Source organism: Seriola aureovittata, chromosome 14, assembly GCF_021018895.1.
Source record: "Seriola aureovittata isolate HTS-2021-v1 ecotype China chromosome 14, ASM2101889v1, whole genome shotgun sequence".
Taxonomy (NCBI): Eukaryota; Metazoa; Chordata; class Actinopteri; order Carangiformes; family Carangidae; genus Seriola; species Seriola aureovittata.
Genome location: NC_079377.1, coordinates 12890126 through 13011859, shown reverse-complemented (window position 1 = coordinate 13011859; position 121734 = coordinate 12890126). Strand labels below are relative to the sequence as shown.

The following is a 121734-nucleotide window of genomic DNA, read 5'->3' as shown; positions in this document are numbered from 1 at the left end:
CATAAAAAGATTAAATAAGAATTCAGTGAAACGAGGTCTAAAAAATTCCGATTAATTATATATTATTCCTATTTCCATTAGGAAAACGGGAATAGGCTATTAGCATATTATTATTATTAGTTATTATGATTAGCCTCATCATTTGTATTATTATTATTACTATTATTTCCAGTTCACTGATCAGCTGCTCTTAAATATACAGTGAAGCCCTAATACAGCTGAGGTCGATGACCACAGTTTGTCAGATTTACGAGGTGGGGAACTGAAGGTGAGTCCTGACACGTCTTAAACGCTTAACTCTCTCTCTCTGCTTTCCATCAGCAACACATCCACCATAGCATTTGGAGAAAAAGGCTTTGCTCGCAAATTTAAAACAATCTGGGATCAGTATATCACTAGTGAAGTAAGGATTTATTTAATTTCACAAGAACAGAACTCCATCATATCGGATTTCCCCCGATGTTAACATCTCAGATACCTTCCCTTCGCACGAAGTCCCATTATGTTCTAATAAATTTGTTCAATCAAAAATGTTTGAAAATGTAACTTTACAAAAAAATGATCGGAGAATAGATTCTTTAAAAAAAAAAATATCTGCGCGTTTCCTCGTATTTTAACATTTCAGTCGATTTATGAAAAAAGATATCAGGCTATATGTGGATGGTTATAATAATATAATAATATAACCGAAACACACAGGAAATGGCCCAAAAGAAGTTACAGAAAAACAATAGTTCATTTCATTGTGTTTGGCTAAACTTATTTCCCTTCAAGAAGTTTTAAAACTCTCATGGGATGAATGGTGTATTATAAATCAGGGGTGTACTTGGTCGGGTCGGTGAGCACAGTCCCCGAACAGCTCTCATATTCACCCGAATGACAGGGAGGGCCGGTAAAAAAAAAAAGTTAATGGATTTTTCGACGGTGGCCGATGCAGAGGCTCACTGGGCTTTGCACACACTCTCTGTGGTCGGTACACCACTGTTATAATCTCACCCTCTCTCACTGCTACTTGATCAATATTTGTGAGTTTACGGATGTCCTCATAACATTTCCACAATGATTGTCTGTTATTATTTCAGTGTCCAGATTATATAATACAATAGGTTATATTTACAAAAATGTGTGTGGGTATCCCTGAAGTAAAAGTAAAAAAAAAAAAAAAAAAATCCAGATTTAATCAGCGATTATAACGATAATATTTTGCTAAACAAAAAGTTTTGAACTTCACTTACAGCCGAAGCAGCTGAGCCAACGAGTTCCCCACAGACTGAGTCATTTTCCCGTGTATGAGTGCTGGACGTTCACCTTCACATGATTAACTTGTAAATGTGAGGAGCAAAATTATTCGTATTCGAACAACTCATTTATTTTAAGAGCCTCGTTAGTAACCGATGATGTTTTCCCACTGAAAATGTTCCACATGAATAAGAGGATTTTCGTTAGATCAAAGCATTTCATTAGAAATAGACTGTTGGAATAAATGACTGTCTGAACCTACTGCACAAAGTTCTAAGTTTAAAATTATAGGAATGCTCTAACACACCACAATCATCAATGATTCATTTTGAAGTGTTATATAATTATATTGCTGTTTCGTTAGGGAGAAGTTTCTATTTAATGTTCCAGCAAAACATCCCCAAAATTCTAACTATGACATGCTACACAGTTTAACATTTAAGAGCTAATTCGAAAGCTCTGAGCCTTTGTAAATATATAACAGTTAAATACGTTTCTACTGCAAACAACAACTTTGATTATATTGAAACCACATGGTAACTATGCTATATGACGTCTTGCTGCGCCAAAATGTCAACATGAGTCAGTGGACCTTTGGGTTTTCTGCTGATCTGCTGTATGAACCTCTGCTGACAGTGGGACGGATAAAAAAGAGGGAAAGATAATGTTGGATTACATAATACATACATACATTACATAAGTCTCGGATACTGTACATGTCGGTTTCATTATTCTATCACAACAGTGCTACGGAAGTGTATCTGACACTCAGGTGTGACCCCAAGCTGCACATCTCATACACTTCTCATGTTGAGCTGGAGAATTACAGAATCATTTTCCCAGAGGCGTCATTAGAAAGCACAGCCTGCTAGACACTTTTAACGCCTTTAATGGGAACCCTTCATGTGTAGAAGCTGAAATGTTAACACCTTGGATAATGTGGCGGTTTTATGTAGTCGTGATTAGGTGTCGTAGGCCGGGATGAAGAGATTAAACCAGATTAAACCAGATTAAACCATCGTTACATTTTCCTCACATGTAGTTTGCTGCTCGTCTGTGAGGCAGCAGTGACCTTAAACGACCACTCCTCGCTTCCCTGAGCGCCCGAGGAGACTTTTGGACTCTGGAGGAATCACAATGGGCCGGTGCCCTATAACATCTGGACTTAAAAGTCGTGTAATGAGTTTATAGGTGAGTTCCATGTGTAAGACCTTAAATCTCACATTGGTTTTGAATGTTTTTTAAAGGGGGCCAAAACGTTCATGTTGACATCTCCAAATGTCATTTGGTCTTAAAAAATGTGCAATAAATCAGGTGTTGGTCAAAACAACTTAAGCGTCTACAGTACCCAGAGACATGAAATATCCTGTTGACAAGATTGCATCTTTTCTTGTTTTGGAGCAGGCCTCCTTTTGTTCTCTTGAATTGTGTAGCCTGGAGATTCTCGTAGACCTAACAGCACAATGTTCTGTTGGAACATTTAATTTACGATGTGCAGTCAACGATGTAGTGTGCATGGGCCACGGTGAGCTTTTGTCAGTCGTCACTTCTTAGTATGATGTGCGTTTGGGTTCATGTCATTAATATGAACATGTAGTGGCCAAACTTGAGCTCCATCCCTGGTTAGGTCTTTGCGCAGACTTTAATTGAGCCATAAACACGTTCTAGAGGTTTTTTTTTTCATATGAGAGTATTAAACATTTTGCTCTCAATCATGTCTTTCATCAAAAGAATAATAATCTGTCCAGTAATTACAGATTCTTATCTTTATAAGAGGAGCAGTCGGTGCGTCAGCCAACATGGCGCTCTCATTTTTCAATCCGGAAAGCCTTTTCCTCATCATCGTAATAACTTAATAACATGTAAATATGCGCAACCACCTGCTGATACTGAGCATTCTTCGCTTTCACTTTATTGCTGGATTCAACTTAACTTTTATACAAAATTATTAAATTATATTTCGATTGTTGTGCTATTTCATGCATGATTTAAAGAAACAGTTGATAATTATTTCATCAGAAAACACTAGTACATCTTCAATATTTAGAACACAATCGCTCCTCACCTCTTCGGATTAAATTGTTAACCATATGAGCTGAGGAAGCTACTTTTGAGCAGTTTGTACTCATACCTCAGAGAACCTTAGAGGGGCGGTGCTGCCTCCTCTCCTCCTCCCAGCTTCTGGCTCTCACAACCGGGAAGGCTGGATCGGGGCGTGCGCTCTTGTGAGCAGCTCCCAAAAAAATACTCAGAGGGGCGGGGGGCAGAGGGGGTGAGACAACTAGACAGGAAGACAGATCCAGATCGATGAGACCGAGGTACAGAACCACCATCGAACTTTGCAGCAGCAAAGTTTGTTCAGTTGTTTTTATTTTGCTTGTCACCTTTAGACCTCATTACGCGCACTGATCCTCCTGCTCTCCAAACCAAGAAGATGCCCAAGTCCACACCGTGCGTGTTCCCATGGTCCTCGGTGTGGCTGGCATCTTTGGCTACTTTGGTGGTGCAGTCGGTGCTCTCTTCCTCCTACTCTTCTTCCTCCTCCTCTACATATCAGGGATCTGCAGCCGGTGGGAAGCGACCGGGCTTCATGGAGAGGACGCTGGTTCTCCTGGATGTCAACACCCGCAGTCCGATCAGAGTCCTCAACGACAACTTCCTTTCTCTGCAGCTGGACCCCTCGATCATCAAAGACGGTTGGCTGGACTTTCTGAGGTACCAAAGAGCTTTGCCGTTCACCAGTAACACCGATCTGTATCGCTGTCCACCTCTTAAATGTTTGGCAGTTGCTTAATTCATTACGCACGCAGCCACGTTGTCTAAATTGTCATGGAGTGAGCCAGCACGTTTCCTCCTCACTCAGGGCACTGAGTGGTCCACTGATCCACTTACTCAATGATTTTCATGGAGAGTCCAGGCCTTTAGGATAGGAATGTAATAAGACAGCGTTGCCAGTGAACAGTTGGTAAAAGACTATCCGTTTTGTGCTCATTGCTCTTGCAACTCTATACAGATAGTAGGCCTGTACAGTGTGCCTATTAACACTGGGCATGTGTGTCCCATACCCGTCTATACTCTACAATGAAGAATGTCAGTTTCACAAGTAAATCTAATTTTGAGGTTTTAATTTTTCTTCTTCTTGGAACCACAAAAAAAATCCAATTACTATTGAGTCCAATGCCAACCATATTGTTTCAATATTTTTTTTAATGCAGGGTGAATTTCTGACTGACTTCCATGCGTTTTTGTGACTTTTCAATTCGGAGCATTTCTCAGATCAGTAAAAAAAAAAAAGTTGACTGCACAGTAGATACTATAACTTGCACATGTTTTCATGTTTTTGATGGATTATGAAACATGGCATTTTAAAATTCAAAACTTGGCAAAACAACTTATCAAGAATTCCATGTTTATACAAAACCACTACACTGTCAAGAATAATATAGCTCGTCAGGTGCTAGAATGGATTTAATATAGTATCAGGAACATTTATTAGTTCAGCTTCTAAATCGCACTATCGCTGTCAGAGATTGGCAAATATGATCTACTGCAGATGATCTACATATTATTACATCCTTATCTATAGTACATTTCAGAAGCTGGAAACTATTGCAAAACTGTTTTATCATTGTACTATAAATATGGGAAACATTTTTAATTTTCACTTTCATCACACCCCATCCCATTCACGATTACTGTCTTGGACATAAGTTCTTTGTTAGCCTATTTATTGTTCAGTCCTTTCATAAATACTTACATACATACATTCATATAACTTCACCAAGTACAATCTGTTGCTCGAGCCGAAAAACAATTATGCTGCCGCTCTGTTTGTAACACACAAAGGCCAATATGCAATACACATAAAGTAAAAACCAACAACAACACATGACGATTATATACCATACACATAATGCAAATAGTCTATTGCAACGCTAGTGTGCTCAAAATGTCAACAGCATTAAAGTAGCCTATACATGGTTCAAGATGGAGGCATGCATAAATAAGGCACCAAACAGACATAACAAACATAATAATTCAAATAGCCTGGGTCCATGTTCACAGCAGGATCATCACAACAGAGCTATTTTCCATATAGTCCAATTTCAGCTTCTTAAAATAAATAATACCAGTGCACATCTCTCTAATACACCATACACCTCTTCCTCATGTGCATAAAACACACACACGTGAAATGTGCACAAGTACATTATATCATCAGCAGATTCAACAACTTAAACAACGACTAGAGGGCAGATAAAGTTTAGTTTACCTTTCAGAAATTAATTTAAACTTGACGTTAATTTTAACATTTTTTATCCCTCTGTTTTAGGAGTGCTTGCTCCTTCAACAGTCTCCTGTTTTATATTTATGTTTTGACAAGCTGTAGCGTTTCCTTATCTACAGTCATGGCTCATGAGAGCTGGGGAAGCTGCAGGTGCAGGCGTGACTGACACATTCATCAGCAATTCATTTATTTTTTGAATATTTGGCCCCTGGTTGGCCCACATTTGGCTGGCCTTGCCACAGTGCCGCCTTAGCTTGCATTGGCCTATATGGACGCGCCGGTACGGTGGTTACACTGAAGGCTGTAATAAACTAAACAACAGACGGTCTGTCTGCGGTCGACAGGCCTGCCGGCTGAAACTTTTTCCATCTTCCGATATTTTATTGATTGGTGTTTATACCACGTAGGCTATCATGGACATGTCGATGATTTATTACAAAATAAAAGTCTTTCAAGTACTCCTATTCCTTTTCGAAACAGTAAAGCTTCATATGAACTACACTAGATATGAACTTTTTTTTAATGTCACCTACAGCTAAATTACTATTTTTCATGTTGCATTCATGGTGTTTCAGTTTATAGCCTAAAGTAGCCTATTCATTTTTTAATATCATTATTATTATTATCAGTGACACTATAAAGTTTTAGTTTTTTACAGTCTTTCAGTACAGGTCACTTAAAACTGAAAAATCATGTATACTGTATAGAAAACAGCTCTTTTCGGGGATTAAGAAATTGTGTAATTTACAGCAACGAATTACAGGTGCCCAAACCTTTCTCGATGACTTACTCTCTTTGTGCAAAACGCCGTATTGGAACGAACTGTGTTACCACACTCTCTTATTAGGACAATGGTGCACTGCAGGAAGTAATAATGTATCTATCAGAATGGTGAGAAAAAGATAAGTAACAAAGGAAGACAAACTGGTTGGTCAGGTACAGCAAGATAATGACCTTAAACATTAGAAGAAAAGGGTGGCTTCACATGACGAAAGAGCAGCACAGTCTCAAAACCTTAACCCCACGGAGGGTCAGGGTACTAAACTGGACAGAAGGTGAAAGCAAAGCAAACATTTGTGGGGGAATTCTGCAACAGTGTTGGGACGAACTTTCCAAACAAAGTTTCATTTCCATTGTAGAAAGAACGACACGAGTGTATTCGGCTCAAAGAGTTTTCAGTCAAAGATTTTGAATTGAATTTAGGATCTAAGATTCCATGATTCCTTTTATTAATCTTTATTATTTACTTGTTCTGTGATTTAATTCCAGAAACACTTTACACGTATGTGCGTATATTTCAGTAACAACTGGGAAATCGAGGTGTTCTCAAACTTGTGTTCTGTAGTGTATAGTATATGTTGCATTAAAGCAACAAATTAGGACCGTTTTCAGTCGTCTATGGCAGATGAAAATAAAAGCATCAGCTACAGATTTCTGAGAAAATCCCATCATTTTATATCTTTATATATAGGAGCCTAAACTCTAAATTTAAATTAGTGGAGAGTAAAACCGTCCGTCCTGTAAACATCACATATAGCCTATGCGTTGTTGTAATGCTCCGTTCCCAGCTGTGGCTGCTTCTTAAAGCCTTTTTCACCTGGTGACACATGTTGGAGTCGCAGTCTGTTTCTTGGGCCTGCAGATGTCAAGGAGAAAAACTGCGTAGATGTTTTATGATTAGGCCTGTGGTGCTTCAACAGCCACAACAAAGTTAAATTACATTTTTGTATCTAGTTATCTGTTTTAAGCAATCGCTTTTTAAATGTTTCAGATAACAGGTCCTAAATAAAGGAAACAGAACGGAGCAACGGTTAAATAATTAGTTTTCACAGTTTCTGCTCCTCCCAAATTTGTCCGTGATTATAAAATGAAGCTACAAAGGCATGTAACACTCTAATAAGGCACAGTTATGAGTTTGTTGTTAGTGAATGTTTTCTTTCTCCTCTGTGTCTTCAGCTCCAAGCGGCTCGTGACCATGGCGCGCGGCCTGTCTCCTGCCTTTCTGCGTTTTGGCGGAAAGCGGACCGACTTCCTGCAGTTTAACAACCAGAAAAACCTCGCTAAGTTCAGAGGGCCGGGGCCAGACTACTACCTAAAGAACTACGAGGACGGTGAATAGACAATGCGTTTCTCTTCCTTTTTCCTGGCGCAGTGTGTGTTTGTGACGGACTTTTACATGGCCGTAGTCTGGTCCTCGTCTGTCCGTGTGTGTCCTCTTTGTGTCTGTGTCAGACGCATAAAGTACATTTTGGAGCAGGATTTATCTTTCCTGTAAAGCTTACGTTGTTAACTTCTTTTGGCCATCGTCAATTTCCTTGTAAGACACAATAAGTTGCCAGTGCTATATTAGTGACACCTTGCTGAAACGAATGCTAGTGTATCACCCTCGCAGTAAATCACACCTTCATTGAGTTTATAGTGTTTGGCTTTTGATCAAAACTGTTTTAGAGAGAGGTGCTTCTAGCATTTAGTCTGCCCTCACTAAATGGAGTGAAAATAAAATGAGCAACAACTCTCAGTATAACACGATAGACTGTAATTTAGCTGCACCACAAAGCCTCCAAAATGACCACGAAACACCTCTTTAAAACAGTTTAAACAAAAACTCAACAATATAACCTTCATGAAGTTAGGACTTATTGTAGCCTTCTTGTATTAGATTGCATTAATTTTAGCTAGGTGTACCTAATAAAATGCCAATTGAGTGTTGACACTAAGGATGTTGTTTTTGTAACATGGAGTATAGAATGGTATAACACAAATTTGTGTTACTTTTCAACTGCTATACTAAAAAACGATCTGTCACAATTACCATTGACATAGTCTGTATTTGAAAAGTAACATTGTGTTAAAAATGACTTTTGTAGGTTTAACAAGTTGTCAAATTTAAAACGAACTGAGCATACCGGTGTTATTATTGTAATATTATCGTAAGTGTTTAATTAATTTCTGCTTTCTATGCTGGCTTGCAGATATAGTGCGCAGTGACATTGCATTGGACAAACAGAAGGGTTGCAAACTGGCCAACCATCCTGACATAATGCTGGAGCTGCAGAGGGAGAAGGCTGCCACCACACAGCTCGTCCTGCTGAAAGAGCAACTGTCCAACATCTACAGCAACATTACAATAACAGGTAGGAGATCACACACACAAAAATAATCCTTTTTGGCACATGCTCACACCCTAAGAAACATGTTGTCCATGTTCACATAGCATAGTTTGGACTTTGTGTGTCATGCACATGCATATGTGTGCATGCACGCGTGCACTCACACAAGGTTCAAAGCATGCCAATGTAAACCATCAGCTTTCAGAATGACAAATGTAATTTGTAAAGGAGGAATGTGGGGATGGATAGAGGGGTGCAGCAGCAGAGGCTAGTAAACAGAGCACTGACATTTTCACTGGTAACAGTTAACTCAACCTGACCGCAGAAGGAACTCTGGAGTCCTGAGTTTGGGTGGGCTACATTTCTTATCTGTTGCTGTGATTGACTGGGATGGAAATGAGGAAGTGCAGGGGAAGAGTGTAAATGAGAATTGTGTCTGTTATTGACAGAAATAGTCAGTTAACAGTTTTTATATGGATTCTATTTAAAAGCTATAAGTTAGTTGGTTGGATAAAGTAGTAGATAAAATGACATTAAGCTCAATGACAAAACTAACAAAGCTACAAAAAGTGTATTTAGCATTAAATGAGCTTTAACTTTTGCTGACCAATGCAAAATAGAGCAACAGCAGTGTAAAAATATACTTAATGCTGTTCTAAGACTTTACTATTCAGTTGTCTTCTCATACTGAAACACATAGACCATGTCCTCTTTAGCATCTTGAAAAGACAGTGTGTGGGAAGTGCTTTTTGGGTGGTTTTTGTTCCAAATCAGAGAACCACCCGGAAAGTGAGTCTTGAAAGCCAAACTCCTGGAAAAATAATTGTGAACTTGGGATTTGACCAGCAATCTAATCAAACCTTTTTTGCAACGTGGTACTAAAAGTTAAACTTACAAAGTCTTTAGATTGTTAAAAGTGTGGAGATGGTATTGTCCAGAACCCCATGTTCACTGTATAGCCAGAGGAACAGGAAGTATTTGGCCATGTGCTTTGAAAAGGCATTGATAAATTACATAAAACAAAGAAGCCAAATCTACCTTGAGTGAACCCAGTTCAATGTGTCACTAAATCATTTGGTCATTGTACACAGAAGCAGTGGCCTCGCATGAAAGGGTCTGCAATGTGCATTGCATATTTTCAGATGGTCTCCCTTCGATGGAACAAAGTGACCCTCTGTGTGTTGCCGTATGAATGAAGGAGGTGAACATGAACAACATGTATCAGCTGTGTCTCTCAAATAGTCTCAAGTGCAACAGTCAAAACATGGACTTGTTGCATTTATCAAAGTAGGAAAATACATACATACAAGAAGAATTTTGACTTGCTGGTGTGAGGCGTCAGTTCACAAGTTCAGGTCAGGAGTCATGTAGTGTAGCACCCTGTCATTAATTCTGTAGTGTTGCAAATATGCTACAAGGCACTAAGGCACTTGCAGTCTAAAATTTTGTCCCCACGGGAACTTCAGGATGTTCCATGTAGGCCCAGTGTATTGAAATGTCTTATATATATATATATATATATATATATATTTTTTTTTTTTTTTTTTTTGATTAAACATACTGATAGTGATTTTTTTGGGTTGTGTTCAGATGGTGTTTACAGAAACAGATTTTTGAGAAACAGTACAAGCATTAGTAATGTGGCTATGATGGCTATTCAGGTTCAGTGTTTAATTCATTCAGCAGAAACAGTCAGATACCGAAGTACCGTACAGAAAATTATAGCATGTCACTATTACACTGCTTTTAAGACCTACAGAAGACAGTATTGAAATGATATGTACAGTAATACATTAACTGAAGTCGAGGGCTTACATCGAATAGTTTGCAAAACATTAGTTGATGAGAAGAGTCTTAGTCGACCAGGTTTTGATTGGTCAGTTGGTTGTAAGGAAAAAAAATCAAACTCCTCAAGAAGTGGTGACACTCAGCCACACAGTTAGTCAGACATCTTTTACATGACTGGTCCCTGTGGTTACAAGATAATGGGCAGGAGATCAAAAGTGTAGGATGATTTTGTGAGGGTAAAGGACGACCACAGGAAAGTGACATGCAAACTCTGCAGGAAAACATTTGCCTATCATTCGTCAACCTCAAACATGGCTTATCATTTCAAACATGGAAGTAGCATGAAGTTAGCCACTTAGCATGGCCACTTGTTGATGTTAGATAGCGGAGATAAATATTTCTCTATTCTTCTTGTCTTGGTGTTAAAAGTTCAGTGTGACAAATACAGCAACAAAATGTTGTCTCCTCGCTGGTTGTTCGGACACATTCAGAATCGTTACTGCTTTTGCCAGTGTCTTTATCAGATGGCTTGCTTCGCGCACATGCTTGTAAAATTGCTATTTTAAAGGCTCATTGTTACAGTTTTGTATTTCTCTGTAATGTAGCACAGTGTTAACAATGTCTTTTATGGCTTTCTTTCTCTGCCTTTGACTTTTCTGAAGCCCCCCAAAAATACACAGTGGGAACCACAATTATGAAACCCATTAATTAAATTAATATCAGAAACGTGCTATGAATAGTCGATTAATGGCTTGAACTGACGACTACTAATCTAATTGGAAAATCTTCACATTCAGAAAAGTTTCAGATTCTGCTTATTCCAATTCCCTGTTTCGATTCCAAAACGTAAAAAAAAAAAAAGAGGTCAAATGTTTGATAGCAAAATTATCTTTTTATCTTGTTCTTTTAACTAACCCTAAAATCTAAATGTAAGTATTAAAACTGATTTTATAAATAAAATGTATTTAATAGTGTTTACTATTTACTAGTGTTTACTAAATGCATATAATAAAAACATATGCAGACGTGCAATAAAAAAAGAATAATAGATAAAGATTAATCTAGAGCAGATGCACACAGAGAGGGTGTGAGTTGCCAGGCATCTACATGTTTGTGTGTATGTGTGTGAGCTAGTGATTAATGGAGAAAGGCAGAGACCTGGAGAGCGTGTGCGATATATAATGAACTCTCTTTTGAGTGAGGGAATATTGAACACAGGCTGCTTGTCCAGACTGAAATGTGTAGTGATAAAATTTTTAAATGGAAAGAAGATGGAAGGGTGGACCTCCCTCCCTTCTCTCTCTCGTGGTACATCTTTCACACTGTTGTGATGTTGGCCGTGCATGCTAGCTCGTATCTACACAAATGGACGCGCTATTGCATTGATGCAGGTCCTGACAGATAGCTACGTACGTCCTTGCAGATATGCCTTTGTTTGCCATAATAGAGGGTTGTTGCATGTAGGGACCAATAAGCAGAACCGAAATTCAGTTTTTTTTACAGGGACCTGATAATGGGATTTTGGATTCAGTTCTAATTTGGAACAGAGTTCAGATTTCCAATCTGTGTCTTACACATGTGGTACAGTGCTAATGTCTCTTAAAATTAAGACCACATTTCCCATAAACCCGCTGCTTCCTGTCACAAAGAGGATGTTACCACTTGCTCACTTTGCTCTGCTGCAGCATTGGCCACAGAGGCTGCCAGTCTTCGGTGATGGTGAAGTATAGATAAACATTATAATGATTTACTGATAATAAAATATGAATAGCTCCTTTAAGCTTATTCTACTGTTGTATTAACTATAATTAATGGTTAAATGCGAAAAACGCATGGTGATAATGAGTCACCACTGAATGTTATTTTCCCACATAGTAGACATATTGCATCATTTATCTGATTGATTAGGACCCTATGGAGGATTTTCTCTTTAAATGTGAACTTCTGCTGTAATGGTTCCTATTATGCTGTAGAAGTGTAGTTGAGAGACAGAGAGTGGCGCCGTACTGCTTTTGAGCAGGTGCCATAGTTGTTATCAGACTGGTTGGTGGGGAGGAGGGTAGGGGAGTTGGGGGGGGGGGGGGGGGGGGGGGGGCAAGCAGAAGGACTTTATTTACCCAAAGCTGATTTACTGTGAAGTGTTCTCACAGAAACTCTCATTCTTCCAGGCACAGACACAAGCTGCAGGTCTGCCCCTGGGGAATGTTGTTCAAAAGTCTGAAGGATATTTTTCAAAGACTGTGAAGGTGGAGCTGCTGTTTTCTTTTCATGGCACAAAAAGTAGTCTGTAGTGAAGTTTAACTTACATCAAGTGTTTTAGTGGGGAAATAACTCACCAGAATAAGCACTGATGATGCTGAAAAAGTTCTGTGTGAGTGACTATGTTTGCATTATGGTCTCATTATTACACTCAGTTGAACTCCAAGTATGTTGTGTAAACTAGAATCTGTGTAAAGGCCTCTCATCTCTGTGGTGGAGAGGCACTGGGATACAGAGGCACTAGGCATTTGTTTAAATATGGTCTGGTAACAATCAGCCAAGATTCACTCTGCATGTGTGTGTTTGTGTGTGTGTGTGTGTGTGTGTGTGTGTGTGTGTGTGTGTGTGTGTGTGTGTGTGTGTGTGTGTGTGTGTGTGTGTGTGTGTATGTGTGTCTGAAGGCAGGTGGTGTTTGAAGGACCTTTAACAGTCTTGCTCCATCCTTTTCCACTCACCACTGTCTGACCTTTGACCCAGGCTTGTTAGAGCTATCAGTAATGGGGCCAGTCCGAGCTAACACACACACACGTGCACATATGCACACACACATTCAGCAAGGAAATTAGGCTGTGAAAATACCCTGAGCTCAGACAAGGTCATGGTCAGCATTGTCTCATGTCTCCCTGCAGGAATATATCCCTCCATCAAGGATCACTTCTTCAATTCTCTCTACCCCTGCTTCCATCAGTTCCCTCTTCTCCACAACTTAACACCTCTCCCTCATTTTCTCTTTCATGTTTACTGTTAGTTTAGCTGTGTATATTGTGACTGCATGAGAAAGTCCTATGTTTATTTGATACTTCAGAGAATGAGGGAGTCGATCCATTCAACTTGTGACCTCAAAGGCCTCGTCCGTGTGTTTGAGGCTCAAAGAATAAACACAACTCACTTTAGGAATTCCTATACTGTGTTATTCTTGTCATCTAAGGCCAGCCGATCAATATTTGTGAACACTGACAATAAGAAAATCTTTCCAAAACAGAGAAACTGGAGAAGCAAGAGTCAAACATAGGATGTTATCAGTTATAAGGTCTGCAGCTGCTCATGAGACAGTGAATTGGAAACTTGTTTTGCTATTTCTTTTGGACATATCAAGGATTTCTCTTTAAATGTTTTCTTTGATTTTCCAAAGATGACTCTTGTTATGCCTACATAAGTACACCATTTCTAATAGTTGGAATTCCTTTACAGAACTATAGTAAAGAAAAAAAGAACTCCTAATCATGTACATATTAGTGCAACGTCATAATTTAGGAAAAAATAAGTAATACTACTAAAATAAGTAGTACTAAATACTAGTCTAGTCTACATACTAAAAATATATTAAAAAGAAGTGATAAGTTCACTCTACCTGCATTGCTTTATTGGGCCAGTTATTCTATTTTTTGGACACAGGCAGCTACTGGACATCGATGAAGAGAAGGGCAGGCACGGTTGGGAAGAGGAGCTATCTGGATGAGATGGAGGGGCTAAGTAGGGCATCTCCTCAACCTAACCTAGATGGGAGATAAGCAGGATTTTAAAGTGGGACAGGTTCAGGTGGTTCATGGAGAGAAAATGTACATTTTGTAATTTCAGAAATGTAAATAAATTAGTGTAAAAGTTTTGATCAGAGGCATCGGATTAAAGAACGTAATTTTAATGTTAGATGAGTCAAAGTTGGCTTCATGAGCAGGTAGATGGTATGCAGCCTAACATCATGATTTAGACTTTCCTCTTTCTCTCTTTCTTAGTCTGATCTCACAGGTGTGGTATCAAGTGACACGAATGTTTACAGTGTCTAATCAGTTGTTAAGTTTATGTAAACATTGCTGAGAGTACATCAGACACTAATACTTGAGCCCCTCTCTTTGAACTGACATAGGGGTGAAGCCATCACAGCCAGGAGCCTCTCACTGAGAGCTGCAGGCCTCCATTGAAAGGAAACATGAGAAGAGTGACAATATAGAAAAGACATAGGAATTGGGAAGCAATACTAATGTAACCCTGCTCTCACAACATTTGCAAGTGCAACAGAGAAAGGCCATTACTTTCAGCTGAGGTAGTAGCTATTAGGGCTAACTACTTTGAAGCTTCAGTGAGAATTACCACTGAATATTAGAAGCTTTGACCGGGGTACTTTGTTAGCATGCAGGTCGCACTACCATCAGCTAATCAGTTACTAGGTTTAAGAAAAGATGGCTAAGCTTACAGGTGATTTTCTAAACTCATACATTTGTGATATGCCTGTTTCCTTTGGCATATCTGGCACTTGTCTTTTCAGGGGTCAAGTTATTCCAGATGTGTGACTTCTTCTTCAACATCTTGTTAGTGTAGTTGTAACTTATAGGCCTGTCACATGGTCACATGTCACTGTCCCAGAGTCAGTGCTGGTAGTCTTAGATGAAAGCTGTGATGCACAAAACTATCAGTAAGATTAAATGTCCTTGGCTCAGAATAACTAATAAAGGGGTTTGTGGTTAATGCAAATATAATTTTTTAAAAATGCATTATTCAAATACTGATTTGGACTTTAATCAACATGGTAACGGTAGAAGATTCAACGCATTCGGGTCAGACATAGTGGCTACAAACTCCTGAGCACAAGCCAGATTGCTATTTTTCCACCAGATTTTGTGTCCAAAGTTTAAAGGACCAGTGCGTAGGATTTAGTGGAAGCTAGCGGTCGGGTTGCAGATTGCAACCAACTGAATACCTGTACCTTCACCCCTCCCTTTCCAAGTATGTAGGAGAACATGGCTTGTCCGTTCTGTACTACTGTAGAAACACGGCGGTGCAATGTGTCAGGCTCTAAAAGAGAACTCACTCAAGAGCACCTTCTAACAAAACCACTACTAACTATTATGAAAACATGTTTAGGAATATGATACTCTGCACAAACCTTGGTCCTTTAACTTAAATTTAACATTTACCCCAAATGTGCTGACGTCCATAATGCGCATTCCTGGCATTGACGGGAGGTGGTAAATCCTTATTTGCTGAATCTGCAGCTCACGGTGTTCAGTGAATGGGCGTGTAACACATCTGACCGTCATGCAAGACACTGGGGTTTGCATCTCATCGCAGACCTGCAATTAACTTTCACCTTTTTATTAAGCACTAACAAAATATTTTCTAATCATAACCAACTGTTTTAGTTATCTAAATCTAAATCTTAAGCTATCCTGACCATAACTTTAACATAGATGTTTTTTGGCCTGTCCACAATATTTCCCTAAATTCGCCATACATTTCAAAATTTTACAATTGCTTTGTCTCAATTATCACATCAGAATTTCAATGTGCACAACTTAATCAATAATGGAGAATAATAATGGAGAATACTGGAGTGTAATTTATCTCCCTGACAAAAAGCATTGTGAGTCACTAAACAGGACATACAGAAAGGCAGAAGGTTAAAAATGTGGAAAGACAAACATAAGGAGCAGGCACAGAAAGGGGAATTTACTAAACATCTGTGAATGGCTTTAAAATGTTTTCATCAAAACAAACTGGCACAGCTGTCTACAGTCAGAGGGCCTCTAGTTATAACTCTGTTTTTACTCATTTGAAAATCAAAACATATTTTCTTGCAACAGTGGGAAACATGCTCCATCCTTCCTATTAGTTCTGCTATATGACTCCTCCCAGCCTTTTATCCACTCTTTCCTTAATCTCATGTTTAAATCTCTTTTGTAAGGAAGAAGTAGAATTGTTTCTGCACCGTCTGTCTGCCTTATCTTTTTGTTTAAAATTCCCTCAGTGAATGTGCACGTTCACACTCACACACAAGGCGTAAATTGTGATGGATTCAGTTTTTGGTGTTGCAGCTGCTTCAGTACCCGGTCCATCTTCAGCTCACTGCTGAATGCAGATTTATGAGTTTCTCTTGCCAAGTTCCACACTGTAACACTGCAGTACAGCCAGTTGCCGTGACGGCAGGAGAATGAATATAATCTGCTTTGATTTGTTGATATCCATAATGATATTATTGGATATCATTGTGGATCTTGGAAAGACCACCGGTAAAACAAAGAACATTAAAGGTTGTGTGTATGTTTTTAAATATTACAGCTTGCCCGACTGTTTGCTTTACTGTACTATTAAAGGAACAGGACCTGGAACTTTGCTGTGCTGTACTGCCAAGAATGAGAGAGTTGAAAATCATATTTCTGCTGTAAGCAGTGCTTTTATACAAATACATTATGTTGTGACGATGTTTTGGAACATTATACATGGATCATAAACACTGCTTCCAAACATATATTCAAACCTATCCAACAGAGAGATTTCTGTCTCCAAATTGTCCACACAGTTGGTTGAAGTGACATTAATGTTCTCTTAAGAAGCGATATTCAACATATATTGATGAATTTTAAATGTTTGTTTTGAGGAAAGAGGTTTTATATTAATTTCTAACCTCACAAATTAGCAGTCAAATCTTTTTTTTTTGCTCAAGGTCTTTTTTAGTTGTATTTACTCATACAAAATTTAAATCACAGATACAGTTGGATAAGCACATACATTCATTTCACTTGAATGGGAAAGTGGTCTCAGACCTTTGGACACACAAGGTATTTAATCCATAGTTTAAAGGTTGGAGGGAATTTGTCGTTCCATTTAAGCTGTGTAAATTGTCTAGATAAAATGGATGCCAAAGCTATCATATTTTTTGCCTTGCGACTAAACCATATATCTTGTGGCGCTACATCAAATACTGCAGTAGTAGCAGAAGGTTCTATAGATACCTCCAAAACATCTGAAAAGGTTTTGAATGTTCATTGCCAGAAACTATTTAGTTTTGGACAAAACCAAAACATATGTGAAAAGGTGGCTGGTTTTTGCCCGCATCGGTCACACATAGGGGTCGACAATCGGCATGAAATTAGTTAGTTTTACTTTAGACCTGTGAGGACAATGTGAAACCTTGAACTGGATAATTGTATATCGTCCCCACATCTTCCTCCCACTGATTCCTTAACAAAAGAAAGGGTTTGTGTCAGTTTAATAAGGAAAATGGAATCTGTAAGGCAGCAATTTTACATGAGATGATGAAGATGAAGTTTCTCAGATGAGGAAGAGTTAGTCAGAGATGGGAGACAACAGTTCTCAGTTGAGGCACTTTACTACAGGGCTGGGTCAGGATCATGCATTGGCAGAGATTGACAAACAACAAAGAAATCTCAAATCTTTTCTACCTTTGCTTTGATTTATATTGGGCACATGCACTTAGAGGGTTAAACAAAACAGAAAACACAGTTCAATAGTTCAAGACAAAATTCTGATTATTAGAATCTAAAAACAGCTGGGTGTTTGTGATGGGAAATAAGTGGAGGGTGCTGATATACAACTACAGAGTTGCAAAAATATATGAAAAAAAAATTAGAGTGGAAGATATTAAAATTGTGCATCAACTAATCAAAGGATATGAAAGCAATCAATAAAAAGATCTCTTATTGTGGTGACCCCTCTTCCAACCCACACATCAGAAGCTCCATCTATAATTGATTCTGTAAATAGGTGATTCTTCACTATAGGAGCTTAGATTGAGAGGTCGTTGAGTGAAAAGAATTGTCTGAACTGTGTCCAGATGTTAAAAGAATGCTTCACAATCTGATTTGAAGTGTACCTGGATATAGGTTCAGATGGGGGAAATTTTGAGCAGAGTGTGGCGTATAAGGAAGAGCATAGGTTCTCCAGTTGTAACCATTTGGGGGCAGTGCCATGGGATGGAAACTCCAACCAATATAACATAATCCTTATGTTAACAGCCCAGTAATAAAATTGAAAATTAGGGAGAGATAGTCGGCTGTGTTGATGGTGCCGACTGTAACATGCCTCTATGTATTTGAAGGGTTTTCTTGTTCCAAATAAATCCAGATATCAATTTGTCTCTAGAAGTTAAATCCTTTTTTTCATTTTAGCACTTTTTAATTCTCTTTACGCCTATATTTTAGTTATAGATGAAGCAAAACTATTTCAACTGAACTCTTTTGTATGGATTAAGTCAATGCTTTTTTAATTTGTTAAATAAAACAAAGCTACTGCTTTTTGTGATTGCAAGATTCTTGTAGAGTATAGAGTATAAAATATTTATCAAATTCTCCTGTTTCAACTTCTAAATAATTGACAAAAGAGAGAAAGGGAGCATGAGGGGCACAGTAAGAGGAGGAGATATAGAAATGGCTGATGAAAAAAAAGCTGATCTAAGACTATAAAGGAATCCATGAAACTAGGCTAGGCTTCCTATACCTAATTAGCTTTGGATTCTGCCCAGTTGGTTTTAGGGTTTCATGGCTAATTATTTGTGGCATAAGATTACACAATACCAATAATCAACACACTGATGATTATGTATTAGATCCAGACGAGGAGTGCTTTGAAAGATGCTTCTGGCATGAACCAGGGACAGCAAATTGAAATCTTGGCAATGTGGTGGTATCGTGGAACACCGAAGCCAATGTCTGTCTGCGTCTGGCCACCAGAGCCAAACCTGCCTGGCAGCTACCGAACAAACCCGTGCTTTAGTAAAAAAAAAAGAAAAAGAGAGATCCTTATATCAATAACGGAGTTAATAAATTTGAACATTAAATCATGAAGAACTTCATCATTTCCACAGCTGAGGAAATTTTGTGAGCTAAATAAACCTACTGACTTAAATTGCAAGTAGCTGTCTGTGTAAAACGAGACATGCTCATTTGTTTTGTGGTTTATTCAAAGCTATCTCTGCAACTAAATTTTAAGCTACATATGTGGTTTTCAAGGATTTAGTTCACTGCATTTACCCTCTTGGCCACCATGTGTATGTGTTTTGCACTGTTGTGTTTAAAGTCATGTTCATTTTAAGTGTATCTCTATTAAAATAACAATAGATTATAATAGATTATTCATGCTCATGTACACAGTGACAAAGAAAAGGGAATCCCTGCGGCACACCACTGAAGATTTTTACAATGTAACACATAATAGTATCTTCAGACAAAGGAGCTCTGTTAGAACGTGAATACATTATAAAATTACACGACTTTATATTTTATGTATTTGGCTGGATTTATTACATGTTCTTTTTCAGTCTTACTTGTCAGTTTACAATTATACACAGTGATGTCAGCTCAGTGTGACAAACGCTTGATTGCCATATTGCCTGCTTTTTTCCTTTTACTCTTTCCACATGGCCTTCACAGACCCAGAAGTGTCTGGTTTTTTTTTTTTTTCTTGATCGAAAGAATACCTAGACTGTTTAAATCATGGATGGACATAACATGCAATTCCATGTGCTTGCAATATGCCCTGAGACAAGTGCCAGCAACCTGCAAATGAATGTCATTTTAATAGCCTGATGCATGGGAAATGTTTGAAAGCAGTCCTTCCTTTCCTATGATTGTTTGGCATGACATCCAACCTCCACATTTTTCCTCAGAACTGTAGAAAACATACGTTTAGTATCAAATTTCAAATCATGGCACTGTGTTCTTTACTTTTCTGAGCCATTTTGTGCCAATGGGATGGACGTGTAGCAGGAATTCTAGTACCTCTTGAGTGTGAGTGTGTTCGTGTGTGTGTGTTCGTGTGTGTGTGTGTGTGTGTGTGTGTGTGTGTGTGTGTGTGTGTGTGTGTGTGTGTCTCAACTCCGTATGGATCCAGATGAAGTTGTTATCCTGAGGGGAAACATGCCTCCTTCATTACCAGTGAGACACATTTTATTTCCTTAATTTGACTCTCAGGCTGTCATTCGTTGTTTATGAGATTGCCCTGTGTGTGTGTGTGTGTGTGTGTGTGTGTCTGTGTGTGTGTGTGTGTTCATGTGTGCATATGTTCATGTGTGTATGTGTCTGTGTGTGCCTCTCCATATGTATTTGTTGGTATTAAAGTTTGTACTGGAAGTAGGGGGTAGTAAGCGGTTAGGAAGCTGTAACCACTGTTTAGAGATGTGATTTGACCTGGTGTTTAAAAATGTTGCACTTCTTTCAACCACTTACACCCGAATTTAACACACTCATTAGTGTCACACAAATGTTTGCGGCATTTCTGTATGCATGTGTGGGTGTGTGTGTTCAAGGGAAGCATATCCCTTTCCTCATAGTGAGAGAATACACTCTAATCGAGAGTTGATCAGTCATCATCAGTATGGATATCTTCATATATAACTTGTCACCTCTTTTTTTTTCTCTGACTAAATGTAACTTATGTAAATACACTCTTTTTCTTGCAACCTTGTGTCCAAGAGATGATCTTTCTGTAATATTAACTTGCAACAGTAAATTTGTTTTCCAAGAAATGATGCACAGGTTGGATATTTAATGCAAGTATTTTCCATATCACAAGATGTATTTTAATTCAACTAGCTATTAACATGGTACATCCTTCCTCTTTTCTTCTCCATAATCTGGTCTTCATCTAGTTTGTATCCACCATGGTAACTGCGCTTAAGTTTTCTATCGTAGTTTGAATTATTCCTTTTGATAAAATTGATTGTTTCTCCTCTTTTAAATCATTTCCCTGAATGTGTGAGTTTGCCTACTGAGGAAATGCCCGCCAGTGTTTGTACTCCAGCACCAGGGACATTAATCTCGCAGTGTCAAAGCCCCCCACATATATTATTGTAAACTCCAGAAACTGTTGCTTGCATAAGAGTTTGGCATGTTTCTCTTCTGGCCACTTGTGAATCCTCTTTAATTCTGCTGTTTTTTTCACTCGGAGCATATGGCTGGTTGGATTGTGTTGGACCTTGTCAGAGGCCATCTATCACACCATGGTGTCCTGCTGTGTTGGAGATTCACAGCGCAGCTCTCAGCCCTCAGAATGAGAAAACAAGAGCAAGAGGGAACAAAGTTAGATTAAGAGCGAGGAGAGAGAGGGAAGGGAAAGGGGGATGGAAGGAGTGAAAAGTGAAATAACAGCAACAGACAGATGGAAAAAAAGAGAAGGAAGAAAAAGAGCAAAGAAAGAAGAAAATTTAAAGATGAATAAAACATTTTTCCATGTATGAGACCAACAAAGAGTGTTTTCAGTTCTTCTCTAAACCAATGTTTTTACCATCCCAGCAAGTTTAGAGATGCTCCCAGCTAAAGGCTCTGAGCGACACCTGTGGTGTAAAACTGTGCCTTCAAGGTTGAGCAAACATGTGCTTAGGGTTCAGTAGCTTCACACTTGTTAGACTCCCCAACAGCCTCAGAGCACAAATAACATCGTCAGAGCTCTCTAAAGAAAACATCTTTAATAAAAAAGGGTGTTTCCAAAAACCTTTCATAAGCCACTAAGAAACTGGCGTCAATTTCTGGTTACCTCTGACACTTACAGATGGAAAACAGAGCCATGCATGTTTCACATTATTTCCTGAGCTTCAAAAAGTACATATTTCTAAATATAACTGACTATACTATATAATATACCGTATAGAATAATTCTTAATTTCATTTAGATTAAATCTACAATTAGATTTTGTGTCTAAAACTATTAAATAACTTTCACATTGTTCTATAAAAAAAATCAACAAGGAAAAAAACACAGTAATTGAGAAAACATGTCGGTCCTTGTTGAAGTGTTGAGAAAGAGACTAAAGCTCTACCTGCTCCAGAGGCATCGCTGCTGGCTGTGCATGTCCTCTGACCCTCACATGAAAAGAAAACATGTATGTGCCTCAGAGGGATATGTGAAGAAGCTACCTCCTAATTATTCTGTGTGTTAGATGGTGTCTGCGGTGCTCTGAAAACATCCGTCTGTTGCTTGTTAAAAAAAATGAAAGTAAAAAATGGTAAAATGATATTGATGAGCATGAGACTCAAGACATGTTTTTCTTCTCCTCTGTGCCACTCCAGAGTCTTGAAAACTCCGGAAATAATCACTGATATTTATAGAGATTAATTTCAGACAGAATAGTAGTGAGGTGAGGATGGATGACAGATGGAGAAATGTGGTCTCAATGCGCCGGTAACTTGGATGTTGTTCCCCAAAGCCGCATTCAAGTTCAAATGAAGGACAAGAACATTTTTCCTCCACTCTAACCAAAATTTGTGCCTCACTGATAATGCAATCTTGAATTGTTGTGTTGTCGCAACATCTCCTGACATGCCTGCGGGGCTTCTTTGTTGGCACTGGTTTATCTATTAAATAAGATGGTTCAGTGTCAAACTGACACATTTATTCTCTCAAATTCCTATCATGCAACATGAATATGTAACATCATGCTCAGCTGTAGAGGAAGCACATTGTTGACTGTTGAACAGCTGCATAGGGGAAGATTTGATAAGTTTAATTACCTGTCAGCTTTATCAGCAGGTATTTGGCACGTATTGTCTTTCTTACTCACCACCAACATCAAACCACTTATGCATCTGTGTAAAAATCTCAGCAAGGGCCTTATTTCCTGTTTTCTTCTTGAAACTTCAACCCTACAGGTGCCCAGCTATCTTCCAAAACAATGATTCAGTGCAGACGTTGTCAAACAAACAGCTAAATAACAAACAACCCGGTAACCAAACAACATAATCCAGAGTTCCAGGAAACAGCTGAAAGCTGAAGTCTCAAAAGGAAACTGACTTCACAGCAGAAATGCCTGACATTGAAATATTTGCATATCTGTTTGTTGTGAAAGATGCTGATTACTCAACAGCTTTGAGTAGTAATGGATTATTGTGTGGCTTTTTGTTTAAACTTTTAAAATGTTATAAACTGAAATGAGAAGCACGATAGGCTCTGTGTTTTAGGTCAGATAGAGTTTTGAATAAGTCATTAAATCTGAACCCACATCTCTGTCAGAGCCTGAATATTTTTTTGTTTGTGAATCTAAAAAAATATGCAAGAAACTTGGGCAGACACATATGGAAGCCAGTTTAGGCTCGGCTGTTGGGATGGTAACCTACTTTTACTGAGACCAACAACAGATAGCGGTTTGGCTACGTCTTAAGATCAGACACCTCCGACAAGTTTATAGTCTCATTAGAGCAGTAATGGAAGCTTAATGTTATATGTGTGACCAAATTGTTTTCATTCTCATTTGCCAAAGTCTCTCTTTGTTTCTGTTTTTGTTAATTGGCATAAGTATCCCATAATTGGTGCCTTGGGTTTTTATTTGGAGATTTTATTAGATGCCAGCTGATGTATGGTTACAAGATGACAGAGAAAATATGTAAACTATTTTATGGCCTTTCATCACTTTAAGCAGTGCTGCTCATTTAAAACATATTTGATTTATGTCTCAACTCTAATATAGAGCTGTTTATGTGTTGTAAAGAAATTAAAAAATAAAACAAAAAAAGGAATAAAGAAAGCAAAATGATGGAAGAGGGAAAGAAAGAACTGGACGAGAGTTATGATTGGATCATGGCTGGTTGCCCTCCAAGCCCTTTTACTCTGAAGCTGTTTGACTCTGAAGGAACTCTGGTCTGCAGGACACTGCGCTATGTTATTGAAGGAATTTTATGAGTCCATAAGTGTGTAATGAAATTTGCCTTGGTCAGAGGAGTGAAGCACGGAAAGGTAAAATGGAATTGAATTTTCTGTGGTATTTTCCTCAGACCAGCATTCCCTTAGGGAGCACACAGGACTGCTTGCAGTGGCCCAGGCAAGAAGAGGCCAAGTGAAACCCTTCCCTGAGGTTTTGAACCTCTGCTGTGAATGGCAGGAGCCGACACCTCTAACCAGGAGCAGATGTTTGGCTGGCTTGGCTTGGCCTGGTCCTTCGCCTGGCAGAGTAGGAAACCTGGGGGCTGATGTAGCCAGCATGCCCCACTCGCAACCCTAATAGCCTGGCTCTACATCGCTTGTTCTCTCCTTACTGAACTCCACTGGCTTCAGAATCCTTCACTGTAGGTCCAGAAAAGTCTCTGGAACAGAGCCAAGCCAAGGAGAGTGCATACACATTCACACCAACATTAGCATCTGAGCACTAACTAAAGTGATGCTGCAGGTGATTCTGTTTTGATGTGATAACTGTTATCCACATTTGTTTTTGTTTGTTTTTTACCAGTTTACCAAAGTTTGCTTCTTCTTTTTCTTAAGCCTGCGTAGCTTTCAGGTGTAAGTCAACCAGGAGTTTCAAAATAAGAGCGATGTTTTCCACCATGCGCACATTAGCAAAAGTTATGAATCGCTGTTCATTATTAGTAAGTTACACTTTTGAAAGTAAGAGTGAATCAAAATGCAAAACAAGGAAAATCATTGGTACAATACTATAAACATCGGATTGATTTTTGACTCAGATTTGTCAAGGGTGATCTTAGTTGCAGGTTAATGCTTTCTAATCCAAGGTCTTCATATACATTTATTTAAAACATTATAACAAAAGGCACGGAGAGTATCATTAGAGAGTTTGAATAATCCATTGGAGTTAGGTGATTCAGATGTTTGGTTTCCTGTGATCTCTGTTTAACAGTAACAGTAAGAGTATACATTAAAGATATTACAGGACACCTTTCATCTTATAAAACCTCCTCTGAGGTTCTTCTCCTCCCAACATGAAACAATTTTGAAATGCTCCAGATGTAACCTAAACATCTTATTCTCACCAGATGTGAACCGGTTGCTCTGTGCTGACTTAAATCCCTTTAAAATGCACCTTATTGCATATAAGCTGACTCTTACTTATTCCTGGTGTCATCTGCAATGTTTCTGTTGACTCATTTTACAGACTTGCTAAATATCAATCTTATACTTCTAGTCTGTGGAATTTGCTTTTGTTTAGTTGATTGTGCTCCATTTTCAGCATCAGCTCATTTTTTTTTACAAATTAAAACACATTTTAACAGAGGCTGTGCAAATATTCAGATATATCCAAGTGACATTTGTATCATGTTGCCACAAACATCCTGAGGAGATAATTCAGTATGAAAATGTAAACACCATCAGAGTAGATTGGTTCAAACTATTGTAGAATATAAACAAGTCCAGAACCAACATAAACATTAATCATGATTTTTGCCCTATATAAATTTATAGTGACATTTCTTTATTCCTTCTAATGGCTCTGTCACTGTTCAATTGTAATTATTGTTGTTGGTCATTATGACAGAGACTTGGAAAAAAAAAAACCCAACGTGAACTGACATAAAATCACTACATCTGTATTATGGGTTAGAAATTTTAAGGACACTTTTTTTTTTTTGCTTCCCTTGATTTATTTGGACTGATTTTTCGTGGTTATATTATTTTCTAAATTGTGCAAATGAATGGAACAAATAAATACTAAAAGTGTTTATTCAGACGCATTCTTCTGCAGTAACACTTTGACAGAAAAGTATATTTTTTGATGTTTCCTGCAGTGGGTGTAAATGAATTGGTATTTATTTGTAAAACAGAAAATTTGATTGTGATTGATTTAGCATTCAACTTATTCATGATTTCGTGTACAATATGGTTTGAAAGTTGAAAGCACCAGTGCAAGTAAGTGTGAAAGCACCAAAGCAGGCTGTCATTTTCCAAACCTCAAAAATGTAAATGAACTAGTTGAACAAAACATAATAATAAAACAAATGAAAGTTTCACCTCTGTGCAAACCTCTGCCAACACTTCCTAGTGTAGCTGGAAAACACGAGTATGGAAATGTGCTCAGATCTTTATGATGGAGCATTAGCTGCTCAACAGTCAGACTCAGGAAAACTCAGCAGGACAACAAGACTGATGAAAATATGGTTTGAGACTTTGGGAGATATTTGTTAAGGTGAATGGTTGGAAAAAGTCTCCTCTTTCTCCACAAACATCTGGCAGGAATATACATCAGAGTGCTGGGACGAGTCCCAGCCTTGTTATAACAGGTTGCTGCAGAAACTCAAATGGGACTTAAAAGTTTAGAGTTATGGGAAGAGAGACTGTCTGATTGGCAGATGCAGGTGCCCCCTGTAGTGTTTGTCCTATACTCGCCAGTATTTTGAGGAGGAACTGTGATGATTTGTGTCTTTATTTTTACATGAGCTGCATTGCTGTTGTGCCACGTCATTATTTTTACCACAGTGATAAGTAGAATGGCACTCAGCAGTGTGTATACCTCTGCCAAGGCCAAACATAACCACACGTCTTTCTGCTCCAAATTGTACAAAGTCATAGATCTCAACACCATAAATTTGTCTGATTTTTTTAATATGTGAAAATCCATACGTTATTTCCTGATAAATAGAAGAAATGTCAAAAAAGGTCTATCTGGCAATGTTCAGGAAAGTGATAATCCTGGGTGTGCGCCTTTAACCGTACCCGCACCAAAACTGAATGGGTTCTTCCCTGGCCCATGCCCCATCGCTCCACCAAGTTTGGTGCAAACCGGTTCAGAACTCTTTGCGTAATCCTGCTGACGGATGTAAAGTTTAAATCTTTGAAAATTGTTCTTTGATTACCCTAAACTGCGAAATTAGTGGCTATACATTAAGAAATGTAAGTTATACATGGACTGTATAATGTGCATTTCATACATATTTATAAAAAATCTAAATGTGCAAATCTGGCTATTTTACATGTTAGAGGACTGAAATTATTTCCTTGGCTTAAACTCATTGGCAAACATTTTGTCACATTTGTATAGGTATTATCTGAGACTAATAATGAAATTATTACATATATTTTAAAAATGTTATCCCATCAGTCATTCAATTATATTTAATTAGGTTAATTATATGTCATTATATTTAAATTACAAAATAACTCATGGCTTACATAGTCATTGTGGTCAATTCACTACATAGTAGCATTCTTAAAAACATTTCGTAACTTTTCCCGGCATCTGATATTATGAATGTATAATTACCTATAAAGCTGTTGTAATGCAAGGTGGTAATTCTGTAACTGTTTAATCTGGCTCTACTTGTTCAGCTGAAGACAGACCCTCCTGTTTAACTGAAGGATAAGTAATGTGTTTGGATATAGTTTGAGAGTGGAAGATGATTGCTGTGATTATGGTGATTATTCTAGCAGTGAAACGGAGTCTGGGATACCCTATGTTTGCTTTGCTGCCCTGCTTGGGATCTGGTCTCCATAACCCTCATCCATCACATGGTCTGGGATCAAAGATACTCCTCTTGAGCTGGGAATGTTGCAAATGTCTTAAATACCCCAAAACAAATGTTTTGTTTGCCCTTGTTTTTCCAGTCTTTCGTTTTTTGAACATAATGAATTTCCAGGTGGTAAAAGAGGCATTTGCTGAGAACTTAAAAATGTTCTTCCTGTGGATGAGTAATCAGTGAACTGCACTGTGTTTGCAGCCTAAGCAGGTGTTTTGTGGGAAGGGCTGCAGACATTGTTTTATGTCCAAACTCTTTGATGGTTCAGGGGCAGTAAAGCCCTGGGCTTGTCTCCCTCTTGTTTCACTCTGTCTGCCCAGAGGAGTCTTGTTTCTCTGCAATTACAGAGCAATCTGCGCTCAATTATTGCATCAGCAGAGGTGTGTGACAAGATGGCTAACCAGATAAGAGGTGGAAGCTTTACAACCACCCTCTTTAGAGGTGACAGTGTTACTAATCTCTGGTAGTAAAAATGTCAGGTATGGCTCTGACGCCTCTATCTTTATCTTATCCTTAATGTTGTTCAAAGAGATACTGCATAGAAGTGAAATCTGCTGGACTTTTTGTAGCCTACAGTATATTTAATTTTCAAGCCTTCTCTTTAAATCAAGTTTAGCCTTTAATGTCCTACAGAGATTAAATGGCATGTTTTATGTGCTGCAGCATATAGGTCTGCTTTATAGACAACTACATATCATGTGCTCTTGTTTAAACACAGTTATTTTTTTTTGGTTTCTTGACCTGTCAGTGCATAGACTTGTCATAGTGTCATCAAGCTGTCATCATTCAGTAATTGGCAGACAGTGACTCTAACAGTCAGACAGCAGTGGGTGACATGACACAATGTGTTGTGACAAGACTTCAAAGCACATTAGCGCTGTGGCTAACATCTCCTTCCTTTCTACAAGCATGGACATATGTCAGACATGTTGGACACATGTTGGACCTTGGCTTGCTGAAAAATCTACCAAACAAATATCCACCAGGGAAAAGTGCACTGCTAATGTAATATTGCACATAAGATAGCTAATTAGCTAGTCACATGTAGCACTCTAGCTCGTCTTAAAAATATAAAACCTGCATCAGTTTATGTTCTTTTAGTTGTTTTGTGTTTTTTGTCGATTTGATATAATGGAACAAGTTGAAAACAGCATTGAGATCACCTTGTGATACTTCAGTTGTCATGGCTAAGGTATTAGCTAAGAGTTGCATATTTACACATCCAGCAGATATGGAGTATCATTAGAATTTGTTTTTAATTGTTATTTCTGGCCATATGATGTGTGTAAGTCCAAGATTTGATTTGGCTTGTCTCTGCTGTTTGGTGCTGAGCAGGTAGTACAGTGGGCAGTTTGACTGATAACAGCTGCCTGCCAAAGCTGGAAATGACACTGATGAGAGCAGTGAGAGTGAACCAAAGGAGTTAGGTTGCAGACTGATAAACCAAAACAATTGGCTGAAAGATGCCATAAAGCTCTGTAGAGCTGAGAGGAACTGCATCCCTATGAGAAGGTCATTTGATCCATTGTTAACGTAAAACATTGATTAGTGCAGCTTTAAGATTGGTCAGTTTGAATGGTAAATGTTGTAGTCCTTATTCTTCAGCGTGACTGCTAACAGAATACTGTCTGTCCTTGGCTTGTAAACCACAGTTACACAAGTTTGTTTACATTTTGTCTCTGCACTCCTGCCAGCTCAGCTGTCAAAAAGACACTCTGGGCCGCCCACTCACAGGCTTGAATACTAAAGGAGCATTTCTGATGAATCTCAAAAGAATTTATTTTTTTGCTTCCCGTCATTAATAACATGATATTAACAGTAATTTTCAAAATCACTTTCACATCAGTTTTGACAGCAAAATGAGTTGACTGTTGTGATTTCTCTTTGGCTTTAAGAGATTAAAAAGCTACCCATGGCCACCTTAAATATCTCGTAATTAAGAGATTTGTTTGTAGACAGAGATGGACCGTCATTTAGATTGAAGAGTTACTAAACAGCCTGTCAGTTAATGATAACAGGATGATTCATAAACTCCTTTAGCTCATGGTAACGGATGTTAAATCCCTTCTCCATTGGTTGTGTTTGGTTGTGTTTGGTTGTGGTTTGTAGGTAGCTCCACAATGTAAACAAAGAAAAGAGACCTGGAAATGTTTCTCTCCTGGGAAACAAATAGTTTCACACACCTTGTTACTTTACAGGCCAAACACAATGAGGTCATTAGTATCTAAAAAGCGTACTTTTCCCATTATGGAGTGATAGACAGTGGCCATTGCCAAACACATGTGAAAACCACTCACACCCCATACACATTTCCCTCACACCCTGTTCCCCCAACAAGTGGTTTGAGTTACATGACCCAAAGCCAATGAAAGGCGGCTGATGTTATTTTGTCCACTTCTCTGTCTTTGATTTGTTGTCTACTGCAGCCTGTTGCCTAGGCTGGAGCACACACACACACAGAGCGGCAGAGAGTGGATGTACATTACATCGAGAACAGTGTATGTTAACATACCACTCATCTTACTCACCAGCTCTGCTGACTTGCTCTGCATCTCCTTACACTGGGTACACAGAGGAGGGCCACACACAGGTCTAGTCACAGCAAATTCACAGATTGAGGTAATCTCTCTCTCACACTCTTGTTTCCACACACACACACACACACACACAGACACACACACACAGACGCACACACACGTGCACACAAACACATCGGTCCCCCTCTACCAACAGAATTGAAAACAGGTGCCCTCCACATATCTTGCATTCTTCCAAAATACAAAAGTGGTTTGACCTGAATGGTTTTTGCTGGAGTGGAGCCACCCTGTATGAAAGAAGAGTCCATGTGGAGATGTGTGTGTGTGTGTGTGTCTGTGTGTGTGTGTGTGTGTGTGTGTGTGTGTGTGTGTCTGTGTGAGTGTGTGTGTGTGTGTGTGTGTGTGTGTGTGTGTGTGTGTGTGTGTGTGTGTGTGTGTGTGTGTAAACATGGAGGCGTTGGGTTCTGTGCAACACACTGGTGGAGCAGCACAGACTCACACTATATTGGAACCACATTTCTCCCTCTGCGCAACCCTAACATGCAGTGTCAAGTTAACATCAGGATAAGTCGCAGATACACCATACGAACATAGCAAACTACCGCATTTAATAGCTTACGATACATCGACCGTAACAGTATCCTGGTCTGGCTTTGACCGATTTGGATGAATGATCAAACTGCATCGATAGCTGTTCTTAAACTTTTGACTATCTTTTTTAAAAAATTGCGAATCGGAAACGTCGGTCTTGAGATGACCTTGCTCAGTGTCTTTTTCTGCAGTCACAGAAGATCTGGTTAGTGGAGGAACTGGTCCAATGAGAAACAGAAGGCAGAGAGTTGCTAGACGAACCACTGGAGCTGGTGGAGAAAAAAGATTGAAGCCATGATGGAGGAGCTGATGATAAATGCAGCACACTTGGGTTTTCCTGGAGATTTTAGCAGTTTACTTCAAAATCTTTCATGACTGGTCATGCTGTTTGTCTGCGACTACATGTGTGCACGTGGTGTGTGTTGAGTATAAATGTTCAATTACTTCGCAGTCCATCTGGTAAAACCTTAAATACTGTCATCAACCATTGTCCCCAGCATGTTAAGAACAATTTGATGGATGCACAGTCTGGGAGTAGCCGTCTCCACCATGCTTTCCCCACTGAGTTCATAATGCCTATTTAATGCGAGTGTATGTGTGTGTTTCACTGCACAGTTCAAGTTGATGTAAGTTGTTACAGCTGACAGAGAAAATTACAAGCATCTCTGCCCTTACATGCGCATACATGATGTAATTTCATGCACATGTATTTTTGAGTATGAAATTATTATCAATAATTCAAAGTCTTTGTCTCATAGGTCTGTATTCTGACCTATGTTTTGAGATTATGTTCATGAGCAGTGTGGACATTTGAGATGCCTTTTTAACCACTCTGGAGTGCAACGTGTGCATCTTTAGATATGGAAAAACACATTGTATCCATAAACAGGAAAAAGGCTCAGAATTAATTTCTCTAAACAGCCTTCTCCCCTGTCTGCACATGTCTCTTGAGGATTTGGTTTTGATTTGGCTTTTAAAGCAAGCCAGAACTCAGCTCAAGTCTCTTTGTGTGTGTATGTGTGTGTGCTTGTATGTTCCAGACTGACTTTGATGGAACTAAACATCCAAATTGACATTTGCTGTGGCAGTAAGCTGTGTCTTGCAGTAAGTCATTATATTTCTGTACTGAATGAAACCAGAGATAGAAAACAAAGTTTTTTCCGTGCTCCCTATTTTCTCTCCCAAGGCACAAATGATGGGGAATGAAGGAATGTATCCGCATTTCTAAAGTCCAAGACAGGAGTTGTTTTCACTAATCATCTTCATTCAAATTTTGGGGGAGGAAGTGTAAGAAGATGCTGTTCCCTCTAAATAGCTGATGGGTGCCAATTATTAATGTAACTTACAGCCAAACCTGGTCAAGAGCAAGTTTGTCTGTCACCTGACAAAATCATAATACTGAAGCTTTTAAATATAAAAAAAAAAACATTGAAAAATAAAAAAAAAATTTTTTTTTTTAATCCATTGATAAAATAGAAAAATAGAAATAGAAAATCTTGAATACAAGACCCTTATGTATTACTTTGAGGATTTACAATTCATTTGGCTTGTGCTTTTATCCAAATCAGTGTACAAATAAGGTACAATCCATGCCACAGCACATCAAAGAGACACCACCAAGAACGCACTTCCTGGTGAGGTAAAAAAAAATAGTCCCTGACAAAAAAAAAAGTGTTGCTTGAAATTTTAAAGTTGAATTTCTAATTTTGGAATTTGTTTAGGTCCCCAAAGCTGGTCTGTCTTAACTAACATAACTAACAGCACTAGGTATTTTCTTATTCAGGGAGGATATACGATGTAAGTAATGTGATCCTTTTAGCTTAAAAGTAAAACAAATCATAATTTAAAGCTGCACTCGGAGATAACTCTCATGTCTTCTTCAGCTGATGGTGCAACAACAGAGAAAAGTGGTATTTCATTGGAAAGTTCAGATGGGTGTCTGGTTCATGTGGGTGGTATATAAACCAGCAAACACTGTTTGTGTGAGTGCATACAGGCCGAGTGTACGTAGATGTCTACCTCAGAGTTAGAGGGAATATGCAGAACTGCAGAAATGAGGCATAGCGCTGACTGATGCTGCCGGCCTCTCTGCTTCACTGAGCTGGCTTTTCTATCAGATAGACAGCTTGACAATATCCAGACCCCACTCTTTCCGTTACATACAAACACACAAAGGCACGCTAACACACGTATACACACAGGCACATACACACACAAGCGGGCGCACACAGCTTTCTGGGTTTGTTCTGCTTGTTTCTGGCTGGACTGTTTCTAAGATAAAAGAGAAGTTTATAGCTGAGTGAGACCACTGAAGTCTGACCTCTCAGACAGGCCTTCATTGTGTTATGTGTAACTGAGATTTCTGAGACCCACTTTAAACCATATTACAACATAAGAAACTACCATTCTTACAAAAAAAGCAAATTGAATAATGATGTTGACTTTAAGAGATTATTCAGTGTCACTGGGATGTGCACCATTTGTTATTGGTTTGATACATTCAACAGAAGTAAAGGCAATTTCACGTTTGCTTGATTTATTGTCTATGTCTGTGTTTGTGAAACAGTAGATCATTTGTATTGTTTCCATTTGGGAGAGTGACTGTCCAATAACAATAAGTGCTGCTATTTCACCCTAACCTCAGCATTTATCTCCATATTTCACTGAATCCTGCTGCATTTCTCCTTTTCAGTGTTACGCAGATGTGATAGTAAGCCGTAACAGCTCACATACACAAAGTGCTTGTGCATACACACACAGATTCACAGTCTGTTGGTAATGTCATTACTTTGGTCTGACTGAGATCACAGATTTGTAGCTTCAGGGCTTGCTAGTGTCCGTGTAGGAGCTCTTTCATGTTTGGTCTTACTGATCTGCAGATTTCCTGACACCAGGAGGGTGGATCTACCCAGCATCCTTTTCTCTTTGGAGGAAAGCATAAGATGCCCTGCTCTTGTCAGGCAATAAATGAGAGCTTTGCCATGCTGGTCAGGGATGCTATACTTAAAGCTTGGGCCAGTAGCTATTGTTAGTGTGAGCAACTGACTATAGCATCTGCCCCCCAGGAGGCTAACTGAAAATTAACCACAATTAAAAGGATAGACTGTTCCCAAGGAGTGTTACTATTGTTCATCCTGTTTACCCAGAATAAGACAAACTCATGGCTAACTGTAGCAAAGGTATGTACCATCCTCCTGTTTGGTAAATACACAGTTAAAATGATTCAATATTACAGCTGGAACTAACCATTATTTTCACTATTGATTTAACCGCCAATTATCTTTGCATTAATTAGGTTAAACATGTGGTCAGTGAAGAGTTCAAAGTGTCGTCTTCATGACTGATATTCAATGTACTGTTATATTATGACAAAGACAAAACAACTGGTGCTGCCATTTAAGAATCTGCAACCTGAGAGTGCATCTTCATCTTTCAGGAATTCTTGCTTTAAAAATGACTGAAATGCTTAATCAGTATTCCAAATAGTTGCACATTAGTCTTGTTGATAGACTAAAAGATGAATCAACCAATCATTTCAGCTCCACCTGTTACATATAATAACTGATAGCCATTCATGTAATTAATATTAACAGATAAATGAAATTATTTAACTCCTGATCCACATCCTGCTCATGTGCTGGAAGAATATAATAATATGAATGAATATATATTAAAGTACTTGGCAAGCAAAAAAAAAAAAAAGCAAGGTAGCGAGTGCAAAATGTGAAACTTTCAGTACTGCAGATTTTCTTTCTCTACCTTTGCCTTCACCATTCAACATACCTTTAAATTGCATAGATGCAAGAAAGCCATGTAAAAGTTTGTCTGCCACAGGTTAAATAGAATCAGTAGTAAAATTCCCCAGAAACCAAACTGACACATAAACACATAGACATTTATTTGATCATACATGCTGCTCTCAGACCTGCCAGCAGAGAAACAGTATTTTTAGTAGCTTGATGTACCTCATGATGCCTTTATGATGTGTGTGCAGGTCTTGGAGCAAGGCTGGTCGCCTTCTGCTCAGATGTCAGGTGAGGAAAGGCCTGGAATCACTCATCCTGACAGCCACATCTGGCGCTACTTTCTCTCTGCTGTTGCCCTTAACTCTGCTCCTGCAAACAGACACCACTCTGATTTAACCACAGAGGGAAGGAGTTATGATAATAGCAGTTATGATAATAATGTTATTGGTGGTTATTAATGAGATGGAGAACAGAAAGTTTACTCAGGAGTAATACACTCCCAAAGAGTGATGTGTGCAATAAAACCATTGTTAGCATTTTTTTTTTTTTTTTTTTTGTTTTCAGGCTTTGTCCTGCCCTTGCTGGAAACCGAATTAATGCCAGGTGCAACAAGCAATCTTTCTGTTCTCTCTATTTGCTCTGTGGATTATACATAACCGCTGCACTATTGGAAGTAAAGGCTTACAGTGAATGCTGAATAAAAAAAACATATTTGAGCTCAAGCGTGACATAATAAGCATTGTTCAGTGTTCAAATGTGTTCTGACTCTGATTTAAGGCCAGACATTTGTATCTCTCACGTCCATTTATTAAATATTCGAATTTTAAAAAGGCGTGCACCCTTTTAACAGCTTGACATGCATCCAGAAGAATAACCTCACATGCACCCTGGTCTGCTCTGCTTTTCTCACTAATCCACATTGAACGGAGCTATCAGTTGGCAAGCTCAGCTGGTGCCAAACTCACAGTTGAGGGCAAACTCTAGCAGGAACCAGACCGGCAAAATAGTCTTCATCTGTTTCCTGTTGAGCCTAGGAAATAAGGGTCGGAGTTCAGGGTAATATTTATGATAATGGAATGACTCCAAACAGATTAAATTTCAAAACAAAAGCCCAAGGTATCCAGCAGGAGCCTGCAGTCACACATTAAAATATAAACAAACAATTTTGGCACTCTTACCATATGCCAACATCTGTGGTAGGCGCTCGTCCTTTACTGCGCAGTGAGAATAATGTGTTTTGATGGAGACAGCAGACATAAACGTGAGTGAGCAGTCAGCTGCAGAACAGAACAATCCTGTGTTAGCTGCTTTGAGGAGCACATCACCACAGGAGTCCATGATGGGAAAATCAGTCCGTCTGGATTCTCACTGAATGTTGCTGAAGACGAGACTCAGCTGTCATGTGTACAAATGGACGCGCGTCACGTGCACTAAAAGTTCAGTACCTGGAACATGACAAATGATTGCAGAATAAATCCCAGCAGTAGCTCACAGTTTATCCAAAAAACAGTACACGCAGAATTTCCATACACGTTACTGTTGAGAAATGCAGTCTTCTTTTGCTAATTGTATATGTTACAATTTACTGAGGTTGAAAAATTTAGAAGAAGCCACCCTGTTTTTAAGAGTCACATGGGAAAGAGCTTGTTTGTTTAAATGGACAAACCCAATGTTTTTCCAATGGCTTTTTTCATTTGGTGATCTTTAAAACTTTTTTACTCTTTCTCAGCATTGAGAACTTGCAGAGTTCCTTATGACACAACATACCTGATACTCTAGTGTTTAGCCAGACTTGTTGCATATGAACTTGATGATCAAACTGATCGTGTTACTGTAATGATTTTTTATTTCTTTTGAGTTTACAAACATGGGTTTTACTTTGTATTCAAAAGTGAAAACAGCTGTTTATTATATTTTCTTCAATTACATGAAACTACAAGAAATAATAAGAAAACCAAGATAGCTGCAAATACATGTGGGACAGAGAGCACCAGAAATTGAGTTTCAGATATGGCTGTAGAACAATAGAAGTGTATTCCCACAGTACATGGACATGAGAACCATTAGATCATTGAGTTCCACATGGTCTCCATCATGTTCATATGTTCACATGACTCCAGGTGCATAGAAGAATCAAAGTTACAACTGCTTTGTGGGTTTCTCCCAGCCAGGTCTTTAGACAAACTGTACAACTTTGCCGACTGTGCTGGTCTGCATCTGATCCTGGGGCTTAACGCACTGCACAGAAACCCGGACAACTCCTGGAACACCTCCTCCACACTGAGCCTCCTGAAGTACAGCGCTGGCAAGAAGTACAACATCTCCTGGGAGCTGGGCAACGGTCAGTACAGCAATACCTGTACTAATACACATACTGCCTACTAAATAACATGACAGGCTCCAGTAAAAAGTAAAGTTATGTGTGTGCTGCTGTCTATTGATGTGCAATGAGGTACCTCTATTTTAAATGATAGGACTTAAAGATGATTTTTTGGCATAAATATAATTGACTCATATTTGCATAGATATTGACTATCAATATTTAAAAAAGGAAAGTGAAATGGAGGAGAGGTTAGTCCAAGAACAAATACCTTTTCACAGATTTTAAAGGTTCTTGCAAAGAAATATTAACAATGATCAAGCTGCAAGCAGAAAGATGGCAATCTTCAACAGTTTTAGACTAAACCTCAATTAAATTGTTACCTTAACCTGGATGTCAACAGTTGTAACCTGATGACAAAAACACATAAACTTGTCAATGCCTAACTTAACCAGCCATAAACTATCTGCAGCAGGTTTGTTCTCAAACTAGAGAGGTGATGGGTCTCTGTTCCTGCACCTCACTGGAAACCCTCACAACCAGAAACATTTAATAGCCTGTCACTTCTAATACGTAACTAACAGAATTTAAATGAAGAGCTTTCACATCAATGAAGGATTGGTAAAGTAAAGGATATTTTTTAAATTACAGGATTCAAGTTTTTTTCTCCACTGAAATTGTGCTATGAGAAAGCAGTCACACATTTTGTTCATGCAACATTTACTTGTTACAGAGACATAATTTAGAGAATGAATGGTAAATGTGTGTCTAGCAGATTAAGGGTTAAAGTGAGGGTTCATTCAGGGATGAAAGGAACTGCTAGTCCTCGTGTCATCCTAACCATCTGTGTTCCTGGGGAGCTGCATTTCACACAGAGCCGCCCTGTGTTCGCCTGCTGCACATCACTTCATTTTTTCCTTTCACTTCATCCGTAATAAAGCCGACAAAAGAAACTTTCACTTTAGCCTAAGCCTAAAAGTACCATGCAAAATCCATTGATTGGACCATGTGAAAATTTTAGTGAGGGCTTGAACCGTAGCGAAAGTAATCATTTCAAGTAAATCATCCAGACAGTGCAGACAGAGAGCGAATTTGCAGAGGTTGGATGAAAAGGTGATCCATTGAAATTTGCTAATAATATTCTCATTATAGTTTTCAGGAATACAGCACAGACACAGCTGCATACACACACACAAAACATACACATTTAAATTTTTATTTTACAGCTCAAACAGAAACTGGAACAGATTTAAATACAATGCTCTTCAGTGGTTAAACAGCAATGGGTCTGCAAAAGTTTAGTTTTCCTCCTTTTAGGAACCAAGCTCCCTTTCTCTCTTTGTTTTACTCATTCTGTAAGGCCACCCTGTGTGCTTGGACCATTCCCCTGACACCGAGTCCATCTGTCTGTATTACTACGAATTGCCCAATTATCCCTTTTTCTACTGGCTGTTGGATACTCTCTAGGAGAGCAAGATCAGACTACAACAACAATAATATTCTCTGCCACCTCCCCACTGTTGCTTGTATAAACTTTATCTCTCCAGCTCACTCTACTTTGTCTCCTCTTCCCAGAGCCGAATGCCTACCGCAGCATGGTGGGTCGTGCGGTCAACAGTACCCAGTTGGCTCAGGACTACACCAAGCTGCGGACCCTGCTGCAGTCCGTACGCTACTATCACCGCGCTCACCTCTACGGCCCCAATGCAGGACGACCCCGGAAGAACGCCATCCTGCTGCTGGATGGGTGAGTCAGCAAGTACAACATTGATTGGGCAGGATTCCACTCCTTGTTAGGCTATCCCTAACAAAAGGGAAAGGTAGTGGAAAGTATGCTGCAGCGGTTTGGGACTTTTACTGAGCTTTACTCTGTTTAATGCACCCACACATACACACACATTGTAGTAGTGTTCAGTGTTTATGGATTCCCACTCTGCAGGTTTTAGGGTCTCAGCTCCAGTTATACCATGTCAGCCTAAATAAAGTGTCATCTGATTGATAATGTGACGGCACAATGTCCCACCTGCTGGTTTTACCCAGAAGCTCCACCAGCTTCGGTTTGACTCTGATGGCTTATCCAACAACTCTCTCCGCTGCAGCCTGTGCCCTCGTGAGATTGTAATGTCATAGTTTGTAGTCATACCTTTACTGCAATAAGTCCTTATTACCTGCACATCATTAATAGATCACTGTCTACCATTGTCTAGGGAAAAGAGATCTCTATCTGCTCTCTAGATCACTTGTCCCATGTTCTCCTTTCAGAAAAAATCTGAAATCATAAGGGAGAAATTAATATATTTTGGTTTCATGCTGGTGGTTCCTAGTTTTGCATTGATTCAACTGAATACTGTTCTGGTATCTGTCTATGTATCATTTCGATACAGCCAATCAAATCATGCATTGAGCTGCGATATCAGCATCAAATATCAACATGCGTCTTATCCTTCATCTCAGCTTGTTGAGAAGACAAACATACACCAGGGAAAAGTGCACTACTAATGCTAGTTTGGAGGCTGGATCGCTTAGTAGCTGCTCAGCTGCAGCACATTAAACAGCATGTAAACCTACTGGATGATGGCGTGGTGCCTACTCTTCCTCCCATGACATCTAGGATTCAGTGCAAGTTTGTTTACTTTGGCTGTCATTGCCTCCAGATCCAGTGTCTAATACTGTTTCCCTGTCGATTTGTGTTTCCCCTAAAGTAAGTATGAAACAAACCATATCCCTAACCCCAACCAGTCATGTTCAGAGATTCTTAACCTGACTCCAACCTTAAGTTATCTCTGCTAAACCTATCCATAACCCAAGCCCTCACACCAACCACAGCAGAAAGTGCTACAGGAAACCTAATTTTAACGAGTGAGAAACTATATTCAAAAGGAGTAGACTTCTATACAAGATGGGCACTCCAGCTGCCTATCAGCTGCTGTCAATCAAACACAGACACCGACACACCCCTCTAGCCAGCTGAGACACAAAGGAGTATTTTGGTTATTTCCCTAGAAAACCTTTCTTCTTCCTTTTAACAAAACTATTAAGAATACATAAAAAGCACAAAACAACTGAACAACTTTCCCAACCAACCACCATGCTGCTGACAACAAGCATGTAAGCAACTGTCAACAACTTAAGCTCTTCTGCCTTGAAGTTTAGTTAAAAGTTTACAGTTGGGCAGCTGTCTGAGACACAAAATGTACACTCAGTGCAAATCTCAGATCAGACAGGTTTTCCAACTCCTACTGTTCTCCCGTTTAAAATAAAACCAGTTTAGATTGGACAGAAAAAAGGGAGGATATGGGATAAAATGTTGCAAATGTTTAATTCGGATAGACAATGTCATTTGACGAGTGGTTGACTGCATTAATTTTAGCCACTCTGTAGCAGACATTGAACATAAGTAGATAGATAGATAGATAGATAGATAGATAGATAGATAGATAGATAGATAGATATAGATAGATAGATAGATAGATAGATGGATAGATAGATACTTTATTTATCCTCTAGGGAAAATTCATGTATGTACTCATAAGTATGCAGTGTTTGAGTGTTACCGCTTGTCTTAGTTTGTATAAAAACTCCCTTTAGACAAGAAATGCTTTCTCAGTTCTATTGTCCAAATAGATGACACTATCTCTCAAACATTTTCATCACTTCCAAAAAAGTTAAGCCTTTCCAAGCTTTTCTGTCTGTTGAAATGGAAACAAACTAGTGTAAAATGGATGCATCAGTGGCCCTGTACAACAAACACAGACTGAAAATCAAACACAGATAGATGTACACAACTCTGACAACACTGAACAATCCAAATAAAGAGTGACCTTATGGAGAGATGTTTTCTTTTTGCTGAAGAAGTAAATACCTCAATACTGTCACGAACATAAAACTTGAATTTAGAATTTTATTACTTTAACCCCCGTAGTTAGCATTTATGGCCAGTATATAAACATTTAACAAATTGTTTATAAAACTCTAGTTGTTAGCAGATAATGAGCATTTATTAATGCATTCATCAACAACAATTACTCCTCCTGTGGCCACTCATAAATGGAGGCTGCTGTATCTAAACAAATAATGAATGACAACATAGTAAAACACAGAAAATGTTGAGTTTAATTATTAATAAAAAAACTGCACACTGATGAACTCTTACAAAATAAAATTTTAAAAAAAATTTAATCTGATTATAACTTCGTTTTGATGTGTGTAAAACAATTCATTAAATATTTATATAGTTTTTAAAAATAATGCTATATGGGGGAGTTACAAGTTATTGCTGTGAGTAAATAAAGATGGAACATTGTTATGAGCTCCATGATTTTTGAGTAGGCAGGTTAGAGTTGGTTATGGACAAAAACCATCAACATTAAACATCTACTTTCTGTTCTGGCTGAAAGCGGGCTGTTAATAAAGTACTAGTCTGTCACCACAGATTTAGGAGAGTGTTGTTTTTACGTAGGTAACAATAAGATTGAAAGAAGTGGAATATATAGCCCTGAATTTAACGGTCATTGTCACCACAGATTTAGGAGAGTGTTGTTTTTACGTAGGTAACAATAAGATTGAAAGAAGTGGAATATATAGCCCTGAATTTAACGGTCATTGTTAAATAAGCAGGGAAAAGAATTCCTTCTAACCAGCTTAGAGTCCATAAAGTTAAACTAATGTGAGCTAAAATTACAGTGCTTTGACACTCATGCATATGCAAGCGCATGTAAAGATAAGTGCACAGGAACAGTTTAATGTCTCAGTGTATCTCAGCCTGAATCTGTCTCCAGCTTCTCTCTGCAACCACACACATTTTGACAGGTAGTTGGAGGACAGAGGAGAAAGAATAATTGGATGTGGATCTCCCTCCTCTATGTACTTGAGCTACTTACATCAGTGAAACCATTAGGAACTGCTGTTTATCTCACTGAGCGCTGACGGTTCAAATTTACTCATAAATAAAAGGTGTATGTTCGTGCGCAGCTGTGTGTGTATGTGTACTGCACAGTTCAGACTGATTGAATAGCTGTGGACTCGGAGGAAAGGGAGGATATAGACGATGAGTGGTGAGAGGAGGAGGAGGACTGAGAGGATGAAGAAGAGAGAGTTGGAGTATCCACGGGTCATGGGTGTCACATTTAACAACGGGCTGATTCTTGTGTGTTTGACACTGTTACGAGGGGGTGGCTCTTGTGTTTGACAGCCCAACTACTCTGCTGCTCTCAGGAAATAAGATGAATTAGACGCTGAGCTGCTCAACAGTCCAAATATCAGAGCTCCACAGACTAAACAAGCCAGAGCGGTGAAAGTTGTGTTTCTGTGACATGATGTTTAGAGACACACTTTTGGGCATGACAAGCTGTTACCCCCAAATATGGAGCGGTTTGGGTCAGGTAGATGAGGAAACACACACATACACACGCAGATGCAAAAGCTTGAGAGCAGGAAGGCAGACAGCAGGGGGGACTGTGTATGTGTAGAGTTTTTGTTTGTGTACAGGATGAGTCCATTAAAAGGTACACCGGGTTCACAACAGTTTTTGTGTCCTCAAGATGTTTGGAGTTTGTATTTAACTAACTGGAATCAAACTTTACAGGGTGCAGAAACAGCTCCAGAAAACACTTAAAGTAGGACTTTAAAATGACACCCCAGAGGAAGAATCCCAGTTATCTGCTGTACAACTGTAGCTCTTTGGTTTGTAGATGAGCAACACATAACATACGAATCACAGCCAGCATTTGTTCCATATACTTATATTGTATGTCTTAAATTTTGGCTTGTCAAGATATTTTCAAAACATTTTCCTTTAAACGTGATTAAAAGGTTACTTTTAACAGACTTAACAAATTATTGTTTTCATTTTCCCAATAACTTGGGGCAAAATGTTGACAACCTGTGTTGCACCCTGACTGCTGTAAAGGTTCTTGCAATATTTCCACATCCCCAGGTCTTGGCAGTTATGTTGGGGGGTAAAATGTTACCGTAGTATTAATGACTACAACTGTGGAAAAGGTTGAAGACTTTGAAGTATTAATACCACTCAGGTAAAGATACCTCTGTTTTTCTGACTTTCAGGTTCATGAAGAATGCTGGCTCAGTTGTAGATGCGGTTACGTGGCAACAGTAGGTATTTTACCCTTTTTTTCCTATTTTATTATTTTGTCCGTAGAAAACTGCAGAAATCTACCTGCAGTCTTCTGAAAAAACAGACTACTCACTTAACAGCACAGGCCATGTTGCGCTTTTCCACCATTATCGGCACACTGTGTAAATGCAGTAGCCAGTAATAACCACTATTAACGCTGTTCCTTAGAGAGGCTGATGCATAATGTGGAGAAAAGGAGCCCAAGCGTGTATGTGTGTGTTAAATTAGTAACACCTGCCATTTGTCTATTGCACATACTGTAGGAATGCATACAAACATATCAATGATTTGATCTTTTTCCCTGTGTTTTATCTGTTTCTCTTTACACACACATGTAAAATGTATACAAAAAGACATACCCACCGTAAGTACAGACAAACCCTGTGTGACTGAGTGAGCGGTCATTAAGGTGAAGGTCAGGTCTAATTAGGGGAAATTAGAAGAAACGGAAGGAGGAAGGCCTGTCAGTAAGGTTTAGAAAAACACCACCCACACTGTTAAAATCAAACCATATGCTCTGGCTCATTCCCTCTGTCAATTAGCCCATTTTACACTAGAGATCCAGATGCCAGTCTAACCAGGCTGCGTGACAGAAACTCTGACCTCTACAAAAGAAGCCAAACTAATAAAATGGGGACCACTCATTAACACGTCTATGACACATGTTTTACTCCACTGCAGCTGGCTCAAGTTTTTTGAATCAAGTGTAGTAGGTTGTAGATGCAGCTTTCATTCTAAAGTGGTGCAGAGCATCATATGGCTTTGTTAGAGAGCACGTCTGTCTGTGGCTTCGGTTGGAGGTGGTTCTGTTCTGTTGGAGCTCCTGATGATGAAACATGTTGGTTATGTAGTGAAACATTTGTGTACTTCCAGACCACGAAACATTGATATGTGGTGCACATTATGTTTTGACTTTTTTTTTTTTTCCACAACATTGTATTTTACATTTGCAGCATCTTGTCTCAGTTACTGCTTCTCCATTTTTGGATTCACCAACAAAACATGATCAGAATGTTTAGTCATTCTGTCTGTCTGTCTTTTCGTCTCTTTGCCTTTCCATCTTTCCCCATCTTTCTGCAATATTAGGTTTTTCTTTCCAAACATACTTGCCTGGATGTCTGCACATCCCGGTAAACATGCACATCTGCACAAGTTTTTTTTAATGTGTTTTCTATTCAGGTCACTTTAACCTTTGCCCAGAAAATGTTTAAAGTAAGTTAGAGTCGTACCACTAGTGATGGATATACCGATTTACCGATATGCCGACTGTTTTGGTTTTATTTGCTCAGATTTTTTAGATGAAGTACATCTCTGAGATTTCTGCCTCCTTGCCAAAACAATGAAAGTGAACAGATTTAATTTGTGGTGCTCATTGTGCATAAAAGAAAAAATCTGCCAGGACATCTCTCTCCAGAATAAGTGACCTCTGTACTCTGGATAATCCACAGAACAGTCAACAGTTTTCATAGAGACAATTTCCTCAGCAGAAAGTAGTTCCAGTAAAAACATTAGAAAGCATTATCCAGAGTAACATTGTTCCTGTTGAATTTTTTTAATGTAATTTTTCCAGCCATGCTAGCAGCATAGCTCTTGGGATCTGTCGGTCAGTCAGTCTGTCCACTTCTTTGGTCCAAGCGAACATATCTCAACATCTATCAGATAGATTTCCATAAAACTTTTTACAAACATTTATGGTTCCCAGATGATGAATCTCAACCACCTTGGTGATCCCCTGACTTTTCCTCTTATACCACGAGGTTGACGTTGTGGTTTTAAATGAAACCGCTCAGTAACAATTGGATGGATTGTTATACAATCTAATACAGATATTCATGTCTCCCAAAGGATGGACTGTAAATGAATTGTCCACTTTGGTGATACCTTAAATTTTTTCCGCTGTAATTTCTAGCACCATCACCTGGTCAAAATTTCAGTTTGTCTAATACTTTATGACAAAACTAATGACATTCCCTGCAGAGTCAGCCATACTTTTTAGAGCTAATTAGCAAATGTTAGCATGCTGACTACTGATAACATGTTCCGCCTTACCTAATGCGTGGCCTCATGGTGTGAGAATTAAGCCAGTCAAAAGTGTCTGATCAGTGAGCAAGAAAAGTGAACGAAACACATTCATTCTTTCTTCACAGGATTTGCTGTTGAGATGCCCCTGAGCAACACACTTACTGTGAGCCCTAATTGTTCCATCAGTGGGTATTAGCAGTGTGAACATCTGGGTGTACAGCAAGCATGCAAGCAAGCCCACCCCCCCCCCCCCCTCTCTTTAATGATGATCAGTGTTGTGCCAGTTCACACTTAAAAAGAACTCGTTCAAAGTTCAGTTCATACAGATGAAAATTAACTAGTTAACTAGTTCAGGTTCATAGTTCTTTTTATTATTTTTTTGTTCATTTGTTGTTGTTCTTTTTTTTTTTTTTAATAAATAAATAGGCCGCTATTCTCTTTAAATGTAACCCCCTTCAACCATCCATCACCAGCCCCAAATCATTGCCACTCCGAAACTAAATGAATTATTGTACACCGCTGAAGAATCACAGACATTAGTTACATTCAAAATCCGTATGTAAATATAATCCGTATGAGTCTTCACTTGTTTGTTAGTTGAACTGCTTCAAATGCTCAAACAAACTGGCTCCAGCAGTACTAGATGCGTCTTTACTGTCCGTCTGTGCCGCTAGCGCCAGCCATGCTGGGCCGTGTCTAAGGAGACGTCATGCGGCGTGCCGTAAAACTATCGTAAATCGTGAGGGACGACCGATTCGTTCAGTTTGGCGTTCACAAAAAATATGCACGTGTCCATCGAACGAGTTCATGCGCAACACTGATGATGAGGTTATGAAACGTACACTTTAATGACCCTTGCGTTTGAAAATGGACACCTCTTGTACTGTGCACTGTGGCATAAAAGTGAATCAGAAGCTTTTCACTTTGTTCAGCTTCAGTCTTTGCAGCTAAGCGGTCACACTTTAACCGCGCCAGGATAACACAGGATACCCACATCTTTCTTGTTCCTTGTCAGGATGACAGTGGTACTGCATGCCAGAGAGCCTGGGGTGCTGCTTATTTATAGCTGAGTGGAGTAAAAAGATGTTAAAGATTTTCAGACTAGTCTGAAAATCACAGAGGGACTATAAATTTACTGATGGCATTCCTGAGGGAAGCTACATATCCTTCAGCTGTTATTTAATGATTGATGATAACCTGATGATAACCTGCTGGACCACATCAAGGACCACATCCTTGTCTTGCTTTGCTACCCCTCCGCTCACCCCAAATCGCTTACTATTCCAGGTGGCCATTCCTTGACACTTAAATGTGCAGTTATGCAGTTAAACTTTTAAAGACTATATTCACGCTTTACTTGAATATTCCCATTTCACTTCACAAATGCTTTAGTTACTACTAGGGGTTTAAAGGATGAGAAGAGGAATCCATGCAGAGGATGTTTCAATTAGTCACCAAAAAAAAGAAAAAACCCCAAAAAAACATCCTCTGTGATCATTACTCAACTTAAGTACATTTAAATGTAAATATATTCACGGAAGATTTAAAGCGCTAGACTTTTAGTTTCAGATGAGTGTTTTTTTCCATTTTTGGTATTGATCCTCTTTCACCTCTGTTTCTGTTTCCTGGCTGATTTGATCACATGTATTTGTGTAGTCTGTACTATATTTCTGTGTTAATAGAGGTAGTTTTGTTAGAGAGCTGTCTTTGATGTGGTGCTGGCACTCACTGAGAGACATGTAAAACAAGCTCTGGATCTTTGTCTGAAAACATTTGGACACAATGTTATTCATTTTTGCATTTTATTGAATTCTGGTCAGTCTGGCAGCTGAAGTATCATGTCAGTTTGTGGATGAACAAAGGAAAAGTTCTTGGTTCTGTTTTAGGAACTTGAGCAATTTTATGAATACCAAACTATGATCCCCTTAATCCAGGCCAAAATACTAGAACAATCTTTCTGCATATTTCTTTTTGAGGTTTCTGCTCTAATGAACCACCAAACTTGAGTGTTTAGCAAAGAAAGCTAATCTTTCCTTGTTACCTGACCGTAGCGAAAATTCCCAGTGGTACTGATTCGTAGCTCAAGATACAGCTATAATAACTTGTACAGTTTTTTTTTTATTGTTTCCATATATGAAGTGGAATTTCTTTCCCTGGGATCTGGACTGAAGAATTATTGTGAGCGCTCTGGAAAGATGACAGGATAACCAAATAATTTGTGTAAAGCTATGACTTAATCCCTGCGTTGTTTACAGTTTGAGGCCAGGAGCTTGGGACTTTTCCAACACTGTGACGAAAATTTCAACGAAGTTAAACTCAGATTGCAACACTGCTTCACCCCACGTGAACAAAGTGTAGCTTTATTCTCAGCAGTTTTGTTGACACATCTGTCATTTCCACTCTTTTCCAAAACAGGTTCAATAGAGATTTGACTTTTTTTTCTTTCTTTTTTTTTTAAAAATCTGTTGGCCTTATTATTAACAATACAATACTGTTGAATAGCATTCTCTGATTTCTTCAATTGTAATTCCCTGTCGTAGTTTTCTAGGAGTGTTCTCTGGTTCTAGGAAAGAAAAAAAGCTAAATTGTTACAAAACATTTGCAGCTTTAAGCAGGACTGGACTGAGCTGGTCTGGTATGTTACTAATAACATTTGTTGCTTTAGAAGATTCAGAGGAGAAATCTGTTCTGCAACGAGGAACAGATTTTTTTGAATCTCTAATTAACAGGTGTTACATCTGTTTCCGTTCCAGTTTTTGTTATGTCATTGCTAACTTAAAAATAGAACCAATGAAGGCAAATGGATTTAAGGATTGAGCCATAACGTTTTCTTATTTCACTAATAATTTTCCACCATAATGATGACGGTTTCATTCTGTACCTCCAGAAAAAAGCAAAAGCTCATCCTACAGGGCTGGATATTCACAGGTGGATGTCCATTAAAGTCTTAGTGCTTAGTATTAATAACCATGAAGTTAGCCTTTAAATCTTGCTGCTGTCTGCCAAAAAGTATTTGATAAGTATTAAGTGAAGCCAGACCACTGAGAAAAGACTTTAAAAAAAAAAAAAAAAAAAACCTCAGCTTACAATATCTTAGAATATGAGAGGTTTAAATATGTTTGACTAGCACTCAGAGTGATAATATATTCTCTTTTGGAGCCTGTAAAATCTGACAATGAAGATCAGTCGACTAATGAACCTTAAATCTGATTCAGTCTTAGTTACTGATAGCAAAAACCTAAATTCCTCGAACTCTCAAATTTCCTCCATGCTTGTTGAAGTTTTGATTTGGGACTCTGTTTGCCACTGTAACTAAATCAGGGAATGTACCGTTAACTGTCAACAATTTCAACAGTGTTGGGTGTAATGATGTTGCAACCACGTTAATACTTACCATAAATAATGTGTCAGAAATAACTTAGTCTAAGAGAGTAAGCTACACAGAGCCATGCACCATGTTTTTTTTTTTTTGTTCTCTTCTGCTGTGCAAATAAGTAATATAAATGTGTTTTACGGTACCTGAAACATTAACTAGAGTATGTGGTTGTTGCTCTCTTGTTTTCCTCTCTTGGACTCTTGCAGAGGATCTTGGATAGGTTTTTTGTCTGCCCGCAGGGTGATGTTCCTCAAGACATTGGCTCTAACTACCGATAAATTCCTCTCTCATCATGCTCACTTAACATTTTCTCTTATTATCGTCTGTCTTTGTGTCTTTATCGTTCACACACAGGATCACCGCAGATGGAGGTCTGTATTGTTCGGTCTCAGTCTGAAATCTCAGAGCTTCCAATTCCTCTCTTATGCAATCCCACATTTTGACACAGAATTGGATTTTCAGTACACTGAAGTGTAATTGAATATGTCGGTCCCTGTTCATCATAGTTGTTGTGGTGAAAGACCAATGAAATTATACTCTGTTTGGCTTTTAAACCTGCAGTCCATAACGAGCCCTACCAACACTGAATCCAAGCGAGTGTTGCATTTATGAAGTTGTTTCTCTGTCTTGTCAATGTTTTACTGTGAAATGACATTGACCTACTTGGTAGTGTAAAAAGTTGTTATACTATGTCATAGAATATTATTCACCTAATTGATGAAGGATAATGGCACTAGGATTGTTAACTGCACAGGTTTGACCCAAAGAAAGTTTTTCAATAACATGGAATATTTATATCTAGTATCTAGTATTAGTATCTTAATAATGGGGGAACATTTTGTTTGGCAAATAGATAATAAAGCCTTTTTACTTGACAATACTTTGACTTGACTTAAATTTGCCTTAGTGTTTCACGTTGTCGAACATGAAGATCAATATAGTACATATTCTTTATTATTCATCTTTACTTTAAATGTGAATTAATTTTAAATATAAATTATACAAGTTCAAACTGAAGAGATTAGGCAGGTGGGATGGATGGATGGATGGATGGATGGATGGAAAAAAATAAAATGTGTACATATCAGTTTATTGTTTTTATTATGTGCTGTGCTGTAATAAAAATCACATTTTACAGTGTGTACAGAGTGTTTCTCTCACAGCCTTTACCCTGGATTCTTATTACAGCTATTACATGGACGGCAGAGTGAACAAAGTGGAGGACTTCCTAAAAACCCGTCTATTGGACACATTGACGGAGCAGATCACTAAAGTCACCAAGGTACATAAGCTTTCCTCCATAAATAATTTCAGTTTATATATACTGTGTGTGCAGAAAACTAATTCAGTTCTAGATCTGTACTGCACAAAATAAGATTAATGTCCGGCGTATATTTCAGAGGTCCTTTTCCCTGTTAAATAATTTTTATTTTTATCAGTTTAGACTTTCAGACGGCCTCAAGGGAGAGTATGAAGAAATAACTAATTTTCATCATGCAATATATTTACATTTCTTTTGAGTTTGCCAAGTTATGGATCATTCAGATCTCAGCTAGTTTTTTTGATTATAAAGCCATATGTGCAAACCACAGGAGTGAACCCTCAGGGTAAAAGGGTTGTGTCCACCATGAGGTAATATTATCAACACTGGCTGCTGCGGCTGACTTGCTGAGTTGTCATAGATGAACAGTGCCAAAGTGCCTCGGGGAAAAAGAAGCAACCATTCCCAAGAACAAAACTTAAAACATTCAATGATATGTAACAGGAGTGGGATTCTTGTGTGCCTTACCAAAGTCGATAAGATCAGGTTTTTGTGTTTCTTTATGTGCATTATTATTAATCAGTGTCTACATTTATATTTCTGTTTCGTTGTCAGCTGTAATGACTTTACATCAGCTTGCAGACTCACTCAAATTCAGTCAGTAACAGGAAAACATTATATAGAATTAAAAAAAAAATCATGGATTACTAAAAATGCATCATCCTATTTTAATGGTCCTTAGAATAAATTTGAATGTATTGATTCAAAAGACCCTGAAGCAAATTTCATATGGCGCTTTCACAAAGTTGAATTCAGGATGGATTTTGTTGATACACCTTTGTTTTCATCCCTCATTGTAGGTTGTGAACACACATAGTCCTGGTAAGAAGGTGTGGCTTGGCGGACTGGGGCCGGCATGGGCAGGAGGCATTAGTAATCTCTCTGACACATACGCTGCTGGCTTTCTGTAAGTACTGTTATCATACTGTAGCTGTTCTGTAGATAATGAACTGAACCAGCTGCACAAGAAATAAGTATTTATTCCCAATGTATTATGTGTTTTATCAGCACTATATATCACATTCCTAATAGTTTTGTGTGCATGTTCATTTGTGTTTCAGGTGGGTGAACACGCTGGGTATGGCTGCTATGCAGGGGATAGATGTTGTGTTGCGTCACTCATTCTTTGACTACGGATACACACACCTTGTGGACCAGCACTTCAACCCGTTACCTGTAAGTCTCTCAGTTTCAGTTCAGCAAGGATTACAATGGCTGTTGGTTCACATCAGGGCCTCAATTCACCTTTCTTCATCATAATAACAAGGATCTGACCCGAACGGTCCTGTAATGCTCTGGACCTTTTCTGTACCAGACCCAGTGCCTCGATGGCACCTCTCGCTCTTTCCCGTGGGAGCTATTAGCTGAGATGAAAGGCGTTTAGTGGTGATGAGTGGATAGACGCGGGGGCGAAATGCCATGTAACCTTAGCCCTTTGTCAGTAGCTCAGGACAGTGTCACTGCTCCCCTCAACCCCCATCACAACTGTGTGCTTCTCTGTGCGGGACAGTCGGCCGGTGAGAGATCTGTAACCTGAGATGCTGATACACAGGCACGTTAGTAAAATAGCCTGCAACACTGTGTGAAATGGAACTGCCCAGTCCCAAGTTCCTCCATGGTTTGGTCTCAATAATGCTACAGACAGAAACACAACAAGCTGAGTCCACAACACTGTGAAATACACTGTTTTTTTATGTATTTGCACATGATTAGCCTGAATCTGAACACCACAGATGTGTAGGAGACATTCATCTGAGGTCATAATTTTCCTTTATACTCAAACATATTAATAAATATGGAGACTTCAAAGTCTTTAAGTGTGAGGGAGTGATAAAAAGCTACCACCAGCCAAGTACATAAAACATTTTTATTAAGTTCATAAAAAAAAAGAAAGAAAATTGTTTATATTAAGCCGAGGCAAAGCGGGGGCGAGAGGCTTACATTAAGGACTTGCACAGTAAATTATTGTTGCTATAATAAAGGAGATAGACGATGTTCAAGGCATTTATCTTATTTATCAAACGTTTGTTATTATTCCAGATTCTTTTATTCTTTCTTTGGTCAGAAAAAGCTGCTAGAATAGAGTATTGGCACTCTCAAAATACCACTTCAACCACTAACAAACAAACCACTAACACTGCAAAATCTGACAATAACATTTAACTTAAACTTTCATTAGTTCTGTCTTGCAGACATGCACTTTCTTCTACCTCTCTTCAACTATATGATATTAAATAATCGAGATGACTTCATTTCCTTCCCTCTTCGACTCCATTATTTTTCTGGGAATAATGGTCTCCCGCTTGGATCACAATGCTTTTAACATGGCTGGATGTCTGAAAGCTGCACCAGCCTACCTGCTGAGAGAATGCACTGCAGGGCCAACCTGTCCTCTGCATGGGAAATTTATGACCTGGCCCCTTCCCCTTTAGGATAACTCCCCCATTGGTACAATCCAGTCAAAGACCTGGGCCCACTTCACCCTTTTCCACACTTACCCCTTCCCTTTTTTCTTACTCGCTCTTCTGTTCCAATAATCTTCTCCTTTTTCTGTTTTGTTTTATTCACACTCCTCACCTGTTGTATGCCTCCAGAGGTATGTTGTAAACTTAATTCTTTGAGGAACAGAGATGTCAGTATATAGTGTATGGCAAGTGAAATCATATTGCTCCTATCTGAAAAAATTGCCATTCAAATGCCCCACCTTAACGACATTTATCTAGCCCTCAGAAAAAAATATTTTTTTCTCAGATACAAAGCAGAGAGATAAGACAGCAGGCTTCTCCCCATGTTGAACATGTGCAAACCTTCATGACTCTGCATATTGTGGGTATGCCTTTAGATATTTTTTACCTCTTCCTGGGTGTGCTTTTCCTCATTTTGAAAAGTCTATTTAGTTAAAGCTTGCTGGAGATTGTGTGCTTCTAAATTAAAAACACTGAAATGTTGAACTTCTTGGATGCTGAGACATAAACAGGATCTCAACCAGGCAATCAGACTCACATTTGACCTATTTAGCAAAACATTAAAGGTTAATCTTCCTTGTTACCATCCTCTGTTCACTTAACTATGCAGCTGAGGTTTGATTGGTCTCTGGTGTATTGTTTTACTTTTCTGGAGTCCTTGACATGTTACGTGTTTACTTGTGCCTATCTGTCTTTCACTCTGTTTTTTGGGTGCAGATGGTATTTTGATTTGATGTGAAAGTGATGGTTGTTCCGCTAATTCATCTGTCTATCTATCCAGATAAGAAAAGCTGGGGGCGAAAAAGACAGGGAGACAGACAGGCAATTAGACAGGAAAACAGGCAGACAGTCAGACCGCTGAAGATTTAGGACCTCAGCTGATATTTCCCAAAAAAATGTCTGAAGTGTGTCCCGTCAATTCAGGTTTCAGGTCAGGGATTTTAACACAGCCATAGTTTGAAATATGTCAATTTATCATGGTTTCTTTTACTTGGGTTTTAAAATTTTTAAAACACAGAGCAAGAATGTATCACCTCTCCAGCTAGCTTGCACAAGTAAAACTCTAGACTCATAACTGTTCTTTGTTTTATACACTACACAATAATCACAGATCACAGTTCTGGCCATACATTTGTCCTTCCATCCCTGTGCTTGTGGCCAACACTATACAGTTCCATACTGTGCTCTGCTTCTTCGATGCCTTGGCAGCAAATTAAGTTAAAGTCTGCATGGAAAAAAGAAGCCCTTAAATGTTGCCATATGCAGGATTGCATGGGAACTTCCTGAGGAACACATGTTGTTCTGGGTCTCTTGGAGAGGTGTTGAGTCTGTGTAGTCTATAGAGTGAGACACAGTATAGTGTACCACTCAACAATGATAAGAGAAAACAGCAATTCATGATTGAACATAATATTTAGTAAAAATGTCATATTTAAGACCTGTCAATTTCTAAACGGGTCAGCGGTTATTAGATACAATGTGGCATGTTACATGGGACAGTCAGTTCCAACAAAATGTTGAGTGTCAGAGTGCTAACATATCTGGATCTCACATTTATGTGGATTATATCTCTAATTTTCACCCCGTCGCAGACGAGCTGTTTTGCTGGCACATTCTCAATTCTCACAGTTTGCAAAACTTAATCTGTTTGCACAATCACCAGGGCATTTCATGACTGAATAAACAAAATGGAAATTTTAGCAATATTTCCTTTCAGGGGAATCCAGATCCAACATTGCTGTTATAAAAGGTCTCTTTCAATAAAAATCCTCATGCATTTAAATACAGTGGAGTTGGCAATGATTTTAAATTGTTTCACAGCTGCTTACATATTAGGTCTTTAAACAGTCCTTTCCACACCTGCCCACTTTGGCATTGTGTCTTTTAACAGAATCCTGCCCTGAGCATTATGATGAGAAAATGAACCCATACTGGCATAGAAAGTAATGCCAGTGTCTGTGTGCTTCTGTATGTAATGGTGTTGCCCTTACAGGATTACTGGTTTTCTCTGGTCTTCAAGCGTCTGGTTGGTCCGAGGGTTTTAGCGGTGCGGGTGGCTGGACTACAGAGGAGGCCACAACCAGGACGAGTCATACGAGACAAGCTACGCATCTACGCCCACTGTACCAGCTACTACAAGTAAGTGCTACAGCCTAACCACCTGGGATTAGTTTGTAACTTGCACTTAAACAAAGCAAGCGTGTACATTATGTGCCGTGATTTTTCAAATTCGAGACAGACAGATGACAAGGCACACATGCTCTTGGCCTTTAAGTGATGTGTAGTAATACTTTGGGAATGTCTTGGAAGATATAGATGGAAAACAGACAGTGTTAACTTTTTCTGTGTCCTGTGTCCTGCTGCAAACACCTGAGGCACAGTGTCTGGTGGGGAAGAACAAAATCCCCAGCCGGCCCATTCGGCTTCTCATAAATAAGTAGACCGCAGACACCTGCTCATTCACAGCTCAGAGCCTTTAAAACTTAACGGGTATCACTTATCAGGTGTGTGGGTTCTGTCTCCCTGCCGTCAAAGAGCCGCTGAAAGGTGTGCTAGGCCTTTATCCCATCTCGGATTGGCTGGAGGGGGGTATCCGAGGGGGAGGGGGAGGGACAATACGGTGGTCTGTGCCGGGAGGAGATAAAGAGTGCCATCATGGCCTGTTCAAGGTTATCATTTAACCTAGGCCAGAGGCTGTCAGCACCAGGCTAGACTTACGGCCTTACCCTAGACAGGGCTCGTTTACAGGCGGAGCATCTTTTAGAAAAATAGTGGAGCACTGCAAAGATAGATGGCCGATAAATGGGTAGGAATTGCATAACCAACAAACAAAGCCACATGAGGCCTGATGACATGTACGCAAATATTTGAAATAGTTTTCAACGAGTGTCCTCTTTCAGCCACCTGGTAAGTATGGTGAATTTGGAAGTAAGGAGATGTCCATGGCATGTGGTGCTGCTCAGCTCCACTTAACATACCAATTAGTCCTGGACTCATCTGATCAGTGAAGCACTAAAGCAGTCCCTCTTGAATCCAAAGCCACGTCACTTGCCATTATTTCTGCCACTTTGTGGTTTTACTCAGTCATCCCACAAGTGGACGATCTATTGTAGTCTTAGCGGTTTGACTGTACTGTGTTAGACAGCAAAGACTATACATGTGCTCAGGCAGTCAGTGGTTTGAAAAGTCTTTGCAGATTAGATATTTGACTTTCACCGGCCTTTTACCCCTTTTAGTGGTTTGCTTGACATTTTTTTCACTTTCCAGAGATGCTCCAACATCAAACGGCATCAACACATGTTTATGTTCCTGGTTTGGATCTCTAAAAGCCTCATCATTTGAAAGGCCTTAGAGGTCATTATCTCTCTCTTCCATCTAACCATCTGATCTATCTCTTGGAGCCATGGTCCACGTTTCTCAGAAATGCGGCTGAATTAGTTTAACACAGAGCCAGACACACAGTGTTCCTGCCGGCAGCACTCTACTTTATTGCTCTTGGTAAATGTATTGAATATTAGCAGTCTTGCGGGGTTGATGAAATAAATGGCTCACCCTGTGCCCAAGAGAGCAAAGATAAACATCCAACCAAAAACCAAGATTGCTTTAAAGATATGAGTTTAGAGGTGGTAAACGAGAGAGGTGTCTACCAGACCGGCCAATGCACAGCCCTGACCCTGAACACCAGGGCCGACATGTGGTATTCACTACAGCTGTGTTGTCTTTGTCCTCATATTTGGGCCCTTATTAGATTTTATCATGTTTGTCTTATCTGTCTCACTTAGTTATTTACCTTTTGCCCATATCCTTATCAAGTTGTGTCCCCAGTGCTTTGCTCTCAGGAGAGGGACTCAAACACTGTTGTCTGTGTAACTTAAGAAGTGCTGCCCGTTGTGTTCACACCCTTCATCTGACCCTGGACCATACAGCAACAAGTTTTAATATTGAATACTGAACAAGAGAAGCAGATTGTTGTATCAGATAGGCTTTATAAGGATGATAAAGGCTTTGAAAATGAAATGTGTCATTCATACTAAATATAAATGATCGGTTTTAGGACAACTTGCTTCATGCTTTATCTTTATTATATTTCTGCAAGCCTTTTGATCTAGATCAGATCAAAGAGTAGTGGTTTGATGCTATTACTATATGTAATAAAAATATCAAAGACTTTCTTCTCTTTGTAGTCATCTTTAATTATAGAGAATTTTATTCAACATGGCACTGTAATATATAATGAATCCCCATTAACAGATGTGGGACGGAGCCTCTTTTTCTTATTGTGTCCCGATTTTCATTTCTAAATGTAAAGAATATTAATGTAATCTTTCATTATTTTCTTTATGATAACAGTCATAACTATGTGAGAGGGTCCATAACGATCTACATCATCAACCTGCATCGGTCGCGAAAGAAAATCAAGTTGGCGGGGACGTTACGGAACAAAACTGTCCATCAGTACCTGCTGCAACCGTACGGCACTGACGGACTCAGAGCCAAGTGAGTATCTTTCTCTCCCATACATCTCTCATACACATGCATATACACACACGCTGGCACTGAATAATTGTTTTTTGGTCAATCAACAATGTGGTCTTCTTGTAGAGTATCCGGTTCCACTCATTCATGCTGATCAAACAAGATAAATGTACTGGTGAGAGACCCAGGTTATAACAGCATCACAAGTCTCCCAGTCCTGTCATAGCTCATATAAAATAAACATGAATAAATAAATAACATGCAAAACTATTGAAAGGCGTTGAGATGAGAAATAGGGATAATGAGAATTTCAAAAGCAAGTTTTATGGGTCTTAAGTATTTTTTTTCCAACCTTGATAAGGTGTTAAACACTGGCATGAATTAATTTTAAAACAACAAATAGTGTTGGACTTGAGCTGTATGGTTCTCGCCAAGTTGTTGCGTGAATACACATACAATACGCTTACATACAATAACTTCTTCCTGTCTTTATCTAGATTTTAGATTTTAGCCTAAGACAACAAGCAAACTCATAAAGAATTATACAACAAATGAAAAGCTAATAAAAAATAATACAGGTGATTAACCATTTTTTATTTTTCCTTTGTCCATGAAAAACTATTAATGTTAGCTATTAATTCAGACTGTCATAAATATGGTACTGCTTTACTGAAGCTTGTCATCTTGGATATAAAAGGAAACATTCACAGAGCCCAGAGTTCTTCCCTGAGTTCCAGTGTGTTTGCGTCTCTTGTTTGAATCTGGTTTTATTGCCTACAACAGATGTTTTATCAATGGATTCCCAAGTCATTTTATATTCATGCCTCTGAGTTTTACCTCTGAGTTCTGTTCTCAATGCAGTTTGTTACTATGATATATTGCACTTTAACTAGGTAATATAATTCCCATTTCCTTAAAACATGCCTTAAAATAAAACGTATACGCTTTCATTCTCTTCCTCTCTCCTTTAAGCCCCTGGCCTGTTATTCTGCCTCAGCCTTAAGCCCCAAATCCTGGAATAACAGCCTAATGACTCAGGACTGCGTGTGTGTGTGTGTGTGTGTGTGTGTGTGTGTGTCTTTGTGTTATACGATACCTCCATACAGCCTTAATGGAGGCTCAGGCATGATCCTTCAATAACAGCGTAATGATGGAGGATGTTTTAGGTGCTAGAACATTATTGCAAGTCAATTAATAGGAGAGCAAGCTAACGACGGGCCTTTTTCAGGCCTTAAGTGCTTTCTGTTACCACACACAGCACAGGGAGACTTTTATGAAAAATTTAGCAACACCAGATGTCCATAAATATGTCTGCGTAGTGGGACTTTCTGTTAACGGTGATCAAGTATTCAGGTCCATGCATGTTGACGGAAAGCTTTGAGCACTACAGTTTGATTCATATCGTCTCCTTGTTGAACAGAATTTTATTTGATATTTTATTGAATTTGAGGTTCACGTAAAAATATCCAGACCACTATTGTGGTTAACTTTACAATATAACGATATAATAAAAAAGGTTACTCATAAGAGCAGCACTTTGAAGTTGAAAAGCTCCGGGCTAAAAGCAATCACTACAGTCCAAATACTCAATAAGGAGATAATTTCTATTTAGAACGTTATTTATTATGTCACAATTACTGATAGTTATACTTAAATAATATCTTGTACAGATAAATACAAACAAAGTTGTTTTAAATGAAAAAATTGTGAAAGTCATACTCAAGCTGGCTGTTAAGCAATAAGTTTAATAATATATTCCTGCTTGATTTTTCTTCCAAAATAAATTATAGTCCAAACTTTTACCTTAACTTTAGCTTACCTTAACATACCTTAACTTATGACTGTTATGTGTTCCGGCTACTCTGCAGTAATATTTCATATTGTTTTAAATGTTTTGTGATGGTAAACTTGTTACGAAATATTATTGATGCCATGTCAGGAATTACCAGAATGAAAACAGGAAGAATACTCTTAATACTCTCTACAACTCATTCTGTTCTCTGTGCAAAGAAAGAAGAGGAAGGTTTTGCATCTTGTAACCTACTGTACATCTAGTTTAAATTGTAATTTAATTAAGAAACATTACAAATTAAATTATACCCAAATAATATTTTGAACAATTTGTCTTTGAAAAACCTTCTTTCAAATATTCATATTAGTAAGTTTTCATAACTGTATTACTGCAAAGGGTATTAGAATATTTTTTTGCTTTAAAATTGACTGTTTCATTGCAGTTAACTCCAAACTATTATGGAGAAATAGGTTAGCTGTTACTGCATGCAGATTCTACTCAAAAAGTCAAGTTGTATTACTGTGCAGTTGTGAAGTTGCAGTTTTGTGACAGCAGCACCCCCAAGTGTACGACTGACAGAATCATAACGCTTAAAGACTGAATGCATGAGAGGGTCCAGATTTTCTTTTTTTGATAAGCTGAAAAAACTCATCAACCTTTTTGTAATTTTCTTTTAATTTTTGCATTGCATTCTTTCACTTTTCTTTTTGTTTAGATTATTTTAATGCTCTTTTTTTTTTTTTTTACCAGTTTGAATAAAACTGTCCAAAATGCAGCTGCACAGCTTTTAACTAGAAAGAACACGAGGTCGCCAATTTTATCCTCTCTGCTCTGGCTCCCAATTAAATTCAGCATTCATTTTAAAATACTTGTGCTGACCTTTAGAGCCTTGCATGGTCAAACACCCCAGGATATTGCTGATATCCTCCTCCTTTGTGCGGCCACTCGAGCTCCGAGGTCTGCTGAGCAAAAATTACTGGCTGTCCCTGGAACCTGCTATAAAACCAGAGGTGACCGTGTGTTTCAAGCTGTTGCACCCAGTTTATGGAATGCTCTCCCCCTTGTCACTGTGATCCCTAGACTCCTGTGAATTCTTTATCAAGCAGCTGAAAATGTCTTTTATTCAGGCAGGCTTTTAGTTAGCCTGTCTGAATAGCTGCTCCATTTTTATTTTATTGCTTTTTATTGGTCTATTTCCATGTCTGTGAGTGGAACTTTTGTACTTCTTTTTGTGTCTCTCTCCTCATTTGTTTGTTGTGGCTGTGAATTTAACTTGTCAGCCCTATGCTGTTTGTTGTCATTGCCATATTTAATAATGTTTTTAATAGTGTATTCTTTTTTTATTGATGTAAACCATTTGTGATCTGTGAAAGGTGCTATAAAAAATAAACTACTTAACTCACACGCTCTTTTACAACTACCAGAGTTATGTGATGAGTCTGAAGCAGACTGTGTGTAATGCAGTCTGTGCTTCCTTTCTTCTCTCTGCAGACATGTCCAGCTGAACGGGGAGAGGCTGCTCATGTCGGACAATGAGACATTCCCAGAATTGAAGCCTAAGACATTGAGGGCTGGACGGACAATAGCCATGCCTCCCATGACCATAGGCTTTTATGTAATCAAGAACATTAACGCATATGCCTGTCGAAGATAACACCGACCCCTCACCCCTGAGATATAGGCGTGATGCTCAGACGTCTATCAAACCAACAACCCCCTGCCAACTTGACTCAAAGCTTAAAAACAGTGTGGCTCCTCTTTTTTTTTTTCATCTGTCCACGAAAACAGACGGAGGTCAGAATTAGGAATCAGGATTTAAGTGTTTTGCTCAAGGACACTTCAGTAGAGAGTGCCCATGGCTTGAATACAACACAATCCTCTTGTTTAACAACAGCCTCCTCAACAATTATCAGTGGTAATATTTAAACCACTTTCCCATATTAAAATAAACCCAGCTCTTCCATTGTTCTCCTCTCTGGTCCAGCAAAGAAAGACTTGCCCAAGACACATAAAACAGTTTGCACTGAACACTTTTCAGTTCTTTTCACCAGCAGTTCCTCAGATACTACAAGACTTGTTTGAACAGTGGTTGTTTTGCGCCTTTGTATGAAGTTTGTAGTTCATAGTTACAGAAATGCAATATCAAAAAGTCCACATTTCTGATTAAGCTATATTTTTTATTCTCTCTGATTGTCAAACCCAGGGTGCGTTATCTCTGTGTCTCGGAGAGAGTTTTTTTTCTTTTCTCTTTTTTTCTATTCTTTGGTATACAGAGGGGAAAAAAAGAGAAAACTCTGAACAGGCAGCGTTTCTGAGGCGTACACAAGTCAGCTTTAGTTTGACTTGATCCTCTCCACAAAGAGAAAATGCCGAGGTGTGTATGAGGTCAGGCCTGGACTTACCAAGTGGTGTGTGTCTGTGAATGTATGCATGTGTTTTATTATTGATAAAGCTACTGATGTGTCTGTCCAGCCTGTTTGATGTGCCACTGAAAGTATACGTTTCTTCCTTTGCCATATCAAGTGGCTTGAAGGGAAAATCTGTTTCTTTTAAAGGCTGTTTTTGTGTGTTTTGTGTATCGTTGCTTTTCTGCTGCAGGTTTCAATTTAACTGCAGAGTACCATAGCCAGGATGTGTCGCTGGTACTGCTTTGCAGCGATGTATAGCTGAAGAACAATGTGAACTCATCCATAACATCTGTCCTTTCCCAGCCTGCGTACACACAAAATCTGGGTTTTGCTTTAGATTCAAAAACTCTAAGATGCCAGTTTTTCAGGTGTATTTTATCTCACTATCTCTTCAGTGTGATCTCACATTTTATAATCCTCTTATGCTGCTAGTTTAAATATACATGATATTATATTTTACATAATTTTGTACAGATTTACTGTCATATATTATTAGATAATGTATTGTACATAAAAAAGAATAATGAAAATAAGTGATTTAAGCTTGATATGTTTACTTACATACAGTATACACCTAATTTATATGATTAAATACTTTACTTTGTCTTTACATTTCTTTTCTAAATGACTCAGTTATGTTAGTGGTACTAATGCCCCAACTGTAACGCAAAATCAAAAATAACTTTAAGAGCCAATTCATTAAATAACAGGGTGACCAAGTGACTGTGTTAATAGTCACTCGGAGATTTAATCATGTTGCTTAATATGTGCTCCACACTGACATGAATAAGGACAATGGTAACATTTCTAGATAAGCAGGAGCAGGTTCAGTGCCTGAACATGTTAAATATAAAGAATATTTGTCCTCTGAATGTGTTTATAGTTAATGTAGAGATGTTCATATTTCTTTTGGAGAGTATTATTTTAATATGGAAAGTGTGCATATATATTATTTTTTGTTAAAAAAAAGTTTACATTGATAATAAACACCTACAAACACCTACGAAGTTGTATATTACTCAGTGAAAATCAGTCTGCACTGAAGAAAGGAATGCTTTCCTACTCTGATTTTAGTTTGTCAGTAAAACTACATTAAACGTTGCCCGTCACCTCACTGCTGCATGCAAGAGACGATTGAAGTACTGTACTTGTGTATAAACAGCTAAGCCCCATCATGTGAATTAACGTTGAGCAATCCAACCAGACTCCACAGCAGTTCTCAGGATGTGAAAGAGGTCTGCAGAAGCACATGGTCACAAGGAGAAGAAAAAGAAACAAAGAGATGACAAGATATGATTTATAGAAAAGCTGAAATACCCTCACAAAGAAAGGACCTATAAATAAAAACGGTCTAATTCTAGCAAAATCCTCATCAAAGGCACCTGAGTATTAAAGGTACCATTATTGGTCCTCTCACTCGCTCACTCTTATGTGCACATACGCAAACTGAAGAAGCAGCTGGAGCAAGTCTTTGTAGTGAGAAAAGTGCTGTCTTGTCACTGCATGAGGAAGCTGCTGATGGGAAACATAAAGCCAGGATGGGCTAAACCTCCAGACCTCAGCTTTGGCCCTAAACCTGGGCCAGACCTGGCTCAGTGTCTGCTGATGTATGGACTACTGGGATCTGCTTGGTAGGATCATGTAGAAAGGAGTTAAAAGACAAGATAAAATGTGATAAAATGCTTGCCATTCAGGTCCCTTCACTTTCTCCCAGACAAGCCTTTCATGCTCAAACGGCACTTCCACAGAAAGCAAGACGGGCTTGAACTGTACTGAAGTTTCCTGACAGTGAGTCATTAACACTGGCGGCCCTTCAAGAGCTGTGATCCAAAGCATGTACCTTTGATTATATTTTTGTTTTAAGTTCCATTCACAGGAAATGGGCTTTTGCTTTTGCATAAGCAGCAGAAATGAACTTCTCATTTCACATGTGGTCGAATTTAAACAGGCAAACATTGTTGACATGTAGGAATCAAACCAGGCTCATTCACACCTGGTCCACTGACTCAGTGGTTTTGTGAGGAGAAAAATATTATTCACTACAAAGGCTATACATACTGTATATGCACATTTAGATGAATATGCAGACATGCTTTATTTGTAAAGCGCATACAAACCTGGAAAAACAGAGTGAGACAGGGCAGACATTCTAAGGTACAGAAGGATAAGCAACTTGAATTGTTCTGCACTTTCTCAAGAAAAATTGCTGTAAATCAGTTGTCAGCAGGAGTTCAAAGGGCTCTTAGATCAGCTACATGTTTGATACCGACAACAGAAACTTTGCCAAGGCAAAACCGAATTGAAATCATTTCTGATTTGAAAATGTAACTTGCTAAAATCAAAAGTATGTTTATTGAGTAAATGAAGTACCTCTGACCTGTAAGTAACAGCTTGACAATAACTGTCCAAGGCGATATCGAGCAACGAGGCCTCAGTGAACTTCCTGACATTCAGACCAGGGTCTTATCAGCCCAATCCATGGAAATAGTTTTGTTTGGCGAACTTTGCATCATATAAACCTGTAGCTTGTGATAACAACTGCTGAGCATCACTTCCTCTGACAAAATCTAATTGTGTCGTGATTGAGGAGGACTGCGCCATGTCTGGCCACTCCTGCGTGACAGTGCCTCTTTAGTGGAGGTAACTGTTACCCAGGCCTGCCTTACACTGTTTATACTCAGTGATCCATTTTGAGACATGCAAGGCCCCCTTGCCCTATTCGCAAACACTGAGGATTTCATGATGTTTACTCTGTATATACAGGAGTCAGCTTAAATAAGACTTCCATGAATGCTGGATCCCCAGAAAACTGATGGATTAGATTAGACTCTGGCCCACGATGTAGAACTCTTGGCATTTTGGACCATTTTGACCCAAGCAAGGTTAATAAAACATAAATATTTATGTAGCTATGGGGTTCTTTGCACTGCTCAGAAGCCAAGCATACAATCTTTGCTGAATATTATGATACAACACAGATTTGTTGCAGCCATCAAAACAGAAACAGCCTGGTGTTTGGTGAGTGTGTATTTGTATGTATGTTGCATATATGTAGTATAAGTGTGTTACAAGGTGATGAAAAATCTCCAAGATTTATTTAGGAACAAACATGGGAGGCAATATTGAGTTTGAAGTGTATTTTAAATGTCTTATCTCTCTAATATAACAATAATTATGTTTTTTTTTTAAACCCATAGTTGTGTTAGCAGATTTTGCTTGGCTATGTTTAATTGTTACATTTTACAATTGAACTATTTTAAAAACATCATATCTATAAATTTGTTAACTGGAACTATTTAATGCTGGCCAAGTATTCAGCTCCGTATATGTTTTCATTTGATATTTACACATATCCAGGCCACAGGCCTTAATCTCTGTGTCATGGTGATCTTCAGTTTCTCTTGTTCCTCTTCATATATAGTAATAAATGTTTTGTTTTTTTTTCTCCTCATATCAAACCAACAAACGCAGAGCACAAACACGTCTAATCTCAATCTCAGCCATGGAGCTAAATTCCACAAATACCAACCTGTCGTCTGCATCACAGCCTCTCAGTCATGTGGCCCACTTCAGGCACCAGCACATGACTTGCCTTGCCTCACTGATCACCGGGCTCCTGCAGGGTGGGCGATCGAGCCACTGTAGAGAGAGCAGTCACTTACTTCCGAACGCTTACCCAGGAGCAGCCTCTCACGCGGCGCTCCTCCGCAGCCCGGTGGCTCCGTCTGTTTCCAGATCAGCACAGTTACGAGTCCTGCTGATGTCACATGACGCACACTCGTGTTGTGTCGTGCGGAGCCGCAGACTGAGCGGAAGGAAGCGGAGGACACAAGCCGCCGCGATGAAAACGTCCATGAGCTGAAGGGAACTACGGCTTTTAGAGGAGACACACACACGCGCGCACACACACACACACAGACACCAGAGCGAGATGCTGGGATCGTCCGGCGCAGGAAACACGGAGTGAGTTGTTGTCACATGATTGTGTGTGTTGTCGTTTTATCCATGAACAAGTCAGCGTGCACCGAGGAAGGTAAAAGTTTGGTTATGGGGAAGTAACTTCAGGCGTCAGGTAAAACACGGGATGTATTTCACGGATCGGATCAGAGGATTCAATATATTCACTTACAAACAGCAGATATCAAAGTTTCAGCACTGGGTTTATTTCAAGAGAATTTCGCTACAGGCTTCGTCACAGCACAGTAACATGATCAGATGCATGTGATGGTTACAGTAGAGAGATTCATGTCTCTGTTCTCTAACGATTATTGATGATCTTTGCTAAAGGACTTTTACGTGATATAAATGAGAGTGGAATCCAGAAAGCCTCTATTTGGACATGTCAACATTACTAAATAAAATATATAAAAAAAGATAGTATATGAAGTGTGAAGACACAGAGCACAGTCACCCAGTTATCAACAGATGATATCACAGGCTGATCTTACCAGATCTCCAAAGACGACCAGTGTCACCTAATCACTGCTCTTAAAAAAAAAAAAAAAAAAAAAAAAAAATCTTTTCTTGAAGGGTATGAGAGTATATCTCTTGATGTGCAATTGCACATCAGCGTCTGCAGAAAACTCCAGTGGACTCATATCTTCTTTTACTGATAGTGTCCTGAAACCCCTCACAGCTGACTTTGTTTTTCTCTCACCAGAGCTTGTCATTGATAAAATATCAGCCATCAGAGACTGTTTATTTTAGGTCAAGAGCTCACGGAGTGTGGGTAAAAAGTTTCCCACAGCTTTCAGTTTCTACAGTGACTGGTGTATTCGTAACACGGCATGTGTGAAAATCATGTACTCCAGTGAACTCATGACTACATTTTTTTTTTTTTTTTAACAGTGTACAATGTGTGGTTAAATATCCAATATAAAAAACCGTACCTCCATACCTTTGATCTGCATGCCACGGTAAATGATAATGTTAAGATTATCACTGATTTGTATCAGATCAAATTGTTAATTCAAATTGCCTCAAAATGTATTCTACAGAACTATGTTTCACAAATTATTTATTATTTCATCACAACTTCCTTAGTGTAAGATCATCAGAAATCAAATACATACATACAGAAATGAAGTTTATTTAGGTGTGCTTCAAAAATAGCAAAAGGTTTGTCACATTAGTAGTTAACAGTTAAATCATATATCTTACTTTTTTTTTTTGGACTTCTCAGACTTACGCTGGAACATTAAAAACGTAACTTGCATCATTTAAATATTTAATGCTCTTTCAACATTTCACCACTAAACCCATTTTATTAGATCCTGCTGCAGATCCTCTCTGCCTCAAACTCTTGATGTTAACAACACTCTTCTTTTTGAACTTGCCCCAGCTGTGACCAGTAACATGTCAGACCTCTCTACTTTACAAACCCCTCTGCCCCCAGACTCTGTGATGTCTTCTTGCCTCAATAAAGATGTCTTTTGGCTCAATAAAGAAAAATACCCTTTTCTTTATAGCATGATGCGTGTGGAGTGCTTGGAATAAATAGGACACCCCAGTAAAGCAGGACAGGAGTGCATCTGTGGTCCAGATGAAGTGCTTGCTGATAGCCAGTGAGAGCGCCGAGGTCCTCTTCCACTGGACTGACCCAGAATTTCAGCAGAATATCCAGGCGCAGTATGGGGCGTCTCAAGAGGAGGGCCAGGGGGTGAGGAGGAAGAACATCACTCTACAGAAACAGTTGCATATATCTGCTTTTTTTTTTTTTTTTTTTTTTTTTTTTTAACCAGCTTCCATTTAACTTGGATGACACTTAATTTCACATTTTGTTCTCCCCTTTCTCTGTTTCTCAGCTTCCAGCCTTCGAGGACAGCATCAGCACTCTGTTTGCTCCCATCATTATCTCCTGCAGCACCATGGTGGACAGGCTGGGCGACAGCTACACCTCCTTCACCACAGAAAACAACCACATCTATGTTCTTCACCAGGTAGCACCTGCCCTCCAAAATAAAAGCTGTCTTCACCCCTACACAAATCCCCAGATTCGCTCTCTTCTTGATGTAAAAATATATTTTCCTGACACATTTCCATAAAAAAAAAAAAAAAAAAAAAAGCCCTGATGTATGAAGCAAATTTTTGCATTCCTGAATCTCTCCTCACCGGCAGTAATAGCACTGTGACCTAATTGCAGGCCTCTCTTACAGTGGAGCGTCATGTTTGTCATGTGAGTCTTGTTAAGGAATCAAACCAGGCTTTGTCCTGCAGCGGATGATAGAGTTATCGAATCCAAACACTTGACAAATTTCAAGTCCATTCAGAATCGACAGCAAATATGGAAATAATTCCTTAGGGAACACAAAGAGTAGGATGGAGTTTAATGCAAACAGCCTCACTTCATTTTCCATTTTGGGGTAATACAAGCTACTTATGTCCTTTCTGTGTCCTTCCTAGTTTGATGAGTGTCTCTACATTGCTGTGAATGGAGATGGCGAGGAGGGAGAGGATGATCTGAGGAGGAAGATCTACGTAATGAAGAAGATTATTGAGGTCCTGTTTGGAATGGTCACCCTCAGCAGTAACCTCCTCAGGAGAGAGTAAGACGTTTGGTGTGTGTCCCTGTTGGCAGTGGGCAGATTTAACGCGGCATCTGGTTGATATATGAACTGTGTTGTTTGTTACCAGACTGCGCCCTCAGGACACGGAGCAAAGAGCGAGGCTGTGGAAGCATCTCCAGAGCCTCCTGGAGACCTACAGCCACCTCCGAGAGAACGACCAGAGCTTCTTAGTGGAGGTGCAGTGCAGGTTTATTTTCCCACATGTTTCTTATGTTGCTATAGCTTGCAAAAGTCCCCCCAAGAGTCCTGTATGTTATCAAGCGAAGCCAGAGATGTTACAGAGCTGTCAGTGTTATGATAATGACCAAAATAAATATTGATTAGGTGTTGTGCATGTGTGTTTGTGTGCTGTGGTAAAATATAACCTGACTGGAGGTGATTTTCTAGCATCCTATGATTAGTATAAATGATATTATGTACTGTACTTAATCGTATCATGTGTCTATTAGGGTCTTTCTGTTTTTGCTCAACAGCATTTCATGGCACAGTTTTTTGGCATTGGTAATAGTGATATACAGTATATATATATATATATATATATATATATATATATATATATATATAATTTTTTTTTCCTTCTTTCTTATGAGTCACATCATTTGTTACTGAAACCCTGTCTTTGATGCTTTTCTATATCAGAACAGATGTAGAATATTAACATTTAACCACTAGATGGCAGAAACAGCTAGAAGCCAACATTTTCTTAATGTTAAAAGCACAGTTACAGCTCAACATTAAGTTGTTATCCTTAAAAAATGTGGACATGCTCATATTTTTTTTGGGGAGTTGACAAGATGTATTAAGATTATATTTCCCTATAGTGCTATAATTTCAGAAATAGATTGTCAAATCAAAGGAATTTTTAGGTTAGATTAATGAATTATAAAAAAATCCCATTGCCAGCTGTGCTTCAGTCCTCTTTCTCAGTGGAGACAATGGTCACGTCAGAGTCTAAAACATTTGAAAAGCCAGTGTGTACATGTTTAAGGACAGATACTTTTCTTTCAGTCCTCTAATTTGCCCTCCCCCTCTCTCTCTCAGGCAGTGGAGAGGCTGATCCACCCCACACTGTGTGAGCAGTGCATCGAGTTCCTGGAGCGCCGTTTAGTTCAGCAGCTCAACAGCAGTGTAGAAAGAGCGAGAGAGGAGGTGCTGCATGCCTTCATCCTGGTTCACACCAAACTGCTCGCCTTCTACTCCAGGTGTGTGCAGATGTTTCCATAAACCCTTCACATTAGTCATAACGTCTAAGTCTGCTTTATCTCAATTTATAGAAGATTTTTTTTTTTCAAAACATATGCCATCTCTGTGCTCGTCCACTCATTCTAGCCGCAATGCGAGCACACTCGCCACCTCAGACCTGCTGGCCCTCATCATCATGGCACAGAACATGTATCCTAGCAACACAGACCTGGATGATCCGGGTCCTGAGGTAAGAAATACTAACAACCACTCACACAGCTCCACCAGAAAATGTTGCTCACCTTCTTTCTGATTGTTTATTCTTTCTGGGCGTGCTGTGTGTGAAGGATGTTGAGAGTACGTCAGGTTCTGGTCATGAAAGTTTTTACACCCCAGAGCCGTCCCCTACAGACAGAGACTCGAGCAGTTCAGGTGGGTTGTGTCTTTCTTCTTATTGAAAAAACAATGTAAAAAGAGTCTTTATTGTCTCAGAGGGAGTTTGTTTTTTTGTTTTTTTGTTTTTTTAATACTGATTTACATAAAAAAAAAAAAAGAAATATACACTTGGCCACATCTACACACATACACTCATGCCCCTGCCTGCATCCAAGAATGTGTATGCACTCAAACAAATGAGTCTGTATCTGAAACCAATCTCATTTGAGCGAGAGTATATTCTTCATCATTACAGTCTTACACTTTCTAAACAACAGTATGTTGTGTATTTTTGTTTATTACCAGACAAGCCAGAGAGAGGAAGTACCCCAGTGTTTGAGTTTATGGACCCAGACATCCAGGTGGGAGGATATTTGAATGCCTATTACTAACAGTCAACCCTGATTTCTGATATTCCCTGCAAAAGTAAATGGATGGTTTGGTTGGAGTGAGACCTCGCTATTAGATAAAATAATTTTGTCTTCAGATGGCAGAGGACAGCTTGCAGACCCTGGAAGTTCCTCCTCCTGACCCATCAACCCCTCGCAGAGTCTTCTTAGAGATCTCAGGCAAAGATGGGCTCTATCCCATGATGCCTCACTCCATGTACTGTCTGCCACTGTGGCCTGGTATCACGCTGGTGCTGCTAACAAAGGTTGGTGGATACCAACACACATTCCTGTCTGTATTTGCCTCCTCATTTAGCTTACATGTACACATGTGCACACTCATGACGCTTTGCTCCCTTGTTGAACCACTTCTGTATTTCTCTGTGTCAGATTCCCACCAATAACGTAGCCGCGTCAGTGTATAAGTATTTGGAGGCGTTCGCCAAGCTGGAGAAGCGTTTAAGTGAAGGCCAAGAAGGTTCTGCAGCTACGAGAGGCGCGCTGACGATACACGACATCCGCAGCAAACTGGATAAATTCATTAAAGCCCTGGGACCTAGTGACTTACAGGTTTGTCTTTTTACAGTTGTCTGCTTTTAAATGAGGCTTTTATATCTCCCCAATACATGCCTACCTTTCATTTGAAGTGGAATACCCATGTAAAAATTAAGAATAACCTAACTTAAGAAAACTTTTTTCTCTAATTTAGCCTGTAATAAAAACTGAACTGTCAACCTTCCTATAATCCTCCTTCATCATTGCAGTTATATTCACACAACATGAAACAGTTCATAGCTGAAAACATCAAATTCAGTGCCTGTTTATGCTTTAACGAAACTACACTTGAACTATGCTTCTTGTCCCTTCACACACACAGTACCTTGCTATAAATGCTATACTACATTATAATATTAAATTATCTTTTATTGGAAGATTTGTTTTGTTACCACCATCGAATCTTGAATGCATCACCTGATGATCCAGTAAAAGAGAAGCAGCTAATAGAAAAGTTATATTAGGCAAAATGGTCAGTTCCTTGCGTATTATATACGAATGAAAATATTCTCAGTTGCTGGATCTGGACAAATAAAATAATCCTTTGTTCCTTTATTTTCTATCCAGTCTGCACAGTTACAAAATGTCTGGACAGAGTTCAAGAACCGAGCCTTTGCCAGAGGAGGAACGGGATTCAACAAAGAGTAAGTGTGCTACAGCCCTCTGCTGGCCACAACACGTCATAGCGAAGCTGTTGTATGATCCTTTGAATGATTATTACATTCATGTTTTTGTTTCAGTCTTATCCCGTGGTGCAAGAATATGAAGACCCAGCTGTGTGGAATATACCGACAGTGTTTTCTTATTGACTCGGGACCAGGCGACATTCCTCAACGTCTCTCCCCGGGTTTGCAGGAACGGGCCCAGACCATGGTGCAGTGCGTATCAGTCAACTGGACATTTTCCTTTACACAGTTTTTGTTGTTAACATATTAGTTACATTTTCAAATCTGAATCAGTTAAGAAGAATTTTTTGATTCGGTACACACATACCTGCAAGACGTTCCGCAGTTGTAGCCTTCATTGTTCATGTCTTCTTCTTTCTCTCTCTTTTTCTTTGTCACTGTCTTCCTGTCACCCTCTCATTCTCTCCCAGAGAGAAACTGATGGACTGGAAGGATTTCCTGTTGGTGAAAAGCAGGAGGAATATCACCATGGTGTCATATCCTGTCAGCGAAATAATCCTGCTTCCTGTGATGTCATGTGGTGTCTTATCTCTGAGAACTGCTTTGCACAAAACTGAATTAGTAATATTTCTTGAAGTGCATGCATATTTAGGGGTCTTTAAAAAACGTGCATATGCCTTTTAAATTTCTTTGAAATGTAACACAGTTATCCTGAGTGTATTGATCTTGACCTAATTAATCTCACTTACCTGGAGGACTTCCCTGGCCTCATCCATTTTATCTGTGTGGACCGATCCACAGGCCAAATGATTGCGCCATCGCTCAACATCACAGAACGCACCACGTCTGAGCTGGGGAAGGGGCCGGTGGCTCAGTTCATCAAAAGCAAGGTCAAGCTTACTTGGACGTGCACCTCATAAAACTAATTAGTGTGGCATTAATTTGCTGATTTAGAGATAAAGAGCACACCAGAAACTGTGAACACACCTGCTTCTCCGTCTTTGTGCTAAGCTAAGTTAACTGTCTCTGGCTTTATATTTACCATAAATATTACAGAGAATTCTCAACAAGCAGAATAAGCATATTTCCAATGTCTTTGTTCATCTTTGTCTTAAATGAATTTCTCTTTACTCATCTATATTAAAGGTTTGGAGCCTGGTCAGCACAACGCGTCGCTTTCTCCGAAAGGGTTACTCCACTGTCACATTGCGTGATGGAGACTTCTACTTCTGCTACTTCCTGTGGTTTGAAAATGAAACGGTAAATTACTGGCACATCACATTTTAGAATACAGTAAAGTAAAGAAATCAATTTAGTATCATGAAATACTGTAGAAGATAAAACAGCATTTGATAATATGTATATCTGCTCAAACAGGGCTACAAGTTAGAGGCTGGGGACATACCCATCCTACCTGATGACTCTGCCCCCATCGGTATGCTTGCGTGGGACTACTACAGGTAAATAACTGTGCGTGACAAAAATAGATGTGATTAATCCAAGATAGAGTGCTGCTGACTATAGAAAGTGATGTGTCCAGCAGGAAGCTGCTGCGGTACTACAGTAAGAATCACCAGGGCGAGGTGGTGAAGTGCTACGAGCTGCTGACAGTTCACCTGGGGGTCATTCCCACCGAGATCATCCTCCAGCACTGCAGACAGCTGGCAAGCAAACTGTGGGAGCCTTCACGCAATCCACTGCTGTAGACACACCCACACATTTGAACAGAGGCACAGTAGCCAAGGTGCATATTATTGCCTTATTACTGCCATGAAGTGCCACTCTCCAGATAAACTGTATCCCATGTTCCGTGATATATATTCAGTATGTGGTTATGAATCCTATGATATGTTGACCTGAAGTGATTTACTGGAAGCACTTAGGTTTATGACTAGCGCAATCGAACTCTGTTATGCCCTAATGCACTATTTTGTTGTCTTGTATATAAAATATTGACAGTATCACTCCTTAATTATTGTAGATTGTAATATATTCTCATTTATTACCTGTTTCCTGTTTATAAGTAATACTGTAGATTGTAACACTTTTCTTCACTCTTTAAAATTTGCAGCTGATCTTTTTTTTTTTTTAAATAAATGCAGACACCGTCCATTTTTGTCTTTTCTACTGCTAGCATCATAACTTGTATGAATGAAACATGCAATAGTTTTTACTGTATGTATAAAACAGATTAATACAGATACTTTTTGGGAAACAATAAATATTTGTATTTTCATATTCACTTTTTTTATTGTCATTGTAAACATAATTTAAATAGCACTGTATGAATCATAGACCATTGTGTTCCTTTTACAAAATTCAGCCAATTGCTGAACATGAAGACAAATTATTCACCCATATGACAGTTACTATGCTTGTAACAGTTGGTAATGTAGTAACTTCATTGAATTTAAATGTGATGTGATGTGACTTTGGTTAATCTCTCTAATCACGGGCTTTTCTAACCTTTGGAGTTTAATTTACTCACTCGTGAGGCATCCCTGAAGCCTGTGAGTGTTTTAAAGGTCAGTCTGCTCTGTGCAGGATACTCCAACAGGCCACAGTTATGCAGGACTCCATAGAGGCTCACAGTGAAAGAGAGAGAGAGAGAGAGGGGTGCACCCAGAGTTCACTGTATTATCAGTGGCTGCACAGCTGGCTCACAGAGCTCCTGTGAGGTCAGTCACAGCTCCTGCTGCGACCAGGTCCCTCAGGAAGAGCTTCTCAGCGCTGACGTCATGCACCACCTGGATGATAAATAAAACCTCGGGGTCAAAACATGAGAAGAAAAGGTGAACCACTCTTTAATCACTCTAAACTTACTTGAGCTTTCATTGCGTCCATGCGTATGGTCTCATAGTAGTGAAGCCTGGCCTCTGGGTGCTGCATATCATACCCAAACCCTGCAAGGCTCACTTGGTCACACAGCTGCAAAGCCATCACCACCGCACTGGCACCTAGTGTTGGCACCATCTACTTGAGAAGAGTAAATACTCTTTGATCTATATCTACGACCTGCATAGGCACCAACTGCTCAGCAATATTTATTTGTGCGAGAAGCAAGAGTCCCTAGTTAAAGGCAGTGGGCAATAAAATGAGCATGTAAGCCTCTTGAACTGAATGTTGTATTTGCTCATCTTTCACTCCCTTGATTCCTAGGCTTATAGCAAAGTCAATACTTGTCTCTGTCAGGCATATCTATGCATTATTCAGGACAAGTTAGGTTACCCAGGCATGACATAGTTCTAGGATCCCTGTTTTTTCTTTTTGCATGCAGTGTTCTATGACAGCAAACAACAAAGCATGTGCAGAATGTGAGTGTGTCTCACAACTTGCCAAAAGGGAATTAAATATAGAATATGCATGTTATGGTAGAACTCACATTTCCCTGTTTCAGAGCATATTTCTTTAAGACTTGTCCTGTCTTGTGAATAATCTCTGGGTGGAGGATCCTGAAGTTCTCTGGTCTCAGAGGAATATCATCCACCACCTTCCTCCAGAACCACATTTTAGACCAGAAGCTCTATAAAAAAAAAGAGAAAACGACACAGAAGATGTCGAGAGTGTGAGGCTGCGAGTGTGATTCTGTGATAGCAGTGTTGATTTGATACTCATGGCTTATGTAATACACCATTTCTGTGTGCAATGGTTTGCGTGATGCAGCTCTCACCAGAGGCTGTTTGGTGATGACAGAAGTGAGCCAGTCCAGGTCCAAGCTCTTAAAGACCACCAGAGCAACCATGGTGGTCTTTTTGTACTCGTTTGCAGAGTGAGGTGCTCCCTCTGGGTAAATCAGGCGGATGGTGGTGCGGGAACCTGCGTCTTTCTCAAAGCCAGGCACTGGAGCATTATTCAGCCTGGTAACAGAGATGAAAATTTATTTATAAATGTATAAATTAGAGTGTATTTTTCTTATTCCTTCCGGCTATCCTTCCACTTGTGTTTGTCTCAAACTGTCACATACATACCTGATAATGATGTCATACTGATCTATGTGAGCTCCAAGATGGCTCCCATGAAGAACCCCTCCACTGCCCACCACCATACACCGCCTGCAGCTGCCTTCCCTCCTCAGGGATGGAGGCAGGCCAGGCTCAGGCAGAGAGGCAAGAGCCAGGGCCAGATGCTCTTCACTGCCCTGGAGCCCCAGAGGAGGAGCCAAGTCCCAGGATACAGGCCTGTCCTGCTGCACAAACACAGGGATGTCCTGGAGGCCTGCAGAACAGGACAGGGGCTTGAGGTGATTCAGACACCAGCGGGGCTGACAGGGGTCTGACAGAAGGGAGGCTGACCGATTTAGTAAGACCTGAAAACAGGGGCAAACATAAGGAGAAGTTTGGTAAAAGTGTAGAAATGATGCAAAGTTATTGCTAGGATGTGTATCCGTACAAGATCTTTGGGATGTTGATAGTCATTGCTGAGTGTTGCCACCCGATCCAAGGGGAAATATGCAGGGATCAGAATGGCTGAGTAGCATCCAATCAGCAGCACCAAACTGAAGGCAAGGTTCTCACTCCTGTATAGCAGAGAGAGAAATAAAAACAACAGAGCTTGCAACATAATCCAAGGTATAAATACAGTACCCGCAGAGATGTACCTGCTGAGGAAGAACTCCCTGGAGTCGGTCCTTGTGACCAATCGCTGCCTGTGACTCACAGGTGTTGGTGTCGCAGCCTCTGCAGCCTCAGGCAACAGCGAGGAGCCGTTATCTTGGTCCTCTACACTCAAGTGATTCAGCGTCACCATGGCACCTGTACAACCTGAACCACACAGACACACTGCTGAACTCACAGAAGGGATTTTAATCTTAAAATCTAAAAAAATGTTATGAGCTAATATTGCTTCTCCCTGTAATTAAGGCAAACTTTTTAATAACGACATAAAAGTATTTATGGAGCTTTGTTACAACCATGTTACCTATTACACTACCAAATGTAAACAAACACTGTCTTTTCAAATAGTTTCCATGCACTAAAGCATCAAGAGGAACATAATTTTGAGTAAGGTGAACAATGTAACTTACAGCCAGCCTGGCAGGGACGTGAGATGATAATCAACTGTCTCTTCGCCTGTGCTCCATGTCTGATGGGAAAGCAGCAAGAGGCATGTCCTGTAGAGCTAAAATGGCTGCTGCTGCTTGCTACCCAGCTGAACGCTACCACTTTCCCCAATCACACTGGTTAACCATTAACGCGCCACTCAGTCACACTCCGGCAGGAATGCCTGTAAATAAGTGTGAGTGTGTGACCAAATGTCCATCTATAGCATAGAAAAAAGCTGCACTAAAGAATGGACTGCAAGAAAGGGGAAGTGTCCAGATGTCAGTGTGAGAAAAAAACATGAAAAAGACACACTGGCTGACAAGCTGCATGTACAGTATATCTACTGTATGTATGTTTGTATAGTCTGATGTACCTACAAAATGGTTTACTTTAATGGAAAAATTCCAAAAGCTGAGGCTGGACAGTGAGTGATTGCTGGTGTGCTATCAAACACATTTACAAGGTATCACTTGACAATAATGAAACCATAATAAATAAGATAATCCCCTAAAACAGTGTGTTTATGAGGGTTGTACTCCTGTAAAAGAGATGTACACACTGTAGCAGAGTGAGTGAAACCATGGAGCTTGTGGAGTGAATGTTCCCTCTGCTTATGACCTGGGCTTGACATGCCTGAAAGTTTGGACTTACTTGTATATGAATGTGTGTGTGTGTGTGTTTTTTTGTGTTTGCGTTCGCGTGTGTGCATGACAGAGAGCAAAATAGGGGGAGGGAAAGAGAGAGAGGGGGAGAAAGAGTAGAGCTGGCAAGTACTCAAAAACATACATGCTTACACACACACACACACAAAGTGCACACACACCTGTTTGTTAGGGTAACACAATGTCCCGCCACGAACCCGTCATTCCTGTCAGGAAGCCACTGGGCATGCAGAACTTCTGTATAAAGTGACACACAGTCAACTGCCGAGTTATCCGCCACTCCTCTTTTGTTAAACTTGTTTGTTATACTTTTGTTATATACTGCTAAGATTTCAAAAGTTCAAAATTACTTTATTGACAGTTTTTTTTCCTTTCTATCTTTGTCCACTTTATGCAAACAGAGATGGAAGAGGTTGTGCAGTGGGCAGCCAGTGTGATGGACCTGAAAGCAGAAGTAGAAAAGAAAGCTCAGGTAGGTGAGAGACATACTGATGTTCCCAGTGTGACATTTGTGATGATTTTCTATTTATATCGGAATTTTAGACATTAGGTGATAATAATCATTAATCACTCAGCACAAGGGGAACTTTATTCATCACAGCAGCAATAATACTCAAATAATACCCAATGTTATTGTTACCACATCACACGTGGAAAAGGCCTCATTCATGAAAACGTGAATAGATAATTTATGTTAAGACATGTGCGTGAATGAGTTGTGTCCCAGAAAACGTGTCAGCACTGAAGTTAAGCCCGTGAACATGAAGCGAAAATGTCTGCCGGCTCACTTCAACATTCATTTGCAGATATAATGGAAAACACATACCACCAGGCATGCAAACGAAGGACCGCTGTGTCACTTAATATGAAATTGCTTGCAGTTAGATGATTTTCTTTTCCACCCTAACCATATACGTTTTCCCTGAGTGGAGTTATATTTAACTTAGAACATGAGAGGCAGTTTATTGGCAGTTTATTGGGAACATTACTTTTGTTATGACCATGCCTAACTTGCACTATGCTGTGAATTTATTTTGACATTAACACCGTCATTCCTGACTCTCAACAGCCCTTAGCCTATTTGGCAGTGCTCTGCTTCACAAGCCAATAGTACCTCTACCACCTAGCTTTTCTAATACTGTTTTCTACATTATTTTTGTTTCTGTCACTTTCAGGCAGAGGAGAGAGTGAGGATGATTGCCTCAGACCTACACTGTGAGATTGTGGACCTGAGTGGAGAAGAAAATATCACGGAGCTGTGCAAAAGGAAAAAAAAGATTAAGACAACATACTCACCCGGGTTGTCTACAGAGATCCCTGTGGTGAGCTACAATTTTCAGAAACCTAATGGTGATGTGCACAAGGAGATATGAAAACTGAATCTCTGTCTCTCCTGTCCCTCTTCTGTGTGTATGTTTGCACGTGTGCATGTTTCTGCTCTGACAGGTGGGGCATGTGGATCCTGCAGAATTCATGAATGCAGCCACTCAAGGCAAACTGAATGTGATAGACAAATATCTGGCTGATGGTGGGAACCCTAATGTCCATGATGAGGTATGCTTTCCCTTTCAGCACAGATAAATCTACGACACACCGCAACAAATCATTTCTACATAGAGCATCTTTAAATTTTCCAGTTGAAGAGGACAGCGCTGCATCGTGCCTCTCTGGAAGGACACGCCACAGTTGTCCAAAGTCTTTTAGAAAAAGGAGCTGACGTCAACTTCAAAGATCGAGTAAGACATACAGGCACATTGCTTGTGTGTAAAGATTATGATGAGATTATCTTCACATACTAAAGCTCAAACTTCTGGTGCCCTGAAGTCAGCATTACTAATAGGATGGGGCCCCTCTTACTTTGTTTCAGCTGGGCTCCAGGGCCATACACTGGGCCTGCAGAGGTGGAAGCCTGGAAGTTGTCAAAGCCCTGAAGAGCCATGGGGATGACCTGAACGTCAGAGATAAGGTGTGCATTTTATTTGTGCCTATATTTGTACCAAGATAAATATAACCAAGTTAAATATAACTCCACTCAGGGACAAATACTTGTGTGTCTGTGACATACTGTTATACTGATATACAGTTTGCCAGTTGCATGTGGATTTACATACAAGTAACACACTAACAGTGTATGTCAATGTCCACACTGCAGTTGTACAGCACTCCTCTGCATGTGGCCACAAGAACAGGCCACACCACCATTGTGGAGTATCTGCTGTCCTGTGGTGCCAAAATCAACTGCAGAGACAGGGTAGGAAGCAGCTGAACAGTGTTTTAACTTCCATGTTTCATAATTTCTATAATTTATTTATTATCATTAAGACATTTTTTTCCACGCTCAGGAAGGGGACACTGCTCTACACGATGCTGTGCGTCTCAACAGATACAAGATAGCGAAGCTGCTTATATTTGCAGGAGCTGACACAAAAATAAAAAATCATGTGAGTTTTTTTTTTTTCCTGTTGTGCATGTCTAGTTTAGCTTGAAGATAAATTTAAAGGAATAGTTTGACATTTTTGGCTGCACATTTTATACCTTTTTTCCCCAAGAGTTACCCTTTTTACCCCGAGAGTTAATTTTGTAAGTTAAATATGATGCTTCAGCCACTGTAGGTTAGCTTAGCATTAAGACTGAAAACACGCCAGAACAGCTAAAGCTCAGTAATTACTATGTTATGGCTTGTTTTTTAATCCATACATAAGCCAAAGTATGAAAACAACAATTCACAGCTTCACAAGGGGATGTGGACCAGACCATTTCATGGTGGAGCACAGTCTCTGCCAAGAGACAATCCAACACATACGCTCATGTAAAAACTTGCAACTTGACCCTTTTAAAGCCAGTAAACTTTGTGTGTCAAAACCCTCTCCCACCTTGTTTCCCACCTTCTCTTCATTGTAAATTAATGGGACAATGCCCAAAAAATATATACATATATAATTTTTAAACAAGAAAGAAAAGCTGCTGCCTGGTGACTGCAGCCAGATATTTGATGTACGAATACGAGAGAACTGTTGATTCTCTCATTCAACTTTTGACAAGAAAGCGAATAAGCATATTTCCTGACAGTATGAACTGTGTTACAGGAGGGAGTGACAGCAGTGCAGCAGGTAAAAGAATGGCAGTTTGACATCATGGAGACCCTGCAGAGCATGGAGAAGCTGAGGGAAGTGGGACTGGTGCTGCCTGAAAACACCAGTACCAAAGAGTGAATAATGCAGAGTTAAAGCTGTACATTTAATCTTACAGTTTATTCTTTATAATGTCACTTGCTTTGACTATCTGTCTCAGGTTGAAAATACATTCTGTAATTCCTCTTTAGGGCTGAGTACATTATATTGGAGTATATGCAATAGGGCTATATATTTTGGACATGAAGCCATGTGATGTGCTCAAAATCTGCCTTTCCAGGACATGGCTGTTAACCTCTGAGATAACTCTGATCTCTGACACTAGAAAATGTCATCCAGGATGTGATGGATTCAAAATGATCTGCTTATCTTAAAAAGACACAAGACTGAGGAAACATAGCGGCATTTCTCCAACCTTTAGCTAAGCTTGAGCTTTGGCATTCGCTTCTAAAGAGCATTATGATCTTAGGAGCACTCTCATGGATGTTTCATATCTGATTAGTGATGCCTTTGGAAGTTAATTAATATTAATAGATGGTGTTACACAGAAGCTGCGTTTGAATTTACATCAAGAGGTCCTTGTTTTATCGAGGCGAAAGACAAGGCCAGAGCACACAGAAGGACTGTGTTTGAGATGTCAGCTGACGATAGCAGAGATGGCTGGTATGCCCCCCGCTAAAGTCAGGGATTCAAGGGGGGCTCAGTGGACATATTTTCCTTCTATCATCAGTGGCTCAAATGTTCCTGAGGGAGGTTGCTCATTCAGGCCGGGGAAACGAACCTCCTGCTCTCCTGTTTACAATGAGGTTGTTTATGTACGGTTAGTCATTATACATACAGCTATTCAGTTTGTGAGCACATTTTGTTCAACAAATGTTGTGCTGCTGTATTTTTCATAATGTGAATGCAAAGTGCTGTTTTGAAAAGCATGCAGTTACAGTCATCTGTTAAATACCAATGTGTTCATTGTAGACAACTCATCAGATACATTATCAGCCATGTACAATACTTCCTGTTCCAAGCGAGGCTGTTTAACTATCAGGGACTGCAGTGGAGACACATGCCATGAACAATACAAGGTTATACACACTATATTTAAGTGTATTTTCTCAACCTGACCCTAACAGAGATACTACCGTATATTTTCAATGTAGTATAGGTCATGTATCAGAAAGGAAAGCAGATTCCCCTCTTAAATCTGTCGGACTCATGCATGTTTTACAGCTTTGGTTGTGTCGTGTTTTATTCCATGTGAACTACAGGCAGTGTGCTGCTGCGCTGTGATGTTGCAGAGAGCTGGAGTGGTGTAGAATGAGAAGGGGGATGGGGAAACTGCAGGCTTGTGCTTCATACTGTGTAGCAGCCAAAAACCAGAGGAACCTGTTTATTCATGAAACGGTTAAACTTCCTCATTCAGCTGCAAATGTTGCAGATTTCAGCCTCTGTGTTAGAACATCATAAATGGCTGTACATTTTTCAGTAAATGTACTTCTTTTTATGTCTCTATGTCCAAACCCAGTGCTGTGATACCCAAAGAAAAAGCTGTTTCTTTTTCAACACAAGGCTTTAATAAACACATCAACTGTTTGTGATACATACTCAGACCTATTCCAGTAGGATGAGAGGATACTGTGTGGTAGTTTTCTCTAAGAGCACTCAAAGCAACATTATATTGTTACTGAAAAAAAAGGTAACCATGGCAATGATATTTTCCAGGCAGGTGAAAGTCTGGACAGGCACGCTTTTGAAGCACCATTTGTTTCCAGTTGGAAATGGATTTAGTATTCCACTGTATTCAATTTCACTCGGGCAGGAGTGTGTAGGCAAAGAAGGCTTGAGCAGGTGTTGTCTCCAACATAGTGGAAAGGAAAATACTATTACATGGTTTGAAATACAGCATATTACACACTGTGCACATACAGCAAACATTAAAGTATCATTGTGTGCTTGTAAATAGCGGTACTGACGCATGCACTGGTCTGCTGTTCTGCTACCTTAATTCTTTCAGATTATGCTTTGCAGCACACTACCGTACCAAAAGGGGTATTCACAGCAAGCAACAGTATGGGCTCATAATACTGAGTATTGATTTTTTTTTTCTTCTATTCATACACTGTAACAACAATGAAAATCAGTAACTGCAAATAATCCAAGTTAGAGATTTAAGGAATATTTACAACAGAATCTCATATCAATTCCCTGTTTAATCTTCGGTCCTTTTGTTTTTCTTGTGCACTAAAGCCCCAGGTGGATTTGTCCTTATTGATTTGTCTTTATTGTTCAGCTGTAAGAAATAACACATGTTCCAGGCTTCCTCACCTATAATATCATTTGATTGTCTTTGGTTGAAGTGCTATGTAAGCAACCCTAGACAAGCTACGTCTACATATGCTTTTTAAGGCCTATTAACAGTTCAAGTACGCTGAATCAATCTGTAATCATAGAATACCTGTGATTGGCTAAAATGGTTAATAAATTCTTAACATCACACTGTGTTAAAATAACCCAGTGACACAATTTTCTACCCCACCAATCAAAGAATTAGCTCTTAATTCATTTGAAAGGTCGGTGAAAACACAATCAGTAACAATGAATATCTATACACCTCACAGAAAAACACATACATTCGAATTACATACTCGTAAATATATATCTGATTTATAAATAATTTCATTCAGCTGCCTCAATTAAGATATATGTCCCTAATTTAATGCATTTAATCATAATTATTTATCAACTTTGAGGATGTCCAGTCATCCAGGTATTCAGGTTAGACAGGGAAAACCTTAAAGAGAATTATCCAACTGGGTTAAATCTCCTCTCCAATGATTTCCACTGGGAGGGGGAGGTTTATTGGAGAGAGGAGAGCTGCTGGACTTGTGAGTGATGGGAGCTGAAATTCAGCACCAGCTTAGCAACGTGTCTCTCTGAGTGAAGGCAATCTTCAAGCAGACCAAAAATTCATTAGGCTGACAGACACCTTAGGGCAAATGGTGCAGAAGGGAGAAGGGGAGGAGAGGGCGCTGTGCTTCATCTGATTTTCAGATGGACACCCTTGAACTTTTTAAGGCAAATGTGAATACTGATCTTCTGAGAAGAGAAACACCAGTGTCAGATTGCATTCCTTGAATAATAGTTTGCAGCAGCATTGTTAATTGAGATTTGATTTTAAAGGTGCCCCGTGGAGCGTGTTTGTAAACAAACAAAAGTTACGTTTACATTCACTGTATTTGACCAAAACGCATGGTGTGGATCTTTGAGGCCTGACAAATATGTTGAATGCATTTCCTTATTATTAAAACCCCCTTGCGAGGCCAAATATTTTTTGCACTGCATTGTTGTGATCCATGTATGCTAGCTTACAGTCTTCTTCACTGGCTTTGTGGAGGCATTTCTACACTACTATGTTCCTTACCACCGCCAACTGTCCATCAGCAGAACAGCGTGAAAACTTCAGCAAGAATGTGTGTCGTGTTGCCCACATGCTTGCACACGTGCATGCCCATATATTATAAAAACAAAATGGGGACTCAACACACCAACAATACTCCATAGAGCTACCAGTGGTCAAAGTCCACAGGGTACTCTGATGTAATGGCTTGCAGCATTTCTTAAGTGATGTTATCTAGTTAGTAGCTAAAGTCTTCTTAATACAGACTTATTTTACACCTCCTCCTAAATCAGGAGACAAAACCTCTCCAAATTACCAGATGTGCAGTAACATAGTAAGAAGAGTTCTCCCATATTCAGTTATTTTGATGTATGAAAGCTAACTATTGTAAAACACTAAGACACTGTTTATGAGTACAAGAAGCAGAACAAGAGAAAACAGCAGCATTTGCTGTTTTTGTGACGTGTGAAATTAAAGGTGTGCTTCATGGTGTTGTGCATTTCAAGTCAGTCATATAGAAAGCCATTTGTTTGGTCAAATTGCACGTGCATTCCAAGCTACAGTGAGGACAAAGCAAGGAATATGCAGAAAAAGAAACAAGAGACTGATGCTCAAAAAGGAGAGAAAGACACAGAGAGAAGAGCTGGAGGGGAGTATACAAGTACACATCCCTGAGGCCCTCCTGGATGGTGCTGGATCCCTGACTGTGTCTCCATCAGGGTCCATGGCGGTCAAAGTGCCAGACTGCGAGCATTGGAGGCTGAAGCCTGCGCACGTTGCACCACTCCTGGACACTTCTCTCTCTTCTGTAGCTTGTGGTTTTGAAACAAGCCCTCGTTTCGTGGGACACCATGAGCTCCATCTGGGAAAGTCAATAACCCTGGAGGCATAGACACAGGACACGATGACTAGCCACAGAGGGATATATTGACATCCTTATGGGCAAACTGTTCCAGTGTTGTGACAGACTTACCATATCCCTCAACCCGTCCTTCTTTGAATTCCCCTTCAAACTTCATGCCATCGTATCGACTAAAGACTCCCGTACCTTGAAATTTTCCATGTGAAAATTCTCCTTCGTACCTGAGGTGGTTAAAAGAAAGCAGGGATGTCATTTCTTATTTTTGCTTGAGGACAAAACTTGCTTTTCTTTTGTCTCGCTCTTGTTCACGCACCTGGATCCATCTGTAAAGAGCAGTACACCAGAGCCATGGAAGAGTCCATTCTCAAACTGGCCAGTGTAGCATGTCCCATCCTGAAACTTGAGCTGACCAACACCGTGCCTCCGACCTGGAAAGTTGCACATTGTCACAGTGAGTAATGCCTCAAATTTCAATCAGATGATAAAAACTCAAAGCAAATCCTGAGATCTTGATACCATTTGGCGATTTATGTTTTTCATGCCTCATCAAACCACTTAGCCTCTTATAGATTACTCTTTCGTAATAGTGCATAACATACTGTAAGAGACGACCAGCTGAGTATGACATTTAAACTTCCAATGCGGCTCAGGGTTTTATATTCACTTGGCATTGACATAGCCTCTACATATGTCACATGAGTCAGTACGTGCTTGGATTTAAGTGCCCCCCCCCCTCCTTCAGCTAAGGGTTTACTACTGAATTAGGAGTCCCATCTGCCTCCTGTGCGGTGGGAATTACAGCTCTCTAATCCATCAGATTTTTTAGCAGGGATTTCTACTTTAGACTGACTGTGAACAGTTAAGGAATGTACTTGCATCCCCCTCCTTGTAGCCTTATGATCCACTACTGCAGCTTAAAATCATGTCAGAGGGCACACACCTAAAAGTTTCTGGACAACTGCTACAACTGGTTTACACCCGCAATCAGCACACCGGAAAAAATCTGCCTAGTTGTCTTTGAAGAGTGAAGGAAAACACCAGTTAAAAAGGAGTGGATGGTGTTTACATTGACCTAAAAGCAACTAAAAACCTGAGGCCAAAATAAAATAACCCCCCTAGGTGATCTTGTTCCTAGTGTTTCTATTGATTTGGTTTCTCAACTGCAGCTGAGAGAGGACTCTCTAAGATTTCCCAAACAGGTCCAAAGTCTAATCCAGAAGATTTGACAAAGCCAGAGCTGGTAAATCTGGCTCTACTCGTCATGAGTTGCCAATGCTAGCTAATTGGGATTTGACTAAATAGCTTGAGCTTGCATGTCCCTAGCATCACTGTATGTGTGTTTGTGTGAGTGAGAGAGATAGTTAAAGCAGTGCAAGCACGCTCATGATTTTTAGCACACGTGTAAATGTTGACAAGATATTTCCTTTTCACGGAAAGATTGAACATTTTAGTATGCACACATGCATGCAGATTCATGAACAGAAAACCTTTGCTGCCATTTGTACTTTCACAAGTACAAATGGCAGCAAAGCTTCTCCATAATAAAATAACATTATTTATGTAAATACAAACGACTCTAGATATGGAAAAATATGATGGCACCATTAACAGTAAACAGACTGATTTAATGAGCATGAAGCCCAAACTGAGGCAGAGAGTGCTATTACCTTAGCTAATGTCACAAGATGTGTAGAGAAACTAATTATGCCATTTGTTAGTCTCCTCAGTAATAACTTTATTAAATATGGTCTAAATTGACCTGCTTATGAACATGAGACCATGTTGGAATTATAGAAATATACTGTATGTGTTGGGCTGAACCTATGTGCAGGTATGCATGGAAAAGATTATTCCCCTAGGAAAGTAAAAACATGTGCTAGGGATGCTTGCCAAAATAATGTTCACTAGCAACTATTAATATAAATATTGAGATGGAATATAGGTAATGTGATTAGTTTTTGCAGATGGCTACCTGCATACAAGAATTCTTGGACTAACATTTAACATGTTAATCCAAACTTTATGTAACAAACACTGAATGCATTTTCCCAGTCTGTCAGTGTCTCCCCGATCCTTTTCACTCGGCTGGTAAGACAGCAATGCTTTGGAGCTTTGGAGACATGTCATGAGGACTAAATGTACTGCACAGAAGGTATAAGTGAAAGTGTGTCTCATCTCTGTAGTTAAGTTGGTGATTCTTGCACACGAACTTGATTTAAAACTGACTGCAAGAATGTCTTGCCTTCTTTCCATTCGCCATGGTACTCCTCCCCACTGGCATAGGTGAAAGATCCTCTGGTCAGAGTCATGGCACCCCTGTTTTCATTACACGCGCACACACACACAAATGCACACACAAACACGTACATTCGCGCACACACACACACACACACACACACACACACACACACACACACACACACACACACACACACACACATTAGGCTCACCACCATTCAGCCTCATGTAAGCAATATTTCTTTAGTTACAGTACCAAACATCATGAATAAATTAGTCTGAGGATTAAATAGCTGAAGCAGGTTTTTCTGTCTTCAGATTTTTCATTGTTGTGTAAATTATTTTCAAAGTTGTTGAAAAGCCTTTCTGAAGGTGGATGTTACTGTAGTTGAACAATGAATAAGGGTCAGATCAAAGGACAAAGACAAGACCAGATGCTATAACTGTCAACCCAAGAAGTCTGTTTAATGTCTAGTCTACGTTGGTGATGTTGCTGGTGTAGATCTAGTTTAAAAGTACACTTGGGTGAAACCTCTTCTATGAAGGGACAGACTGGAAAACATGACTGTAGAATGGCTGCAGACATAAACAAAAGCTTATTGCATGATGAGCATTTATAAAAATATTGTTCAGTATAGCTCTTGCTTTAAAACAAATGACAGTGTACAGAATGGCAGTCAGGTGTAGTTTTACCCATGCGGTCGCCATTGATTAAATAATTAATCAACTCACACCAAGTCTGAAACGTTACTGTAAATATCCAACTTAGGCTGTCAATGCATGTTTCGATTCAGTACAGCCTTTACACACATGTTGTTGAATAGGCTGTCGCTCACAATGACAAGCCCATGTAAATCGACTGTGCCCTACGGCAACATAACAATGAGGGAAAAGCGACAACACCTATTAATGCTATCGGTTACCTGAACGCTACGTTCGTCTCTGAAGCATGGAAACCACCGTACAAGAACCGAGGGGCGTAAAAATATGAAAACACCGGCTGAGAAACGTATGTCGCATTCAGGTGCTCCTAGTACGCCCCGACATTCGAGGTCCGGAGCCTTAAAGGATATTTACGTAAGCTTCAAGTGTGCTAGCTTGGTCACAAATGACAAGAAACATTCCAGCAAAAGCGTTTTTGTTTTATTTTAGAGATTAAGAGGAACGGGGGTTTTAAATCAGCTGCATACAAATTGCGAAATGCCTTCCTATAACCTTCATTAAAATAAAAACATCACCATCTTTAACTTTTTTCACGTGCTCTTTGACCAATAAAGACTCAACTTAGAAACTTTTATTGAAAACCATTCACTCTATGCAAGCCGTGTTTACCTCTGTTGTCGTGTTCGTGGTGACGTTCAAGCGCGCTTCAGCTCTGGATTGCAATAACTCCGACGGCTCCTGAAGGCAGCATTACAACAGCATCATTGCAGCCTGACCGCCGCGCTGTTTCATTGCATGACTGTTGTTGACTCTCATTGAAAACTTTCTCTGATTGGCCTAGTGTGCCACAGCTTACAGACAGTGGCAGACATATTTATAAAAGGCTGTGGGGCATTTTCTGAAGCTTCTTGAAGCACTCAGCTGACAGGGAAGCCCACAGTTTAATTTGTCTATAGTCGAAGAAGCTACATTATGTGTATTGTGTAGGCCATAGACTGTATTGTAAAATATAATTAAAGATGTGGTGATTAATAATATGCAATATATACACGATATTATATTTCTTCTTACTATTAATGATTGGTGGTGTGAGGATTCTGCACATAGGCATGAAAACGTTTTTCCCCTCCAACAAGATTACATTTTAGCTTAGGTCAGAGAAAATGTCATAAATAGCATGGCAGTTGTCAGGAATAGTACTTATTTTGTTTGTGCATGGGGCTAAGCAGGATAGATACTACTGTACTGTACTACTGTAGATTGTTCCTCTTCTTGAAAATCCAATTAAAGCACCAATATACTACAGAAAAGATGGTGGAGAGACATTGTAAAAACCCCCTCACCCCACACCTTTTGTTGGATTCCACTATGTTCTCCATCTTAGTCTACCATTTTAACATTTGCCAGTTGGCACAAAACATAAAGTAGGCCTACAGTTAAGGCTCATGAATGCCATTAGTTATGTTGTTCGTTTGTTCATTAACCAAATCATTGAACAAATTTAAATGTTGACCTAATTGTGGTGCAAGATGAAAAATGAAGTGATCAGTCACCAAACTGATCACAATGCATACTAAGGGGAGAATGAATCGAATAGCAAATTTCACTGCAATCAATTCAACAGTGTTTAAGCCATTTTACTCAAAACCACACATGACAACGTCGTGGTGGCGCTGGACGAAAAGTTGGTGGATCACTAAAGTCAGTTGCATGCATTCTCTGGGAACCATGACTGTCTGTGCAGAATTTCATGACAATCCATCCAGCAGTTTTCATCACCAGAGCCATGCCGAAAGCACTGGTTAAAAATCCAGGATCTATCTTTAGGTGCAACGATTTCACAATATTTTAGCCAATTAAACAAATTACCACATACTATTTGCCAAATAGTAAACCTACCCCCAGGGTCCCACTTTGGTATAAACCACCCCACGTTTCTATTTAAGAGGGAACGCATTTGATGTCAATGTTTAAATCGGTAGGAAAATATTATTTATTTATTCACTTATTCGTATGTCAGTTACTGGCTGACTGATTTAGTAGGTCTATTTGGTTGGGTTACTCTGAATGAAATCAATGAGCATTTCCCTTTGGAGCGGCTTCCTCCCCGACATAGAGGCGCGCGCGTTCACAGAGCAGAGCGCTTCCTCTTCCCGTGCTAGTGCCCGCCAGACAAGAACGATAGAAAATGGCGAGTCAGTGTAAAAGGCAGCAATGCACAATCGACAGGCGCGGCTTTCGGCAGGAACTTGACTCGTGGCGACACAAACTTATTCACTGTGTAGGTAAGGATAATACCAGTTACACACTGTACAATTTTACAGGTTGAATTTCGTCTCTGCGTGGCCGTTATCGGCGTAAATAACCATCTATTACCGGACTCACTTGGGGCATCTCGACTTTTTTGTCCTCCGCTGTTTCCTTCTCTCGGCAGGCAGCCTGAGCAGTTAGTTAAATGCTGCAGTTTGTGACAGTGCTAGGCTACTTCTTGTGTTTCCGTACTGCTTTTATTGTTTTTAAATCCGAACTGTAGACTTTAGTTATCTACTGGCGTAACGTTAGTTTGTTTAAAGGGCACCGTGCTTGTTTTAAAGGGAGTGTCATTAGGCGTTGCGTCGGCCAAAAGATCCCGTTTGCAGAAATGCGCGTCCCCGTGTGATGATACTGTATTTTGGATGGGGGAGGGCGACATATGCTCGTGGTGGATGTTTTCAGTTAACATTTAGATCACTTGTTTTCTCAGATCACCTCCTGTGGGCGCGCATTACTGCATTGAGGAAGTGGCTGAGACCCTACTGCTGTGGGAGTTTCCGTTTTCGACAAGAGACCAATAAACTTCTCTAACTTCTAACGTTAGTTGGTGTGTGTGGCCTCTCAAAACAAATAATTTAAAAGGCAGTTGTTGACTTAAGGCTAACGTCATTGTGTTGTGTATATCTGTGTTGGGCTGGAGGGTGGGAGTTGAAGCTGAATTATAATTTTTGATAGCATAGCTAAAGAGGTATAATTTATAGGAGCTAGCAGAACAGATCATATATAACCATTGGAAGATATTTTGTATATGCTGGTGGAATGGCTCACTGGTCTGTTGGTCAGTCAAGCACTTCGGTGCAGACTGAAATGTCTTCCTCTAACACCACTAGCGGGTCAAAGATTTCAGTTAACCCGTGAAATATCTAAGCATCTACTTGATGGATTCGCGCAATATTTGGTTCTGACATTCATGGTTCCCAGATGATGTATCCTACAGGCCTTGGTGATCTCTTGATTTCCCCCCCTTCCTTCACCACCATGAGGTTGACTTTTTTTGATTAATATATTTTGATTACTATTATCTAGATTGCAGTGAAATTTGGTACATGCATTCATGTTCCCCGGAGGATGAATTTGAGGATAGTTTGATAACCTTACATCTAGTACCAACATCAGGTGATTTAATCCTGTACTTTGGTTTATGACCAAATATCTGCAAAACTAACGTTTCCATCAGTCTCTGCTGTATTTTGTGTTTAGTGCTAATTAAAAAATGTTACCATGCATACATGCTATGTAAGATGGCGATAGTAAACATTATACTTGCTTAGCATTTAGCTCCACTGTGCCCAAGTAGAGCCTGACAGAGCCAATAGCATGGCTGTAGACTCTTAATGTCTTGTAACAAGAGCCCAGGTTAGGAAAATTTAAGTGTATGAAGTATAATAAATTTAGCTACATCTCTAGTTTATCCTCATTGGTCTGTGTTGCAGTATATGTGCTATGTAGGACTAATATCTTATTGCTGAACATACTATTTATTGTAACCTGTTGTGTTCATGGATGGCAAGTAGACATAAGCTATAGCCTTGGTTTTACATGCTGTTACTCTGCTTCAAGTGAAGCAAAAGAAACAATTAAACAATTCGATATTGCTGCTTTATCACTGTAGACATTTCTGTTTTTGACTAAACAGATATCCCTAATATCCTTCCATGAGCAATATGTAGTTCTGTGATGTATTTTATTTTGCTCCACACATATTCATTCATTCATTAATTCATTCATTAAATTGACAAAAGAAGTTTTTTACAGTTTGATTGAAGGGCTTGAAGAGGATGGAGAGGCCATTTTTAGACCCATGCCATGCCAACCTCCGTCTTATGATTCGGTAACATAGCAACAGCCAATGTGGACACTCTGCACCATAGCACACAGATTCATCATGCAAATGAGGAGCAAAGAGTTGCTAAAACATTAATGAGCTACAATATAAACATTAGTTGACCCTAATGTTCACTATAAAATTACCTCAAAAGTTTTTTTACTGGCTTAATTTTAGTTCATATTTAGGTTATTTTCTCTTTGATCAAGAAACAGATTGTTTCCTTTGTTGACTCATTAAGGAATGCAACATGCTTCATTAAAGGACTAGTTCCATATTATGCAGGACTTCCTGCTTTTGGCTGGATAGAAAACAACTTGCAAGCCTGAATCATGAGTATTAAAATCTACAGTATACGACCAAAGATTAATTCTTCGGTCTAGGTCTTTGTCAAGGGCCTGTGTGATTTCAATGCAAAATAGCTATCAATTTTAATACTCAAACATTGATATATTTAGTGTTTTTCCTTGTGATTTGTGGCAGAATGTAAAATTGGATTTTAAGCAGAATCAAACTCTTAAAACCTAGAATGCTACTTCTGACGCTGCTGATCTCAAAATGTCACATTAAATCAATCTCACTTAAAGTGGCCACCATTTATAGTCTTATTGAATGTTGCATGTACTATGTGGCATGGACTATGTGTCACAAAATTCTTGACACGAGTTAAAAGCTACACTTATGTGAAGATTCAGGAAGCAGTAACAGTGAATCTGACACTAATGCCTATTAAGTTTTCTCGTAATTTAAATGTTTTGTGGGGGTTGTGGTGTGGTGCATGTTGAAATTTTCAGCCCTTGGCTTATTTAGGGCAAGTAAGATGCAAACTTCATAATTAGAAAGAACAAGTGCAGCAAAACAATTTACACAGAACAACTAAATCAGTCAACCCAGTGCTCATGAGTGTCAGTCATTGACCAGTTTAGGTCCAGTGTTATGTATGATGGTTTGAATGAATGCAACAGTCTTTGTTGTAACAGTAGGGCTACAACTGCTCAGGTGAATCTTGGCACTTGACACCACGTATTTTACATAGGATTCTCAGTTTGGACTATCAGTTAAAGTAATGACATAGGTTATTGATATGTGTGGACTGACCCAGAACAAACTTATTCCAGCGAATATGCTACAACACTAGGTGGGCTATGTGCTCATCATTGAAAAGAAAATGGAGAGAATAATAGCTTTCTGACTAGTCACTAGCTCCAGACCCAGGACTGTTCAGTTAGTCAGTTCCCCCTTTATGATTGACAAATGTCCCTTGTGTTTGGGCTATAATTGTAAAGCTGCAGAGTACATGACAACAGCATCAGTCTGCTGGCTGCAGAATGGCATATTCTGTCCATGACAACAAGGACATACTTTTGTTTGGCTTTTTGGTGGAGAGGGCTGCACGCCACCACCACCCTGCTGATGCTGAAATGGACATTTTGTCTTTGTGTATTTAATGTGACCAGTAAAACTGCAGGGCAGAGACAAGGGCAATTGTCCCATAGAACAGCAGCAACAATTGTCTGTATGTTTGCCTATACATGTGTTCATGGTCCATCGGCCCCCGGAAAACTGTGTGGCTGAAATGTGTGTTCTGTCTTGATTTGGGAAAATTTGGAATGAGGAGCACCAGCTGACATTTGAAAATGCCTGGAATGTCAGTTATTCATACTTGCGTTTGACATGTGGGTGAGTGGGATTGAGGATCTGCTCAAAGAAATAACATGCAAATATTGACACAAGGCAGACTTCTTGTTCATAATTTAAACTTTAGCATGGCCCATTTTCTACTCCAGTATGCCCACTGTGATGTCCTTTTGGCCTACAATTTCCTAATTTGAAAAAAGAGCTGGTTGAGGTTTGTTGACCAACATGACCAACAACTTAAATGTTTCATATGAAATGCATGTCTTTGATTGTGTGTTTGTCTGTTTGTGTGCTTGAGCTTATATGTTTGTGTGCGCCATTTTTTTCCCCATATTTGCTTAAAATCATGGTGGTCTCATATTTGTTATTCAAAGTTATATTTTGTGCAGCATTACACCATTTGACTGTCAGTTTGCATCATATCACATTAAGTATTCATGGAGTGATTCTCCCCACTGTAGATGTTGCTCAAAGCTGCTACGCCATTGCCCACGGTGTAGGCTTGTCCAGATACTGTATATTGCTTGTAATGAACATAATGTGTAGTTGCCAAATGACATTTCAAAGCACAATTTTGCTCAAGCCCATGTAATGTCTCAGCTTGACTGTTGACCTGTAACAAATTCCTTTTTTGTGGTAGCATAGTATGCAATAGTAAATGCTTCTTATATGGTTAAGCAATTAGCCTTGGTCTCTGTGTGATGAGTTCACTTGGGATGAAACTAGGCATGTACTGTGGCTCAACTAATTTGTGCAACTTTGTCATCTCTGCGCTCATCCTCAGCCCTCAGCCCATCTTACATCTTCATAGAGATTGCTCAGGGATATCAGTGACTCTCTTCATATCAAATTACTATCTTGTGAGCATCACAATCTGAACATCGTTATGATTCTAAAACATGTTGCAGTTTTAGACGATAAAAGAATTTGTCGATGACCAATCCCTTTTCAAAATGCTGTATCCAAAGATGCCAAACTTAGAAAGGTTGATTTTGGATACAGATTGATTGGAGCTCTGGGAAGCTCCTGTTCTGTGAGCTTGTGGTCACTCTTTCTGAGATCGTATGTATACAGTAGTTACCGTGGGGGATGGGTTGAGTGGGGGTTGATGCAGCACTCTACACCCTCAGCACTAGAGCGGCAGAGGGAAGGGTGGGTCATCCAGTGGAAAAAAAAAAACACTGCAGTCCCATGATGAGGCTAAATGTTAACATTTTATCATAATTTTTGTGATTATGTAAATGGGTAGTTGCAAATTCTAAATCAATTTGGGTGATTGGTTGTAGGAACAACAGAAGACACATAGAAGGAACCTATGTTCAAGTCTCTTGTACTTATACAGGTGTTTTGAAATGTATGTGCATTGTCTTCCTGCTGCCCACCACAGATAAAGACAGAAAAGCTGTTATAAATGTAATAAGATGGAATAATCAATTACTGTGGTTTGTCAGGTAGAAACTTTTGACCAGATTTATGAATGTTACTTGTCCAAAATGGGTAGCAGCGAATTGGGTAAGGTTACCTCTGGTTGCCAGCTGTGGAAGTAAAAGATGTTACATGCCTTTTTGTTTAGGCTTTTCATTAACACACATTCATTTACACTCAAATTCGGTGGACTGTGCTGCTAATGGCATATTGAAATTAGAATTTGAGCACTGAAGAGCTTGCCAAGTATGTTAAGGAGTGTTAATCAATTCACTTTTGTTTTGAAATGCGATAATCTTGGGACTCTAGCTGGAGTCTTCGTTATAGCAGCTGCTGATGAGTGTCATGCGTACTGCAGTATAATGCAATATCCCAACTGAAAATACAACATTTCTCAGGAATTAATTAAACAGTTGAAAAATTTATAACCAAGGACCACACAACTACCCTGGAGCATCACTAAATTATCTGGAGGAAACCTTTGTGGAAAAAATGAACAGTAATATTGAGATCATCATTATAAAAAACTTTTTTATTGCAAATATACACTGGGAAGAAAATACTTCTGGAACCATGTAGAAATGTGAGTTAACAGTGATTGTGATATTTAAAGCCTCCTTATCAATGTAGTAAACAGCTCCTCTCAATTTAAGTATGGCATCGAATCCCCTGAAAGCACAATTGTTGTAGGCAGCATCACGTCAAATAGTGCTTTGAGCATTGACACTTGAAAACTAGGTCACATGTTTATTACTGTTAAATGAGAAATTACAACAAGCATTTTTTGAATCACTGGTGTCAGTTTCATTTGTCTTTCAGTACGAAATTAAACATATTCTAATGAACATTTACTATGTCATGTACTTGCACTGCAGAAATTGGCGAGGGGGTTGCTCAGTGATTTTTATGCAAAGGCTGATAAAAGAAAAGTGACCTTTTGGCTATACTACCAACCCATGTAGCACACATGGCCAGCAATAAGCAGTAAAGAGGGTTTTATCAAGCACTACGTTCAGTTCCCAGTGAAGTACACCATAGGTTAACGTTAGGATTTAAGGGGGGTTAAGCTGATCCTAGACCTGTGGGATTTCTCTTTCTAAGTGCTGGTGGGAAGGACAAGGGTGTCACACAATCCAAATATTTCCTCTCTTCCTGGCTCTGATTGGCTGGAGATGTAGGTCAAAAGAAGGCTAAGACAGATTGGGCAGATTTGTTGTTCACCATGAGCGTACATAAGCTCCATGAAAAGACCTAGACATTTTCATGGTCAAGGTTTGTGGCTGATGCTTAGCTTGAATCATTAATTGAGTTTTAGTGCCAAACTGCTCATACCACTTATAGATAATAATAATAGATGAGATATATATTATTAAGTACTGAAAATGGTTATACATTGCAGCCCTAATCTACAGTATTATGAGCCAAATGCATTTATCAAGGTGAGAGTAGACCCTTGAAATGTGTTTACTTTTACAATTATCAAGCCTCAAAAGCCATTGAATTATCCTGAATTTAAAAGGTCCAATTAACCTAACCTAAAATTAAATTTATACTGAAATTTTAGTGGGGCAAGTAAATCTGAAAAAGGAGCAATATCTCTCCTGTCAGTGGGTTTCCTGCATGGAAAACCTTGGTTGAAAACTTGATTGCAGAGACGCTCCAATGTAGGGCAAGTTTCTCAGGTGCATATGCATAATCACACAGTTCGCTCTCCTAGTTACCATGTAGCCAAGCCCACAGACAACATAAAGAGTAAGTATGTAAAAATTATTGCTGGAGAGTATTTTCTCATCATTAAAAATACAATCAAGTGCACATTGAGAATGTCTTCATAGGAGTCCCTAGTCATAGGAATGTGCAAAATAAATGATGTATGAATGAAAAGAAAACTGTATTGACTTGTACATATTTATTAATGCTGCACTTAAAACATTTCCATACAATAAATATAAAGTAATCAATAACGTTTAAATAATATTATTGTTTCTCATTTATCTAAAATGAGCCAATAAGGAAATTACAGTGGGTGTGAGGTCAGCTTTGGCGATGCCTTTTCCATTATTACATGGTTAAATTGTGAAACTTTAGTTGAATGAATACAAATGTTGCTGCTGTCATCTCCTCTTCATTTTTCATTCCGACTTATTGTTTTTATTTTTAGTTAAGCATACCTCTGTATGAATTAAGCCATCCCCTCACTCAACTGTAAATTACCTGGAGGCAAGCTGTGATATGTATCTGAAGTAAACAAGAAACAAGCCAGCAAAGGTTGGAAATAGCAAAATGTTCTTGAATCATAATTCCCTCATATGGAGCTCGATGATTGACATAAATGACTAACTAGCTCCCATAGTTAAAAAAAATGACTAACAATTCTGGATAAAGGACTAAATCTTCTAATGAGGCTCAATGTCATGTTGTCAATGCAATTAGGCCTGTAGGCGTGATCCCCCCCCCCCCCAAATGTTTGCAATGGATTAAGATTGCCAGCCTCATTAACCTGATATCTTTGTCCTGAGTGTCCTTTCATTAGTCCTCGAATAGTTTTAAATTTTATTAGGTGTTTAGCCCGATGGCACATAATACGGGACTCCTTTTTTCTTTTTCTCATTATCACTTTGTACCTCTATACCCTGTGCTTATTATTGTATCTGGAGGCTATCAGATCACTATATATCAAACCAGATGTGTAGCAGCAGCTGAATGGTGGCCTAATTCCTCTCCAGTATAATTAATTGGTGGAAGTTACTTCAAATAGGAACTAAAGTGACGTGTGTTTTTATTCAGATGTTTGTGCATGTGAACTGTGACTATTATTCTTTTTTTTTTTTTTTTGCTCATTTATTTTGTAGAGCTCGCATGACAGCTACGCACACTATCAATATTTTATCCATTGCACATGTAGGCAGCTTGCGCTTATAAATTTTAGTTGCTGGTCCCAAAATGAGGCTTGTGTGTAGAGGTTCTTTTCATCAGCCACTACACCACACTATGCTCTGCCAGTTGGAAAGTGTTAATATTGCCTCAAAGTCATGGTTTACAGCATGACACATTTTTAAATGCCCTAAACAGAATTCCTGAAGAGTAGTTTGATGTCATGGCGCTGCTTTGTCAAATGAAAGTGGATGACCTACTTTTCTCCTCCTGCCTCTGAAATATTTCAGAAATAGGATTGGATAGCTTCAGCTGAAGTCCTGTGCACTAACCCAGAAACAGACTCACGTTGCAGCTATAGGCAAGGCTGTGTTTCACTTTGCCCCCCACCACCCCACCCCCCTTTATGTTTGGCTGTTGAAAAGTGGGTGGGAATTTGTAGGGAAGCACAGCGAGGGCATTTTAACAGATGACAGCCTTCAGTGAATTCACTGTGAGTTTAGGAAGAGAGTGGATGGTAAGGGTTGATCATTTTCTCACTTGTTATCTGTGAAGACATACTGTAAGTAGGCCTTTACTATAATATTTAGTTTGATAATCAATTCAACTAATTTGGATAATTTAACGTGATATTCATTGTCATTAAGGCCTTTATATTTTTACATATTTTAAATTTTCAGTGCTACTAATGCATATGTGTTTTACATAGCTTTGTAATAACCGTCTTATGTTTTTTTGTGTCAGAATGATTTGATTCATGATTTTGCTTTGACCTTTTATTAGTTCTTAGCACATTTAGAATAGTGCACTCTCTTTACATCAGTAGACAGATGTTACCTCTGACCTCTTTAGCGCTTGATTTCATGCATGTAGTGGTTTTGGATTGGTTATTTTAACCCTGAGGCAGTAAGCAGACACTGCATATTGTGTTAATGCACTGTTAAATGAAGCCCTATGCAGCATAATTCACTATATCAATATATGTCTTTATCAAAAAGCTGGGACTGTAGGATACCACCATCTCTTCAGTAATGCCTTTAAGATTTTTCTAAGCTTGTATATGTGATATAAGATGTTTTGCTATTGCAGCCAGTGTTTTGTAAGTTACTTATCTGGAAACTATAACTTAGTAGACTGTGATCTGGTTTTGGTTGAATTCTGGATCTGTGATATTGTATAGGTACTTTGACACCAACTACCAGCCTTGTTTCTGGCTGTTTCCTTTTAATGTTACAACGTGCAGTCACTCCCAACTCTGTAGGTACTTCAGTTGCTTGGCAACAGGAGGATGGAGTGCATGTATTTACTGTTGAAGTAAAGCTGATAATGTGTGTTTTAACAGAAGCACAGGGTTGCTTACAGGGGTTGTCAAGATGAAGTAGAAAGGAAAAGACAAGCCTGGGTGTATGAATAAGACATTATCACATGAAATGGCAGTGATGTAAAGTAGACCAGGTTTTAACTATTTTACAACAAATAACTTGTGTCCCTGGGCAGGTAAGGTTGTCTTGTGTTGTGTTCATTTTGAGTTTCTGTTCTGCTGCTGTTGGTTTCAACACCAAGGCTTAATTAGGACTGAAACCTAACAAATGCTAGGTCAGTGTGCTGTTGTATGATTGCCATTGACAACTGCACATTTGACTGAATTTCATGTCTTTCCTCAGGTTTTGAGAGCATCCTTGAAGGTCTGTTTGGTCCAGAGTTGGTAGAAGACCTTAAATTATTTAAGGGTAAGTATCTCAGACCATTCCCTACATCGTAATAGTGGCCATGATCATACAAATGTATGAATGACATGAATGAGAATTTTAGTGTAATCTGTTATCTGCTCATTTATGACAATGCAGCTGCATTGTACCATCTGGTACCCCTCTACATTCACTCTACAAGACAGCCCCTCTGGCTGCAGAAGAGAAGATGCCTTGTGTTCCTACAAAGTTGGTGTTTTGGATGGTGTGGGGCCAGTGTAAAAGTCTACAGTGTCCTACATACATTTTTACAATGCATGGTGTTAGTGAGACAATAGTGGCCATTATTTGGGGTTTCATTGCATTTGCAGTAAGAGGACTGTCTAAGTCTAAGTAGACTTTCTACACTAGCAGTTGGGGAGAAAGTCGGCTGAGAATTAAATTGAACTGAATCAGTCTACTCGATCAGTTTCACTAACACAAATCAAAACAGTTTCATTATGACCGACTAATTCATTTCATTCATACATTTGTCATTGAGTCTCAGCACTGAGGTGTGCTCTGAAGAATATTTGTTTGAAACCTGCAGTGTCCTGTATTCGGTTTCAGTCTAACAATTTTTTATGATGCATCCATGCATCCTACATGCAGCTAGACCATTTGGTTGTTGTGCTGCTGCTGATGACAGTACCTTAAAACACACTATATGCGTATCAATCAGGGAATTGGAGGACATCTGTTATTTTTATTGCAAAAACTAAAGAACAAAGATGTTTATCATCTGTTTTGTGTCCACAGATTTTGAGCCAACAGGAGTGTCTGACTGGTCATTTGATGAAAATTGTCTATTCTGCTGTTTGAGACGAGACAAAGTAAAGGTACAATTTCTTCTTTTCTCTATGACTTTTTTACATTCTGGTGTTTGTCTCAGAATTTTGTTCAGTTGTAGGGGGAGAAGTAAAAGTAGCTTTCTCCATGATTCTAGCCACTGTGGTGACAGAGCATAGGATGAAGATCACAATCCAGACTTGAAGCTATAATTTTAGGAGTGCCCCAGAACTTTTAACAGCAGACGTGGCTTGGATGATGGATAGATGAGTTTTAGGAATACCTTTAGTTACCTTTAGTTACCTTTGGTTTCCTTGAAGAATTAGTTACTCTTACAAAGTGAGGAGAGTGAGATTAATTCAGTCAACTGAAAAAAAAAACTTCTTTTGTCTTGTTCAGTATATATGCATCCTGTTCTCTGAAGTCCGTTGACTGACCCATTTTGTCATTTGACAGGAACACTTAATTGGCTTAAGCAACGAGGGGCTTGAAGACGCACACAAACCTCTCCTGGTGAAAGATCAGACAGCAATCAGCAGATTAGAGAAACAAGCCGAGGAATTTCTCAATGCAGTTCTCTGCAGAAAAGGTGAGTTAATGTCCCAGTGACAAAGCAGGACAAGTGCATCAGTATGTTGCAATGTTATGACAATAATAGCTGTTGCTTAATATGCTTTTATTTTGTCTATGCTGTTATTTAAACTTTTATTTACATTAATTCAGATTGCTTCAGCTCTTATTGCCAATGGAAAATTACTTGGGCATTGTTTACATACACTTATAGCTAGCCATAAAGGATAAAGACCCAACTGTTTTTACCTTTGTATTTTTTCCTTTCAGATGTGCCAAATTTCTCGGACCCACACATTCCAGTAGTGGCTCGAGAGATCCTTCAGAGAATGATCCGACAGTTTGCTGCCGAATATACCTCAAAAACCAGCTCCCCTCAGGACAGTTGCTCAGATTCTCAGCCTCACTCTGACCAAAGCCTGCCGACCCCACCCTTGCTCTCAGGGGCCCCTCCTCCTACCAGCCCTGCTGCCACCCTGGCTGGGCCTGCACACAACCAGAACCCCGTCCTCAGCAAGCTCCTCATGGCTGACCAGGATGCTCCTCTTGACCTCACCATCAAGAAGCCCCCGGCTGAGCCCAGTGAACAAGGTAATGTGAAGTTAAACATATCTGTAACAGAGCAGCGTGTATCTAGTCTGAACCTAGCATTGAATTTATTTATTTTTTTAATTTTTTTTAATTTTTTTTTTTTACAGATGGAGTCCTTGACTTATCCATCAAAAAGAATCGCTGTAGCAGCAACCTGCCTGTCCGTAGTCCCTGCCTTTCTCCAACCACATCCACACTCAAGGGGTAAGATAAGTTTCTTTCTCTTTGTCTCTTTAGTCTCCAGTCCTTAAGCAGTAATGTTTTTGAGGATATGTTACATTGTACTTTAGGATGACCACAAAATGGATTTGGAATAAATTGGATTTTTTAACTGATGTGGTACTGGTTATGTGTAGTGGTATCACTGCAAGGGGCTGAGGCCTGAAATTTGAGTCCTGAAATTGGAGATCACTCAGCCAGTTGGTTGCTTGATGAAAATGAACAACAACAAACAGGGTCATGCTAACAGAAATGTTTTTGGCCACAAAGAAAAATAATTAAGGTTTTGACCAACTGCAACAGAGGAATCATCTTCTGCTGCTTGATTCTTCTTTGAAACCTCACTCCGGTGCGTCCTAGAGGATGCCATTTGCATCATGCTGTCGTTCAGAATGAATTACCCTGCAGGCTTTAAGTTAATGCAGCTGCCTGCTCCTCGTTTTTTGTCTGACAGGTCACTCTTATTACCAGCTAGGGACTACACAAGCAGCATCTTGTTAGTTTGTGAGCTATTGTGGCTTAAAAGGATTCTGTTAGTTTGGACTTGTTTTTGTTTTCTGTTCATTATTGTCTGGCATGGCACCTGCTGGCCTGATGATGATTTACTACAGGACTTGCATCCTTGCTAATATTCTTGCAAGTATATGCAAGGTGAGTAATATATAAGGTATTTTGTCAAAAAAACATTGATCTACCAGATCAACAGATTTCAGGGTAAATAAAACCATAAGAAACTGCTCCTTGAGGACTGAATTCCTGCACAAATGCAGCAGAGAGTAGATATAATTTTGTATTTTAACACTCGAGATTTTCAGTGATGTCGTACCAGAAGTAATGTACTAGCAGGGGTGTTAATAAATTAATTTACATGTGCATGCCATGTTCCTCTTCCAAGGAAAGATTTCTTGCATTGCCTGTACATCTATTACTATACTGGTAACACAAGTAGTAATCATACATGCTTCCACTAAATATGATGCCACACGATTTTGTAGAGCATAGTCACTGCACCAAGTATAAGTAAATATACGTTTTGCTTTTTAATGTTATTCGTTCAAATCATAGGGCTGTATTTCAAATTTTAATCATATTCTCTTTAAACAAAGTGCCATTTTAATTCATTTAAACGTTTGAGAATATATCTTTATCTAACTAGATTTTAGGATTATGTTTTGTAGTTCGTTCCTCTTTTGTTTTCCTTGAGACCAAAGCCTCTTTATTCTGTTATACTCGACTGGACTTGACGTCTCTATAATTAAAATATTTGGATTAATTAAGCAACAGGGGCTTCGCATTCTCCTCTTCTGCTGCTTTGAGAGCTGATAGGATCTAAATTTGATGATCATTCCTAGCAGAATAAAGCTGCTTTTGACTTTCATCTTACTTTGAATATGATAAACAGCATGCACAGTGTCCTCAGTTTAATTAAAAAATGACTAGTATCTATATGAAAACTATCTATATTTGAGGTATGTGCAGAAATTAAGTAATGAAACTCCCACATTAAGCTGTTTAGATTCTAAAAGGACTAGTTGGGACTTTTTTTTCGTTGGGTAAAGATTTTGATGCAGACATATTAGCTTGACATCAGGCCATTTCAGCCACAAGCAAATGTGTATGCAGTCGCAACTCTGGAGATTAACTCCTAATTTTTCATTTGGGGAAAAAAAATCAGTTTTAAATATAATTTTTAAATGAATTTAGGTCATTGCACTTCATTTAGTCGGTTACGTTTTGAGTTTGATCACAACCCACTGCTGGCTTACTCTTTTATTGCTGTGCTTGTTTAGTGGTAACGTCACACTCAAAATGTCAAGAACTCTATTTGCATTGGCTGTTTTGTATGGCATAGTTTTTATGCCCCGTTTAACAGCTACATGCCAAGCTGCTTTACTGCAATGACAAATGACCCCTCCTTCTGGCTGTGCTTTTTGAGCCACGACAATACTAAGACTTTTATGTACTCCAATAAATGCCTTTTTCTTTGCTTTATTTTTATTGTTTCTTTGCCCTTTCTTTTTGTTTCTTATTTCTTATGTTGATGCAAAATTTGTAAACAATTATTAAAGCAACCAAATAAAAAATTATCAAACTTGAGCCTTTTTTGTTCTTAAAAGTCACACACACAACCACACAGTCAGTCATTCTAAAAGATAGTGATGTTACCAAAGCAAGATCATATAATAAAGGAGTGGCCAACGTCCTCCCCACCCCAACCCATCCTCCTTTAGAAAAGAAAAAAGGCACTGTGCAAGCTCTGCTTACACCCAGTTTCCTTCCATCCAATCAGGCGATCCTTGAGAGCGGACGGACAGGTCGGGCTGTTTATGAGGAGCCTACAGGATGGGAGGAGGAGGGAGAATATCGGCCACTCCACCCGTTATAAATCGTCAGCGTCCCTTGCATACTCGCTGCACATCAAAGAGGAGGCCGATCTGGAGAGCGACCCAGAGTCACCTCTCAGCCATAACCACAGCTCCACACCCAGTGACCTTTTTAAAAATGGATCTGATTCCTGGAATTCCAAAACTCATTTTGGGGCTCTTCTCAAACTTAAAGCCAACAGTGAGGCTAGTGAGCACCTTAAAGACATACCCAAATTGTTGGAAGCCGCTGGACTTTTGACAAAGTCACTTGCCTATGAGAAAGGAAACCTCCAGGAGGCCTTCACGGACCACAGCCTCTCTCTTTCTCATTCATCATCGTTTGACCTTAAGATTCCCCAGGTGCGAGTTTTGGCCACAGGAACAGACCCGTCTTGGGATTCCTTGTCCACTGAGTATTCAGGTTCGCTTTGTGAGAACGGTCTGGAAAAGAAGCTCTGTTCCATCGTACCCAGGCACATCCAGAAAAAGAGCAGCAGAGGTTTAAATAGCTCAGGTTCGGAGAAGGAATACTGGCCTTGCGTCACTGACCGCCAAGCCTTGGGAGGAAACTATCCTCTGGATTCAGAGTCAGACCTAGGTAACAAGCAGCCAAGGAAGAAACGTGGGCGATATCGACAGTACAACACTGAGCTGCTCGAAGAGGCTATTGTGGTGGTGATGGGTGGGAAAATGAGTGTGTCCAAGGCCCAATCGATCTATGGCATTCCACACAGCACACTGGAATACAAAGTTAAGGAGCGACTGGGGACCTTGAAACATCCCCCCAAAAAGAAACTGAAGCTGATAAGCCAGATAGAGGAGCAGGGTGGTTCACAGTTCGCTGAGAGGAAAGAACTCCAAAACCCCCTGCACATTGTTTCTGAGAAAAGAGAGAGTACATCTGATGAGAATGGAAATGATTTCCATGATGGAAGCCTCTCATCAAATGAGTGATATCCGTAAAGTCCTAATAATGATGTCATTTTTAACCAGACAAATGTTGTATTTGCCAGACAGTGGTAGGAGCTGACTTGTTTTTCCATAACACCTTAACATTTGTGTAACTTTTAAACCAAATTACCCAAATTTATTATTGATTTATTTAATTAATTATGTTTGTCTATAGTCATCTATTTTAAACACTCCGTGTCTCCCTGCCCTACAAAATGTGTTTGGAAGGTATACTTGCTGTTTGTACTACAGCATATTGTTAATTAATGTCAGGTTATTTATTTTAGGTTATGCTTAAAATAATAATTTCTGACTCTATAAATGTATTCTTTACACACAGAGCCAAACTGAGGCATGTCTAAGGAAGTGGCGCCCCTCAGTGTTTTCTCTCAGTACTGTTCAGAGCACTTGATCATATGTTAAGTAATGATAAGTAAATACTACTGAGTATGTAGGCTTGCAAATGTTTTATGGATGACAGTGAAAGTCTCTCTCACTGTTTTGCAAATACAACTCTATGACTGAAATGGACACTGGAGATATGAGGAAAAACACTATTATAATTCAAAATATTTATTAATTCCAAAATATTTGTTTATTATGATAGTTTGTCAGATTAGCATGGTCTGTTGTCCAAAATTTCACTTTCCCTTTTAAGACTATCTTTAAAAGCATGACACGTTTTTGACACTTTTTTTTGTTTTTGTTTTTTCTGTATGTTTTACTGAACTATATTAATGGTAATAGTTTTTTTTCATTGCCTTCACTGCACTCAGGATAATTTCACATAGGAATGCAATACTTGTCAGTCAAAGAAAATGTCTTTATTAGATAATGAGTTACTGTAAGCACATAAATATACCTCAGCTACAGATATGCTTAATTAAATCATTGCCTCATACAAGTCACCTCTAACAGGGAAAGCGTAGCACACCCAAACAGCTCTTTGAGGTAACATTTCAGGATGTCTTACTGACAAGTATGTGTATCCAACTCTCCAACTCTGCCCTTACAACCTACCTTAGCTAGTTATCAGTAGCAGTTCAATGCTAGTGTAGCCCTTCACAGCATTTCAGGTCTACGTGATTTAGGGCTTGTCTTTTTCAGATTTCAACTGTTATCTCTGGCATGTCTTTCTCTCAGACACAAGAAAGGCAGGTTTTTGTTCTATTGATTTATCACAATAATGCAAAAAAAAACAAGTATTACCATACACATATAGAACACAAACACACACACACACACACACACACCTTGCTTGCCCATGGCACATGATAAAGACTTGTCTCTTCAGGTCAATTAAAAACAGTTGCCTGGTTTGTGTTGATAATAACTTGTTGTAGTAACCTAATTCTTCGCAGTCACAAATAGTGCATTACCTAAACTCTTGGCATCAGATAACTCCTAACTCTAAAATACATACAAGTATTTTTGAAAATGCTTACTTATTTACTCTAAATATAATCTAGGTGCATTATTATCATTTTTAGACAGAAGTCTTTATTTTATAAAACACAGAACTTGGTCAATATTATCAATAAGCAATATTAGCAGATAGAGCTTAACATGCTAGCTGACTGTGCTAGCTTGCTAACATTTGCTAGCTAGCAAAGTTAACTTGTTAGCTACTATTACAATCATCAACCTGTATCTCAAGTTACTAAGGCAAAAATTCAATGAAAATTTTGTTTCATCTCTGTAGAGGGGAAATGTGATAGTTCATCGCCTTGCTGTCAGGGTTCCAAGATATATTACTTGAATTAGTGACTATAACATATAAGCATTGCATTTGAAAGTCCCCTTAGATTTAGTTAAATTTCATGTTTTTTTTTTGTTTTTTTTGCAGTTACAGACAGTCTCAGATTTACTGCAATTTTTTGGAATATCTGTGTTGATGATAGTTGATGATTTCTGCTTTGTTTTATGGATTAGTTTTTTTTTTTTTCCCAAGTAAAAAAAACATGCAAGGGTGTCGGTGTGTGGGGCTATACCAAAGCTCAGGTTGATGCCGCGTCCTTACATACATGTCATGGTGCTGTTACTATATGTAAATGTTACGGATGAAAACCTTTTTTTTTTTTTTTTTTTTTTAAAAAGAAAAAAAAAAAGGCCTGTCACCATTACATGCAATTTTCTCTGAATTTTTGCCTTGTGGACTTGGCAGAGGGAACTCTCTGTTTCAACTCTGCCTTGTCCATTATTTTGCTCTATTAGGACACCTCATTGTGCATTATCACTTACACATCAGGATATTTCAAAGTATGGGGTCATGCCCCATTATTCAACTCTTTTTTTTTTTTTTGCAATTTTTGCAGCCTTTTAGATATACACCATGTTAGAATGAGGATGTTTTCATTACAGAAATAATTCCTTAACAACAAGCAGTTAACTTGGATAGATATTACATAACGCTGTTAAAATAGTAAACATTTTTTGTGAGAGTTGGTTCAAGCAGTAAAATATAGTTTAGGGACTTTCACACTTGTTTGTTAATAGCACTGTAACAATAGTATGACTTTATGTTTAACTTACTGACTAATTTGCTGGGCTCCTATTCTTAGTTTTTGCTACTTCTTGCACTAAATGCAGATATGTTTTCTTTCTGGTCCTGACCTCACTGGAGCCCTAAGCAAAATTCTGCTAAGGTGTCCTCCTACCTGACCCGAGAGCCATGTAAACCATTTTTAAATATAAAATACTATTTATACAATAGTTTGGCTTAATACTTTATGGTTATATACTGAGGAATTTACATACATATTGCCCAGTATGCCCAGCTAATCAAGATTTTAAATTCAATTTTTAATTCATAGTCAAAGTCACTCCATTGCTTCCCATGTTGCATTAGTCTAGAGTTGTAACTAAACCTGGTCACCACGGAGGTTGCTGTTGGATAGCAAGAGTTTTATTTTGTGCACGTGCATATGAACACGTTCATGTGTGACATGCAAGCTGCAGTTTATGAACACCATTTCCTGTTGACGCTTATCAAATAAATAATTATAGTTATTTATTATAACTTTATTAACATTATTTATTTTCTAGTTATATAAGTAGTTGTATCTCATTCTCAGGCACAAAGTCACAGAATACAGCCCTGGAAGTGGCTGGCAAGCAAGCAAGACACAGAGTAGAGAGAGATGCACATAAACTTAATGTTACTGTTATTTGCTGACATCAAACTAGTAGAGGAGAAGTTCATCTGATTGCTGTTCCCGCAATTCACTGTCATTTTTTTTTTTCTTTTCGTGACCAGAAGGATAGTTCCATGTCATCCTTTCATCTAAGTTGTTAACACTAATACTCGCTTTAACATGAGGGGGAGGCCGGGCCCTAACGTAATTTTCAGGGCCCTTTGTAACTTGCTTAGCGAGCTTAAAGGACCGCCCAGCTCTGATTCAAGCTCTCTCATGGGACATTTCCACCACTCTTGGGGGCCCTCTGGTGGCCACAGGGGCCCTAGGCAGTCCATTAGATTACTTATATGTCGTGTTGGCTTTATGGTTTGCATTTCCTCTCCCTCCAAGTTAAAACTCTTAATTTTTCGTAACTGATAAATCTTTAATTTAATTATTCTTGCATTGACAATCATCCAGCATTTTTTTAAAAGTCACAGTTTATTTTCTCATTAAGTGTTTAATGCATTTTAATTAATATATTATAAACTTGCAAGCGCTTTGGGTAAATTGACAGGTAACGCATATATTTATGCTCCTCATTATCTATTGTAGCAAATGATATGGTCGACTACCTCATCTGAAAAACCCATATCACACTCTACTGTTCTCATAGCTGTTTTATGTAGCAGCTTGTCATGTACACAACACATATTTTATCGTGAAGCAAATAGCTTACAGAGAGAGCTGTTATAAAGTTGATATAAGACTCTGTTCTACCATTTGTAAATATTTCAGTGTATCCTTGTAGTTAATTGCACCGTGATCTAATTAATGCTTTCTATGTCTCAATTCTCTGTTCTTTTCGGGTGATGATGGTGTAAGCTTGTTGTTTTTTTGTTTTTTTTGGACAGTTGTGACAATAGCAATTTTCGTGGTGTCCTGCTTCCAAGAAACCTTTTTTTTTGTGAAAGTGGGGGAAGAGTTTATCTCTCCTTACATACCTATTCACATGTTTGGAGTTGTTTTGTTAATGCAGTATTTGTTGATTGATACTTATTAATTAATGGTTTTAGCAACATTTAAGTAACCATGAATGTAAACGGCTTTAATAAAACAAAAACTAACTCGTAGAAGTATATATGTGTGTGTATATATATATATATATATATATATATATATATGATACATAATTATATAATAAGTAAAAGGTATATTTAACTCTTTTACATGATAGATATGAAGGGATAACTTTTAAGATTGTCCCACTTTGTTCCAACACAAGTTGGGTATTTTCTGCTTGGTAAAAGGACAAAAGTCTTTAGATAACTGCAAATGATGTGGTTCTCCAAATGACTATATATAATCTATAAATCTATAAAACCTATGTACAGATTTTTTTATTTTTGATTTAACATTTCCAATGTTTAAAGGAATGACACTGGGTGTATTTTGCATGATCGGACTAAATCATATGTGTCAGTGTCAGTTAGTTGTATATGGTGAAGTTTATCTTTGAGGATCTTTTATTTAAAGTAATGGAGTGTTGGCGTGTTTACTGTCAAGTGAACAATGTATCAAGTAGATTAACTGTGATCCTGAAATATCACTAAACCAATTCAAAATGTGGTTATTGGTTCAGTGAAGATGTATGATAAAATACCGTCATACAGTAGTTGATAATTGCCATATTATTTATGTCCCTAATGTACAGTATATGAACATTGTGGATGAGTTAACACATCCATATCTGTGTGGTTGTAAAATATTTTGGAATTTAGTTGGAATTTAGTTTGGTTCTGCTTGTTAGATTTGTTATTTTACTCCTGTGGAAGAAAAAGACATGTACTTTGTGTCAGTCTCTTACTGCAATGCTAAATGAAACCAAGCGAAAACCCTCAGGGATGAAACCCTTACCACTAGTTATTCAGGTATTCCAGTTTACTCCTTAGACTTTGCAAGCAGGGATGCGAAATTAATGAGCTTAGCAAAAAAGTTGGTCAGGTTCCGGTTGCAGCAAATGTTATTTTTCTAATCTCTAAAATTTATTTTTTAATCTCTAAAAGTTACATTCGAAATATTTTGGCATGCTGTACAAATCATCTTATGTTTTCCAGCCAAAAAACATCAGTACACATTTTCACTGTTTTATTATTTTTATACTTTGTTGCACAATGAATGTCAATATAACCTCAGGTCAGATAAGATGTTGACCACTGGGGTATTAAATTAACATGTTTCTTTACAGTTCAGTGCCCCAAACAGGACACAATAAATAAAAACATACTACTTAATGTAACATCCTAAAACTGTTGTATACAAACACAATGCTAGTTTATAATTACCGGACTGCTTTAAACAAATATTAGTCGACAGAGTGTCAGAATTTTTTACCAACTACATCTTCATCTTGCAGTTGCCAGCACCTATTGCTCTGCAAAGCAATTTCTCTTTTTTATCACTCAATATAGCCTTGTGACATGTCACCTCAGGAATCCAGATCTGGTTTCATTTGTCCATTCATTTTCTTCTGAAAAGACCACAGTGTAGCTTGGGAAATACTTGCTTTACAAAGTTATATATAAGAGTTATAAGATAAATATATTTTTGGCATAATGTGACGGTATAAATGCTCCAAAGATATCGGAGAATTTTGTAATAGATCTACCTCACTGACACAACTTCAGCCAAATATATAAAACATGCCCCCCCCCAAAGAAAGAAAACCTCACAGGTATTAGAATAACTAATTTTGCTTATGTTCAGTCATACCTGATGTTTCTTTTACTGGTTTAATTTGTTTCAAGTTGTTGAGCACTTGTGTCTAAATGTCACCTCTACAGTAGTCATTGAATACACAAAAACTTTTCAAAATGATGTACTCTATATTTGCCCCAATGTATTTGCTCTTTCAAGTGATAAATGTGTTTGAATTGTTTTAATCAAAGTGGGCCACCATTACTATATGTCTTGTGCATGTAAAACATTTTCTTGATGTATACTGTAACAAAAAGCACCACTGTGCAAAGAAGAAAAATGTAATAGTTGTAACAATGTAATTGGTAGAGTTCACTGGATGAAAGGTTCACTTTTAAAATCACTTATTCTTCTAATAAATATGCAATGACAAACATTGTCATACATTTGTGAATTATTTCTCACAAACATTTAGCTCCATCACTTTTTGACAATTTTGCTAGGCACTTGTAGCAATGAATTTTTCTCCATAAATGTAATAGTCACATAGCAGTCAATATTATGAACCAATGTTGCTTATTCTTGATGTGTAGTTACATCTATTTTATTCTTTTTTTCCTTTCAGTGAGACTCCAGACTTGCGTGTTGCAAAGGCAAAAGACCTGCAGTCCACCTCCACGCTGGAACACTTCATGGCCAAACTCTGCCCCCACCATCAGAGGCAGATAGTAGATGCCATAGGTTTTCTACAGACAGAGGTCAAAGCACTTGCATCCTCCAATACACAGCAAGCCTCTAACTCTACCTTTGGGATACAGGGAAATGCTTGTTCCACTGCAAAATCCACTGCAGTCACACCTGAGAAGTCATGCCTGGAGTTGAGGTTTCCCACAGAATCCAGTCCCAAGTCAGAAGTCCAGGATATGTCCCATTCTATCCCAGGCAGTTGTGCAATGAAAAAAGTTCCAGAGGATGCGGTGTCGCTGAAAACATCAGTTACTGCTGGCCCTGCTTTGGACCTTCGCAGCCCTGGGTCAGGGAGTAACCATGCTTTGGTCACTCCAAACACTAATCCAGTGGATACAGAGAACACCCGGCACGGTGATCATGCACCTCTTAAGATGAAAATCATGGCCAGCAATGTTGCTGATGGTAAGAAGTTGTCATGTGTGCTCAATGCCTCTCTTTCATCTCACTCTGACACTTCAGAGGACAGACAGGGTAACTCAAACTCATCCAACAAGACAGAGACTCATAGTGCTAGACTCAGCTCCTCTGTGAAAAGACACAATCAAGCTAGTCACACACATCAAGCTAGGCAAAGAGAGACTCTCGGGCATGCCAAAGATACACCAGCAAAACTGTTGTCAGTCCACATGACCATTCCTCCAGACTCTCCACGGACTGCTAGGAAGACCATCAAGGCATCCTCTGACCATCGGACAAGAGACTCTGCTTGTAGGCTACTGGCTGACCCTGATCTCGGCCACTGTGACATTGTTTTTATTGACAAACCAATTACAGAGTGTTTTAAGGAGCAGCAGCGTGGCATACTTCCACGCCGTAATGCCAGAAAAAGCACCAGAGGACACATGTATTCAGATGAAATCTGGGAGTTAAAAACTGTCCGCACATTGGCTGGACGGGGCAACTGTCCTAATCCAATGCCAGAACTGATCACATTGGTCACACCAAAACAAATACTTTCAAAACCTGAAGGTGTACCCCCTGTGGATATGCCTTTTGCTGGAACATGCAGGGAGACAATGAATCAGCAAATGTCCCCAGAGGAGTCAGATGAGAGTGTGATACCAGGAACAGGAGATGTGGTGGAGGTAGCAGACAGTGAAGTAGATGTTATAGTTGAAACTAGTCAGACTGATCAGTGTCAGAATAAGGGGCCGTCTACTCCTCCATCTCCGATAAGGTCCTCAGTAGAGAACAAAGAAACAGATATGAACACAGATCTAGAACAGGATACAACTGCAGATTCACAGACGATAACAGGAGGTGAAGAAAGTATTGCTCAGGCTCCATCTGAAGCAGAAAAATATGATAAGCCTGAGCCTCAAGAGCACATACCTGAAATTACCAAGCAAACAGTCCCAGAAACATTAGCGGAACCATTACAAAATATTACAATAGAAAAAGCTGAGACCAAGATTTCATCAGATAAACAAAACAGTGAGCCTGTTCTCCAGGAGAATAGTGCCCCATCACCTGTGAATCAAGTCGAGGAAGAGATCAAGGAAAATGAAAGGGAGGAAATACAAGATGAGCAACCTCAGGAACTTCAGCCAGAGACACAGTTACGCTATAACAACTTTGAAGTAGCAGAAAAATCCAACATCATAAGTTCATTAGAGGAGCCAATGGTGAAAGAGCTAGAAATTGAAACACTTGAAGCAGTTGACAGTGATATTCCTTTTACGACTGAAGATGATAATAATGAATATGATGTGTCTGCAAAGACACTTGATGCGCTCTTGAAGGAATTACCCCCTTGGCGTAGAAAAAGAGGCACTATAATCTCACTGCCAAAGCGGTTAAGACAAACAGAATCAGTGATTGTGGGTTATGTTAATGGTAGGCCCATATCCGCCTCTGACAGAAGTCTGCGTCGTAGATCAAGTAACAGCAACACATCCCCTAACAAAACTCCAGTGAAATCCAGTCAGGATCTACCCAGTAAAGCTTCTCCTGCTTCTCCTGATTCAGCTATTGATTCAATTGTTGAAAACAAACATTTGGAGAAACATCTACCTGAAACACATATACCTTTAAATTTGAGTGAGACTACTCCTGTGATTGAGCAGGTGACAGAACCATCTCCTGACACAGCATCAATCCCAATGTCTAAAGTTCCTTCAAGGACCAAACAAATCCAGAAACAAAAAAGAGTTCAGAGAGATCAAGATAATTTGCCTGTCCTCTCTGATCAGCTTGTTGACAGTCCTCAGAGCACTGATTCCAAACGGCAACTTAGATCAACCAGCCAGAAGCCGGTTGGAACTCCAGTATCACCGCACACTGCAAATGCTGTCTCTTCCACTTCATCTCCAAAACCATCTGCTACCCATGCTCCTCAATCTACACAGCAGCTTCCCTCCCTCCCCCTTCCGTCTCCGCTTCCTGTTACTTCTACTCCTCTAATAAGGTCATCTCCCCCTGCACCCTCTGAACAGTCCCAACAGAACACAGTTCCAGAGACAAGTATGGAATTTAACACAGAAGAATCGCAGCCAGTAGAGACAACCTCTGAAGAATTACAAAAAAATGAAGTAGAAAGTGGATTGGCAGCCAAACAAAGGTCTGCAAAGGTTGTCGTAGACGACAGTAAGAATGAGACACAGCAACTTAGCGGGGAGGTAGAAAATCAAAGTCCTGTAAAGACTGAAATGCAGACACTGATTATGCCATTAAGAAGTAAACGGGTTCTCCGAAAGGACGCTGAAGCAGCTGATATTGCTTTGCCACAGAAGCCAAATGTAGCATCTTTAGAAGACAGGTTTGCAAGTGGAGATGATTACAATTCCTCTATATTGGACAAACCCACAAGAATGCCATTAAGGAGTGAAAGCAGTAAGACCGAAATGTTCCACCAGTCTGTTACTCAGTCGCCACAAGTGGACAACAGGAAATTAGCTTTGAGATCACAAAGATTGGCTTCACCTTCTACCAGTTCTCTTGCTGTAGCTGGAAGACAGAGTGACGTAGCTTCCCCTATCAGAATGATGTCAGAAAGAATAACTAAAGCTCAGGTGAAGTCCCCTCCAGTGTCTGTGTTGCCCCACAGCTCAGCCGTCCCTGTCATTACATCAAGACCTGAGCCCCCAAAACAATCTACAAACAAATTCTTTGAGACTCTGACTGGAGAGGAAAACCAACACCTGATTACAAATTTAAACGTTAAGTATGATAGAATGCAAAAAGGTTGGGTACAATTGGACAAAGAGGGTCAGCCGGCAACAAAATACAAAAACAAAGCAGACAGGCAGGCAGCTATTTGGAAAAGTAAACGCAGGGCCCGAAAACCAAAGTTTTCAGAGCACCAGAAATACTCACCAGTCCAAATGCTCTTTATGAAAGGTTTTAATCTCACCAGTATTTGTCGTTGGTTCCTTGAATCAACAGAAACAAAGTCTCTTGTCATTGTCAAGAAGGTGAATACACGTCTTCCGTCAGAAACACAGCTGTGCTTCCACAGCTCATCTAGTGCTTCAGGGACCTCTCAGGGGGTATTTCCAAGCCTACAGGCAGAGCGCTTAAAGAAACATTTGAAAAAGTTTGCCATCGCTTCACCTGTAAAGAGCAACCCCAAGAGTCAGAAATTGATTGCTAAAGCGCTGGAGCAAGAGGCAAATACAGTCAAAGGGAAAGAGAGGAGAGAATTTCACAGTACTACTCAGACTTTGACTAAGTCACACTCCTCTACTGAAGCCCCTGTACAGATAAGTGAATCCCAGAAATCCTCTGGTAAATCAAAGAATCCAGCAAGTGCAAGGATCTTGAGGAAATACTCTAATATCCGAGGGAAGATGCAGGTTCAGCAAACTAATGTTAGACTGAAAAAGGCCTCAAAAACCTTAAAAACCAACAATATGAAAAGAATGGCCACTGCAAAGTCTGTGGCAAAGTCAAATCTGAAACCGTCTCTGAAGGCACAGAAGTCACCCCTACCTGTTAGTAAACAAATGAAAGAATCTACGGCAAAAATGGAAAGAAGGAAAATATTGGTTGACAAAAAAATTGTAAAGCATCCTGTTCAGGAGAGAGCGGTCAAGGCCCAAAGCAGTAGTAGAGCTTCAAGAGACACAACTAAAAAAGAATTGCCAAAGAGATGTTCTCAACGACTAGGGTCTCCGAAAATATCTGAACATAACCCTGGCGACACATCTAAAAGCAAAATTGACAGTAAAAAGCCAAGTGAAGCAGAGAGAGTAGAGGTGGAAAAACCTACAGTGAATAAAATGCATGCTGTGAAAATCCAAACAAAGGAATCAGCACAAAGTACACTCGCTGAAATCAAAGTTACAGAGAATGCAGTTGAAACCCCTCAACAGAGCACCTCACCTGACCAGGTACTAACAAGGTCCCAGAGAAAAATGGAGGTGGCAGTCCCTTTGAGTGGGAGCCCCAGTCATGCTTCAAAGAGGGCCCTAAAGTCCATGACAACACAGAGAGCATCTTTGAAATCAGCCAGGAAAGCTGAGGAGCCCACGCTGACACGAAGGTGCACTTTAAAATCCCCTGCAAAGACACGTCAGGCAGCATCGTTGCCACGTGGTGCAAAAAAGCCTGCAAAAAAGAGAGCTCAGGAGCTTCTAGAGACCCCAGCTAAGCGCACCAGGACATCAAAATAAAGTGGACCTGCAGAGAGAGATCATCTTTATTTAGAGGATTTTGTGAATATATTCAGAAGGACCAGAAGTATCTATTTTGTATTCTCACTGAACCCTTCAGAGGATACCTTTTTCAGTAGGCAAATGTGTGAAGAAGGAACAGATTTTGAAATTTCATTTATGCTTTTGTAAAGCTTCAGTGTGAAATTGCAGATGTGCTGGATTATTTGCTGAGCGTTTGCTCTGTGTTCAGGGACTACGGACAAGTTCCTACATGACGTCTAGCAGATGTAGTTGCAGTTTGGCTTTCTGTTCCAGCACTCTACGACATGGCTGGAGATAACAATAGTCTATCAAACCTCATTTTAAAAGTTAGGATAACAAAAATTAAGCTATGATGCAGTTATCAAGGTGACATTAAATTCATTCACCATCCTGTTTTGTTTCTTTTTTTTTTTTTTTTTTTTGCCATTTTGTATGTAATTATTGTTTTAGATGATAGTATGCACTGCATTTACAGTTCAGAGAGCTTGATGTGAGAAGGCTGATCAGCTTTTGAATAAAAATTTTACAGTCAGTAGGCAGTTTGTATCTCCAGCCTGTCTTCTAATCACAACATTGTGAATATGTGACTGTTGTGACCAGGTGCCTTATTTATGAAGTGTAAAGTAATAGAATGTGTTGCTTAATGTGAAAACTCCTGTCCTCTAGTTGTAACAGCTTTCAGTCCCTTGAGAGGCAGTCAATATTCCTTGCTACACGGAGTGTGTGCAAAATGTTTGTGTTCCACAAAGTATGTGCCTCGTGCTTCATCTGTAAATTCTTATGTTGACTTACAGGTTTATTTTATATGCCCATTTTCCCAGAGCGTTAACATACAATGGTTCTTATTATAGTTGTATTAGGTGTTGAAGCAAATACGAGGATTGTTAAAACAGGCATGCGTGCTCTGTATGTGTCAAGATAAAAGTTTGTGTTTTTATGTTGTTTTTGGTCAGTTTTCATCACCTGTGCAGTCCAGTCTGTTATCTGCTCATAATAGTGACTTCACTTTGAGTATTTTACCTGCTTCTGCATGTGTTAAGTTTTGTCAATGTGGAGACAAGAACCAGAACTGTTTTCATGCCCCTGATCTTTGAAAATACTAACACAGTTCAAGACTATGCATGCACATTTAGTGCGCATCAAAAAGTTGTACTGAAAACCCATGTGAGACAACTTTGGGAAACTGGCTTTTCTGTCACTTTGGCAACAATATTTCCAAGCAACAAAGGCCTGAAAAGTATGTATATTTGGTTGGTTAATATGAATGAAGCATATGGTCTCTTTAGCATTAATGGCACATTACAGGGTGATAAATTTGTTCCCTTGATTATTCACAAGTTGGATATGAAATTTTTGAGGTAGTCTAGTCACACTTCTGAGTTATGTATCCAAGTATGTTGCAGTTTTATTGTTATGTTATTGTTTTTTATTGTCATTGATTGTCAGGCAGATGTTCTCATAATGTGAAGTTTCTTTACTTTCACAGTAGTAACTTTCATTAGTGTCTCGTCTAAGGAAAAATACCAGTTTTAGCACAGTGTTATTTTTTTTATTATTATGGTCAATTCTCTTTAGAGGGTAAATCATCTGTAAATGCAAAACATGCCTGTCATGTTTTTATTGTTATTTAAGAATGCCATGCAGGCTAATGAATTTAGCAAATCTAAAACAGCCCACCAAATATCAGACTTGAACATGTTTATTCTTTACAGTTGCTATTTAAAGATTTTCATTTTGTATATTAGAAAGAAATAACTGCTTTATTTGTGGTAATCCCAAGAATGATACATCTTTATGTTAAGAACTTTGTATTTTTGCTGGAGTTGATATAAAGATGTTTGAATTTTATATTTGGTTTCTTGGCTCATTTATACCAGTTTATGTTACCATGTTATTTAACCAAACAAAGTTGAACTACTAATTGTCACTGTGAAAACTAAAGGGGTCAGTTTGCTTGAAACAAATGAGATTTAAATGCAAAAGTGTTTATACCTGTTCAGAGGGAAAAGCCCAGCGTCATGGCTGCCTCCTGGTATCCCACTGTCTTTATGGTCTCTCTTAAGAGCTGGGGATAATGTCATATTACACATATGGATCGTCTCTCCTTAAAGGCATTCACAGTATTTCACTTGTTTGTAGACACAAAAAGAGAAGTTCAAATGCTACTAACTGTCTCACCTCCACATACCATGATCCAATAAGCTCCTCATTTGCATTAGCATTCTGACCCCTTAATGTCCTGCCATGCAAATATTTACCTCCATTCATGAGAACTCGGCAGTTGAGGCACCCGTTGTCCTGTTGGATTGCGCCTGCATGGCAAGTCTGCCAGTTTCGTAACATGCCTTGATGTAGCCAAGGAAGGCATTTCACATGACGGGGACCTGCCACGACCTGCCATACGGCTCACAGGCGAGAGTCCTGAGCACCACAGGAAGCTCCCACTGTGGGACAGATTGGTAAACAGTTTGCCTCCTTCACCTCAGTCCCTGCAGAAAACAGAGGGGGAATGAACAATGACTTCTCACCAAAACAGAAGTATCATGTTGCCACATTTGTTGGTTGTGGGCTACAAACTTTGCCAAGTTGTTTTAGCCTGTTTTGTTAACATTTTGTCAAATTGGCACCATTAAATCTGTGCTAAATTAGCCATTGGCAATTCTTGTTTGCAATGCACCCGTCAAATATCACTGCAGAAATTTGATACTGAAGAGAACTTAAAAACGCAAAGGTTTTCAGGTAAGTTCTGGGGTTAAAAACAATGCAATAGTTCTCAGATTTATGGACGTTTATTCATGGATGGTGTAGGTTTGAATATGGACAGTAGGGACATTTTTGAGGACAGAATTGTCCCTAAGGATATTTGAGTGAACTCGGAGCTACGTCACACAATTACATATGAAACCTGTTAGAAATTGGAACAATATCATATATTGACATATATTTATAGCTAATAGAAACATGTATTTAAATATGTCTGTTTATATTACATACAAATGTTACGTAAATATATGTCCATTATAAATCCTGTCAGTATATACTAGTATTATATATGTAAATATAAAAGATAAACGTGTATGTATGAATTTAATGAGAGGTTATTGAAAAAATCATATACAAATATGTCAAACTTTAATAAGAATGTAGTATAAGGCAGGAAACGTCATAGAAATGTCAAATTACAGAAAGGCATAAGAACTTCAAATTCATAAATAGTCATGAAAACATCATACTAAATTGAGGCAAAAACAGCATGCGATAGTGAAGCATAAAAAGTCAAAAGGACATAGTATAGTATGGCATAAAACCTCATAAAAACATCATAGTATAGTAAGGCACAAAAAGTCATACAAATGTCACTATACTATGAGGTTTTATGACTTTTTGTGCCTTATTATGCTATGTGATTTTTATGACGTTTTTGCCTTACTATACTATGACTTTCTTTAACTTTTATGCCATACTATACTATGTCGTTTTTATGACTTTTTATGCCTTCAAGTCATGAAAAGTCATAGTATAGTATGGCAATAAAAGTCATAAAAACGACAGTATAGTATGGCATAAAAAGTCATAAAAAGTCATAGTATAGTAAGGCATAAAAAGTCATAGTATAGTAAGGCATAGAAAGTCATAAAAACGTCATGGTATAGTAAGGTATAAAAAGTCATGAAAACCTCATAGTATAGGAAGGCAAAAAAGTCATAAAACGGACATAGTATAGTAAGGCAGAAAAAGTCATAGTATAGTAAGGCATAAAATGTCATAAAAACGATATAGTATAGTAAGGCATAAAAACGACATAGTATAGTAAGGCATAAAAAGTCCTAAAAACGTCATAGTATAGTAAGGCATAAAAAGTCATAGTATAGTAAGGCATAAAAAGTCATAGTATAGTAAGGCAAAAATGTCATAAAAATGACATAGTATAGTAAGGCATAAAAAGTCACAAAAACGTCATAGTATAGTAAGGTATAAAAAGTCATGAAAACCTCATAGTATAGTAAGGCATGAAAAGTCATAAAAACGTCATAGTATAGTATGGCATAAAAAGTCATTAAAAGTCATAGTATAGTATGGCATAAAAGTAATGAAATACCTCATAGTATAGTATGGCATAAAAAGTCACAAAAACGTCGTAGTATAGTAAGTTATGAAAAGTCATAAAAACCTCATAGTAGTATAGTAAGGCACAAAAAGTCATAATAACGACATGGTATAGTATTTCATAAAATTCATAAATATATTAAGGCATAAAAAGTCATAGTATAGTATGGCAAAAAAAAGTCATAAAAACGACATACTATAGTACGGCATAAAAACATCACATTATAAAAAAATTAAATAGTCCTAAAAATGACATATTACAGCATGGCAGAAAAATTCATAATAACAACATGGTATAGTATGGCATAAAAAGTCATAAAAAACGTCATAGTATAGTATGGAAAAAAGTCGTAAAACCTCATAGTATAGTGAAATTTTTATGACTTTTTGTGCCTTAATATACAATGTGATTTTTATGACTTTTTTGCCTAACTATACTATTATGTTTTTATGAGTTTTTATGCTATACTATACTATGTCCTTTTTATGACTTTTTGTGCCTTACTATACTATGTCCATTTTATGACTTTTTTATCTTATTATAAAATGACGTTTTTAATGACTTTTTAAGTCATGAAAACGTCATAGTATAGTAAGTCATAAAAACTGCATATTATAGTATGGCATAAAAAGTCATAAAAACTACATAGTATGGTATGGCAAAAAAGTCTTAAAAAGGACATAGTATAGTAAGGCATAAAAAGTCCTAAAAAGGTCATAGTATAGCAATGCATAAAAAGTCATAAAAACGACATGGTATAGTATGGTATAACAGTTAAAGAACGTCAAAGTATAGTGTGGCAAAAAAAGTCCTAAAAAGGATAGTATAGTAAGGCATAAAAAGGCATAAAAAGTCCTAAAAAACTCATAGTATAGCAAGGCATAAAAAGTCATAAAAACGACATAGTATAGTATGCCATAAAAGTTAAAGAAAGTCATAGTATAGTAAGGCAAAAACGTCATAAAAATCACATAGCATAATAAGGCACAAAAAGTCATAAAACCTCATAGTATAGTGACATTTGTATGACTTTTTGTGCCTTACTATACTATGATGTTTTTATGAGTTTTTATGCTATACTATACTATGTCCTTTTATGACTTTTTGTGCCTTACTATACTATGTGATTTTTTTGACTTTTTTATCTCATTATAAAATGACGTTTTCATGACTTTTTAAGTCGGACATAGTATAGTATGCCATAAAATATCATAAAAATGATATAGTATAGTAAGGCAGAAAAACATCACAATATAGTAAGGAATAAAAAGTCCTACAAATAACATAGTATAGCTAGACATATTACAGCATGGTAGGTATGATTTTTTATGACATACAATACTATGTAATTTTTATGACTTTTTATGCCATACTACACTATGAGGTTTTTATGACTTTTTATGCCATACTATACAATGTCGTTATTATGAATTTTTATGCCATGCTGTAATATGTCCTTTTTAGGACTCTTTCATCATTATTATAATGTGACGTTTTTATGCAATACTTTACTATGTCGTTTTTATGACTTTTTGTGTCATAGTATAGTAAGGCATAAAAAGTCATAAAAACTACATAGTATACTAAGGCATAAAAAGTAATAAAAACGTCATAGTATAGTATGGCAAAAAAGTCATAAAAAGTCATAGTATAGTATGGCATAAAAAGTCATGAAAAGCTCATAGTATAGAATGGCATAAAAAGTGTAAAAAATGTCATAGTATAGTAAGGTATAAAAAGGCATGAAAACCTCATAGTGTAGTATGGCAAAAAAGTCATAAAACGGACATAGTATCGTAAGGCATGAAAAGTTATAGTATAGTATGGCATAAAAAGTCATGAAAACCTCATAGTATAGTAAATCAGAAAAAGTCATAAAAACGACATAGTATAGTATGGCATAAAAAGTCATAAAAACGTCATAGTATAGTATGGCAAAAAAGTCAGAAAAATGACATAGTATAGTAAGGAAGAAAACCATCACAATATAGTAAGGAATAAAAAGTCCTTCATAATAACATAGTATACAAAGCCATAAAAAGTCATAAAACAGACATAGTATAGTATGCCATAAAAAGTCATACAAACGTCATAATATACTAAGGCATAAAAAGTCATAAAAACGTCATAGTATAGTACGGCAAAAAAGTCATAAAAACGTCATAGTATAGTACGGCAAAAAAGTCATAAAAAGTCATAATATAGTATGGCATAAAAAGTCATAAAAGCGTCATAGTATAGTATGGCATAAAAAGTTACAAAAACGTCATAGTATAGTAAGGTATAAAAAGTCATGAAAACCTCATAGTATATTATGGCAAAAAAGTCATAAAACGGACATAGTATCGTAAGGCATAAAAAGTCATGGTATAGTAAGGTATAAAATGTCATAAAAACGTCATAGCATAGCAGGGCATAAAAAGTCATAAAAACGTCATTGTATAGTAAGGTATAAAAAGGCATGAAAACCTCATAGTATAGTATGGCAAAAAAGTCATAAAACGGACATAGTATAGTAAGGCATGAAAAGTTATAGTATAGTATGGCATAAAAAGTCATGAA

The 121734-nt window shown here is 38.8% G+C and overlaps 6 protein-coding genes across 12 annotated transcripts; 4 read left to right on the top strand and 2 right to left on the bottom strand.

Moving 5' to 3' along the window:
• Positions 1-3552: 3552 nt before the first annotated feature.
• hpse2 (heparanase 2) lies at positions 3553-61829 on the top strand. 2 transcript variants are annotated; one of them, XM_056394661.1, is made up of 13 exons: positions 3553-3954; positions 7484-7638; positions 8500-8661; positions 34770-34809; positions 36693-36862; positions 38417-38588; positions 42905-42952; positions 49561-49654; positions 50494-50600; positions 50755-50869; positions 54152-54297; positions 56509-56655; positions 59918-61829. In XM_056394661.1, the coding sequence occupies exons 1-13, from the start codon at positions 3674-3676 to the stop codon at positions 60078-60080; spliced, it is 1800 nt and encodes a 599-aa protein (XP_056250636.1). In that variant the 5' UTR covers positions 3553-3673; the 3' UTR covers positions 60081-61829. The 2 variants fall into 2 exon arrangements, with proteins under 2 accessions (XP_056250636.1, XP_056250637.1); XM_056394662.1 differs by lacking the exon at positions 34770-34809 and having other exon boundaries at positions 36689-36862.
• Positions 61830-64454: 2625 nt separating this feature from the next.
• Positions 64455-72697, top strand: hps1 (HPS1 biogenesis of lysosomal organelles complex 3 subunit 1). 3 transcript variants are annotated; one of them, XM_056396309.1, is made up of 18 exons: positions 64455-64797; positions 66303-66493; positions 66639-66773; positions 67237-67379; positions 67468-67576; positions 68442-68602; positions 68730-68832; positions 68930-69014; positions 69324-69379; positions 69505-69672; positions 69797-69976; positions 70529-70605; positions 70702-70839; positions 71058-71123; positions 71333-71477; positions 71734-71847; positions 71965-72047; positions 72128-72697. In XM_056396309.1, exons 2-18 carry the CDS (start codon positions 66377-66379, stop codon positions 72291-72293), a joined length of 2046 nt encoding a protein of 681 aa, XP_056252284.1. In that variant the 5' UTR covers positions 64455-64797; positions 66303-66376; the 3' UTR covers positions 72294-72697. The 3 variants fall into 3 exon arrangements, with proteins under 3 accessions (XP_056252284.1, XP_056252285.1, XP_056252286.1); XM_056396310.1 differs by having other exon boundaries at positions 64456-64797; positions 72131-72697; XM_056396311.1 differs by lacking the exon at positions 64455-64797 and having other exon boundaries at positions 66403-66525.
• A 128-nt stretch (positions 72698-72825) lies between these two features.
• Positions 72826-75725, bottom strand: st3gal7 (ST3 beta-galactoside alpha-2,3-sialyltransferase 7). The gene is made up of 8 exons (XM_056396314.1): positions 75611-75725; positions 75185-75347; positions 74977-75103; positions 74556-74893; positions 74258-74444; positions 73970-74110; positions 73411-73560; positions 72826-73334 (listed from the first exon to the last, which is right to left on the bottom strand). Exons 2-8 carry the CDS (start codon positions 75331-75333, stop codon positions 73248-73250), a joined length of 1179 nt encoding a protein of 392 aa, XP_056252289.1. The 5' UTR covers positions 75334-75347; positions 75611-75725; the 3' UTR covers positions 72826-73247.
• A 969-nt stretch (positions 75726-76694) lies between these two features.
• ankrd2 (ankyrin repeat domain 2 (stretch responsive muscle)) lies at positions 76695-79503 on the top strand. The gene is made up of 8 exons (XM_056396044.1): positions 76695-76763; positions 77467-77613; positions 77738-77845; positions 77929-78027; positions 78159-78257; positions 78444-78542; positions 78634-78732; positions 79378-79503. Exons 1-8 carry the CDS (start codon positions 76695-76697, stop codon positions 79501-79503), a joined length of 846 nt encoding a protein of 281 aa, XP_056252019.1.
• Positions 79504-80967: 1464 nt separating this feature from the next.
• On the bottom strand, positions 80968-89119 carry morn4 (MORN repeat containing 4). 3 transcript variants are annotated; one of them, XM_056394902.1, is made up of 5 exons: positions 88962-89119; positions 85918-85991; positions 83989-84103; positions 83787-83896; positions 80968-83693 (listed from the first exon to the last, which is right to left on the bottom strand). In XM_056394902.1, exons 2-5 carry the CDS (start codon positions 85982-85984, stop codon positions 83545-83547), a joined length of 441 nt encoding a protein of 146 aa, XP_056250877.1. In that variant the 5' UTR covers positions 85985-85991; positions 88962-89119; the 3' UTR covers positions 80968-83544. The 3 variants fall into 3 exon arrangements, with proteins under 3 accessions (XP_056250877.1, XP_056250876.1, XP_056250875.1); XM_056394901.1 differs by lacking the exon at positions 88962-89119 and adding an exon at positions 87246-87300; XM_056394900.1 differs by lacking the exon at positions 88962-89119 and adding an exon at positions 86837-86925.
• Positions 88764-117712, top strand: wu:fc17b08 (ligand-dependent corepressor). 2 transcript variants are annotated; one of them, XM_056394898.1, is made up of 7 exons: positions 88764-88861; positions 98316-98381; positions 99138-99217; positions 99624-99756; positions 100008-100328; positions 100436-100532; positions 110303-117712. In XM_056394898.1, the coding sequence occupies exons 1-7, from the start codon at positions 88765-88767 to the stop codon at positions 115038-115040; spliced, it is 5532 nt and encodes a 1843-aa protein (XP_056250873.1). In that variant the 5' UTR covers position 88764; the 3' UTR covers positions 115041-117712. The 2 variants fall into 2 exon arrangements, with proteins under 2 accessions (XP_056250873.1, XP_056250874.1); XM_056394899.1 differs by lacking the exon at positions 110303-117712 and adding an exon at positions 102838-110147.
• Positions 117713-121734: the final 4022 nt, after the last annotated feature.

What these genes read in the sequence shown, in the direction of transcription:
- hps1 (XM_056396309.1), top strand. Translation starts at nt 66,377, where the DNA reads ATGAAGTGCTTGCTGATAGCCAGTGAGAGCGCCGAGGTCCTCTTCCAC. An exon ending in CTCAAGAGGAGGGCCAGGGG is followed by an intron (nt 66,494 to 66,638) that starts GTGAGGAGGAAG and finishes TCTGTTTCTCAG; the next exon opens with CTTCCAGCCTTCGAGGACAG. An exon ending in CGCTGGTGCTGCTAACAAAG is followed by an intron (nt 69,673 to 69,796) that starts GTTGGTGGATAC and finishes TCTCTGTGTCAG; the next exon opens with ATTCCCACCAATAACGTAGC.
- st3gal7 (XM_056396314.1), bottom strand. Translation starts at nt 75,333, where the DNA reads ATGGTGACGCTGAATCACTTGAGTGTAGAGGACCAAGATAACGGCTCC. An exon ending in TCATCACCAAACAGCCTCTG is followed by an intron (nt 74,111 to 74,257) that starts GTGAGAGCTGCA and finishes TTTTTTTTATAG; the next exon opens with AGCTTCTGGTCTAAAATGTG. An exon ending in TGGACGCAATGAAAGCTCAA is followed by an intron (nt 73,335 to 73,410) that starts GTAAGTTTAGAG and finishes TTTATCATCCAG; the next exon opens with GTGGTGCATGACGTCAGCGC.
- hpse2 (XM_056394661.1), top strand. Translation starts at nt 3,674, where the DNA reads ATGCCCAAGTCCACACCGTGCGTGTTCCCATGGTCCTCGGTGTGGCTG. An exon ending in GGTTGGCTGGACTTTCTGAG is followed by an intron (nt 3,955 to 7,483) that starts GTACCAAAGAGC and finishes CTGTGTCTTCAG; the next exon opens with CTCCAAGCGGCTCGTGACCA. An exon ending in GCCTTCTGCTCAGATGTCAG is followed by an intron (nt 34,810 to 36,692) that starts GTGAGGAAAGGC and finishes TCTCCCAGCCAG; the next exon opens with GTCTTTAGACAAACTGTACA.
- morn4 (XM_056394902.1), bottom strand. Translation starts at nt 85,984, where the DNA reads ATGACTCTGACCAGAGGATCTTTCACCTATGCCAGTGGGGAGGAGTAC. An exon ending in CTCTTTACAGATGGATCCAG is followed by an intron (nt 83,897 to 83,988) that starts GTGCGTGAACAA and finishes TAACCACCTCAG; the next exon opens with GTACGAAGGAGAATTTTCAC. An exon ending in AGGACGGGTTGAGGGATATG is followed by an intron (nt 83,694 to 83,786) that starts GTAAGTCTGTCA and finishes CTATGCCTCCAG; the next exon opens with GGTTATTGACTTTCCCAGAT.
- ankrd2 (XM_056396044.1), top strand. Translation starts at nt 76,695, where the DNA reads ATGGAAGAGGTTGTGCAGTGGGCAGCCAGTGTGATGGACCTGAAAGCA. An exon ending in TGTCTACAGAGATCCCTGTG is followed by an intron (nt 77,614 to 77,737) that starts GTGAGCTACAAT and finishes CTGCTCTGACAG; the next exon opens with GTGGGGCATGTGGATCCTGC. An exon ending in ACGTCAACTTCAAAGATCGA is followed by an intron (nt 78,028 to 78,158) that starts GTAAGACATACA and finishes ACTTTGTTTCAG; the next exon opens with CTGGGCTCCAGGGCCATACA.
- wu:fc17b08 (XM_056394898.1), top strand. Translation starts at nt 88,765, where the DNA reads ATGGCGAGTCAGTGTAAAAGGCAGCAATGCACAATCGACAGGCGCGGC. An exon ending in AGACCTTAAATTATTTAAGG is followed by an intron (nt 98,382 to 99,137) that starts GTAAGTATCTCA and finishes TTGTGTCCACAG; the next exon opens with ATTTTGAGCCAACAGGAGTG. An exon ending in GGCTGAGCCCAGTGAACAAG is followed by an intron (nt 100,329 to 100,435) that starts GTAATGTGAAGT and finishes TTTTTTTTACAG; the next exon opens with ATGGAGTCCTTGACTTATCC.